Raw genomic sequence first — 144,179 nt, forward strand, 5'->3', positions numbered from 1 at the left:
TGTTTGAAAGTATTTTTCAAGTTAAAAATAACTATAAAGAATCATTTAGGACGTTATAGGTTCTAAAAGCTAATTTAGGATCTTTTAGGTCCTAACCCCCCAATTAGGACATTTTAGGTCCTATAAAACTAATATAGTTCTACTTATAACAACTTGAAATGTAAAGAAAACACGAATTTTTTGCATTCACTGTACAGGAATAAAATAGGTTCGAACCTAAGAATCCGGAGCCTAATCATCACATTAGGCATTTTCTGAATAAAAATTCGAAAATGTTAATATTAGAAATTGTTCCCATTAAAAGCCGAAAATTTAAAAAGGGCTGAGATACGTTTTCAAATTATTTCAATTAGGAGTTTATATACCAGATTTCATAATCCTACAACTTAAACCAATACACACATTGTTTTTTCTTGTATAGAGAACTGGAAATTTGAATATTATGGAATGCCCCTTTCCTCTATTAGAAGTAGAATTGTCAATAACTTCGAAACGTAATTAAGAGTTTAAATGCCAAATTCCACTCAACTAACTTAAGTGAATCATCACGTTTGGCAGTTTCACAACTGAGTTGAAACTTGCACAAGCAATTGCTGGCTTTTCCCAGTTTGAGAGTGATTTTTCTAAAATGCTGAATCTCATGTTCAATCACTTTAATGGGAAGCTCATGTGTCGAGATTCATCCTCCTAAGGAGATAATTTATTTTTGGAAGAAAAATTTGAACCCCTTTAACCTCTCTTAGTATATATATATATATATATATATATATATATATATATATATATATATATATATATATATATATATATAAAGAGAACGCACAAATCCTTTGTGAACTCATCACGCTAATACGGCTGAACCAATTTCTTTCATTTTTGGGGGGTTATTATGATTTGGACCCTAGATGGTTTTTATCATATCACTTTAATTTTTAATTACCAGTGTCTTGAGATAATTGACCATTCAAGTGTCCATACGTACAAATCCTTTGTTATTAGTTCATCATAGGTAAAAATAAACGTATTTATATGCAACCCGCATGACCATGTGACTCGGCGGGTTAACATAAATGACAGGCGCTATAATTTTAACATTTACTGCAATTTGAAAGCGAAAAAGTAAAAATTATCTAAGTAACAAAGTTTATTGCGTTCCGGGGTGACCGCAGCGAAGCGGGGTGAACGCTGCTAGTATATATATATATATATATATTTAAAAAATCTTTTCTTATTCCTTGTTTTCATATCAAAAAGTTTCCTTTACAGATTTTATGCTTTTATAGCTATAGTAATAAGTGGGAAACGACTGTGGGGGAGCACAGAGGCAATTAGACTCTTCTAGTATTTCGAAATACATGTGAAAACATATTAGATTTGCTTACTCACTTGTCAGCCACTAGAGTATTTAATATATTTACGATAGTTGATAAAGTTATGCAATGTGCATCAATAATAATTATTTTAGCCTATATGAAGTATTATGTATATCAAGGTGTATATATTCGCGAGTTCATATCCTGCCGGCATTTCGGATTCTAGACTTTATGGTCTTTATGTTTATGAGTGACAGCATTTTTATGTAATAGCATAGATACGAAAGCCGTGTGATTTTGGGTTTGGTTTCCAGTCGATGCATCCCAGTTTTCGGTGTTCCCCCAGCATCATGAGGCAAATTCGAGTCACGTGAATAAAAAAAACGTTGAGGCTACTAGATTCAAAAAGCTCTTGATACACCTGTTGAAGATAAAGGCGACGTAATACGCTGATCCGCATGTTCGTCGCTATTCTGGACGTAGTTCAACCAGTCACTAACAGATTGTGTTCGAGCAGCTCAGACCCGCGAAGGGCTGTCACGTTAGTAGTCAATTACATGAAAGAAAAATCCCACGTCAACACATTATAATAATTATGAGCCTTCCAACTGCAATAATTAGTGCAATATTGATCATTGGCGTAACCAGATACACGTTATGGGAGATGCTAATATTGCCATTAGGAAAAAGTGCGCTTACACACACATATATACATACACAAAGTATTATCTGACCTTATCGGCTGAAATGTGGGCCGTATAGTCGGCCAGAGTACTTCATGGGCTTTTGTGACACGAAGTTTGGTATTTTTTTTTCAGTACACAGAGGTGAGATGAATGGCAGGAGAGACAGACAAGAAATAAATTACTTTTGATTTTCTTCAGTTACACAACATTGAAATAAAGACGACCTTTGCTAAGTAGTGCTAATATAAGAAAATTCCTCTTTCTATAGCCCAAGAAAAGCTTTAGCCAGACAGATGGCTCATGTTGAATTGGGTGATGTGTGTTCATCGCATCGGTTTCTATGCGTCATTATTTCTGGGTTTGTTATAATAAAAATGTTTGTCTGTCTCATACACCAACAACTAATACCTTTCAAACAGAAGAACAAAACCCTTGCAAGAAGAGAAATTGCCAGACAGAGTATAGACAATGCTGCCAATTCACTATACAGTAGACTCATGATTATCCGAGTCCCGGTTAACCGAGCCTCTGGATTAACCGAGGCAATCTAAAACAAATGAAGATTACAGTTGTTGTAAGAGAAGGCGAGAACACTAGCTGCTGTCGAACTGCCAAGTCCCATATCTTTAGGCTCAGCCGTCTCTCGTGTATCGCTGTAACATCACAGCATCAAAGAGAGGCCAAATAACGTCCCAGAGAACAATCACTAACTTTTCCGAAAAATAAGTTTTGTATGGTAGTACATGTATGCAGAAATATTGATTTTTCTACAAGTTTTAGTATACTGTAAAAAACAATTCCTGTATTTTGAAAAAAAAGTTTTGTCATTTACAGTACGTATTATTGTGTATAAAATAATTTTATCTCCGTATTATCAGAGGTAGGCTCGGTCCAAATTACCTCGGATAATCAATCGTAAGTCTACTGTAATATTATCTGCAAGTGGATTATTTGATTAACGGAGGAGAATGAAGCTTTCTGTAAATTTATTTTATAGTACAAACAGTATCTGCATGTAAATTTGACAGTTTTCTCCCAAGGTTAGAAACGAAATGATAGAAATAATCAACTAGCTTTGTAACGGTCAATATAAATGTATTATTTATAACATTAGTAACCATATCATCTCTAGTGTTACTTTTGACTCTTTACAGGAAAGTAAAGATACGTACTTAACAAGAAACACAGGCATCAAATGAAGAGTCCAGAAGAAAAATCATCGACGTCTAAATTCGTCGAAGCGGTCAAAACTCATTCTAAAGTTGAAAAACCTGTTCAAACACTTCCTACTTGAGTTTTTGTTATGTAAACATCTACAAATCCTAATTGATTTTGCTGTTTCTTGTATTACATTAATTTAAATACTGGTTCAAACTATTCAATTAACCTGATAGCTCAGTCATTCCTGTTCAAAAACTTGAAATAATTTAAATTTCCCTGGAGATGTCCATCGTGGTTATCTGGATAGCGTACCGGATTCGTTTTCTGGTGGGAGCTCATGTCGTTCAGATCTCACTGTAAACTCTAAATTCACGTCTCTAATAGCCTAGCTGCTGAACAGGACACTAAACTCAAATCCAATCCATTGCCTTCAAAAACAAAAACATCACAGTTTAAAATTTCATCATCGCGAATTTGCATACAATGTTTTATGCCACTATAATAGGGTAAAACACTAGAGTCGAATGCAAGCTCATCCGGTATTCTTTGTAAAAGATTTAGATTTGACTATGCCTTAGTTACCTTACAGACAATGAACATACACCACAATTGGATGAATTTCCAAATCGCAATATTAGATAAGCGTTATACGAAAACGAATAATGGCTACCCTTGATTTCTGCTTAGTTCACTCTTCAAGTCAAGTGTTTCAATGTAAGCAGCATACACTGGTTGACTAGCGACCTCTTTTGACATCATTTATCAGATATTTAGAATAGCTGAGGGTGGCGAAGTTGTTCACACCTACCTAATATGAATGTACGGAAGTGCAACACAGCAGGACCTCTATGATAAAAGTTAATAAACCGACAGTAGATCCTAGAAACAGCAAATAGAATGCTGCCTGGAAGTGATAGAGGGTTAAAACAATGTTTTTATTCTCCCCTGTTTCATGATTACTAACTGAACTGTGTTGACTGGGCATTTCACTGTCGATATAAATTGTATTGCTAAGACCGCCTTCAACCATTCTCCTTATAATGCGATTGAAGTGGGAAAGATAAAGAGAATGTTTTGTCACCATGTAAGAGCAATAGGCCAATCCAAGATGTTCTTCAGCAATATGAAGTAGAGGCTTCCCATCTCTTGATCTGTACATCTGCTCCCACGACTTGCATTGAGTTGAAGTTTCAAATACTATACCATCTCCTTTGTTTACAACATGCTCTATTGCGTCAGTTGTAGATTCTACTAGTTCAAAGTTTGGTAGAAGTTTATTCAATTCCATGTCAGGATAATGGGTTAAACTTTGAAAATACTGTGGCATTGTTGATATTTTTAGATGTGAATTAAAAATATCGTCTAAGGAGTTGATGTCAGGATACTTCTGCGGAGTAATTATGAAACTGACTAAAGAACACTGGTAGGAAACACTTATAACAAGAAAACCAAAAACTGACAATATATATATCGTTCTAGATATGTTAGCTTTTGGTTGAGTTACTGACATTTGTAGAGCGATGGATATGATATACAACAAACTTTTAGAGATTGTTCTCTCGTATTTGTTTGATACAAGTTGGGTACAAACTTCACACACAAGGATATATACACAGAGTAAAGAAAATGCTATCCACAGTTTCCTGTCGAACTGATGAAAGAAACAGTGCCATTGAGGAATGGTTCTTGATGATGGTGAAATGAAAACAAACTTGTTAAATTCAAATACTGCACAAAAATCTACTACTTCTAAGCGTTCAATTGTTAGTAATTTTGGGAAAGTACATATATCTGAGTAGGAACTGGATACTTCTGCAATTGGTCCTATCCACGTCCCATTCGGGAGCCGAGTGTTGACTCCTCTGTTCTTGAATATTTCCTTCACAATTACAGGAGTGAAGTTCATGCTTTGAATAATAGCTGCTAACATACCCGAAGATCTATTAAATGTTCCATCTTTATTTCGAATCACAGTTGGAAATCCTTCTGAATTCTGCTCACTAATAAACAAAGGGTACTTATGAACGTTTCTCAGTTTGTCAAGGAACAGCGTTTCAAGATGTTTCACACCTTTACTGATTACCTCAAATTTCAGATTTTTAATTCGAAACGGGTTATAAGTAACGAAATTTATACACAGATCTTCTACTGTCCCTTTGCACATATATTTCACAATTATTTCCACATTCAAAATGCGTTTCGTCCAAAACGAATCGAATATGTTATCTAATGTTTTCTTTCCTGGAAGTGGTTCCATGATTAGAATTAAGAATTTTGCTTTAAAGTTTAAATGAAAGGTCTCTTTAGGCTTAGCAAAAAATTTACTCACATACTTCATATTATCAGCAAGTATTAAATATTCTGAATGTACTTGAGTTGCATGAAAACTTTTTGAAGAATGTGTAGTTTCTATGGAAGAATCATATTCAATTGTCAGAGACGTTATCATATGACTATTTATTTCTCGAATATATGCAGTTGCTTTATCGGGTATAGGGCCTAAAATAATGATATGCAAACAACGCTGATATTGGAAATATTTTAATAATATTGTTTTCAATAGATGATGTGTACTTGTGATATAATCGATATCTGTAGTTTTATTTTTATTATATATTGCGTCGTTACTCAGTACATCTGGGAAGCATAACATATGAATTAGCTTCACGATTACAAAATACGTACTCTTCTTAAATATCACATGTTTCATATTTAATAATCCAATATGTGTAATAAGATATGAAAGCACTTGTTGTTGATCTGAAAGTAAAAATGAAGAATTTCAAAATCAAGAATAAATCTAAATATCGGCTTTAATTCTAACACTATTACTAATTATGGTTTTAACAATAAAAAACAAAGAGGACGGTTTGATATTTTGCTGTAATATATATGAAACTCTTCTTATGCATAACTGAATAATACGTACTAGCTACTACTGCCTGTCGTTCCCGACCTTAATTCAGAACCCACATAAAAAAGGAGAAGAAAACGAAAGTTCTTGAATAATTTCCCCACAACCACTCCATTCCCGGGAACTTATTCCCTGTTGTTATATAAGCCTACATAACTAATAGGTAATTATGGTTGCTTATAGGCTAGGCGTTCTGAGAAATAGCCAAAAACGAGAATACATTTTAGCACATATTTTGACCCCCCAGAAATCCCCTGAGCCAAAAACAGAAAAATGGCTTCGTAAGCCATTAGATTTAGAGAAGATGTACAAAATTTATTGGTACTACGTGAAATCTTTCTATGCGAAACACTGATGACAGACATATAGTCTACATTATTTTATTATTACTAAATATAACAAAAACAGAAGTATAACAGCATATACGTAATGAATATATGCTGTATAATAGATGGTTAATATATTAAGATGTGAGTGATCTTGAGAGGCACAGACATTGCGAGTCTGCTATCTTATGGTGTGGTTACACTATACGGTACACTGCTAGATCATCCTGAGTGTCTTCTATTTACATTACTTCCTGAGGGACATCTATTGATCAATGTGCACCTTTCTTGATCAATTTTAATATATCTAACCATCTATTATACAGCTACGAGGGCAAAAATTTGAAAGTATATAAAGAACACGTCTACGTTCGCTGGACAGCCGCTGATGTCGAAAATCAGCCAAGGAGAGAGAATAATTTGGTAGACTGAGTGAAGTTGTGGAAGGTCTCTGTACTTTATTTCAGGATATACAGCAGTTTGTGAGACAGCAAATTACAGCATATTACATAAATGGAAAAGAAAAGCATTCGTCAGAATTATTTAGTTCAGTTGGTCTCAGAGCTATCTTGGAAAGAAAGTTCGTTGTATGCCTTGTTATATATTGAATACGATAAACGGTAGGAAAAATAATGACATGCTATACTCTCCGTAATTTCGTAATACGATAGATTACCTTTACCTTTGATACCAGTAGACTTGTATGTTTATAGTAAGTTATTTGACGTTGGTGAAGTATAGTAATAATTATACACAAGTTTCCTGCTCGATTATCAGCACTTTACCGCTTGAATGATGCATAAATCACTCTCCCAAATTAGTAGCCCCCACACAGAACTAGAGCGCCGGTGGGCCCACATAAGTTAAATGCTATTCATTAGTACATTATATTTTGCAGTACAAATAGTATAAGGGTAGGGTATATTTTTCCTGTTAGTTTTATTTACAACGACTCAAGTTTTATGTTAAAATGTTTGAATGATATGGCATGTACCACAATTATGAGAGAAAAATTAAGGAGTCTATATGAGACAGCAGTTTCGGCATAAAGTAGAATCGCAAAAAGCTGTATGTGTTCTACATCTAATCAGGAATGGACCCCAAGGAGTACATGAAAAGCATGTGTTAGCTAACCTGGAAAGAATACCGTAATTAACACATATAAAAATATATTACATATACTTCCGCGAAACCAATAAAGCAAACTTCCTATGTATTATACGGAGCTATCCGATGTCTGACCGAATGCAGGTGAAACTATTCTCCTCCCTCTCATTTGAAACAATCTAGTAAGTCCTGCAAGCAATGAAGGTAAGACTGTATTTTTATCATCTCTACATTTAGAGGAGATAATGTATTCAAAAACTCACTTCGGCCTCGTATTTACCCATGTGTTCCCAGGTAACTATTTTCAAACGCCACTTCGTCTCTGAAACTGCTTTTGGACGAATTATGAGAATCAGATAATAAATCCCACTTCCCTCAAGAATGGAACGCGGTCCATCTATTTCGTATTGTCTCAATTTTCAAGAACAGGGATAGGCCATGTAAATGAGTAAAAATTTAAGACTTAAAACGAACGTATCGTACAGTGAGAATAATTCTTGTACTCTGTTTTGTCGCGTGCTTTGAAAGTGAACTACAGAAATAGAATAAAGACGCTTCTTGACGATGTTGTTATCAATCATTGTATTACTTATTGGTTTGTGTACGTAAATTCTTCTATTCGAATATTTGCATTGTATGATTTTTCTTTAGCTTCGTCTGTACAATATAATATATGAGAACGTTCGCTATACTTATATTATCTTTATATGAAACTATAATAATAACACTTTGATTATATTTCGAAATAAAAGAGTTGTACTTTATAAAAAGCACATGGCACCAAACGTCACTATATGTAGGTGATTAATGTATATGTTATAGCTTCATCAAAAAGAAAACTAATCGTTATGGGTTATTAGTGAAACTCTACATTTCAGTATGACATTAAGAACGTTTTTTTCTTATACCTCATTATTCAAAAATGTTTTAACTTTCAGTTATTCTTCAGTTATTCTGTACCTTTTTAAGCAACACAATAGGGAAGTAATGTGTCCTCGGAGTGTTTTTCTAACTTGTGTATTGTATTACAAAATAATTCTTTATAATTAGAAATACATTATTGTCATCTAGAACTGAGATGGCATTCGAAACAAATAAGAAAGATACAGGGTGCGGCACGTAAAACCGGCCCGTCGTAATATTCTGGTATATTGTGTTTTTGGGAACACTTAAATGATCTACCTTCCTACCAAGAGATGGCTTGTCGAGGTCGGGTCGACTTACGTGACCTGCAGCAGTCACGTGCAGCCGCAGCCAGTGAAACTTCTCGAAACCAGTTGAGAAAAAGGCCTCGTTGTGTTAAGCCGGGTGAGTGTCAGTGTGTGATAATGCCGTATTCGATACCCGAGCGTGTTGCCATTGTTGAAGGGTTCATTCTCACTGGATCTTTTGTGAAAACAAAGAATTTGTTTCGGGAGAAATTTCCAGGACGTTCTGTGCCAGCAAAAAGCACCATTCAGGAATTGATTGAAAAATGGCGGCGTACAGGATCGGTTCAAAATGCTCCCAGGAACAGACGACCATCTATCTGCACATCTGAATTAAAGATGCCGGTGGAGGAGATAATGACAAGAAGTCCTCGAAAGTCAACCAGGAGATTGAGTCAACAGGTTCATGCGAGTGAGAGAAGTTGCAGACGTGTTTTAAGGGGACTGAAGTTAAAACCGTACCGGATAAGTGTTGTCCAAGAACTGAAGGAGCCTAACCTGCAGAAGAGGGTGCATTTCTGTTCATGGCTGTTGAGCAATGTTGCCAGTGGTTTCTTGGATCCACTAATGCTCATCATGAGTGACGAGGCGTGATTCCATCTGTCTGGGTACGTAAATTTCCAAAACAACCGGTATTGGTCGACAGAAAATCCACACGCAATCCACCAGGTACCCTTGCATGATGAGAAGATTGGTATTTGGTGTGCCATTTCCGCCACATGCGTTATTGGGCCCATATTCTTTGAGACAACAGTGAACAGTGACGTGTATATGGGAATCCTGGAGGAGTTTTATACACACTTGACCGAAGAGGAGCGTCAGTTATGTTACTTTCAGCAGGACGGTGCAACATGCCACACATCAGCTGCATCATTGTCCCTTGTGCATGAGATGTTTACACCAGAGAGGACAATCAGCAAAGGCTTGTGGCCTCCTCGGTCACCAGACTTGTCCACGTGTGACTTTTACTTATGGGGACTGTTAAAGGGAAGAGTATACGAAACAAATCCACACACAATTGAAGAACTCAAGACCAGGATCCAAGGATGTCACCAATAGCATTACAACACAAGAACTGACAAGGGTATATATGAATCTCCTCAATCGTGCTCACATGTGTGTTGAAGTGGGCGGAGGACACTTTCAGCACCTGCTGTGAAGGCTGCTGTGAAGGTGAGTAGTCATATTCAATACATTACATTTCATTTATGTGTTGTAGTTAATCATATTCAATACATTACATTTCATTTTATGTGTTCACTTTACGGGCCGGTTTTACGTGCCGCACCCTGTATAAACAGGCGATGAATGAATAATAGATAAAGCTATCTTCTCAGATGAACCCTTGTCCGCGTTGAGGGTCCACAGCTTGAAGGGGGCTATGGTCCGTGGTATCTTTTTGTAATGGTCCTCAACAGACAGTATCCATGCTTTGCATATAAGAAAGTGGCACACAATTCGTTAGAAACTGTTCGATTCAATTGCAAGGAGCATTAAAATACTGATTTCCAGACTATAATACTACCTAGCAATTTGTATAACTTCAGTTCATTCTAAGAAGGAAAATGGCAAATGTAATTCTCGAAAGTTAAATATTAATACAAATTATTTAAAACCATTATCAGTATTTTTTAAAGTAACTCATACAAAATTTTCTTCCAAGAGCAAACATTAAAGTAAATTGCTGTAAAATTGAACTACGGTCAGAGTGATCGCCATCTAAATCTCTTTTATCGATATTGCGATGGTATCATTTTAGTCTGAAGGTAGTAATTACATTCGAACCTAGTTTATTCTACGAACAATTTTGACTGAGAACTTGCTCAATTTTTTGCTCTTTCTACATTGACAAAGTATTTCCAAATCGTTCCTTTTAGCAGTAAATATTCTTGCTTTGGTTTCAAATTCTCTTGATTTCTTGTTCCTTCTGTTCCACAAAATATTTCTTAACCTTTTATTTGAAATTGTCACTGTACAGTGTACACTTAACCCAATAAACGCAAAAAGATACAACTTTTGAGTTTTAAAAATTACAAAATTAACGTTTCATTTTTTGTGAAGTAAAATTATCTATCATCCATCGCAAGTCTTTAAGGAGTACACCTTTGTATGGCTGACTAACAATTTTAACCTAAAAGTCTGTATTACACTGAGAAAATAGTGTATGTGGTGTACGTAAAATATGTGTGTACGTAAAATCGTATGTGACATTTGTAAATCCTGTAGCTCTTGGACTTAACGTAAAGCAAACGTATAATTGAAAACGCGTTTTATAATATAACGCATATTACTTTCTGTATGTACATGTGTTCCATCTGTACGTACTTTCCGTATGAAACAATATAGGCGGTCAGAATCTCACATACAAATGGACGTATATAACACATAGCTGACGAAGGTAACATACATATAGGGGAAGTCAGTTGAATATGAGCATAATTAATGAAAATACTAATATATCTAAAAAATGATGTATTACAGAAAGTAAAAAGTCTACTAAAATATAGTCTGACCTTTTGTCTACAAATGCTAAAAAGTGGAAGCTTACATATACTTTTGTTCGTGAGTAATAAACAAGTTAGTAAAGTAGGTGCGCAGTGCTCATTTTTTTCATAGTACAAGGGTAATATGAGCAGCATTTATTTTTTAATATTTTCACATAAAGTACAAAGCAGATACAAAAAATGTACAAAAGAAGAAATAAAATGTAAATGATTGGAGTAACGAACATAAGATATTTGCACATATGATATTTGGACATAAGATATTTGCATAACACATTTCATTTCAAGAGTCCTGTCTATTGGTGTGACGTAAATTACAATAATCACAAACAAATAACTCAGGGCACTGAATGTTCACACAAAGGACATGATAGCAGTCTTGGCACATATCACACTTGATCCATTCCTCCTCTTTGGAGTTTTCACTAAACTTTCCTTCACAAATATGGCAAATGCTATCATTCTTCTCACACTGTGTGGGTGAGTTTGTCCTCTGTCTTGGCGTAGCATTTCTAGCGTTTTCTTCGATGGAACTGTTATTATCCACTTGAGCTTTAGATTTATTTATGGATGTCTGCTTGTTCATCTTCTCCGCACAGTTAGACTGTGACAACACTCTTCCCACACAGGACTGAGGTGATAGACTGGAAATGAACGAAATGTATCCAAGCTGATTATGAACTTGAAGATCGTAGAATTTATATCATCCATGTTATTACAAACTATGTTGGACCGCGGTGGCTCAGTAGTAGAGCGTTCACTTCTGGTGCATGGGGTCCCGGGTTCAAACCCTGCTCCCTCCAAGTGAACTTTGTAGTGGATAAACACCGTGTGCGTGGGTTTTCTCGGGGTTCTCCCGTTTCCTCCCACTTTCATCATTCCACCATTTCATTCATTTCTAATCATCACCGTCTCCTTTAGCCTAGCCGGCATAACGTGGGATGTAAAACTCAAAGATTTCATTTCATTTTTACAAACTATGTTATTACGGAATGTCTACTTTAGTTAACATCTGCAAAAGTTCCTCACGTCCATTTCTCTCATTACTTTCAAAAAATATGTGTGGCCATGTTAAACAAAATTCAAAAGACCATATTTCCCCGACTGTTAATGATGCGTTAACGTGTTGTAGTTGGCAACTCTGTTTATAGTAAAGAAGTGACCAAAAGACTGCTTTGTGTTCCTAGACAGAACTGACTATAAATCCAGTGACAAATTATATACAATGCATAGATACCAACTTTTAGCTTATTATCCATTACCCTAAGTTAACTATAGCTCCAAAAAACTACATTTTTTTTAAATCTAGGTACCTGTAAACTTGTCTTTTATTTCACAACAACTGCAACGAATGAACTTAGACATGGAAATTCATGAAACTCCTTACAATGTTACGAACTTCGTTGTTTTCCTCTTGTGCAAGGTATGTGTGTGCTGTATGAATTTAAGCTTCATACTGCTCATATTTTCGGACTGCTCATATTAAACTGACATCCCCTATGTATGAAATATATATGTAGCATACGGATAACGTATGCTCCGTACCGATTTGTGTAGTAAAGAAGAGGATTCCGTATATTTGTACACTATATCGCTGTTCGAAGAACGAATTTTTCTCAGTGTATGCAGAAAAAGTATACCGGTATGTGGTTTTACTTGAAGTACGTAAGCTATTAGGTACAAGAACTTATCGGATATAAGAATTCGGAGTACAAGACAAGTAGGCCCCTAACTTCACACTTAGTACAAATCCGTTATCTTGTCTACTGAACAACAATACAAACAATAATTTTGTTTTATAGAAAATATGTTTCATGGTCATCATTCAGCGTCAACACATATTACGATAAGCGAATAATCAAACAATAGTCACAATTTTTTATATTGTACTTGATATAGACAGGTACATATACTGTCCTACAAAGGAGTTACACTGTTTGAATGTTAATAACAGAGACGGTATTAAAATTAACCTGATCATATTATTATTTGGCGCTCTCAAAGTAAGTAATGTACGCTTTACATATAGCCGATTATTTTTTACCAACAGTGCTGAAAATAAATACTAAATACTACTCTGTTCTCTTGTATTAACAATTACATTAGTTTTCTTAATTGTAGAAAGTTATTGATATGTTTGAAAGTATTATATATATATATATTAAAAGCAACATTTAGACAATTCTCAACCAAGGGCGCCCATACTGTGGTTTTCAAAGGGTGGGGGCAAGTATAAGCAACATTTCAAATGTAGTCTCAAATTTTGCGGTAATTATTCGAAGAAATCTATTGGGTTTTCGATCTTCCGAAACGATCTCCGATCCTCTACAGCGCCCCCCTGATAGGCGCACTTGCTCTCAACTGATTTACAAGGAGCCAAGAATGAATGCTAAGTTACGATTATTTTTTGGTTATTTGGTTGGGAACTACTGATTTAGAGAAATTGAAAAAAGAGGGGCTAAGAGCCTCAAGCTCTCCTGTCTGAGACTACGGTTAAAGCAAGTATATGTATGTGATGAAGATTGTAAAAGAGTTATAGGACCCCCTAACACATAATCCGTAATTTCAATACAAACATTGGAATAGTATTTCAAACTACAGTCCGCGTAGAGATTAGGAAAGAGACAGAAAGAGAGTGTTTGTAGCACTTTTATGGCATAGTAAAACATTTCTTTAAAAAAGGAATATTAATGTACACAATGTAATATTTTTAGTGTAAAGTGCTGGTTGATGATTATAACTAATTCTCTGGTTAATTTAATATTTGTCTGTCCTATCTTATATAATATGAAAAAAAAAATGAAATTGTCCTATCTTATTTCGAAATTTCTGTTTCAGCTCTCTTCCAATATGAAAATTTTACCCTTAGTTTCAAAGGAGTGTTGGTACCATTATTTCAGTAATAAAATAAGAAATTTTAAACATGTCTTTCCCTGGATAATTTCTGAACTGTGTATAAAAGTAATATTGGGAATTGAAATCTTGTGTGTTTACTTTACAAAATTGAATTTGGAAGTATTTTATCAAGATGCTCCTTGAGTAATTAAAATTACTCAAAAAAGAATAAAACATAGTGAATCTCAACTTAAAATTTTGTGCTGTTTAAAACATTTTCGATATACCACGTGCTCACAGGTGACATTTAGACCCTACTCCTCTTTCTCTCGTGTATAAGCCTATGACAGCGGTCATCCAAGGATAGTTTGTTCCACTATCTTACTTGTAACTTCACAATGTATGAAGTTTGAATAACAATAACTTCAGCATTTTTGGTCAATATTTGAGACGAGACCGAGATTGGGCTTAGCCCATGGGCAGTTATGGGGAGGCATGGGGGCATTGCCCCCCAACTTTTTGACAAAAAGTAAAAATGCAACCTATAAGATGTCTAACTACCAAGATATCCGAGACCGACCGAAAGGTCTGCCCCCCATTGTCCCCCCCAGCAGACAATTCCTAGCTCCGCCTATGCCTTAGCCTCATCTCGAATTACAATTGTACGTCTCGATCTCGATCTCGTCTCGAGTAAGTCTCGATTTATAAAAGTCTGTCTGGATCCCGGTCTCGTTTCGGAATTTCGAGACGATATAAGACTGAGAAAGAGACTAGTCTCGGTCTCGATACTATCCATAGTTAACTGAAGAACAGTTGATCAACGTGCATGCTGCATTGTATGAGTACAAAAACATCAATTCGACGAATTTCGAACCAGTCCATTCTCTCCATTGGCAGTGCACATATGCCCTTGTGTATGTATTTGAAAGTGTACCCCTATAACGTTAGAACGGTCCAGCAACTGCTGCCTGAAAAGGCTATTGTCGTTGTTTCATGAAATCTGTAACGCCAAAAGAGAAGGAATTGGATGGTTAGTACTAAGTACTGGACATACAACGTATCGTTTCATTTGGATAGAAACATTAATATCCAAAATTGTTGGGTATGAGCTAGTAACCCGCATGAGCTGAAGGAGTTGTTTATATGTATGCACAGAAAATTTTCAGTCATGTGTATTTGTGTGAAGAACAAAACAATAGTTACTTCCAGCACTTAATGTGGAATATATATATATAACATTAAGAAAAAATACCGTATTTCCCTATAATATTGCGTAACTTTCCGAATACTCTGTATAACAGCATGCATATGAAATATGAAGGAAGGTATGAATTTTATTTTAAAGCAAATTTAATGTCACTAGTCATCCTGGTTCTCTAATTATAAGTTTCTAATTATTATACAGGGCGTAAACAACGGCCCCGCAGACCCTGCAATGTGGCGGGAAGGCAAACCATTAGGGGGCTCCCAAATCATAAAAAGTAAATTGAGTTGGATAAGTTTTTAATGAGGTATTTAGTAAAGGATTCACCGATCGCCCTTAATAATCCAATTGCATCTCTTGTGCCCTTGCCTCTTCTGAACCCGAACTGCTCCTCCTCAACATCTTTATTTGTTCTTTGATATAACCTTCTGTTCAGTATTCGGAGCAGAATTTTAGCTGAATGAGATATGAGACTAATAGTTCTATAGTCCTCACATCTCTTTGGGTTCGATTTCTTAGCCATCGGTATCATGATCGTTTTCAGAAAGTCTTTTGGCCATTCTCCTGTTTCATATATTTCATTGCATAGTCGCAACAATTCTCTCTTTCCCTTGTCTCCTATATTTTTAATGAATTCGATTGGTATGCTATCTATTCCGGTTGCCTTTCCATTCCTAATCTTGGATATAACCTTTTCAAACTCATCCCTAAGAATACTAAATCCTTTATCATCCTCGTCTACTTCATTTTCTACTTCAACATTTAGGCTACATGGTCTAGCAGACTACCTTCCCATTCTTATTTTCTACTGCCATCATAATACCCCCTTGTTTCCTCCGAAATTTCATAGATTTCACCTCCTTGTACATTTCCTCATATTTCCCAACTCGTTCTAATTCTTCTATGTCCTCGCATTTTCTTTTGTAAAACTCTTCCCTCGCTCTGTCTGTTTCTCTTCCTAATTCATTATTTAACTTTCTGTACTGTACATATTTTGATAAATAGATCATAAATAGATCAAATTTCAATATTTTATCCATACCTATTTTTAATATTCCAGTCTAGAAATTCCATAGTCTTAGTAGACACGTCTGCATCCAAAGAAAATATTGTGAATTTACAGCTTAGCGGGATGATCTAAAGATATATATATATATATATATATATATATATATATATATATATATATATATATATATATATATATATATATAGGGCTATAGTAATAGTTACCTGAATATTTACTTCATTATACGACTTCAGTGTTAGTAATTGACTCATGCTTGTAACGGACCACTCTCTGGAGCGAACACATAACGTAATAAAACAAAAGCATTTATAATACAGAAACAACCACATTATAGTAAGTAAAAAAAATGTTCCGTTCCTTAATGATTTCTTCACTTACGAGCTATATAGATATATTTCTAAAATAACTACCTTGCCTAAAGAAATCCATTATGGTCACACTAGATTGAAATTGTTCTATGGCTAATACGTGTTTTTGTAACACTTTAATAATGCTTTGATGTTCCATTTAGATCAACACGTACCATTTTGATAAAGTAATGTGAACAAAAGAATTCCATTATTTCTATTACTTGTGACATTGACTACCTGCTAGTAGCCTGAAAGGAAGTAGAAAGGATACAGATTGATTTCTTGCATATTCTCCTTCAAGGACAAACTACAATAAGGCAAAGTAAGATTGAATTTTCTAGTTGATACACAAACATTCATTATATTTGAAAGCAAGAATAGGAAGCTGTGAAAGTTCAATCTGAAAATAGTACTTTATTATAACTTTATTATTTTCTTTTAAATAAATTCTGTTGATTTTAGTGTTATTGACTTGGAGGTCTTAATTTACTGGAGATAAACCAGATAAAAGAGAAAAGTATGATTTATTTCAATCCATCATCTTAAGGAACATAAAAAACCTTAATATTTGTTTCAAATGAAATGACTTTGCTTTCTGCTTGGAAGAACAGAAAGAATATTTTTACTGTCAGAAACTATGCAAACAAGTGGTTTCCTTTGAATGCAATTATATTCCTTAATGTTGGATTAATTAGTATTGCACTAGAGACACTGACAAGAAATTCTATACATTCTCTCAGCACTAACAGTGCTCATGGAAAATGAAATGAAATGAAATCTTTAAGTTTTACGTTCCACGATTATGCCGGCTAAGTTAAAGGAGACGGTGATTGATGAGAAATGAATGAAAGGTGGAATGAAGAAAGTGGGGCGAAACGTGAGAACCCCGAGAAAACCCACGCACACGGCGTTTGTCCAGCACAAAGTTCACTTGGTGGGGGCTGGGATCGAACCCGGGACCCCGAGCACCAGAGGTGAACGCTCTACCGCTGAGCCACCGTGGCCCTATACAGTACTCATGGATTGGTTGTTGTTTTGTTAGAGTTCCAAACTATACTATGTATAAGTACCGGAAGTCTTCTATTTCAGTCGACAGGAATCAGAGCTAAAACGATAAGAGAATTTGAGAAACGATTCAGTTATCCTTTAGTTCTCCGTCAAAACCGGAAGCGCTTGAAATTAAGCATTTCCGGTTTCAACATTGATCAAAATGGCAACAGATAACAAGTGCTTAATTCCTTGTGACATCTTCCTATCTCACTTTTTGTATTGTGAGGCTGTAGATCACGGTCATTTAGTATCTTTAAAGAGAACTAATATGAATATTGACTTTCTTATGTAAGAAAGACATTTAGATTTGATTTTCTAGTGCACTGTAACTTAACGAATAGAAATTTGTACTTACTACCATCTTAGAGATGTGTTTGATAAAAAAGTTATATTTTTACTACAAAATTAATTTGACTATTGTTGTCTTCAAGTCCGTCTAGGAGACTTCGCTTCCCGTATTGTTGACCTGCTACTCCCAGTGATGCTAATTTAGCCTTTTTTTGTGGCTAAATCCAGCCTATTTCGAGAGGCATTTAGCCATTCAAATCTATAAAATGCTTATAGCCTTAAATATAGCTTATTTTATGAAAATCTTTTGCCACTTTTGGCTTTTTTTGTTAGCCCGTAAATTAATTATAAAAATTCTTTTCTTTGAAAATAAAGTGTAATATTTAAAAACTAGCCCATTTGTCATTTTATATTATCGTATTAATTGATTTCTCTAGAGAAAGGGCGTTTTATTACACAAGAAACACTTGTTTTTCATTCTTCTTCTATCTCCCCGCCCACAGATTGACAACTACTTAAGAAGACTTGTCGACTCCGAAAGAATTTTAGGTTGTAGGGAAGAAAAAAGAGCCCGCGAGAGTTTCACTAATTCTTGTAGTACTCGACAAGAGAAATCGATTAGTGAAAGAATTTTCAAAATCGGCGCAGGCAAACACGGAGAAAATCGCATTTTTATGTACAGGTTCAAAATGGGGAAGGAAATTGCATTTTCATGTACCGGTTCAAAATGGGGAAGGAAAAACTCGCGGGCCCTTTTTCCTTCCCCATTTTGAACCGGTACATGAAAATGCAATTTTCTCCATGTTCGCCTGCGCCGAGTTTGAAAATTCCTTCACTAATCGATTTCTCTCGTCGAGTAGTACAAGAATCAGTTAAAATCTCGAAGGCCCTTTTTTCTTCTCCCCAACCGAATTTTAATGTCGCTCTCGTAACGACCCCGTTCACTACTTTTTAAATGTTTTAGTTTTCGCACTTCGTTGCAAGAATGAAAGTTTTCTAATACAAATTTAGTAAACTGTTCGGTTCTTTAAGCCACAAAGATTGTTTTTGTTTATTAAAGAAAATAAATATAATAACAAATTAGCTTGAAAACTCTCAATGCAATCATGATGATTCATGTTGGTGTACGGAGAAATAAGAAGTGTTTGTAAGGCCTATGACCTGCCGAAAGAAGTACTACTGCAAATTGGGACAGTGGCAGTCTACACAAACACAACCAATCCACAATCCAACGATCGTACGTCCAGTTCCAGCGTCTCGGCTAGCTTCGACGTCATCTATGATGACTTGTTTCAATTCAACTGATAATATGGCTGCAGACTTCCACAAATCATTTGAGTTTTTGATGGATTTTATTGTAATTTAAAGTCATGTATGTTGCTTGTTAGTCTTCAGGGATTAAAATTCAACATTTCAAATTGAACTATAACTCACTTATAATCCTACACTCTAAAAGGGGGTTCAAAATCTACAATGTGGATTATAAGTTAGCAGTTCAAAAGTTAGCCATTTTTGCATAAAAAGTTTATTTCTGAAGGCCATCTGGATAAAAGCTTATTTTCTTCAGAAGTTCTTGGCAACACTTCTACCCTTCTGTCTATTTGAATGTTTCTATTTTGGAGTCTTACGGGAAGACAGTCATATTTCTCCGTCTCGCTCATGTATAGATACCATTATTATTTTTTCTTTTGTTAGAAATGTTTCGTGTATAAATAATTTATTTGTGCTTGTGTTTCTTTGCTAACAAATGCTTGCATAATTAAACTACAACACCACTAAACCACAGCGAATTTTTTAAATGTAAGATTTCCAAGAATTTCCGATTTACTATAAATTGAAAAATGAACAAATGATACCCCATGATTGATTTTCTTAACATGTTATAATATTGAATTATAATATGGTATTGAATGTACACACGACTCCAAAAGTGCATTACCACCTGCAGTTCTCCCTTTCCTGCAATAATAGGCAAACCAAAGCACGGTCGTTGGGACGGTTGAGAATTAGAAAGGCGTTGGACCAAACCTCAATTTTGTTACAAATATAGCAGTGTGACAAACTGCCAATAAGAAAATAAAATAAATTGTTAGGGATGACGATTTTATTATCGTGAGGGCAATCGATGACATAAAAAGTTACAAAACGATCTTACTTAAGCAGTTCAAACAAGACAAATGATAAGAAATAAATATAACAGGAAAGCAATTTCTCTAATTTAAAAAAAATCTCGTAAAAAAAGAAAAAGGGTACATAATGTAAAAGCTTTATATAAAAATCTAACTGCACAAAAATAAACATCCACAATGAACGGAAAGAGAAACAAACAGAATAAGGGACACTAGTGGCATAGCAGGTTTCCGGCTCTTCCATGCAAGATTAAGAGGTGGAACTCTAGTTGTTAACTTAATTGTTAACAATGTTAACAATTGTTATAATAACTTAATTGTTATATTATTATTATTATTATTATTATTAAAAACTCATTTCCTTTTCAAAAAGTCTGACTTTGCGTAAGAGCGTGTGCATATAGCGGTCATGTATGCACTTTTTGTCAATGAGTGGTCCTAAAGGCCAAAAGCGATGGAAATCTCCGAGAGAGAGGAAGAAAAAAATTCTTAACATAAATTCTAGGTCAGAGTTCGAAGCATTTCCTTTTGACAGGTGCTTTTTTGTAACTCTTTTTTCGGGAACACAAAAGTTCTGGCGGCTAAGAATTTACAGTATATAATATTGCAAATTTGCAAGTGGATTTATTTAAGTGTCTTAGGGGCCCCTATATCTCGCCCTCGAATATCGATATCGAAGATTTATGATGTTGATATATCGATGTCGATATATTCGCGATATCAAATGTTGATATATATAAATGCCTATATCGACGATATCGATATATCAACATATCGCACAGGGCCAGCTGAGAGAAATTATGCAATAATAATAATAATAATAATAATAATACGAATATATAGAGGATGCTTGGAACATTCATTAAGTCACTTTCAAAATGAATACGAAACTTGGTGGTCAAATAAGTTATTCAAGGTCCTATGGAACTGTAGATCACCGAGACACATCTAGGATAATGTCAAATGTTTACACACGCTTTGTTTCTGTGTGGTTCGGTTGGAAATTCTATAGTGTTTATTGGATGTACTGATTCGAAATACATTCTAATAAGTCCAGAAGGTAGCGTAGGTTATAAGTTCCCTTCCAGACTACTAATGTAAACTGAACTAAAAGAAGAAAGAAATAAAGAAAAGAAAAAGAAAGAAAGAGAAAATGAATGAGTGCTACTTTACTACTAAATTTCTATCAGAAACACCCTACATTAAAAGTCCAAACTGTATCATAATGAAAAGTTACAAATGTTCAAAAGGAAAATTGGATGTTCCTTATATATGTAGCAGACCTTGCATGTCTCAAATTTCAAATGTGAATAAAACATATTGAGTTATAGAATGGAAACAAATTTTGTATCAAGCTAATAGAAATAAAATCTTGTTTTGAAATAACCATAGAGGTGTACATTTTCTAGTCATCTCGGAAAATGTATCTGTTCCGAACATCCAATGTCGATTTCATCTATTGCGAATATGACGTAATTCGCACAGTTACAGCCATTATTTTAAGCAAAGAAACGATATTACCTGGTGGGGAATCGAAACGAAATTATCCGAGTGAAAATCTTGCACGACTACCACTACTCAACCGATTGCTTTACCCAAACTTTGTTTAACAAATGGTGTATGTTTTCTTTTCTGAGAACGATAACACGAAAAGTGTACATTGCAGATCAATGAAGTGTTTTAAATGTCATGGTAATTTAATTTCCTTGTCTTTTTCCAACCAACATTCGTAAATCGTATCTATTATAATACAGGTGTTTGCTTCCACATCCTAGAGGCTTGCTCATTATTATGAGAAGTCGATTTTTCATGATCACTTTGTTAAAGAAATGATTTGGGCGTGAACAGGACTTGAGCCCAGATTGGGTAACTCTACTGCTTATAAGTCGGCTACTTTACCCCTACACTATCATGCTACATGAAATTAATCCCCATATATTACTAACTTCCGCTTTGGAATGAAACAGCTTTTTCTTGTAAGGTTATTTACACCAAAATGCACAACGAAATTCATTTATTCTACGGGCTAGTGACAAATTAGTTCTCATTAATTAAATAACACAATCCAGTAATAAATACAGAAATACAAAAGTAATAATATATTGTACAGTAATTTCGCCGTGCAAGTTAAAAAGTAGCGAATAATAATAATAATATGCAAAAAATCCGTAGAAGGACAGATTGCATTAAAATCTGTAAAATCAGTGCTAACATTAGACAAAAGTTACAACATAGAATTGGAGAGAAGTGTCCGGATCACCAGAACATACCCCCTGTGTACGTCCATACAACTAGCTAAATGTTAAGCGAAAGCTTTCCAGGAATATTTCATGTAGAAAGTATGGCTACTGAACTCGCAAGAGTCGTGAGAAAAATTGTTTTTAAGTTTTACGTTCCATGGTTATGCCGGCTAAGCTAAAGGAGACGTCGATGATGGAAATGAAAGAAATAGTGGAATAAAAAGTGGGAGAAAACAGAACCCCGTGGAAACCTACATACACAACGTTTGTTCAGCACAAAGTCCACTGGACGGGAGCTGTAGAACAGGCTGAATCATTAAATTCACAAAACCTCGGTAATAATAAATATTAATAATAAGTATAATAATGGTATTAAAATTTTTAAAGTTGCCCTAAAATTGGTTAAGACTTACGGAAAAGTTGCGATTCCGGGGAGGGAGGTCCGTACCTCCAAGATACATTTCTGTAACTACCCAAATTTTAAACCAAAGCATTCCACTAAAGTTTCATGTAGAAAGTGTTCTACTGTATGTTTTAAGGAAAATAACTGTAATAAAAATAACTGAATATCACTGAACGGTAACGGTAATAAAATAACTTAGGATATGCGAATTTAATTATAAAAGCATTGCTACAAAAATACCTACACAGACCATAATTCGACGAGCCCCGAAATACGAAGTAACAAAATAGAGTATAACATTCAGTCTACAGAGCAATTGTTACTTAAGGAGTAGACATACACTATTTCGAGAATCGATATAAGACGAGAAATGTTTACTATACTTTCCGTCTCGTCTCGAATCTCATCCCAATGCGAGGCGATAATTTGAGTTAGTCTTGTCCCGTCTAGAATGTAAAATGTAAATTCTTGTCTTGATTTTGCTTGTTTTAGCTGGCAACATTAACCAAAACATTATTGCCAAAAGTCACGATTCTGCTTATAATGGTATGACCTGAACGATAATAAGCTTCTAACTTTTAATCTTCTACATGATAATAATAATAATTATTATTACTATTATTATTCATGAAGATTTGATAGTTCAAGTATTGAAACATCCGAGTATTCAAATATCTAAAGATAATCAAACGTGTGTCATCGCCATGCAATCGACACCAAAAATTCTAAAGGAAAAACTTCCTGATGTGGATCCCATCCGAGAACCTCAAGGCTACTAGCGAGGTGCCTTGACCACTGAACTACGCCCACTACGAGCTAAACAACTTGTCTTTACTGTGTTTACGTTAGGTTTCTTTGCCTCCGCGTGCAAAGTTATAGGTTGTCTCTCTTCGTTTCAAAACGTCTTTCGTATTTCTTTTATGATGCTATAAATCTGTAATTTTTGGCATAGTTTATATTAATTTCTTGTTCTTAAAAACTTTGGTTCACACTTTAGTTTCTTCTCCATACCAAACTACAGATATAACAGGTTTAATTCTCATACTCTGCATTTGCTTCCTAAGCAGTCGCCATTACCTGGTCAAGGACTTATGTCCGGCACGACACATCTCGATGTAAATAACCTTACAGGAGGAAGCTGCTTCGTTCCAAAGCTGAAGTTCGTAATATTTGAGGTTTAGCTTCATGTGACATGATAGTGTAGATGTAACGTAGCGGACTTACAAGTAATATAGTTATCTAACCTAGGTTCAAATCCAATTTACGCTGTATTTTATTTTAATTTATTATTATAAAGTGATCTGAAGAATCGATTTCTCATATTAGATGAACAATCCTTAAGGATGTGGAAGCAAAGACCTGTATCATAATAGTAACGATTTACGAATGTAGATTGGGAAAAGGCAAGGAAATTAGATTCATTCGAAACACTTCACTCATCTGCAATATACACTTTTCGTATTATCGTTCTCAGAGAAAAAAAAAACACTAAACCATTTGTTAAACAAAGTTCGGATAAAGCAGTTGGTTGAGTAGAGGTTATCGTGGAAGATTTCCACTTGGATAATCTCGGTTCGATTTCCCGCCAGGTAATATCGTTTCTTCGCATAAAATAATTACTGCAACTGTGCGAATTACGTCATACTCGCAATACATGAAATCGACATTGGATATTCGGAACAGATAAATCTTCCGAGATGACTAGAAAATGTACCCCTCTTTGTTTATTTCAAAACAAGATCATATTTCTATTAGCTTGATACAAAATTTGTTTCCATTCTACAATTCAATACGTTTTATTCACATTTGAAATTTGAAACATGCAAGGTCTGCTACATCTATAAGGAACATCCAATTTTCCTTTTGAATATTTGTAACTTTTCATTATGATGGTGTTTCTGATAGAAATTTAGTACTAAAGTAGCACTCATTCATTTTCTCTTTGTTTTTTTTCTTTATTTATTTCTTACTTTTAGTTAAGTTTCCATTAGTAGTCTGGAATGGAACGTATAACGTACGCTACCTACTGGACTTATTAGAATATATTTCGGATCAGTACGTCCAATAAACACTACCGAATTTGCAACCAAACCACACGGAAACAAAGCACGTATTAAACATTTGACATTTTCCTAGATGTGTCTCGGAGATCTGCAGTTCCACATGACCTTGAGTATTATATTTGACCACCAAGTAGCGTATTCATTTTGAAAGTGACTTAATGAATGTTTCAAGCATCCTCTATATATTCGTATTATTATGATTATTATTATTGAGTTAAGTTGATTTTAGTTTAGTGTCCCTTTCAGCAGCGAGGTTATATGAGACGTAGACCTACTGATTAACATGGAATCCCAACCACATTAGCTCTGCCGGTAATCGAACCCGAGTCTTCCACGCCAAGGACGCGTACGTTAACCACTTAGCCACGGGTGAGCTCTATTATTATTATCATCATTTATTATTATTATTATTGTATCATTTCTCTGATCTGGTCCTGTGCGATATGCCGATAGATCCATATCGTCTATATTAATATTGATATATATCAACATTCGATACCGTGAAATATCGACATCGATATATCAACATCGTACATCTTTGATATCGATATTCGGGGGGCGAGGTATAGGGGGCCCTAAGACTTGCGATAGATGAACAAATAAAATTGGATTAATTTTTACAATAATGTCTTCTAATGACAATTTCTTTACGACCACAAATTGCAATGTAAATAAATCTTGCAAATTTGCAATATTATATACTGTAACTTCATAGCCGCCAGAACTTTTCTCTTTCCGAAAGAGAGTTAAAAAAGCACCTGTCAAAAGCAAGTGCTTTGAAGTTTGACCTAAAATATATGTCTTAAGAATCTTTTTTTGTCCCTCTCTCTCGGAGATTTTCTTCCCTTTCGGCCTTTGGGATTGCTCATTGACAAAACTGCACACATGGCCACTATATTTAGACATGCTGTTAGCCAGAATCAGAGATTTTGAAAAAGGAACCGAGTTTTTTAATTTTAATAATAATAATAATAATAATAATAATAATAATAATAATTATTATTATTATTATTATTATTATTATTATTATTATTATTATTATTATTATTATTATTATTATTATTATTATTATTATTATTATTACTTAAATAAGAACATTTTGTAACTTTTAATGTCATCGATTGCCCTCACGATAAAAAGACGTCATTCTTGACAATTTATTTTATTTTCTTATTTGCAGTTTGCCACACTGCTATATTTGTAACAAAATTGAGGTTTTCTCCAACGCCTTTTTAATTCTCAACCACCCCAACGATCGTGTTGTTTGGGTTGCCTACTATTGCAGGAAAAAAGAGAATTGCAGATGGTAATGCATTTTTGGAGTTGTCCACACATTTATTAATTTGTGTTTCCATAGAACGAAAGAGTAACCTGAGAACGAGGTAGTTACTTTTAGGAATATGCTTGCACGAGTAAATTGTTGTAAAAGTGTAATAGAAAATAATGAATTTTAAGAATTTGAATAGACATTAGGTAGTTATTTATTAGCATCAAAGCACATGCAATAAATAATTTTAAACACATTTCTAATGTAATAAATTTTCACTGATCTATAATGCATGACAATGTTGAGTTGAGGCTCATTTAACTTGTTCTTTTCAAAATAAAAGAAGAGGGAAGAATGGAAATAAAGGAATCAATAAACGGGATTAATCTGGAAGGAATCTCATGAGGAAGACTAGAGAAGTAAAAATAAGAGAACGAAAGAGAACTAAAGAATTGGAAGAGAGGGCAATAAGGACGGGAACAAGGGGCTCAGAAGGTTACACAACAAAAAAGACAAATATTATTATAACAAGCCTTCTAAAAGGTTCCTGCAATTTTTAGAAATACTAGGCTTTGGCTGCTCTTCGAAATATTCTAGTTACGCCAATGACTAATATTCCAATGTATTTGGGGTGTTGATCGTAATGATCTGTTACGGATATACTGGAGTCTAATTCAGTCCAAATTAGTTCATGGTTATATTAGGTACTTACTGGTCTTCTCGTTCCTCTCTGCTAAAACAAGTTGACACTCTTCATCCGGGCATTCAGCTACACACTGGGGTTTCCGCACCGCACTGCTGTCCGATTGACAGCTCAATTGAAAAATTTGTCCTGTCTTTTACGGCTAGTGTGTAACAGATCTTTTCATTATCATCATTCTTATTAACAACTTGTCAAATTAATCAAAATATTATTAATCTATATATTAAAATTCTAGGTTTATATATTTGTCTCCAATCCTTTCGACAATGAGATCTGGAAAACTGCAAGTGCTAGAAACGTGTTGTTTTCACTGGTCGATTCCAACTTTTGTGTATATTGCCCAGATCTCATTCAAATTTCCAAAAACCGCCTCTTTCTACTCAACATTTTAGGGGCCATTTTGAGCCCATAAGATCAATCTTGTTGCAGGCCAAAACTACGGTGTTAAGCAACCAGCAGAGAAGTTACGTATGGCAGTTGACGGACATTGCAGGCGCTTTGCTTAAATCTGAATGGCAAAACTTATTTCATGCTGGCAACTTCAAATACCTCAAGAGACGCAATGAGGCGTACTCGGACGAATATGGATTTATTTGTAAAAATATTTCCACTTGATATGTTACTTCTACAAATTTGCTACAAACTCACTCAAACATCACTTCCTTTGTGAGTCTCCTGTCCTTTACTTGTGTGAGAAGGGGACATGCACAGTGGGAAGGAGATTCATGGCCATAACAGAACTATGCGCTGAGTAGACAGCGCAGGTTTAGCTAGTAAGAGTTAAATAGTATTCTTTTTCTTGGGAACTTTTAGCTTTCTTTTTTACTCTCTAACATGACAATCTGCAATATTTCAGGCATCTAAGCCTATTTAATGATTTTGAGAACTTACGATTAATAGTAATGATGATCGCTCTGTTCAGAAGAAGACACTACAAAGATATGGCATCTAAATTTTCAGAGATTTTTAACTTACGGTTACCTATACTGGAACAATTTACAATGACAGTAATAGTATAAGGAAAAGGAATATAAGTTGTCTAACATAAATTTATTTCACAAATAACGCAGGTTACACGCCCATCAAATTAATATTGCAATTGATGTCTCAATTCTAAGGCTGTCGACAGTACTTTGTGGCTTCTTAAAGAAAGGAAAAGTATGGCACGTGCTCGGCTTATAAGACGGTAATATGCACTAATGTTGTCATAAAAAATAATATGGGACAATAGAACAGTGCAATCAATAAGTGCAATCTAGTTCCTCTTGGAATCTCTTAAGGTTTCGCACCCAAATCTCACCTCATTTTTGTAACATGTTATCGACAACAATGATGATTCTCTGCTGCAAGAATGTCAGAACTCATACTTCATTATTCTTTTTTTATGGTTTGATTGATTGATTATGATATTTAATGAGGTTATTCTAGTTTATATTGAATATCATATATAACTCAGCTGAATGTATTTGTCACCGTTACTTTTGTAACTTCTACTTTCTTTTTCTCTTCTTTGTAAAATTCTGTATCTTAAACTTCTAATTATGAGACATCATTGAGTTTTCTCGATTACGTAAATGACCAGCAATAGTCGCAAATCACAGTAATATTTCAAGGACTTTGACATCTCTCAATTACAATAATATCTTGAAAATGTCCACATTACTCCGAGATTTTCAGGAAAATCCAAATATGATCTAAGAAATCGAAATTTCATCAGACTTCTTATTTTTATTAGAGTTTTAAAGCATGTTTTGAACGTTGTTAATATAATCGACAGACTTCTTATTTCTCTTAAATTTGGAAATCACGTCTTTGAATGTTCATGCTTCCTGTTTATTATACGTTATTGTAGCAACAAAATTGTTGTCATAATCAACTTTTGAACGTTAGGACCTACAAAAGCAGATTTTAGTATAGCCTCTGACCAATGAGAAAAAAATCTGCACTAACATTTGAAACATGACCCAGTCAATACTTTCAGAAATTGCTTCAAAAGGACTGGTTTTATGCAGAGTACGGGGTAATTTCTTTCCAAAATCATTTGTTCACAGCTGTTTTTACTTCCTGGAAAACAAATTCAACGAATTGGCCAGTTGTCTCTGATCTAATATTATTCTCGTGCTCTGCTATCACAATTACACTAAAACCATGGGAAGCTAATAAATTCCAACTATTGGTCAAGTAGCATGCATACAATTTTCAAATCTTCACCACAAACATCTACTTGTAACCGATGTATTTTATTAACATAAGGATCGGTTGTAGGTTCCCACAATATTCTATTAGGTACATTGAGTGCCTAATAGGCACTAAAATACATTTATTAATATTGTATTAGAAGAATGTCGCCACAGGGCCTGTCGATGTATTATTTTGTGTTCGGAGCACGATAGAACCATACTGATATCTTAGACAACTAATCATTAAAGCAACACACATAAAACTTAATCAATAGTATAAACATTTATAGTTATAACTAGGGTTTGTGTTGTTTGAATATTTAGACTTCAAGAGGGGTTGCGGGATTTTGTACTCACCATTTATGATAGCCAGTAAGATATAACTTCCCATACCTGTAATATTATATAATAGACTGACTCAGATTGTTTTAAATAGTTTCTGACAACAGCACCGTGAAGATTGTGTACACAAGTCCAAAGCTAAATATACGTAATTTAGAAGTTCGAATCATCTTCCATTATTTTCTTTAAATGAAAAGATAGGTACTTAGATTAATGATACATTGTATCAACAATAAGCATTGATTCCCAATCGGGGACATACGCAAGGGGGATCCTGGAGGTCCGGATCCCTCCGAAATTTCGACTTTTGTGTAAATTTAGTCTAATTTTAGGGGCAATTTTAAGAATTTTAATATAAAATACCCTCATATTGAGTTTGGACCCCTCCCGAAATAAATTCCTGCGTACGCTACTGTTCCCAATATATTTATTTAAAGAAAACGTGCGCAGAAATCTTACCTTAAATGAAGTTACGACTGTTGTAAGCATAATAGCTCAAACATGAATTCGAATGGCGTGTTTTAGGTTTAAATGTTTACACTAGTATTGCTAATGGCACTGGATATTTTTAAATTGCACTGAGTAGTATAAATATCATGAAATACAAATTGTCAAAAGTAAAAAGTGTTTTAAAGTATAAAAGTGGAAACAAATTTTAAGTTTAAAACTCTTGTTCTTATCCTTTCTGCGGAATCAGGCTGCTTCTTACAATATAGACTAATGTGTAAATAACTCTTCTACAGTTCTGTCCAATAATCTTGAGTTCTTTGTAAAAGTTTTGTTTTATTCTACGATGAAGTTTTCAACTTTTCTTGTTCAAACAAATCTGTTGAATTTACCATCGATTGACTTATATCTTTCTTTTTTTCTTTCAAGTGTAGAAAGTAGCACTGTTGCCTACTTCGTATAAAAAGTTCATTCTGTGTACTGGATATAGATTAGAAATAAGGAATAATGGTAAACAAATTAAATAAATCACACAACACTAAGGTATAGCAGGAAAGAAATAAAATATGACAAAATAATAATAGCAATCACACATAACATCAAAATCTACTGTAATGTGCCATAGAGAACAGTGGCGCATTACAGATTGAGTACCGGTAAACAATTGAGGTTTGCAATTTATATTGCATTGGGAATTAGGTCTTCTTTACTTGAACCAACTGAATCAATGTCACCTAGCGTATTCGTGGTCAAAGCAATATCTTCTATTGACGCTGAAGGAATGACTGGACAATGAAAAGAATCGGCTGGACGGAAGGTTTGAGTATAAAATTGCTTGTTTTCTTTTTAGAATTGTAACAACTAAGGCCAGTAAAAGTAGCAACCGTCACTATGGTTCTTTTTTTTTTTTTTTTTTTTTTTTTTTTTTTTTTTTTGCGTGAATTTCAAAGCGATGTAAACTAGATTGACTTAGCAGGTTGCATAGCGATATAACTAATGTTATTTCTCGTGTAGATGCGGGAGAGGATTCCATTGCTAGTATTGAGAATAAAGCTGCATTACTGAGAAGTCTATTCAGTCCTTGGAAACCGAATCATTGGAAAAAATAAATCTTTGAGTTTTACGTCCCACGTTTATGCTGGCTAGGCTAAAGGAGATGGTGATGATGAAAAATGAATGAAATGGTGGAATGAAGAAAGCGGTAGGAAACGTGAAAACCCTGAGAAAACCCACGCACACGGTATTTGCCCACCGCAAAGCCCACTTGGCGCGAGCTACGATAGAACCACGGACATGTGGGAAATTAAAAGTAGATAAGTTTCAAATTATAAATTGTTGCAATCTGGGAAAATAACTGATAAAATTCAGTGCCTTTGTAACGCGATCTTCAGATTCTAGGGAGCTATAATTAAACATGTCCTTGCCAATATTATTATTTACAGCCACGAAATATAAATAACAGAAACAAATTGTAAAGCACAAGTAAAAACATTTGTGAAAAATAAATTACATAACGAGAAAATACTCAAAGCGCAATCACACACAATAAAAAAATATATTGTACATATTGGAAAGTGCTTAATTAAGAAGTTCAGTTGTCTTAATTTGTGGAGGATAATAATAATAATAATAATAATAATAATAATAATAATAATAATAATAATAATAATAATAATAATAATGGGCATTCTGCAATTGTTGGCAGGAAACTTACCTCAACTGAGTAGCTTCCATATCTTCACGGTCTTGAACTAACCTCTTCGTCTCAACGAACGATGATTTTGTTTTAATATCGTCCATCAGTTGTAGTCTCCTTCACCCCCTGCATTTTTTTTCTGCCAACATAGCCTTCAGGAAGTTACTCATGATACAATTCCTTCTTATTGAATGCCCCAACCAGTTTCTTTTCCTCTTTTCAATAATATCTAAAATTAGTCTCTCTCTCACTTCATTTCTAACACTTTCTCATTCGTCTCCCGCTCGACAGAGCTAATTCTTTCCATTCTTCTCCATACACATGTCAAAGATTTACAAACTTTTATCAATACTTTTGCGTAATATCCTGTTTCTGTCCCATACAGTACAATACTCCACACGAAGCAATTTATGAGTCTTTTTTTTTTTCAATTCATTATTCAAGGTCTCACAGAATAGACTTTTCTTTCTCTTAAGGATTCTTTCTTTATTCCTCTCCTTGCTTTTGTTTCTCGTTTGCACTTCATTATCTCATATTCTCTACTGCTACTCCTCAGGTTTTCTAACATCTTACTGATTTTCTTTTGAGATTCCGCTACAAGCGCCATATCGTTTGCAAACGGTATTCACTTAATACATTCGTATTGACCATAAAAGAATCCTTAGAATTTTGGGAGGAATACATAAAAGATCTGTATGATCAGAAAAAACTCTCAAAAGATATTTCGATAGAAGGAGAGGAAGAGGTCGATGATGAAGAAAAATAATCCACCATATTCATGAGTGAAGTAGTACAAGCCATCAAAGACATGCGAAAGAGAAAAGTCACTGGAGACAACGAAATAAAACCAGATTTGCTCAAGGGATTAGGAGGCAAGGCAATAAATGTACTGGCTTCACTTATTAAAAAGACTTTTCTGAGTGAGAAATGGTCAAAGGATGTTCTTGATGTTACAATGGTTGCATTACCCAAGGAAAAGCAAGATAAGTGTAATGATCACAGAATTATCAGCCTTATTTCTCACACTACAAAGATTATTTGCTTTGATTATCATGGCTTTAGTCTTTCAAACATTTATTTTTATCCTATATTCTCTACACAAATTCCCCAAGTTTTCTAACAACTTGTTGATTTTCTTTTGAAATTTGGCATACAAGCGCTATATCATCTGCAAACCGTATTCTTCTAATGATTCTAATTCCTACCAAACTGCCACCTTGGTTATGTAGGCTCTTTTTTCACTATCTTTTCTAAGTAGATATTAAATAATGTTGGCGAGACACAACACCCCTGTTAAACTCTCCTCCCAATTGCACTCTCCTCTGTCATATCCACCCCTATTCTAAAACTTACTCGTTGGTTAATATATAAGTTTCTAATATTTTTTTGTCTTCGATCTTTCTATACCAACCCAACTATCTTTAGAACCCTCAATAACAATTCCAAATCTATGCAGTCAAAAGCAGTTTCTGGATCAGTAAATACAACATACACCTATTCCCCTTTTTCTATAAACCTTTCACCGATCACCGTTAATAATCCAATTGCATCTTTTGTGCCATTATTCTCCCGAATCCGAACTATTCCTCCTCAACTTTTTCATTTGTTGTTCCATAGAATTGTTTAGTATTCAAAGCAAAATTTTTCTTGCATGAGATATGAGCTTAATAGTTCAATAATCCTCACATCTCTGTGGGTCCTATTTCTTAGCCATGATATCATAATCATCTTCAGGAATTTTTTTTTTTTGACCACTCTACTCTTCAATATATTCCAATGTAGAGTCGGAACAATTCTTTCTTGCCTTTCCATCCCTAATCTCGGATATAGCTTTCTTAAACTCACGCTGAAGAATAGTAAACTCTTTATCATACTTGCTTACTTCATTTCCTACTTCAACATGTGAAAGGGGATAAATTAGCTCAAAAAACCCCGAAATTTAGATTTTTCGCAATTGTTTACCCATAAAAGGGAACAAGATGAACCACCCAAATTTATAGTGATATATATTAAGGTCCTGTACTATTATACCAAATGTTTAAATTTGGCAATTTTCAAAATTTAAGGGGTGGACCAAGGTACCCCTCCCAAAATTTTAAAGGAGTGCACCAAGGTACCCATGTCTTATGAAATAAATTGGACCCATGTACACGACCGTATAACTATGTAAGGTAATAACACCTCATCAAAGGGGATAAATTAGGTCAAACCTCCGAAATTTGAATTTTTGGTAATTTTTTACTCATAAAAGTTTACAAGATGGACCCCAGTACTGATAAAGGTACATACCCTAGTCTTAGGCTACCATACCAAATTTTTAAATTTGGCAATTTCCAAAATTTAAGGGGATGATCCTATGTATCCCTGCCAAAAATTATGGTGTGCGCCAAGGTACCCCTTCCAAAATCTAGAGGGGGTGATCCTAAATACCCCTAGGTCATTGATCCTGGTCCAAGGACATTGACCTTTGACCTATGACGTCACAAAGCCCGAGGTCAAAGTCCAAACTTCGGCCAACTGCTGCCATTACTACTTCGTCCACCCCGCACTATCCCAGCCGTTAAAGCCACTCTGAGCAAGCCTGGGACTGTCTAATTTGCAGTACCAATCACTATGATTTCCTCCAACTTGGTTAGTAGTGAACTGTTGCCTTATCCTAGAACATTCTTCGTCCATTTATACCAGTTCGGTAGTCGTGTCCCTTCTGGTAGTGAACTACTTCCAATATAGCTATAAATTTCACTGTAGCACACAATCCTCCCAACCATAAGTGTCTTCGTAAAAAGTAGTGTTTATCGAGGAGATCTTTCTTAATAGAATGTAGAAAAAATGGTATCTAAAGTGCAATTTGAAGTGTGTCTCGGGGTGGATACTTTTGCTATTGATATAAGCAGAACGTGAAAAAACCCAAGTTTAAGATAATTTGCTTATGATTTTATGGTCAAATAAGTGTAAAAATACTTTCTTTAAACTAAGCATCCTGAAATTAGTAACAAAAATGCAATTAGAAAATTGACCAAGCGTGAAAGCTTTACTATTGACAAACAGTACTTCAAATACTACAATTTTGATGCTTTTCCCGTGATCCCATAGGCGAGTAAGACTTAAAGTTATTTCTTTGGAGTCAGTATCCTCAAATTAGTATAGAAAACGCCCGTGGAAATTGGAAATTTATCTAAGCTTGGGCACTTTTAATGCTCTTTCCGGTTATCGTTCATTTTTGTCCTTGCTTGCGACGTGAAGTGTCTTTCAAGCTCATGATTCGTCAAATCAAAAACAATCTATTCGCATTAAATACACTGCTTATATATTTATAAACTTCAGAACACTATAAAAGTAAACACTGCAACACCAATCAGGCAAACAATCACGCGATAAGAACAATGTGCATTACTTTATCAATCTCCACCCGAGCTGCATATGCAGTTTTTTAACGACACTAGCCAACAACAGACCCACCTGGTGACAAAAAGGGGAAACAAATAACAACAAAACAAAAGACTGTGTAAGAGAACCACTCAAGATTTGTTTTTATGAAAATCCATGAATGCATATCACTACTAAAAGTAACTACTGTTATTCTTTAAATGTCCTGCCATACTTTTAGCAAGTGATGCAGTTATTTTTTTACAAACTGTAGTAATCGAACAGTAGTCAGTTAATCATACTTTACTTTTAAACCTATTTTTGGGATACTAGTTACCGAGAAAATTGGCAAAAATGTTTTCGCCAACTTATTTGATTATTTTAGTCAAGAATGAGGCGTGAGGTATTTTTTCAATGCCCGGTAATTACATTTTCCCTCCGTTTTTTACATAGACACTAGCCAGAGCTAATAAGAACAATAATAATAACCAGAATAACATAAGTAACACAAAATTTATCTCCTAATGCTTCTTAATAACTTATTCCACTGTTCATCAACTGTAATTTCTGAGTTCCAATTCATCACATTATTACGTTCGCTTACAACAAATCTTGCTTCTTTTCATTTCCTGATTATCTTTCTGTCATCTTGGCCTAGCACTTTTCCATCATTCCAATTAACCTGCATTTCTATCTCCTTTTAACCTTATGTTGTCTTCGCTCCTTTCACTTCTCTACTGCTTCTCCAGCATAGAACTTAGTACACTCACTGCACTAGATTCTATACTCTTTTTTCATTGTTCCCATCTATCCTTCTTCCTCTGTCTTGGTTGCCAATATCTACTTTAGTTCCTCTACTTTCTCTCATAGTATTTAATCTTCTGTTAATTCTCATATAAGTCATAATCTGATGAAACCAAGTGATTAATTGACGAAACTGTCACAAAATATTAATTTTATAATAAACTGGTTTGCTTTGCTCAACGATTAGTTTATTTTTAATTATATAAATTTGTTTTCACAGGAAGATCCCTGCAGTTAGTTAAATATAGGAAACACAATAATAAAATATTTTCAATTACTCTTTTATGAAGAGACAACGTATAATGTCTTAGTATGAATATAGTAGAATGAAAAGATCAGGAAACATAGACTAAACCATTTTAAAATTTTGTCTAGAACTGGACAAAAGTTTACAGAATGTTTATCTGGATCATGTTTTCCTAGTGAATCCATGTTGATGAAATATAAGATGTGTAAATATTTAAGGACGTAGCGTACTAGTAAAAAAATCACCTCTAAAAAACAAATTTCACGTATCTGTCCAGGCTGAGAATATCTTGAAAATTTAGTGTTCGTTGATAACTTGGATTGTAATTTACAAATTACTTGAAATATCGGTACTGTGTTGAATAATTGAAATTTTATTATCAAAATGTGAAAATTAGTTAACTGCAAATTGCATAATTGACGTGAGTTACTACCTTTTTTATTTCCCGATGGGTCATACCGTATCGTGTTAATAATTCTCTGTGTTTCAAAGATTATACTTCTGGGATGAAAATCAGTAATTCAAAAGGCTTTTATAGCAGTAAATTAAAATCTGAGATCAGAATTCCGCTGTCAGATATCGAATATATTTTATTTTATTTATTATAACTTAAACAAGGATGTTATAAATAGATCCTTGAACTATTATTAGATATGTTATTGATAAACCTCAAAGTCAACTCAAAATTATATTATTATTATTATTATTAGATAATTATAATTATCTAATTCTACAAGCAATAATAAATAATAATTAACAAATATGAACAAAATGTTAGGATCAGTTTTAGGGCATAACAGCTATGTTCCAAGAATGAAAATGTACTTGAATTCTTAAATAACGATTTTTAAAATCTTAGTAAAATTGTTTGTAGAAATAAGAACACGAGATGACACTAAAATATTGAGGGGCTCAAAGGGTCTGAGTCCCTAGGTTCCGGTGCCTATGTTCGCAAGTTACGGCACTGGTGAACATTATCACTATATTAACATAATATACAATAATAATTGCAATTATATGAAAATGTCCAAACAAATTAGAAATCTGATTACTCGTAAACTATCTCTGATGCAGAAAAACTAAACATACATTTGAATTTAGCTCTTAAATATCTATAAGAATCACAACTTTTTCTCCAGGCATATTGTTTTATTTTATAAAACAGTGTTTGCATATAATCATGTTAATGATTAAAATTTGTCATTTGTTTTTTCCTAAATTCTATTACAAATATTATTTCTGCAAACTAAATCGAACTTACTCTTCATAAATATGTACGTTGAATTTATTATGGTGACTATTCTATCGTCTCTGCAGTCTGTAGTTAAAGTAGCCTCAGTCTAAAGACTTGCGCACAAAGGGATGCCGCCTCCGTTTGTGGTTTCTTTTCAGATTGTCTTGTTTGGTTTTTCTCTCCCTTGAAAAGTAACTGACAGGCAATAAATTGAATCCAAACTGTTGCCAAATCTTTGTCAATGATCCTTTTTCTTTGAGACAACTTCTCCCCTCCATACACACTGCTAAACACATGGATGGAAGAAAAAGAGAGAGAGAGAGAGAGAGAAAACGGGCGAGGGAAAGGAAGACACTACGTATGGTAACGTTTAGTTTTTTCTTCTTCCGAAGGAACCACAAACTTTATGACTGCTTCTTTGTGCTAAATTCAGTCTCCCGACTGGCTATCGTCCGGGTGCGCCTTCTATAAGTGGAACGATCGATACACAAGGGATGATCCAGAAGTAATGATAATCTTACATTTTTAATGTACATAAAAAGCTAAACACAATAATTTCGCTTCTCTATACCCTCAAGAGTTTTATATTATATATATAGTGGTGGATCCAAGGGGGGGATATAGCTCCCCATTAACGATCAGGTATACATTGGATAAAATGGGCTTCAATCCTGCTTTACACTGGATAAAACGGCAAACTATGGTTTAGCCCCTCCCTTGATCATATCCTCAGAAAAACGAAGGGAGAGCTCTCATTGAGTACTTTTGCTTGAAAGAAGTCTACGAATGATGTACATACTGACTTGGTAGAAACACTGAAGGACTCCGCTCCTCCATGTTCCACAGCTGCACGATGGTGTAAGAAGTTAAAGCTGGGCAGAACATCCACAGAAGAACTTCGTGAAGATCGCCCTTTGATGTTCCTCACCGATGAAATGTCAAAAAGTCCAAGACGATGTGTTAGCAGACCGAAGAGCGACCATTAGACGTTTAGCTGAAGACAAAGGGATCTCATACAGCAGTATTCAGTGGATTCTTACCAACGAACTGCACATGAAAAAGGTTTCCGGCCTTGGGTACCAAGAATATCAACTGAAGTGCACAACACTGAAGTTGCAATGGTTGTCATCCGAAAATCAGGCGTCGACTTTCTCGAACATCCTCCCTATTTTCCAGATGTAGCCGGTTCAAGGGAAAGCTCTGGGGCAAGATATTTGGAGATGACAAGAGTGGTGATGGCCATTGTGCAAGCACTTTGGGACGGATCAAGACAAAGATCTTTCTCTAGGGGTATTCTATGTTTCATCTAGACTTACCAAAGAACTTTGTTGGTATTGTAAGAAAGAAGTAAAAATGAAATGAAATTTTTGAGTTTTACGTCCCACGGTTATGCCGGTTAGGCTAAAGGAGACGGAGATGATGAGAGATGAATGAAATGGTGGAATGAAGAAAGTGGGAGGAAACGGGAGAACCCCGAGAAAACCCACGCACACGGTGTTTGTCCACCACAAAGTTCACTTGGCGGGAGCAGAGTTTGAACCCAGGATGTAAGAAAGAAGTCATCTTATTAACATAGCACATACGATACAATGCAAAGGTTATTAAATATATAATAATATTACATCTAGAAATGATGCTGCATATAGGAACTTAATGATTGGGATACCACGAATAGATTGAGACTGAATTAATTCAAAACGAAATTAATAACAATGCAATAATACCTACGGAAATATATGTTGTAACCTGGTGTGAAGTGACAAGTTGCACTTTACAGCTGTTATACGAAATTCTTGTTATTCATATAGTGACAAACTGAGTTCTTCTCGTATGTGATCATAATCGCAGAATTTATAGTCCATCATTGTATGTATAATCATATTAAATTATATGAAATAAATTTATTTTCTTCTAAGATATGATTACAATAAATCGATTAGTGATGAATAGACTTGAAATCATATCATAAATCAATTGATTTACTTGTATTTGAACTCGAAAAGTAATATAGGATTAGTTCTACTTGACAGTTGTCTTCATCGAACGATTTATAAATAGAACCAACCTGCAGTACAACTTAACTTCATGGCGAGCTACGCTTTTACATTATACTGCGCGTCACCCGAATTGGCGTATGGCATCAGCCAATAGACTCAAAGTGCGCTGTTACTAAACTTCAGTGACGAATCTAATCATTCATAACTGTCCACAAATACGAACAAAATCAATTATGAATGATTAGTTTCCTTCCTGAAAGTTTAGTAACAGCGAACTGCGAGCCTATTGGCTGATTCCATACGCCAATTCGGGTGAAGCGGATTATAGAAAAATATAATTATAATAAAATTAAGGATTACAAACTACGCAATCTACTGATAGGATGTAAATTCACATCGCCGGTAGCACGTCGTGGGGTCAGTTGCAGGCAGAATCTAGAAGGTTATCCAGGCCAGAAGTGGTAGTTTTCCAGCAGCTAAGGTGACCAAAATTTTTTTTCACTGTGTTCACACAAAAGATTACTCTCACTTATATTTTCCCCTGAAATTCCTTATTTTGCTCCTTGCTTGAAACACTTTGAACCATATTAAATTTTCAAATAAGGAACAAAGTAAATATTTGTTTAGATAATAGGTGACAGAAGAAAGACAATGTTTTTATTTTTTTTATTTTATTTTGATTTTCCCTCCTTGTACATTAAGTAGATACAGTTACAATAATATAATCAGTTTTAACCTCAAATATATGTATATGCTCTTAAAAATATATTATGTGAACTTTCCACTTCACAGAAAAAAAAAAACTATAAATGAAATAGTTCTACAAAGAACATGAGAAATGGGTAAATACCTTAAGCAAAAAACGTCGCTAGAGTGTACCATTTCTCTATTTGGTAATAGTATACATAGTCATCTTTCTCCCTCTCTTTTCAAATTTTACTTAAAGCTGATAAATTTGTACAAATTCTTGCATTTGTGTGCTTGTTCACATCGATCAAATTATACAACATTACTTCATTACAACATTGCATTATTTCAATCAAAAATCAAAAATTTACCTTTTAAGCATAATAATTATTATAATAAGTATTTAAAGAAAAATATAGTAACTTAAAATGATGCTTAAACGTATTACATGTTGATCATTAACGAATAATATTTTCTACTTGGAAGATGATGATCCATACGTGATTTTTTTTTTCCCTCATTTTATTTTTGTGAAATTATGCTACGACTTGAGAACAGAAGTAGCATTTGAAAAAAGTAGTGTTGTCAAGTTTTTTTTTTTTTTTTTTAACGTTCCCGATTATGCTCTAAGGCTAACGGAGACTGTGATGATGATAATGAACAAAATGGTGAAATGAAGGAAGAGGGAAGAAATGTGTAAATAGTGAGAAAATTACGCACACGGTGTTTGTCCAACACGAAACCCACTTTGTGCAAGCTGGAATTGAACCAGAGATCTCACGTGCCACAGGTGTTACAAACAACTGAGAAATTATTCCTAACTCCCCTGAATAATAAAATTTAATTGAAATGACTTTTCCCGTGGCTATACGGTTAGCGTACGCGTTCTTGGAGTGAGAGACCCGGATTCGGTTTCCAGTGGCTCATGTGCTTTGAATTCCAGGTTAAGCTGTAGGTCCACATTTCATATAGCCTCACTGTTGAACGGGACGTTCAAACTAGTTCTTCTGCCACTTAACTGAAATAATTAATTTGATCACTTTTTCAGTATTTTCCTTAGCATAAAGAATTGTTCATTAGTTTCGTAATTCCATTTAGGATCTAGGATTTATATTTCTGGGCTTTTGGCAACAATTGTTATGTTCGCCCGTCACGTATGAGGGATGAGGTCCCTCGGCGAGTACCCCATCCGGGGAAAGGGAACGAAGGAAGCGGTTTGGGATCTATAAGTGAGGTGTGAATGAGGAAAACCTCATTTAGGATAGCTGGCCTGTAAAAGCTTTTTACACTTTTTCGACCGAGTGCCTTTACTGGAAATCACACCGGGACCGTTCGCACCGAAAGCAAGAGCGTTAGCGACTACGCTACACGGGGCCACTTTCATAATTGCCATTGCTAATAATACATACATACATACATTTTTATCCTCTAATATTTAAGGTGGGGAATTTCTTCAAATGCTTGTTTTGAATGCTACCTAAGACTAATAAACATTTTGTTTAATATCTGTAGCGTTAGCACGATGTCCTTTCTTCCTGAACTTCTTATTGGCGGGAAATCTAAACAAACATTGGCCTATATATGCACCACTGAAACTTATGCGTCTCCTAATTATCGTAAACAAATAAATCACATTTTGTTACAATGTGTGAAACGTACTTCCCAAAAAATATAAATATTTACGTATGTAATACCATATACTTTTCATTAGGGAAGGTAGGAGAAAACACTCCTCACATAAAAACTATATCGAAAACGTAGTAGCAGAGGTTGAGATTTGTTCCACTGATCGAGCAGTGACTACACTTTGCCAAAGTATAGGTCCGATTCTTTCTATTCTAAAAACACCTTCACACTCTATTTTTACAAATCATAAACATCTGAAATATGTAAAATAAACTGAAAACTTTTTTTAGAAGTCTTTCATTTCATTTACTCTTTCATCTTTCCTCCTCCTAGAAAATGGAACCTCAATACCAACTTGAATATCTTGAATTGTACTTTCCACAAATCTAAATAGGTTCATATGAAAAACAGCATATACTAGAGCAAACGGGATTTGTAAGATAACCGCAAGGTGGGTTCCGAGACTACTGACTGATCGTTAGAAGCGAGACAAAAGTTTGTTCGAAAGTACTTGATAATTTTAAATTGTAAATATTTCGGTTGGGAAGTCACTCCATATCTATCCACAGTTCCGATTTACCGCTTCAGCTTTCTACCTGCTTGGTTCTTTTAACAACAATATTCTTTCTCTCTGTGGAAAGTTTTAAGTAAGCCGACGCGTGAAACCATGTTATTTCCGAATACATAGGTTTTCTTCTTAAGCTGGTATTCTTTTAGGTATGTATGTCTATAAATATGTGAAAAGCTACAGAAGAAAATAACAAGGGAGAAAAAAATGACATTGAAATAATAACTACTCTTTTACAAGCAGACATATATTTAATGACAAATATCATAAAGCTTGTAATCACTATGTTTCTAGGCAGCCACGTTTAAGAAAGTAACCTTCTTTGGTTAAATAGTGCTGCAGACTTACAGTAAAGCGGATAGGCTTACAAAGCCAATAATTTCGACTTTAAGTGATAACTTTTTTCCTGTACACAAGAAGCGAAACAAATATAAAAATAACTTAAAACGACCGATATTTGTATCCAGTCCTTAATTTTTGGGATTGCTGAGATGAATAGTGACAATCACAATGCTATTTCATCCAAATTCATCCTCCAAATTCTCTCCAAATGGGGGTGACGTGTAAAAATAATCGAAAACAACTTATATTAAATGGCCAATCCATAGTTTTCGGGGTTGCTGGGATAAATAGTGGTACTCCTAATGCCGTTTAGATTCACATTCATCTCTGATCCGTGTCCTAAATTGAGGGGAAAGGGGTTCAAATACTTTACATAAACTTACTCTTTCCGTGCGAAGAACGGGCATTTCAGCTAATTTGTTTTTATAGTATAAAAAAACTACAGCTGGAAACCGATGTTGAGTTTGTCTAACACAGGTATAATGGAAGGCCCAATTTTAATGAAAACACGTGGTATATAGGTAGCGTACCAAACCGAAGGTAAAAATTAAATTTACAACAATTAATAGCTAAGATAGGAATGCTAAAGGAAATTGAAGGTAGACAGTAAGTAAACCACGCGGATGATAAAACGGATAATTTTTAAAACATTTAAAGGATTTGAAACAGCGATGATTATTTAATATCAGCAGCAAATTTGCTTACTGATGGAATAAATATCATGGCTGTAATTTTGAATCGAGATCCTAAAAGTTTAATGAGAAGGGATTGAGGGGGATATATCAATATGTATTGAAATTTCCCACGAAATGCATTGCAGTCATGTTTGCAATATCTGTATTCGGTCTAGAAATACGGGTATATGAAACTGGAATGAACTGAAAAGTAAATGAATATTAATATATAGAGCGAGCACTATCACAATAATTCATCGATACTGAAACTAGATTAAGTATTAGGGTGCATCGAATTTCCACTTTTTTTGAAATCAGCTTACCCTTAGTGATATTTTTTTGCGAAATGGCCTCCATATAACGTGTAAAAAATTGCAAGTCGATTGGTCAATATCTTTAGGTGCCACCAACGGCCAAAAGTTTTAAAATGTTGTTAAAAATTAAATTTTATTTTAAAAAATGTAAAATATCTAGTTTTATGAAATATGGTTATCCTATGTGGTTTTGTTTCTGTAAAAGGTCAATATTTTACGTGAAAAAAAATCAGCTTGATGAGTCAAGTCATTCAGGTGCCACCTGTGGCTTAAAATATGGACAAATGTGTCCCTACTTCTTCATTTTTTAAAATTAAGTTGCATTGTTTGTGATTCATCTGGATCGTTAATTAGATAAGAAAGGTTTTGTTTTACATCTGCAGCTATTTGTTTATTTCCAAACGTTAATGATGGAAATAACCCAGAACTCACCATGAGGAGGTGGCTGTAGTTCGAGTTCCGCCCACCCGTATATACTAATGTTGCATATGATAGTGCAAGTCATATTGTTACTCTTTTACCTCAAACTGTTTTTCTTTTCTTTTTTGTATTACATTCTGGTATGTTTTTTCTTGATTGTAGTGTTGATAGCACAAATCTATGTCGTGCTTCTTGCCCACATACCGTTGATGCCGCTTCTGTCCCCAACTTCACCATTCTTTCTACCGCGCTAGTGTGAAAGGGTAAGGATGTAATATATTCATTAGCCATTGGAGCCGTCTTTACATTTTCTCTTAGCTTCTGCACGCTGAAGTGTTTTGTCAGTTTTGGCTCCGTCAGCGTCATGTTGACCAATTAATCATATCACCAATTAATCATCATACACACGAATGAGCTTCCATTTCGACATTTGATTGAATTTATAGACGGCAAATCTATTGGACCAAATACATTTAAAGGACCAATAGGATCAGCACTTCCAATCTGCGAAGAGTTGTCACTCCAGATTTTTCAGCCCGTTCCAGTAGACTGGGATCTCAACTTCACTGAGGATTCATTAAACACGGATCAAAAATATGTGCTGAATATTTGCCAAGCGGTTTCTTCAGGAGAATGGCCCATTGCGTTAGCTCACATGAAGCCTAGTAAAATTCATCAAGCTAGATGGGTAATTACTGCAAATAGAGTCTTACGTTTGTGCGTAGGAACAAAAGAACCCACGAATGAACTTAAAACCATCGTCCAGTACATCATGATGGTCTACGCGCCACTCTGGTTTGCTGTGATCCGTAATCCATCGTGTGCAGAAGAAGCTCGTCATTTGTGGCAACTCATCACGACTTTTCGCCATATGGAAGCGAAATACAGGAAAATAATTGATCAAGTGTCCGTAGAAATGCGTGGTACGGTCATCCTGAGAACCTACTTCTATCAATGTTGACTGACCAAGATGCTAACGTACGAGAGCTCGGCTGGGGGCGAGTCCTAAAAGCAAGACAAACGACTCAATCTGGTGATCGCGTACCGGTGCGAGAATTCGTCATCCCTGAAATCAACTTAGAAGCGACAAACTATGTTGATATGATTAATTGGTCAACATGACGCTGACGGAGCCACCACTGACAAAACACTTCAGCGTGCAGAAGCTAATAGAAAATGTAAAGACGGCTCCAATGGCTAATGAATATATTACATCCTTACCCTTTCACACTAGCGCGGTAGAAAGAATGGTGAAGTTGGGGACAGAAGCGGCATCAACGGTATGTGGGCAAGAAGCACGACATAGATTTGTGCTATCAACACTACAATCAAGAAAAAAACATACCAGAATGTAATACAAAAAATAAAAGAAAAACAGTTTGAGGTAAAAGAGTAACAATATGACTTGCACTATCATATGCAACATTAGTATATACGGGTGGGCGGAACTCGAACTACAGCCATCTCCTCATGGTGAGTTCTGGGTTATTTCCATCATTAACGTTTGGAAATAAGCAAATAGCTGCAGATGTAAAACAAAACCTTTCTTATCTAATTAACGATCCAGATGAATCACAAACAATGCAACTTAATTTAAAAAAATGAAAAAGTAGGGACACATTTGTCCATATTTTAAGCCACAGGTGGCACCTGAATGACTTGACTCATCAAGCTGAATTTTTTTTCACGTAAAATATTGACCTTTTACAGAAACAAAACCACATAGGATAACCATATTTCATAAAACTAGATATTTTACATTTTTTAAAATAAAATTTAATTTTTAACAACATTTTAAAACTTTTGGCCGTTGGTGGCACCTAAAGATATTGACCAATCGACTTGCAATTTTTTACACGTTATATGGAGGCCATTTCGCAAAAAAATATCACTAAGGGTAAGCTGATTTCAAAAAAAGTGGAAATTCGATGCACCCTATTAAGTATACCTCATGTACACAAAATATGTTAACTTTGTATAAATTTCGGAACTATAAAGAGGATCTAAAAATACATACTGCATGTTATGCTACATATAGTATTAAAAAACTAGCATAGAGATATTTGAAGGGGTAAAATAAAACTCATCAATAAGAGCTACTCTCATAGATATGACGTCTAAGGCGCTTAAATAGAATGTTCTTCCTTCTTTCTTCCCAATTCTCTTTGTATTAGGAGCTCATAACAATTACCACAGTAATACATATCAATATGTTCATTAGGATTTTAGAAGATAACATTCTTTTAATTACATTACATTCAAACTAATTTTACAGGAGTATGATTAATTACATGGATCATACTTCTATGAAATTATTTTGATAAAACAACATAATCTTTTTACCCTGTAATTCATCAGTTCCATATGACAAAGCTATATGAATGAAAATAATTCTATGGCTATTCCATATTACATTAATATTCACAAAATTATCCGTTGTAACTATTTTTAAAAATTAATGTTTTGTATACACCACTGGAATGATTACACGAAGCTCACTGAGAAAATAAGTGAGCTTGAGAAATCATACATTTGTTACCAATTATACATCTGTTATTTTTTAATTAATCTTAATTTTGACACGATGATACGCGTTACTTAACACTCCTCGAAGATTCCATATATTTTCAAACGATTCTGGTTGTGTATTATATGAAGAATCAACAGCTTTGGCCCATAACTCTACCTGCAACAAAGAAATATATTCTTAAAATTAAAATTAAAATTAAAATTAAAATTAAATTATTAATCCAGCTAAATCATTACAAATAATAACAACTCAACTATCTAATTTTAGAAACCTACATCTCACAGTGCTTCACTGGTAGTCCGGAATGTTTAATTTGTATGAATGTACACGCCCAATACTTAAGTTTCTATAATAAATGGAAGATTATATATATATATATATATATATATATATAAGCGATTTCAAGGAAATGCTATGACTGGTATTCGGTAAACAGAACCTGCAGAAGTTACGTAACGATAGCGAGTACAACTGGTAAGTTATAGAGAAGCCAAGAATTTGATTATTGACTTCGAACCTAATGTACTGCACATGTGTGTGTATTATGTTCAAAAGAAGGTTCTTGCCCATTTGTTTACCAAATTTAAGAAGGGTCACTGAATAAGTACAGGACGGTGGCTATTCCCTTCCTCCATTGTTTAAGAGTACGTATACACTAAACTACAATTTAGTGAGCTTTTCCTCTTGCTCCGAGCTATCTCCTCAATGAAGGGCAAAATTTACCTCGGAATGCAACAAAAACTATGATTGTAAAGATAGAAAAGGGTTGAGTGAAAAAGGAACGAAGCTGTGAACAACAAAATTTTGATGCTGAAAGACTGAAGAACTCAAATGTTAAAATACTAACACAGACTATCAAGTCTAATGCCTAGCGTATGCATGGTCTCGGGTTCAATTTCCACATTAAACTTCAACACTGTGACTCATATAACCTCGGTGCTGAAAACGGACGATGCACTTCGACAAACAAAAAATATCAAGTTATAGTATCCTGAAGGACGTGGTTTGAGATGAAATTGACAGTATTGTTACAAAAAGTGGCGAAGCATCAAAGGTATTTAGAAGTTCTGGAACGGTAACCGCTGTTCCATAAAAAATGAAACAAGAGGGCAACGAAGAAACGAAACAGGCTCGCTCGATAACCCTCAGAGCCTGAATACTAAATATGAAGACGAAAAGTACGGAAATAGTAAGGAAGAGGCTATCCTTGCTTTTGGATGCAAGAACGAATATATGAAAGATTAAAATGCAGAAATAGAGTAAAACTAGTGAAAACTAAAACACAAAGGCACATGTATAAATGCATATGTGGACTCAGGTTGATATATCAGTTCAGACTGAATGTAGCCCAGGGTGGATTCAAGTCTCAGTGTGGTTAGGAACGTATATAAATAGTACAAGTCCTTTATAGCCGTGGTTTACCTAAGGATGTCAGGAAAAATAATTAATTAATGGCAATGGTATTTCGATGACTTGCTAACACACACGTAACAAGCAAAGGAAAGTAGCACAGAGTATACACCACAGAACACTTAATTTAATGACCATTTCCTCTATGAGTTGACGCAGTTATTTAAGAACTAGTTACTTAAGAACTAGAACTTTAAACCATAAATTCCCAGAAGCAGATTCTATTCTGCTCTAAAGAATTTGACATGTAATATTTCATGTAGTGATATAAAGTTAATAGAACATATATGTAAAATACATACTTTAATACTATTATATTAATGATTATCGTTTCCACGTTCAAACGAAGATCTTCAAAATTTCCTTTTGTGCAAAAGAGTATACCTTTCTAGGTATGATTACTTTTCCTAGTAAGATACCTCTATAAAACACAAAATGAAATAGAACATACATAAAAGGCCACGTGTCAGAACACTGCCTGATGCCCTTAATTTACCTTTTTAACACTTTTAGGTATTGGTATTTTTGCTTCCCAAAGCGTCCAAGCCCAATGTCGAGGTGGTTTCGCCGTGTCTTGATGAACGAGTTCTGCTGTATGCCATGATTTTCCTTGATCAGCTGTCACATCAACGCGTACTATCTTCCTTCCTCCACCAGACCATGCGTACCCTGAAAACAAATCCTTCTCTGTTACTCAACTTATATTAATGTTAGATTTATTCTACCACACACTGCAAAGCACTGCTGTCTAGTTAAATGCCACCTGGATAGAAATCAACACTTTTGTTTGTTTTCATTTTTAAAATGAAATGAAATTTTTCAGTTTAACGTTCCACTATTATGCCCGTTAGGCTAAGGGAGACGGTTTCCATGAATACAAATACAGCGGACTCTTTTTAATTCGAACTTGGATAATTCAAATTATTGGATAATTCGAACAAAAGCTTATTCCCCTTGAAAACTGTATTAAAAACAATGGTAAAAAATCGTGGGTAAATCGAACATTTGAACCTCCTGTTTGGATAATTCGAAGTATTTACAGTGGAAAAAATTGCAGTGTTCGACAAATTGCAAATAGAACAATGTAATTTCATCTGGTTTTTATTTATCTGTTATCTTATCCAGAAGCGACCATGGAAAAGAGAAATTTTGTTGATACCACCTCAGCTGGACTCCCTCCCGTTATAGAGAATTCGGCAGAAGATGGTTGGTACCCATCTCTCCACCTCCTCAATAACCTGGAAGCGTCGATCCCTTCTGTAGAAATGTCAATGACCTTGAACCCTGTCCTCCACTAGCAAATGACTTGTAGGAACGACATATTTGTGCAATTATTTTTAACTGAACTAAAACAGTGACAAAAAGGTAAGCAGATTCGTCTGTTATCTATTGACGTGCATTATGCACAATGTCGAATCGCGGCGCCTATTCTAATTCCTTACGAAAATGTAATGCTTTATAGGTAAGGTGCATTGCATGTTAATTAGTTTTTCATATACAATACAGTTATTTTGTTCCGTTGATTTTACTTTAAAATGAGAGTTTTTGGTTAATTCGAATTTTGAATAATTCGAATTTTTTTCTTGTTCCCTTGGACTTCGAATTAAAGAGACTCCACTGTATATTTCAAGAATTCCAACGGTGAGTCATAAATCTTGTAATGTTTTAACAATCCAAACAGCAGAAACGTGTATACGCCATAACCGACAGTAAGTACAAGGTCAAACTGGCCTAAGAAGTAGCGCAGCAAGTGGACTATTTAACACGAGCCCGCCACTCCGTCAGTATCTTCAGTCAGTTTTTAGTGGCAGTGACGATGAACGTGAACTGTTATTGTATGAGTTCGAACTCGGGCATAATGCTGCGTCAGCAGCCAAAAACATTTGCTATGGAAAGATACAGTGAACTTAAGAAATCTTGTGCAGGTTGTAAAGCGGCCACCACAGAGTATCAAATTCTAAGGTCACACGACATGCCATGAGGAAAATCCATCCACTAGCACACGAAGATTTTGAAACTAACTCGGCATATTCCAGTCCACTGTACTGCGTCATCATCACGAACCCGGAGCTGCCGTGCTGTATCACATGCGTTAACCCTAGCTCAGGCCCAGAGAAGAGTGAATGTGTGACGGCAATTGCTGCAAAATCCGCATGATGTCAGTTGTCTGAAACGGACTGTCCTATGCGACAAAAAGTGGGTTTTACCGAAATCCCAATGTGCAAAAACAGTGGTTGGGCAAGGAACAACTTCCAGAATTGGTCGTCAAACAGGGCCGTTTCGAGCATAACTCATACATTCTATGTGTGTTGGAACTACTAAGAGGATAATTCACTTCAAGTTCATTTCTAACGGTCGTACCGTCAATGTCAACCTTTATTCCGTAACAGTCGTAGTAAATGTATCCTGCACTAAGTCAAAATTATCCTGGATTGGTAAACTGAAAGCGTGCCCTGCTCAAACACGTTAACATACGGCCACACTCGACTCGAACTTGATGGCATAAAACTGGTGCACATAGTCCTGCTACACCTGGCAAGTAATCCTGATCTTACCCTTCGAATTACTACCTATTTCGGTCTGAAATCACGATGCTTCACTGACCAGCAAAGTGGAAACATCAATGGCTAACTTCTCTGCATCTACGGGCCAGACGTGGTATTGAGAAACTAGCAGAAAGGTAGCTGGTGATAGTCCAGCACGGGAGACTATACTTTCAATGTTAACTTGCTTTCATTGTACTGTAATAAGTACAGGTATGTTGTGTACCAGAGTGTTGCAAGGCTTATAACTCACCCTTGTCTCACATATATACGAGACTATACGAAACAACCTATGTCTTATGGTATTATGTCATTATGAATGATCTAGTTTTATCTAGTACTAGCATCAATTACCCGCTTCGGTGGGTTAAATTAAAAATGAAATGAAATCTTTCTCACAGTTATGCCGGTGAGGCTAAAGGAGACGGTGATTATGAGAAATGAATGAAATGGTGGAATGAAGAAAGTGGGAGGAAACGGGAGAACCCCGAGAAAACTCACGAGCACGATGTTTGTCCACCACAAAGTCCACACGGACCGAGCTGGGATCGAACCAGGGATCCCAAACATCGGAGGAGAACGCTCTACCACTGAGCCACCGCGCCCGCTGGCTTAAATTAAGAAAAAAATAGTAATAGGTTTCGTTAGTCAGTCACTTTTTACTATTACTAAAGCGCTCCTTGATATTGGTCATTCTCGATGATTTTTATATATCCCCTCTCCTCCCCATGTTGCGGACCACGGCATCGGAAGTGTCATTGTTCATCTCAGCGAACCCGAAAAGTATGAATTCGACACTGATATTGGTAATTTTGATTATATATATATATCCCCCTCCCTTCCCACAATTTTTGCGGGGCTCAATTTGGATTTAAATAGCATCAGAACTGTCACTGTTCATCTCAGCGACCTCAAAAACTATACATTCGACACTAATATCGGTCACTTTCGATCATTTGTAAATGTCTTTCCCCACCTTTAAGTTACATCGTCAAAGTGATCTGACAAAATCATCTCATGTTGGAACTTAGTCTAGGTTGAAAATTTGATCGAGATCGGTTCGGTGGTTCAAAAGTTATATATATACTAGCTGAACCTGCGCTCTCTACACAGCGCATCATTCGCATATGAACATAAATATCTTTCTCATTCCTCACAACATCTGTGCATGTCCCTCTACAGACACAAGTGAAAGAAGTCTTGAAAAAAAAAATCGGCAAGGCGTATCATAAAGGGGAGATTTTATCGATTATTTGTTTCTCAATATCCCGCACCGTTTGCAAGATTAGAGCCTACGTCCGGTTGGAGTTTCTAAGTCATGCATGACCAGTGTTTTCTTTCTTCTTGCATGCAGTATGTAATAAGCAAATACATCACATATACAATTAATTATAATGTCAATTATATATGGTGTTCATTGGGCAAAACACACAAAAAATAAAGATTTATCTTAAGACTCGAGAAATGGTTATCCTTCCTTTTTCACTATTACTTGGCAATGGAACAAACGCCTAAGACATATACCACCCCAATATACAACATTGTGGTGTTGGAATGTATAACGCATAGGATATGATGCTTTAGTTTTTTTTTTAATTTCAACGCTTTCAGCGTACCCTAAAAAAATGTAATAAAGAAATAATGGCCATGTTTTTTTTATATATTCAATTAGAACTGGACAATCTACGCAAAATTTCCAATCAATCAGTGAAAACGTCATCTTTCTACAGCCTATAGTTTTCGAGATCTCATTGTCGAAAGGACTGGTCACAAACATATAAACATAGTTTATAAGAGCTCGGAAGATGGAAGCATAACTCACATGCATTGATTTCAGAGAAGGCTTATTAAAATACAAAGGCTTTGAACAATAATTTTATAACATAAACTTTATGAAAAAGATATAGTTAACTAATTTAAAGTACAAATACTTAAAATGTTTGTCTCTGTTAAACGTGAAATCACACATAACCGTAAATGAAAGATTTGAAAGCTAAAGGTATAGGTTGGAGCTCAGACGCTTTTAATTGCTATTGTAGCATTTTAATAGATAGATATATATATCCCCCTCCTACCTTGTCCCCTAAGTTCTATCGTCAAAGTGAATAGATAAATACTATCTCAAGCTTGAACGTCATCTATGTTGAAAATTTGATCGAGATCGGTCAGGTGGTTCAACAGTGAAGTCACATAGACAGTCACTTTCATTTTTATTTTTTACATATATATATCTCCGCCTCCCCCTCCCCTACACCGTCAAAGTTAAATGATAAAAATTATCCCAAGCCCGAACGTCATCTATGTTGAAAATTTGATCGAGATCGGTTGGGTGGTTCAAGAGTTATTAAGTTTTATTTATTTTTATATATTTGTTCCCTTCCCTCCCCTAAGGTCTACCGTCAAAGTGATATAAAAACCACCCCAGGTCCGAACTTCATCCATATTGAAAATTTGATTAAGATCGGTTCTGTGGTTAAAGCGTGATGAAGTCACAAAGACGGTCACTTTTATTTTTATTCTTTTTACATATATATCTCCCTTCTCCCCCTCCCCTAGGATCCACCGTAAAAGTGAAATAACGAAAACATCCCAGGCCCGAACCTTATCCATATTGTAAGTTTGATCAAGATAGATCTGCTGGCTCAAGAGTTATTAAGTTTCATTTATTTTTATAGATTTCTCTAATGTACAGATTTCTCTAATGTAATGTAAATTGTCTAATGTACAGAATTCTCAAGTTATATTTACAACACAATTTGTTGAAATAAAACATTCAGTTAGTACACGTGCAAAGACAATCAAAGAACTTGAGAAACCAAAGCCACGATTAAAGTATGGCATCAAAAGCACCAGGTGCCAATGTATTAAGGCCTGGAATGCCCTTCCCCTAGGTATCAGAGAACTACAAACTTTTAGCAAATTTATAAAACAGCTGAAAGAGTATTTAAAAATTGAGACAATACCATGTTAATATGTCATTATTATTGTTATTATTTTTATTATAAACTTATTAAGTATTTATAACCTCATGTTGTGTTATCTACATATATTAAGTATTTACCCGCCATCCTATAATATGTAAATCATTTCTGAAAGGGAGAACCACAAACAGCAGAAGCTCGGCCTCTCCCTGAATTGCTATAAAGATTGTTAAGTAACTGTTTTGTACTAATATTCTATTTTATTCCTCCCCTTCCCCTCTTCTAAGTTCTATTGTTAAAGTGATATGATAAAAACCACCTCAGGTCCGAACCTCGCATATGTTGATTTTTTTAAGATCAGTCGGGTAGTTTAAGTGTGATGAAGTCACAAAGACAATCACTTTTATTTTTACTTTTTTGACATATATATCTCTCTCCTCCCCTCCCCTTCGTTGCACTGTAAAAGTGAAATGATAAAAAAACTTCCCAGGTTTGAACTTCACATATGTTGAAAATTTGATTGAGATCGATCAGATGGTTCAAAAATAATTAATTCACGAACATTGTCACTTTTATTTTTATATTTATTGATTTTTGTATATGTCCCCCTCCATCCCCTTCCCTGTATTGCTCCGTCAAAGTGAAATGATAAAAATCATCCCAGTCCCGAACCTCATCTACATTGAAAATTTGATCAAGATCGGTCGGGTGATTCAAGACTTATTAAGTTTTATTTATTTTTTTCTGTCCCCCTCCTTCCCCTCCCCGAAGTTGTACCGTCAAAGTAAAAGAGCTAAAAACACTCCAAGGCCAGAACTTCATCTACGTTGAAAATTTGATCGAGATCGGTTGGGCGGTTAAAGAGATTATGAGTCACAAACATAGTTACTTTCAATTTTATAATATAGACTAGATACATCTCACTAAAAAAGAAAAAAACTAATTAAAACTTAACACCTTTCTAGAAGTATTTCATTAATATCAATATAAGATCCGCAGAAGATTAATATAATAATGTATTTTATAATAAAATATCTTAACAATATATAGAAGAAATTTATTATGTTTGTATTATTTCCATCTGTTCAGCTACAGTCAAACTAGTGGTATAATATTTAAGTATACATTGTAAAGAAATTGTAGCACTTCAACAACAGCAATAAAAACTCAAGTAAAACATAGGAAATACGTAAATGATCAACGAAAAAGCGAATAATACTATTTGCAATAACACTTCTATCATATTTTCTTTCAATCACAATGTAACTTTCGTTACTTAAATATTTTTCTCTTACTTTTCAGAGGGTATATTCTAGTTCTTGAGTCTCTTGCAGAAAAAACGTATTGCTCTATATCTATGACTTGAATTCAATATTTTATTCAAATTACACAGCTTCATATACATCCTGATGTACATTATACACCATTTACTAACGTAACTTTAAAAATCTTATTTTTGAACAGAAATATAAGTATTTAAATCAATTCTTAACAAAACAACAACATCGGAAGGAAATCTGGGTCTACGTAATTTGGGCAAAAAAAATGGATTTAAATTGTTGATGCATATTCTTAAAGTTTTGCCTACAATAAATTTATGAATTACAAGATTTCCTCTGAATAGAAAAAAAAAAGTATTTTTAAAGAAATTAAAATTTCAATGTAATCAGATGAAAATATAAATGAAATCTTTTTGTAAATAGTATGCTTCCCTTGTTGTGTTTATCAGTGCTTGTGTTTCGTATTTTTACTTGAGGTACTGCTTTGGTTAAGTGTTAAAATGTTATTAGATTTCTTTAAGATTTCTTTTCAAATATGATATTACTATCGGTGTAAGCGGATAGCAGTAATTTAGGATTTTAGGTTTAGATTTCTGGGCTTTCGGCATCTAAGGCCATTTAGGCCTTCACGTTTTGAGGGATGACGTCCCTCGGCGAGCACACTATACAGGAAAAGGGAAGGAAGGAAGCGGCCAGGGACCTATAAGTTAGGTACCACCCCGGCATTTGCCTGGTGTGAGTGAAGAAAACCTAGGAAAACCTCATTCAGGGTGGCTGGCCTGAAAAAGCGTTTACCTCGTTTTCGACCAAGTGCCCCCACCGGGAATCGAACCCGGGACCGCTCGCACCGAAGGAGAGAGCGTTAGCGACTACGCTACGTGGGGCCATTGGATAGCAGTAATGTAACTATCTCAATTATATAACCGTCACCAGGTTATATAAATAATTTTTAGGGACACTCTGTATATTTTGAAGACAGAAATCATTCTTCAATTTATATTTTATTTTTGCGACGCAAATAATTTCTTTCTTGGGTGGGAACTACGAACAATTCAATTTCCTTCACACGCAATAGAACAAAAGAGTCTTTTATCGTTCATTCACATATATATGTCAAACGTTGTTTTGTCGTGAGAAGATTTTAGTGCGTAACACAGGCTACATTCATTATCTGAACTACATATATGATAGTTGTATTGTTCTTACTTAGTTCCTCAGTTTCTCCCTTACTCAATACGCAAAGACTACTTCTATAGTTATTTGAAACCAAATTAGGTACTTTAATTGTTTATGGAAATACTGCGGCAGGCGAGAGCCAACCAGCTGCGAACTAGACAAACGTCGTCAGACCATCGACAAACAATGTCGTTTAGCGAGTTTTACCTAGAAATTCTCAGGCTCGAACGACTCTCCGGCGCCAACTATATTGCTCAGCCACTTTTTATCTAGAAGTTCTCACAGTCAACTATCGTTATCTTTCTGTACATTGTGGCCAGTGAACTGTGAATTAACGCAAATCATTTTAACATTTAATTTGCATATCCATACAGGTGGCTTAACCTGATGACATTTTAAAATGAAGTGCCAACATTGACCAGTCGGTCAATTCAGCTTATACCTAGAGCACCTGGACTCTTAAGAGTTTTCTCCACGCGTCAATATAGCGAACGCGTTCGTTTAACTCAATATAGAATTATGCAAAGGGGATGAGCTAGTAGCCGATCAGAGACTAAATATGGCTAGCCCCACTTAGTGAAGACCCGGGTCCACAGACCCTGTGCATATAGGTAGTACGGGTCCTCCAATGTCCTAATTCTACATAGCGTAATTATCTACGTTTATCCTGCTGGATATGGATTTTTCTCGCACCAGCCAGGAACTTACGTCGTGGGATTACTTTAGTGTTAGCCCACAGTGTTAACCCCCACGTGTATTAGTGAGTGGTGTGAGAAAAGTATTTGTGGTGAACCCCCAAATATAATATTTCATCCACATATATATGTGAGACAAAAATAAAGGGCTATAACGTCGACAAATGTGAAATGTGAAGTGTAATTTTATATTAGTAGAAATAGTCTAGTGTCTGATTCTTTCCCTCCTACGTTACTTTTTTTTTTTATATAGTGTTTTAATAAATGAGCATAGCGTCATTTTACTCAATACGTTTTTGTTACATGTACGAATGATGTTTGTGTGCACTGTGGTCTGAGCGATCATTTGAACGTTTGTGAGGATTTCGAGGCGAAACATCCGAACCTCTCGGTGCTTAATGCTCATCTCATTATTGAGACCGGAGGGCGATTCAGAAAAAGGTCTGTAATCCCTTTTTGGAAATGTTCTTTGATGTCTTAACCAGGTAAGTTCAGGTCTCCTGAAAGTACTCATTAGCGGGACAGTAGGGGGCAGATCCGGAAAGCGATTACAATTGCATACAATCGTAAAATATTTAAATGTTTTCATATCTAGGATTGTTAAAGTATTTTACGTTTACAAATATATACATAAAAAAGCACAATCTTTATCTTTCCATGGTAATTAGTATGAAGGAGGGATAACTTTATTAGAAGTGTGAAAGTCCGCTTATTAATAAGTGACATTCATCTGCATTCCATGTTTTAGTACGTTGTGGCAGGAAATCAGTCTCATCTGAACCAACTAATAATTAAAACCATGAACACACACAACAAACAAGGGTGATAAACGTCAGCTATTCGGATCCAACGTCAATTTGAATAAAAGTTAGTTTCAATTTAAATTGCTGAGAGTAATGAGAGAGAATTATTATGTTAATAGAAATGACACATTGATTCTATATTGAGTATTCAAGGTTAATTTTATAGTTGTTTAGACGTAAATTAAAATACAAGTTCATAACAAAATTTAAAAAAAATAAAAACAAACCTCTCACTCGACAGTATCCATCATCTAGTGTAACTGTAGCTCCTGGCTGAGGATCACAGATTGCTGATGTTACTGGAAGTTCTTGAATAGCAGGTGATTTACTAAAATCAACTGTGTCCCAATCAACGCTTGGCGAGAAACCTTTATAATCATTATGTTGCCAATGAGAAGGACTTTCCTCATTAGACACCACTATCCTGCCTGAAATGACCAACTAATTAGAAACATCATCCAACTGTTGATGAGGGCGAGATACTTTTATCAGACAACTTACCAGTTAAAGCAATAGTTTATATTCTACGTATTTACGAGAATTGTCCTGAATTGCTGTTATGGTTGAACAGCTAATATAGAGGAGTATATGCTTTTGTAAGAAAACAGATAGTTATATCATATGGAGAGAGCTTTAGCCTACTTAAGGTGTATAACTTTAAGATGGTTGCCCTGATATTAAATATTGAAATATAAAGGACAATTTCTGTGATTAAGGTATTATTATGTTACTTGTTTATCCTAGTAAATTATTTTTACTATGGAGGTGGACTAATATTACCTCAAACGTTCACTAATATATTAAGTATTTTCTCCGAAATAAATTCCAGTCAATTAACAACACTTACGCATATTGTAAGTTTAAAAATGCGTAACAGTTCAGAAAATGAGATTATGTTAGTTTTGAGAAAATACGAAGTACAGGTATCATATTTTATATATATATATATATATATATATATATATATATATATATATATATATATATATATATATATATATATAAAACTAAGTTAGAACGCGAAGAATTAATAACAACTTCAGGAACTGAGCTCCTCCGTGGCTAAGCGGTTAGCATACGCGCCTTTGGCGTGGGTGTCCCGGGTTCGATTCCCGGCGGGAGCTCATGTGATTCGGATTCCACGTTAGTCAGTAGGTCCACGTCTCATATAGCCTCGCTGCTGAACGGGACGTTAAACTCAAAATCAACTCAACTCAACTTCAGAAACTAATGCAGATCTCCTACAATCAACACAGATGGTTCAAGTTGATTGTAAAGATAAATGAAACCAGCTGCTGTAAAAGCTTCAGCACGAGGAATATACAACGAATAGATTTGTATCGGTTGAGGAAAGAAAGCTAACTCGCACCAACTGCTTACAACCGAGAAGTTTTGTTAAACACCGAGAATGAAAGTCACAAAGAACAGCGATGGCTGAGTCACCAGAAACGCGATCAAAAGTGTATTTATTATAGTTCTAAATTGTGTAATGAGCTGAAACAGATGACATACAAGATTGAAAATGAGTTTCCTACAAGCAATTTACAGCTGGAAAATGGTAAGACACCAATTATTTCAATTCCTCAAGATAACTACTGAAGCCGTTACGATTTCATTGAATAGGCGCCAGTTTTGGAAATATTAACGAATTATGCCTCGTGAGCAAATTACCATCCACTCATTATTCCACAGTTCGTCTTCCGTCATATCAGATTTCAATGAAATCAGTGGTGGCTTGTAAAATGACGGAGATTTTGTCTTTCTCTGGGAGAGGACTGAGTTGTTAAGGCGACGACGTAATATACTGGCTGAATTAATGCCAGCAATGTATGGCGAGTGGTGATAAGGTAGCATTAGCTTCAGTCCAGGCTACGAACAACAGGAGGTGACTTGGGAGTTTCGTTTGATAGAGCAACGACTGGGAATTCTTGTACAAGATTCTTAATTGTGGAGAGTTGAAACGTTAGTCTAGGTTGCTACAAATTTTCAAGAAGTCACTATAAATGAACAGGAAGTGAGTCTAGAATATTCTCTTTCAGGCGGTGCTTGGCATCGGAAGCGGAAATTTTTTCCATATCCTTAGCTCTTCGATACAACTTTCGCAAAAATAGCAAACGCTGCGTTACAGGGTTTGCTGATATGTTCGAAGTGCTAGCGTTTAAAGCAGCCAAGAGGACTAGCAATATGACTAACTTCGGGACAATAATATTCAGCCTTAACGAATTCTGGGATTCTGTGTAGACTGAAAATAAGAATCAGTGACTGAGTTGGAAGCAGATCACCTGATTTTCTACTTTCGATTCGAGTTACCTCAACATCATGTTGGTCTGCTAACTCTGACTTAAACTCCTTTTCGGTGGCATTGAGGATGTCTCAATAGGGGATAACTCCGCGACTAACAATTAGCAGCCAATGTGGTTCTACTATACAACTAAGTGTCCAGTTCTAGTAGTTATGAACTGTTTGTATTATGACAGCCAACACCACACACATTACTGATAACACAGCTACAATTTGGTAAATTCCACAACATTGCCATCACCTATTCACTACTGACGTCAGACAAAAAATTCCTGGAAATGAACGGCACTAATTATGCATCAAACTAATAATAATAAAAAAAATCACCGAGTGGAATTCGAACCAGGTTCTAAAACACTAAAATCCAACAAGAACGAACAACGTAACTCGCATGACTATAGCAACTACTATAAGACTACCCTTCAGTTTGGCTTAAGCGAACAAACTTCTTTGCACCCTCCGTTGTTTCTTCTTCCTTTCAATTTTCATGGTCGAAGAGAAACTGTTTTAAAACTACAACTAAGTTTTTTTTGCCTTTGATAAGGTACTATTTTGTTCTTAAGGTACCGTTACATTAAGTAATAAAATAGGAAATGAATATTTAAAACAACCAACTGTAAGCTGTGTCACGAATTCCTTCGCCTTGATACGGTGTTGCTAAAGTGCACACTTTAAAGAACTAATAAAAATACACATGCGCAATTAAGATTTGGAAGAGTGTATAAAATTGTTGCAAACGCGTTACCACTGATCTAAGAATTTATAAAGTTACACGTATACAACTCATAAAGCACAGAGGAAGCAAAGTTTCTTCCTTTGTATACAGTCATCTGGTTTATACAAGGTACTTCAATATGTAATGCATTTAGCAGTGTATTTTTTTTTCGCATAACACTGGTGTTAAGGCAGAAAGTCACTGGAACTGTATGTAACTATTTCATTAAACAGAAGCTTCAGAAAAGTCTTTTAAGCTATTTAATACGTATTTAATCACGCCATTATGCAGTAATTTTAATCACATCTAGAAGAAATAATCATAAAGATCAGAAAATAGTTCTGGATCTAACCCCTAAAAGTTTCATTATGATCTCTCAAGGTATATACATATATAGAATAAAAATAAATATAGTAAGACGATAATAAAATTATCTTCTCTACTCTGGAATCAGGAAGTATACACCTGACACTACTATCCGAGAACCCCAGATATCGCAACAAAGAAGGAAAACCCACAACAAACCTTAGTAAAAACTGCAAGGTTAAGAATGGAGCACAGAGCTGCATGTAGCTAAATGATCAGAATTTTCTCTTATAGTGCAGCAGAATGTAGTTGGGAATATTTGTGGCTCAGGTCCTACATTTATATAAAAGCCTTGATACTAAAGCCTTATAAAGCATTGATACTGAAAGAGATAAGTAAACCTCAAATAAATAAATTAAAAAAAAAAAAAAAAAAAAAAATCAAATGCCAGGGAAACTTAAAATAATTTTATGACTTCAACAGGGTGTATACTAAAATTCCAAAATGGAATTTCGTGACTTTTTCGTGACCTTTTCTTTACCAAATCATAAAATTTCCTAACATTTTCAAGAGCGAATTTGCGTGCGAATTAGGCCGAATTTTCATCCATGCGATAGAAACGTGCTTTGCTTGCAATTTGGTAGCATCTAAAGCCGACCAAAGACATTTTTGGTGGTGAATTTTGACGTTTTATGGTACAAAATTCTCCAATCTGTACTTACATTTGTACAGTTAAAAACAACTTTGACCCAAAATCTAAATTTCGTGACTTTCATGACCGTTTTCTGATTTCGTGACTTTTTCGTGACATTCGTGACTTTCGTGACCAATAGACACCCTGCTTCAAGAATCATTATACACTGACTTATGTAGACTGAAATAATTTAACTATGACTCAAAAACTTACTTAACCACTTGACATTTCTTGCTCCAACAATTCCAGGCACAATCACTCTTACAGGAAACCCGTGATCTCTGGATAGAGGTTTCCCATTCATTTCATAAGCTAAGATTACGTCACCTCGAGGATCCATCGCCTTCTCTATAGGTATCGATGCTCCATAAGGAACGTTGGAAACATCCCTATCCAAGCCTTCAAACTGCAAATAGAAAACGCTCATTATGATTTACTACCACGAATAAACCAAACCAATGTTAAAAGAACGGTTAACATACACGCTCTTGTATAATTTTTATGTTTCATTTCAGCAGACAAATGGTAACGATAACGGGTAAATTTCACACCAAATTAGCCAATGATGATTGCTGACAAAATCTGTTATTTTTAAATTTTTGTACACAAATTTGTACTATATTTAAAGAGTTGGAAATAAGCATTCATCAGATATGCAATTTTTTCTTTAAGTGGCCATACTAACAGGCACTTTAGGTATGCTTATTTTGCACTTTACAAATGTTTGCGGTAAATGCTGTAGCTCTGTTACTTTTAAAGATATTGATAAAAAAAAAAAAAAAAAAAAAAAAAAAAAGAAAGAGAGAAACAGAAAGAGAATTAAGTGTACAACATTTTATGTCCAGTGCACTTTTAAGCTTACTACACTACAGATATCTTTTAAAAAATGTTGAATGTTAAGTTTGAAAAGCGCAAATTGTCATTTTTGAAATTACAAATTTTAAAGAAAGAAAAAAAGTCACTATTAATATTCATTCTAGATATAAGCTTCGTAGTAGACTACTTCCTAAAAAGAAGTTTGATATCTGCGAGTTTCATCTTTATTTTGTTATGGGTCTTCAAACATTGCGATTTTTCGAAAATCGTCTATGTTCAATCTGAAATATCTCAAAAGGGTCATACTTGAAAATCTCAAATATTCACGAAATAATCGTTCTTTGCGTAGTAATAAGTAGCTAATATTTGATCACTGAGACTTGACTGGTTACTAAATTCCGGTTTATTTTATGTGACGAAATTCGCTTTATTAATAACTGTGGTTTAGTTCAATTGTGCATATTGTTTTATTATAATAATATTTTACTGGCAAACTAACTGTTCACTGTGATTTGAAGTTTAAAAAAAGCTTATGAAATTCATAAAGTAGTGGAGATCACTTTCCCAATAGGTCATAAGCTTTAAGTAGTACAACCCACAACTTTCTACCTTTCATAATATCTGTGCATTTTTTTTTTTTAATACCAGTGCAAATATTTATTTTCATGCACGGCAGTGAAGAAAACTGAGTCTAAGTCCAAGATGGCGGCAATGAAAAATCTGATAATTTTTCTCAGTACGTCATTAATAAGGTAATTTTTGGTGAAAGCATAAAAAAATACCTGATAGTCGACCACCTCTTCCTTGATGACTTGGAATGATCCCTCAATACGATAGACCACATTAAGAAGGCAAGTTAAGTTTAAGAAACAGATTACGGAATTTCGGTACACGAATGCAGGCGGAAATGTTTGCTCTCACAATACGGATACGTCTGCAAAAATGCTGACGCACGATAACCTTGGTAAAACTACAAACTCCATTTCAGTAACGTGATTTAAAAAACAAGGATACAAAAATGAGAATACTGAACTACCATCATCTCAGTTCCCCTAATTTTGCGTTTGTGTCATACAGCTCCATCCCTCATGAATCTATTATAGTAAAATTATTTTTAAGTTACATATATTGGGGGTACGAGTAAATCCTACGCTACATTGTATTTCTTTTCCATAAAGTAAAATGAGCCAAATGTGAAGGAATCCTTCTGGAAGGAGAAGAGGTTTGTCGTATTCCCAAATGGGTGGATTGCACGAGTCATTGCTTCCAATAGTCAGATGGTATCTCAGCTCCAATCTGAGGTAGGTTTGTAGCGTCTCTCTCTGGTTTCAACGGTTTCAATTCGAATTTAATGCACGTAGCACCGGGTTAGATTCCCGTGGGAGAGGACTGAAGGCATTTCAGTGGTTCAGCTTCACCTTACACTGTAAGTCCACATCTCATATTGTCTCGATGCTGAAAAGGGGCGTTACATGTTAATACATAAACCGAAGGTCTGAGAAATACTTTAGTTTCATGATTTAGTTAATATTTTATCTATTATTTCTTTAGATACCGCTCTAAACTACTTACTCCTTACTAAACTGTCAAAGCAATACCTGGATATGTTCCACATTCTTTTGATTTTCTTTAAATCCTGCTGCTTTTAGGACATCATAAAGTTTAGCTCCTGACCATGTAGCATTACCAATTGCTGACTGTCCCCAATCTAGACCTTTAACGGGCTTCACCTGCAAATATATACATTCATGAAACCAACTCTATGAACAAACACACACTATGTGACGTTCTAATGGACAATATAGTTGGAACGTTTACACTACGAAAATGGCAACAACTTCAAATGCTAGAAAATATTTTGAAGAATTTCTTCGTATTTCCTTTCTTCTTCTTCTTTTCTTTTTTTTTAATTTGATAATTTGTAAAGATGAAATAATTATTTTCCTCTCATATAAACCCCTACCTTACCACAAGAACTCTATATTCTAGTTTAAAATTCAGTTTTCATAATATTTCGGTCATCTTTGTGACCATGATCCCTCCATGTGCGACGTGAGCTAAGACTATCACTGTAACGCCACTGGAAATAATGTTCCTTGTTTTATAAGTAGAAGACAGCTCCAGAATATTCCAGAAACACTCACAGCGTTAATTAAATTCAACACGACAAATCTGAATCCGATCACTTCCTTGAACTAAACTACTATCCTTGAGATGTTCGCAATATATTTCATTATCACTTATCATGAGAATTCACTCTGAACAAATTACATAATTTTTATGATGGTTAATGTATGGTGTGTTACCAGCTCATTATGATAACAAAATATATAACACCATCACTCTCGTCATTTTCACTTTAATTCTGTGTCGTTATGTAACTTTTGAGATGAACTGCATTGTTTTATTAGTTTATCTTTTTAGAGTATATCTGCCCAAACTAAGGACTCCAAAAAGACTGTGTGGATCAATGTGTGGTTTGTCTCATAAACTTGTATCACTAGCTTAGTTCAAGGAAGTGATTTGATTCAAATTTACAATGTTGAATTTAATTGGTAACGTGAGTGGTTTCTGGAATATTTGGGCGCTGTTTTCTACTTGTAGGATAAGGAACATTATTTTGAATGGAATTATAGTGGTAGTCATAGCTCACATCGTATATGCATGGGATCATGGTCAAAGACATGACAGCACAACACGTTTCAGTAATCATATTTTCCTCTTACTTTATTGACCTAACACAAATTCTAAATTATTAGTTAATGTTAAGCATATTCTATACTTGCAACATGTTTCTATTTTTCAACTAGATACAAATAAAGATCCAGACTACAACTTGAATTTACAAGCGAAAGTAAATTTAGAAAAAAAAAAAATCTTCTGTACAGGAAAAGAGCTGATTGAGATTTCTCCCCTTCTGAAAAAAATCTCTAATTTTAATTTCCTAAACACATTTTCGATTTATAGAATTCTACAAAAAATTAATAAAGCATACTTTCTGAACCTTTCCAGTTCCAGTTCTTCTCTTCTCACAGAAGGTCAGAAATAACAAACTAATAATTACTACACTCAACAATACATGCTTTAATATATTATATATGAAAAAAAAAATCAATTACCAAGTCCAGATCCAAGTTTTATGAACAAACAATAATGTTAGATATTACAAAGCGATATTTACGTAGTGCAACGTTTACTACGATATCTGCTTAATTTGATGAGAACATCCATAAACATTCCGTACGTATAAACAATTTTGCAATCTTAGCTGGAATATAAATTATTCAAATATACTTACTGTGTAAGTGCTATTTGTGTGTCTACTTAAACTCAACTACAACCAAAAGGGTTATTATGTACACAACTTAATAATTGTTACGTTCCGCTACTTACTTAAATGCTGTGTGCTTTCCGGATTAGTGACGCATTACCTGCTTTTCAAGTCGATCTTCAGAAATAGAGATCTACCACTTTATCTTTATAATTTACCAGCATTTGAATTTTATTAAGTGTACGTAGCTGTATCGTATGTCGATGCAGAAAATTTGAAATCTAAAATGACATATTTTGTTTACTGTTTCTATGTTTTTCATGCTTATTCTATTCTAAGGCCATCATAACCTGAGCTCTAACAGATCTAACATCGTGTATGTTGATGACAGTGTTGCGAATTGTCATTGCAACAAGAATCAAAGCGAACACTCGACAGAACGAAGAAGGAATCGAATTACTTTATCACTAATTGAATCAGATTTTAGGTTGAAATATTTACAAACTAGGTGTTTTAAAAATAATCGTACTTTATTTTCCTTCTCAACGTTCCAGCACAACGTAGTTCCACTAGGCGTAACGTTATTGCCACAGTATTGAATATGCTTTTATATTCATCACTTATTGATACCTTTTTCTCCACTTATTGATATAACTCTGTCGTTTTGACGAGCTTGCTACGGAAATAGAAGGGGGTTACACAGAACAACCGGCCCACCTTCTCCCTGTCACCGCAGGGAGTAGGTTTTCGTGGAATTGAAAGCGAGGAAAGTGGTGAGTGTGTATATGGCTCTTCTATAGTTCAAGGACAATGACCCGTGATTTGGAATGTCAAGCTGAAATTTTTTAGAATTTCTAATAGTCTTTGTAGGAAATTTGCTGATATGTGAAAAAATATACATAGTCTATATGTTACAGAGACCGTTATAATGAGCTCTTCATAAGGACTAATTTAGAGATTGAATAGTCGGAAAGTAATGAACATGATCCAGGTGTTTGTCTTTTCGTAGAAGACTTTTTTTTCTTTTTCTTTTAAGGGATCAATATGTAAAGGGGAGGATAGGTTTAGACCCACAAAAACACATTTGGAAACACTAGGTTATCTCCATGGTAACAAGACAGTGTTATCGCATTTATAGCTACTCATTACTGTGAAAGTTTTTCTGTTAACAGATGTTTTGGGTTTTTTGTGTGCTGCTATCATCTCAGTGTATTGGTGTGAATATCGTGGTGTAATCGTTATTATTTTCATTTGTCAGTGAAAGGTAGTTTGTACTCGTATTATTCATATAGACCTAACATAAATTTAGCATGTGTATGTATGTGTGTGTGTGTTTCTGAACACAATGACTGAAGTGCGTAAGAAGTACGGCAAAGGGGGTACGCTTGACAAGTCAGGCACGGGAATTTGTGTTTAATCTTACGGAATTTTTCGAAAAAGAACGTGACAACGATGATCCTTTATTGCCATTGAATAAAGTGATTGAAAGAGTAGCTTCAGCTTCAGACATTAGCCCTGCAAGTGTGAAAAGAATCACAAAAGAGAAGTGTCCGAAAGACCTCGCTGAACCGGCGGAAATTTTATCTACCCCAGGGAAAAAGCGTCATAGGCCATGTAAGTCACAAATTTGGATGACATTGACAGATTCTATTTGGCATCAGATCCACGATTATTATAAAAGGAAAGAATACCCAACAAGGAAGAAAGAAAGAAAGAAAGAAAGAAAAAAAACTTCTGGTGTCTTTGGAGGAAAGACGGTTGTTTAAGGGAGGGAAAAGCAGTTTTAGCAAAATTTTGAACTAGGCTTTAGTTGGAAAAAAAAAATCAGAAAGAACTGCTCTTCTTGAGAGAGAAGATGTAGGAGCGCACCGTTTTTAAGAGAAATAACTCATATTTCTGTTGAGGAAATAGTGTGGGTGTATGAAACGTGGGTAAATGCAGGACACGCTAGGTCTAGGGGGTTGGACAGACAACTCAATTCGTGGGACCTCTAAAACCCCAATCGGAAAAGGCGGTCGCCTCATTTTTTTACACGCAGGGTCAATAAATGGGTTTGTTCTACATTGCATGCTTCTTTTCCAGTCGAAAAAAGGTGGACTAACACGAGGAATGACATACGAAAAATTTAAGTCGTGGTTTCAGGACTCTTTTCACGAATATTCCTCCTCGTTCCACTATTGTTTTGGACAATACATCGTTTCACAATACAAAGGTAAATAAAGTGCCTACCACGTCTATAAGGAAAGAAGTGGTGTTGAAATGACTTGAAGAAAATAGATTCCTGGATTTTGTTCTTGAACAAAGCTGAATTACTCCAGATTGTTCGACGTTACAAAGACACGGTAGAACGTTTTTTGAGATCGATGAATTAGTCAAGACAGCAGAACATAAAGTTATCATCTCACTCCCGTATCATTGCCATTATAACCCAACTGAGTTGATGTGGGCACAATTAAAATAATATGTTGCGAAAAACAACAAGACATTCACCATTTGCAAAGTGTTCGCGGTTTAATATTGGAAGCGACTAAAGCAATTAATCCAGCAAAGTGGAAAAAAAGTCGTGGATCATACTTGGCAAATAATTTTGAACTCCAAGGAGGAGGAAAGTTTACTTGGTAACACTGTAGAAGAATTGGTGATCTCGTTGCAAGACAGTGATAACAGAGTGGAGAAGACGCAACAAATGATGAAACTATGAATGTTAATTTAGAGATATATGGAAGATCTGATGCACAGGTTTTGATGGACTACTGCGAATTAAAATTTCTACAGTAAACAGTATTAATCTGTCTACAACTGAAAGTCATTTCCTAACTTTTTTTTTTTTTTTTTTTTTTTTTAAAGATACTACATTATGTGTTTAGAAGTAACGATTGTGCTCTTTATGCTTTTGTAAACAATATTAATGCAATATCTTCTGTTTTTTTTTTAAATTTCGGCATACTTTCGTGAGGCATGATGTTAACATTTTTGTTGTAACACACAGGTGATTCTTTTCCCATCAAAATGCCCTCATTGTTACAGAAGATAAATGTGGCAACCGCGCTAGATCGCCACGTGAGAGTTGTCAGAACTCTTCTTAGCGTGGCTAGATTCTAATTGTTTCTATCAATTTATTCGAATATTGAATTTTCCTAACAATGTACAAAAACATACGCAGTGATGGCAACATCACACTGCACTGAAACAGAGGTCTATAAAACTAGTGAAGGGGAGAAACAATTCTAAAGGTGTAGAGAAAGTATTGTACCTTTGTCATTTCAGTCCGTCTGTTTCCTGCGCACTGAATTGCTGCAGTCACGGTATATTTGGGGAACTTTTTCAAGTCATCTAAGGACAAAGATTTATTTTTTACTCCAATTCCACTAATTTCTAGTCGATAGGTCTTTTCATCAACAACAGGCACAGGTAAATGATTACGAACATAAAACAAATCCCTGTGAAAGTACAAGGAATATTTAAAATATTCATTATTATATTACATTAGAGAACAACAGTGTTATAATTCAATCTTAATAACTGATATTATAAAGCTAACTGCTTATTTTCAAACTGAGAAATTATTTCTATCACATATATATATATATATATATATATATATATATATATATATATATATATATATATATATATATATATATCGGATTGCCTAAGAAGTATTGAGCCTTTGGAGGTCAAATTTCAGAATGCTGTGATTTGAAAATAACATTATGAAACCATACACGAACAAATTTTTTCGAGGATTTTTGCTATCTTTTTTGGCAACATTGTAATCGAGTCGCTATAGAACTTGTGGTTTATGGTCAAAAAATTGTGACACGTGATTTTCACAAGCCTCTTTTGAAACTAACTTAACACCATTTAGGGAGTTCTACAGAGACCAAAACAAATGATTGTCCGACGGTGCCAGATCCGGGCCATACGGTAGATGTATTAAAACCTTCCAGTCAAGTTCTCGCAATCTCTGGCGGGTCGTTGAAGATGTATGCAGTATCAGAGTGTTATATGACACCTTTCCTATTGACCAGTTTCAGTCATTACTTTTGAACTGCCAGGTGCACTTGCGTTAATTGTCGACGGTACAGGTCAGTTTCTACCGTTCGTCCTGCAGCAGCACTCCGTGATGCTCGATGCCTTTCCAATTCTACCACACTCACTTCACAGACTTCCCTGACATCAGTGTGGGGTTTTCTCGCTTCGACCACTAACTTTTTCGCACATTCTTATCGTAGCTTATCCACTTTTCATAACTCGTGATCAACCGCTTCAGAAATAGCTCGATTCTGTAGAGGTTCCCTAAATAGAAATTCGAGAGTCAGATCATGTGACTTCCAATCATTGAGATTTATTTTGTAGCCAGCTTACTCCAAGTGGTTTAGCAATGTAACCTATCTATCCCAAAAACAGCACAAATTGCTTCACAGGTCAGCACAGCATTTGCGCAATTTTCGAAGTAACACTACAAAATGTTGCGGAGTTTTAAGGAAAGTTCACTAATCTTCACGGTGCCATATTAAGTTGTGATACAGGACGAAATGATGGATCATTCTTACCAGCAGAACGTTTAGATTTTCAACAGCGTTTTCGGAAAGTAGATCCTTTGAAGAAAACCTTTTTGAAGCGGGTGGAAATGATCAGGGAAACAAGGTAGTAGAAAATCACAATACAGGACGATTTGGACGACCACATAGGACCAGAACTAACGGAAATGTTGGTCGAGGGGTTTGATGAAGTTCTAAACCTCCAAAGAAAAGTGTACGGCGTATGTGCTTATTCTCATAGAATACAGGTGCTTCAAGAGTTGAAGCAATCAGATTTCCGTGCTCGCGTGCAACACTGCGGACGTGTTTTGGCAAATCTGTATGAGGGTCTACATTATATAAGAGTTGTTTATGGTCTCCTCAGTAGTTATGGGGGGAAAAAAAAGCTAAGAGTAGCTCGATGAGTGCACACACGAAAAAGTAGCTATGCGGACACCGATTTCACGCCATAGTATCATGTGTTATCTATTTTATCGAATATGAATATGGTAACACAACAACAGCAATAGCTAAATGATACAGAGAGCAAGTCATACTCCAATTTCATGCATATTTAGATTTTGTGTTTTGCATAATCTTGATTTTAATCAGCAGGCCAGGGTAAGCAACGTTACAGGAATTGTATCCGGAACAATTTGTTTTCGGAGGGACTGATTTTCCTTTTTCTTCTAGAGGTCCAGATATGTAATGCTTTCCTGTGGGAAATGTTAAAAGAGAAATACTTCTCGTCCATTACAGAACTGTGAAGATCTTCGTGAGAACATCCAATCAGTAATTGGCGATATAACCCCTGAACAGTGTTCCCATATCTTAGTTAGCAATCATACACATGGAACGAATATATATATATAGATAGATAGATATAGATACAGATATATCGGTACAGTAGATCAGTAGATGCGGACTAAGCTGGCAAAATACCGACCTCACGAGTTTGTTCATCTTGACAAGCGCTGCGTGTAGTAACGGTTAGCGCACTGGGATGGTAAGCTTAAGGTGTGTGTTCGATCGACTTCTGAGTTTTTTGAGTCTCACTCTTTTAAATGCTTACATACCAGACCAAAGTAAACCACGAGATAAATGAGCTTAAGTACATTCATTAAAGGGGGAGAGTAAATTCATTTCTCATTCTTGGCTGGTTTGAACCCGAAACAGCGGGAACAGTGAATTGCGGAAAGATTAAAAGAATATATCCACCATACTGTATCAAAAGTATATCATTTTTACGATGTTTACCTGCGAACATTTTTTTTTTTTTTTTTTAATTAGGAAGAGAATAAATCCCCCTTCCCATTCTCAACTTATTTCATGCCTAGGCAGTAGAAATCATGGAAAAGCCTCAAATACTTTACGGCATACTTAATAAAAATTGCATATATTTTACTAAAGTTCTTTTCTAAAATATTCATCATCATCGTCGTAAGTATTCTACCATTATTGGCAAGTCACTTGCCGCAACTGAGAAGCTTCCATGAAACACGGTCTTCAGCTAACCTTTTTGTTTTTACGTACTATTTTCTGTTTTGATGCCGTCGATCAGCTATAGCTTCCTTCGTCCCTCTTTCTCTTTCCTGCCACTATACCCTCTAGGACATCAAACATGATACAGTTCCATCTCAGCCAATGTCTCAATTAATTTATTTTCCTCTTTTTAATTACATCTGAAATTGTCTTCTTTTTCCTTCCCTATTTCCAACAGTTCCTCACTTGCTTTACATTCCACTCAGCTACTTCTCTTCATTATTTTCTAGACCCGAATTTTTTCGTCGCTTTTTCATAATGTTCATATTTCTGCCCCATATAGCACAATACTCCACACGAAGCTCTTTGTGAGTCTTTTTCTTAACTCTTTATTCAAGGTCCCACAAACCATACTTTCCTTCCTGTTAAATATTTCTTTCTCCATTCCTGTCCTTCCTTTTACTTCACGTTCACACTACATATCAGCACTAATAGTACTACTCAGATATCGAAAACTTGTTACCTGTTCTCAATTTTTCTCCTCCTACTTTTATATTTGATTTGATTCGTTCCAATCGTCATGCTTTTGTCTTTCTAATATATATTTTCATCCCATATTCTTTACAGCCCTTCCTCAAGTTTACTAACATCTTACTGATTTTCTTTTTACATTGTGTAACAAGCGCCATATCATCTGCAAACCGTATACAGTGAATCATTTCACTCCCAACTTAAATATCGTCTTCATTATGTAGGCTCTCTTTCACTATCTCTTCTAGATAGATATTACATAATCTGACGAGACAACATTGCTGTCGAACTTCTTTCCTGCCATTTCCTCCCCTATTCTAACACTTACTTGTTGGATATCATACGTATGTTATTAAGTTTCTTATGAGTCCTCGATTGTTTCATTTCTATCTAACTTGATTTAAAACTCTCAACAACTTCAAGTTCATCCGGTCAAAAGTCTTTTCCAGATCAATAAATACACCATACACCTCTATCTCTTTTCTCATAAATTTATCACCGAGTAAGATTAATAAGCCAAACGCACTTCTTGTACCCTTACTCATGGGCATTTCTGCCATGTAAAAATCGAGGGGGACGACTATAACAAAGAATGCTTTGGACCCCAACTAAATTCATATCAAAATCATAAGATAACGGAAAGCTACTTGAATTAAGAGCTACCGGGATCCAATTTCTACCTCTACCAGTACAATTAATCATAATTTTCTTCCTCTTCCTTGAGTGGTAGGACCTTGTTACATATTTAGAAGTTTTCATATGCTATTAGCCTTACGGAACTTCGTCTTGATGAAGGAATTATACCATTAATTTTATTATTCTCTACCTTCTTTGATTTCCTTCCATCAAACTTTCTACCACGTTACTCAAAGTACAATTTCTTCTCCGTATCCTAACTTCTTTTTCATTATTTCACATTTTATTCTGTCCCTCTATCATTCCTAATACCTCTCATTAATACGTTTGAATTATCTAATTTTCAGATTCTCCTCAGCATTGAAGTGTCCGAGAACTCAAGTACAATATATTTTTGTCGTTTTTTGTTCATGCCCACGTTCTTGCTCCGTACAATATACTATTCTGTATTTGAATACTTTTTGTAACTCTTCACTAACTTATGTGCTTCTAGAAAGAACGAAAATTTAGATACGCTACACATCAAGAATTCCAAAGTAATGAATTCAAAGCCTACATTCCTTATATGGTAAAAAGCTATATAATATGAGTAATCATACTGATTTCATAAATTTATGAAACTAATACTAAATAAAGAGATAAGTGAAAACATTAACTCCATTGACTGTATCTGTAAGTAATTTCCTGAACGGTTTTAGCCACTTAGGCTATGACCTTGTTTCTCAGGTTAAATTATTCTCACGAAGGTCAAATTACTTTATAAACCTATTCTGTAATTTTGGTCTCAAAGGTTATTTGAAGCTTAAAATATATAAATCGATAATCATGCCTGTTGTTTTGTATGGTTACGAAACATAGTCCTTTAATCTAAGGGAAGAACGTAGACTGAAAGTATCTGAGAACAATATCCTCAGATGAATATTCGGACCTAAGAGGGACGGGAATGGGGAATGGCACCAACTTCATAGCAAGGAACTACATAATTTATACCGTTACCAAACATTCTTAGGGTCATTAAATCTAGAAGGCTCAGGTGGGCAGGTCATGTAGCCAGAATGGAAGAAAGTATGAACGCTTTCAAAATCTTAACTGGAAGTCCGATTGGAAAACGACCATTAGGAAGACCTAGGCGCAGATTGGAGAACAATATTAAGATGGATCTCGCAGAAATAGGAATAAAATGTAGGAACTGGATCCAGTTCGCTAAGGATAAAAGTCGGTGGAGAGCTTTAGTGAACGCGGCACTGAACCTCCGGATTCCATAGGCCATAAAGTTAGTTACAGTTAGTTAGTTAGGTTAAAAGTTGCAATAAGACTTCTTTATAAACTGGACGTTTAAGCAGAAAAAAAAAATTGCGGTTCTTTCTTTGTAAAAGAACTGAAAATTTAACAACTGTTTTAACACAGATACCATCTGGCACATTTTGTTTAGATTAACTTACCTACAATGTGCTCTGAAACTCCTAAGAGGATTTTTATGTTCCCAGTATAATTTCAGAAATCTATTCTGTTGCCTTCAATTGCTATACAGTAATGACGACCTTAGCCTTCACAAATATTTTTACATTTTATTCAATGTAGTTCTTTTTCCATACACACAGCACTAAATTATTAAGATTTTAGTGATTACCACACACACAAGTGACTTAGTAAATTTAACAACTGATATGTATACCTAGGTATATTAACAAAGCTGAGAGTCCTGTAGACACTAACAAAATGAGAGTTTCTCTTAGGTTCTGCTTCTTCATGTAACTTACACACTTGAAAAAAAAAATGACTTTTAGGTATCTCATTCAAGTCAGAAAGAAATGGGGTAAGGAATGCGAAAAATGTGTTTGTCAGGTATATATTTGAAGGTATTATTAAAATGGATTCCCGGTACTTACTCAGTGGAATTGAGAAAAAAAGTTTCGTTCCGCATTGTGAAACTACAGCAGATTTCCAAACTACAAGAGTCTAAGATTCTGATCAAAAGTGATAGATTTTCCAGTTTCAGTTTCAATAGACGCGTAAGAGGCAGGATGGAACCTACACTTCGGGTGTGCTGAATCTGTATCAAAGGACGATTTCTCGCAATCTCCTACAAGGTTTGCTCTATAAAAAAACAATATTTAAACCAGAAGAGACGATTTCTATAACTTCCAGTTTTATTAGAAAGATTAAATTAAGATTGAAGCTATTGTTGTGGCACTGAATTCATATCAGAGACACTGTTTCTCTGTTACTCTATAAAAATCAATATGGAAACCGGAAGTAGTAGATAATAATTTCTATCGAAGTGACGTCGGTTTTAATATATTCAATTTTATGTGGGGGTACAACACGATTATACCTAGATATTGTCTATTCCAGAAATGTAAGAATATTCTCTTTAACGATAATCTTGATTTAAAAAAGTCCATGCGAGAAACATTGTTTGGATTAGGATTAGAAATTAGATTTCTGGGCTTTCGGCATCTATGGCCATGTTAGCCCGTCACGTATGAGAGATGACGTCCCTCGGCCATTACACTATCCGAGGAAAGGGAAGAACGAAAGCGGCCTGTGACCTGTATGTTAGGTACCATCCGACATTTTTGTCTGGTGGGAATGAGGAAAACCCAGGAAAACCTCTGACTTGAAAAAACTTTTACACTTCTTCGACCGAGTGTCCCCACCGGGAATCGAACCCGCAACCGGTCATACCAAGGAACACTGTTTGATACACGTACAGAAAATTTACAGGGTTCCTCTGATATTAATAGTAGAAATAAATGAAGGGTAAGGGAAAAAAAAAGAAGGAATGTCACAAAACTGCATTTTCGAAAAACTGCGATTTAATATTGAAAACCGCGTAAGAAGAATAGAGTTAGTTACATCTTCTGCCCCTTTTTACATCTACGTATGCATGGCATATACAGTCAAATAGTACCACGAGTCACCAACAGATAGGACAAAGCACCCGAAAAAGCACATACATGGACATTCCTTGTTTTATCCTCTTATCCTTCAAATGAAAAACTTTTTGCATAACACGCATTAAGTCTTTTTGCTCCTCGTAAAAGGATACTGATGTATGTATTCGAAGTATCAGATAGGCTTCTGCTGATTCTATCAATACAATTACATGAGTTCTTTTCTAATTTTAAATATGTATTCCATACGTTTTACTATTCAAAATATCAAGTTGCTTATCTAATTACACAATATAAAATTATTATTTTTCCTGAATGTTAATATTATCAATTGTCAATTTATATCATATATATTAATATTTTTAGATTGATATCTTCTTTCGTACATAACACAAAAGAAAAAAAGAAAAAATATTTACCTACATAGGGGTAATAAAACTCTCAATCAATAATGCAGGAGGAGTTTCCGCATTAAATGGTTTCTCTGACCTTGGTTGAAGGACAGGATGCCGCAATGGCTCTAATGCGTATGGATCTTCCATATTGGCTGTTGCCACGTTTGAATCCTCTGCAGATAAGTTACCTGAAACAAAAAATCGCCACCCATTTCTAATAACAGTGTCTGATAATACAGAAACAAAATATTCCTAGTAATTAATTACATCAACTCAATGTTGTTATCTACTTACGTATGATTAGAAATGCACAAGCTTGAAGAGAAATGATCAAGCATTTTCAAGAATCAAAGAAAAACGATTATTTGATAGGAAAGAAAATGGGTAAATCGATGAAAAGTGGATTCCCTAGTTTTAACGAATTGTTTGTAATATGTAATGATTTTTTAAGATGATTAAAGATGTTAGCAATACCTACTGAAACTGTACAGTTAATCCTAACTATATATAAAACTATATGAACTGGCATAAAATAGAACGGTACTTCGGGTTGATGTGGAAAGTTGAAAGTTGGCATGGTTGTAGCTGTCCGGGTCTAACCCACAGGAAAACTGCTGAAAGTGAATATTTTTGAGTTTTACTGGGTCTAATGGCGGATGAAGAAATTCTCTGTTATTTAAATGGATTTTTTAAACCTATAATCTCATGTTTTAGGTAATTGGAATTGGAATAAAGATTTGAAATTCGGTATGCTTGCATGTTTTCATTAACGTTACTCAAGTAATCTCCAAAAATAAAAATTTCCAACTGTAGAGTGGTTTTATGGGGAACTGAAAAATATCTCCCATGTTATTTATATGGTATATCTTCTACACCTCAAAATATTTTGGCACTTCCGACAGGATTAGAATGATGAAATTTGGCATGATTGTAGCCTTCCGGGACTGACTAACAGAAAAATTGTCAAAAGAGAATATTTTTAGTTTTAAGGGGTTTAAGGAGGGGACGAAGAAATTCTCATGCTATTTGAATGGGCGTTTTCTTGGGATACAAAATGTTACCTTTTAGATAATTGAAATAGGAAAAGGAACTTGAAATTCCACAGAATTGTGGGTTTAAGGGGTACAAAACCGTAGGCCGAGCAAATGCAGGGGACGGGTCTGAGGACGGAGCCCCAGCTAGCCATGATCTATAATTTATCCACAACTAGAACCTCTGTTAGGATGTAGAGACACATTTTATGTGGGACATCGATCTGTAAATATCATCTTTACAGAGGTAGTTAAAATTCACGGATAACGAAATTAGCAATGAAATTTTGTGTCACCTATTCCCGAGTTTTCTATTTCAAACATACTTTCTATTTCTGCCTGTTCAATCAACCTAGAAAAATATATAAGATGTATAATTTTCAGGTACTGGTAAGATGAGTAGGTAATTAAAATTATATAAGTGATAAGCTGGGATGCATAACTTTTCCTTGCAACACATACACTGCAATGCAAGTTTGAGAAACGAAACAAGACAGCAGTTTCGGATTGAACGAAGGGTTTACAAGTACTGTATGTTGTGAGGACACTTTGTATGTAGTATCCACTACAAGAAATTACAAAACCAAAAAAGCAAAAGATTTCCTTATCCCCCCTCAAAAAAAGGCAATATACGCATATGGTCCATACAAAAAAGTTATGTGCATCTCTGCTTGCAATTATAGTATTAAGCAACTTGGACGAGGTAAAAATTACTCGGTGTCTGTGGTTTGTTCAGAGGTTTCTCGTTCCCTCATACTTATTCTTCCACAATTTCTTTCATAAATATTCACTTGCATTTGTTATATGTTTTCTTCAGGTTAGAGGGCATAATTGAAAAGTTGTGCTTAAAATTATATTTGGCTTCATTTTAATATTATACATTAAAATTGAAGACCGGTAGTGGCGTAGTCGGTAAGGCGATTACCTGTCAACCGGACGAGTAGGATTTATTTCTCATTCTACCCTTGTTCCAATGCTGCTTTTGGGCTCACCCAGAGGGGACGCAGAGGGACTCAGGGAACCTGATGATACATGAAAATGAATCATGACAAAATGAAGAGAGAAAAACTATATTACTCTATTACACTGTGAATATGAGTTGGGACTGAATCTGTGTACTCATTAAAATAAACTTGAATCATTGAAATGAAGCGATCATAACTTATGGTACTTGTTGATGATACTTACCTATTCTGTAACTTTCAAGAATAGAATAAACTTCAGGTGAATTATGAACCCCATACAGCATCCAAAACGGTTCAAGAGAGCCGCCAGACGCTAACTGGATTTTATCTTCGCCTCCAGGATGCTTGTTTGCGAAATCAGTAACATCATAAACTCCTTGTTTGAAAGTAACTAGCAGACGTTTCTTGTCATTAGCTTCTTGCATAACTTCTTCCGCAGAATATGTGCGTAATCCTCGCTGATATTGGCCAAACTTTTCTGCAGCAGAAACACTCCGTTGCTTTTCATCTGGAAGAAAATTTAGTTTTCAAATCCAAACAAGAAATATTATGATTCTACAAACAACTGGGGTATCAAATAGTAAAGCTGAACCATAGGATAAATGCAAAGTGTGCTGTAACGAATTCGAGAAGTTCTGCAGCGTGATTCTTTGCATGTTAACAAGAGCAAGGTCAATCTACTAATTGAAAAGTATATTATTCTAAGTTGCTAGCCCTTGCTGATATCGGAAACATGTAATAAGTTTTATCATGGAGATACATAAGAAAACAATAAGAGTCATGCTCATTTCAAATTTTTTAATAATAATAATAATAATAATAATAATAATAATAATAATAATAATAATAATAATGATGATGATGATGATGATGATGATGATGATGATGATGATGATGATGATGATGATGATGATGATGATGATGATGATGATGATGATGATGATGATGATGATGATGATGATGATGATGATGATGATGATGATGATGATGATGATGATGATGATGATGATGATGATGATGATGATGATGATGATGATGATGATGATGATGATGATGATGATGATGATGATGATGATGATGATGATGATGATGATGATGATGATGATGATGATGATGATGATGATGATGATGATGATGATGATGATGATGATGATGATGATGATGATGATGATGATGATGATGATGATGATGATGATGATGATGATGATGATGATGATGATGATGATGATGATGATGATGATGATGATGATGATGATGATGATGATGATGATGATGATGATGATGATGATGATGATGATCATCATCATCGTCTTGAAACTCACACTTTGACTTTTTGTTGAGATTTCACGGAAAATGCACCTTCAAGCATTAGTTAACCCCTGATTTTTACTATTTCCGTTAACTGATATAAAAACTACACAAAAATATTTGAACTCGTTTCAACTTCTAAATAGAAGTAACCGCAGACTTTGAAAATAAAATAGACGTTTTAAAAAGTCTTGAATAGTAATAAACTTTCTTTCTTTTAAAGGAAGAATATGCGTACGAAAAGAATTTCTAAAATAAGAAACAAGCCTGATCAAAACAAGTACTTAATAAATAAATCCATACATACTTTTCATCTTTTATGTTGCAATAGAAGTTCTTAATTGAATTCTATATTTAACTTTTTAAAACAAGATTTCACTGTCCTTTTACAACTTATAATGAGTGAAACATATGCAGTTGAAATACTGGGAATTACACTTCTTCATTCTATGAAAATAAAATTCGCAAAGCTATTTTACATACAGATAACTGTAATTCCTCAAAACAATTTGCACTTCAAAGTTCTCGGCTCTTCCCTGGAGTCTCGGTCACGGAAACTAAAAGCGGGAAAGTTATAATAAAACATTAGGGAAATAAAAGGAACGGACTTACCAGGGTGAAGCAGCGAGAAAACATCCTGTCCAGACTTTGATCACTAGTGAAATAGTGGAGCAGCACATGGTAGCGTGGCGGGCTAAATTTGCGTCTTCTTTTGTTTTGTAGTACAAGGCGCCAGCTCATGTTAGTGTTTTTATTTTTATTTACTTATTTTATTATTATTATTTTTATGCCATCGTCGTTTGTACTGTACTTTTCAATTACCGTTTCCCATTCCTTACATAATCATCCCTTATCTAAACTCAACTCTGACTTTTTAAACAAATAAGTAAATTTTCGGAAACAAATCTGTTTCAATTTTAGCCCCAAACAAAATTCTTGAATTATCAATATTGTGTTTGTTCCTATCAAAAGTTTCTACCGTCTCAAAACCGAGTATTCTGCTTGGGCGTACCTGAGATGTACTGTAATCCGTATTTTGAAGTTTCTTTTTGTCGTACACATATAATCTTCATGGCAGCTGTATTAAATTCCAAAAACTTCTGATTTCTTTCTGAGATCAGTGTAGAAGCTCTTGAATTTCTTTAGTTTTTTTTTTTGGGGGGGTGGGGGGTCAATGCGGTACGCAAACAATATTGTGAAGGATCTTATTTAATGTAATTGTCAATCTCGGCTATATACCATATAGGTAATCCGACTCACTTAATGTCAGTGGTTTTGGTTGCATGACTGACGGAATAAACTCCTTTTTACCTGATTATACTAACTTAGTAAAATAGACTTCGGGTACCCATTCATACTACCTGGCTTTAATAGTAATCGATCTTTTTCTGTAATTCGGAATCCAACGATGTAAGTCATATAACACACAGAAAGAAATTCTTCCAAATATTTCCGTTGGTCACTGATAAATCTGCAGATCTGTAATGTATATATTGTGTGCCTGTTCTGGACTTACGGTGGACACTTAGTAACAAACTTGTTATTGTGTCTACTGATGTTTCAATATAAGTAGGTAAGTTTACCATCTTTCACATGTTCGACGATGAACTTTAAATTACTATGAATCTAATTTAATTTGCTTAATAAAAGTTCTAATTGTAAACTTCTGTTATAAAGGAAAAGGATACATCATGAACATATCTATAATACCGTATAATGCTTTGCTTAGTTTTTTTTTTTTTTTTTTTTAAGAATCTTACTTTTAAAGACGTGGAGGACTGAGCTGGTTAAGAAAAGAGATAAAGGAATTTCCATTGCTAAACCTTCTACTTGGTGAAAAATGTTCTCTCGAAAGGAAAAAAATATATTATAAACAGTATTACAGGAGCCTGAGTATTTCATTTACTTCAGATATATTAAGTTTCTTAGGGTACAAGGTGGATGTTACAGACTCAAAAATCAATTCTAAAGGAATACGTCTAATATGTCAACTATGTCTATTGAAGCCATTTTAATGTGTTGGCATTCAGCAAATTATTAATTTGGTGCTTTACTTCGTGACTCTTCTTAATGCAATTTGCAAAATTAATGTTCAATCTTTAAAACAGATTAACAATCATTTAGCAACCTTGTACGTGGGGTGCTGTTGCACCAATAAAAAGGAGTTCAAGGGACATGTGTCTTATAAGTTTTAGGCAGTCCGTAAATTATGAGTAGACAAGGATCTGCAATTTTTAGTGACCTTACTGTCGAATTATCGAGTACCCGCGATGATACTGTAGTTTTGTTTGTCATAGTATTATTTCCGGTAACAAATTTAATATTAATTAGGTGAAAAATTGCCTCGCACTTTTTCTAATATTTTTCGTCGTTCATTTCTTTTGGGAACATATTTATTATTTTTATCCGCTTTAATGCACCAATTAATGTGCTGTGTCAGCCATTTTCTGAACTTGATCATTAATTTAGAAATACATTGCCTTTTGATCTTTACGAGTGCTCAAAATATTTAAAAAGGTGTATATTGCTGCAACGCAATCATATCTGGTCTTTTATCTCTCATTTTGATCTCACATTTTAATGGCAGATTCCACAGTTATAATTAAAGTTTAATCGGCCTCTTTTGAGTATAGTACTGTATCTAAGACCCACTTTAAATAGTGGTTCACGTTTTTGTAGGATCAGTACTGTACTTAAATTATGGACTACATATCAATGTTATTAGCGCTTTCATTGTTAAATTTAATGAATCATCTACCACCTAATTATTTTTTCCGTTTCCTTGTCGAGTTTAATCCGTAGGTCGTAACGTTTGTGAGATCAATACTATACTCAAATTATGGACGTGTGTGTCACAGTTACTAGCACTTGTATTGTTGAGTGTGCCACCTAGCGCCTAACGTTTCAACTTTCCTATTTAACCGATATTCTTGATATATATATATATATATATATATATATTGGCAACCTTTGTATGTACTAACGTAATGTTCTGTCTAGATGAGTCCGGGTTCGCTATTGTTGAGTTTACCCAAGGTAGTAACATTCAGAATTTAACAGATTGATCAGCGTTTTTTTTTTTTTTTTTCCTCCTAATTCCTTTCTTCAGAAATATCATTTGGTTTCTATGAACAAAGTTGAAAATTACACATGTTAACGTATCAATCTTCCATTTGGCAAATTTGGGGGATAATGTTTGGGATGATAACAAATTTATTACTTTTGTCCTCTCTAATGCACCAATTTTTGTGCCAAGTTAGCAATTTGCCACGTGAAATGTTGTCAACTAATCATGTGTAACGTCCAAATTTGTTCAGCCTAAATGATATTTCTGAAAGGAACAATTAGGGAAATACATGCACTGATCAATAGGTTGAATTCTGAATGTTACGATCTACGGATTAAACTCAACAACAGCGAACCCGGACTTATCTAGAGAACATAACGTTAATACATACAAAGGTTGCCAATTTATATATATAAAGAAAAATAATATTGGCTAAAAAGAAAAGTAGAGAAGTTAGGCGATAGGTGGCACGCTAAACCCAACAATACAAGCGCTAGTAACACTGACACATACGTCCATAATTTGAGTATAATATTGATCTCACAAATGTTACGATCTACAAATTAAACTCAACCATACCGACTCAAATTTGAACCACTATTTAAAATAGGATTTAAATATGGTACTATACCCAAATATCCCAACTGGATATTTTATCACGTCAGTGGGATCTGCCATTAAAATGTTATCAAAATGAGAGAGAAGGGTTTGGATATGACTGTCTTGGAACAATATTCCTCTTCAAATACTTCGAGCACTCGTAAAGATCACACGGCAATAAATTTCTATATTAATGTTCGAGTTCCGCAAATAGCTAACACAGCACAATAATTGGTGCCTGAAAGCGGACAACGGTAATAAATATGTTATCATCTCAAAGTAATGTAAAGGCAAACACATTACAAAAAATGCAAACCAAATTAACATTCAACTTATTGCCAGAAATAATACCCATAACAAACAGAATTATAGTTCATCGCGGATACTCGATAATTTGACAGTAAGGTCACTAAAAATTGCAGATCCTTGTCTACTCATAATTTATGGACTGCCTAAAATTTATGACACATGACCCCTTGAACTCCTTTATATTGGTACAACGGTATCCCACGTACAAGGTTGCTAAATGATTGTTAATCTGTTTTAAAGAGCTGAACATTAATTTTAGAAATTGCATTAAAAAGAGTCACGAAGTAAAGCACCAAATTAGTAATTTGCTGAATGCCAATACATTAAAATGGCTTCAATAGACATAGCTGACATATTCCTTTAGAATTGGTGAAATGAAATGAAATTTTTAAGTTTTACGTCCCGGGTCGTTCCATGTTAACTCAACACACGTTTTATACTGACCCCTTCAGATTTTGATGATTTTTACGTCACATGAAGATATCATAGCAAGACTGAAAAATACCAAATAGCAAACGTACCGAACTAAGACTTACGTCATTGCAAAACCGTTGTTTTAAGCTTTTTTCAGATATACAAATTAATGAGAGTATACTAATAATAATTTTCGAAAATTCGAATTTCAATTTTTAAATTCGAATTTCTCAAAAAAAGGGCAATTTTAAATTTGTAAGAAAAAAATCTTATGTGTAGGTTAGGTCTTTATAAAGATACAGTAAAAATATAATTTTGGGATCGTTATGGGATCGAGAGATACAGACTTCGAAGGAAATTGTGTGAATAAAGAAAAACTACCTTACATGATTTGCATACTTTCCACTGAACTTTCTTTGCGCTGTAACATTTGGTAATCATTCAAACTACTTAACTGTAGCAGGATACAGAAGAAAAGGAGAATGGCTTAGTTACTATATACGTTCTATCATGGAGTACAAAGGCATGGACTCTTCGTGTCCCTAGAATGTCGTGAATATCTTCGAAACGTTTTTTAAGAAATTCATCACTAGCAGCATATTCTGAGTGAGAACATATAGAAACTCAATCCCTGAGATACTCTTCTTTGCCCAATCATAAAGTTGTAATGATTCCAAGATTTAATCCCAGAATGGGTGCTGGAAGATTGCTTTTCTTGCCAGCTCTTCACAGTGCCTCCTATACCATTGCAGGAAACTTTACTATGGGCTGTCAAAAAAAAAAAAAAAAAAAAAAAAAAAAAAAAAAAAGCACCATTGAACCATTCGGAAAGTAGAAAATTTTCTCACGTTTTCAGAAACAAGAACAAATTCGCTTTCAGAAATTTTTCCTTTAACGGTTGAAAAATAAACGTTTTTTGCTATGAAGTTATGATAAAGTTCATTTATTGACAAAATAGCTCAATAAATTCTTATGATGGCTTCTGAAGAGTTTCTAATGTACATCTATCAACAGACAACCATTGACGGAAAGCCACAGTTTCGATTAAGTTTTCCTCTAGGGCGTCTTCTAGCAGAGTTTTGATGACGTCAGTTCTTGGGCAAGAAGAGCAAGTTCCTATAGAACAATCCGCAGACGTCATGAGTTGTAGGCAGTTCTTGTAAGTTGTTATGGAACCACTGAGTTGATTTTGAGTTTACGTTCCGTTCAGCAGCGAGGCTATATGAGACCTGGACCTACTTATTAACGTGTAATCTGAAGCACATGAGCTCCGCCGGGAATCGAACCCATTATGGAATCATTGGTGAGAGTTTGTAACTTGGCATTTTCTATCATTAACTTTACATTTTGATGTGTCGTACAAACGCAAACAGTGTACTCCAGCTAACACAAAATTTTTTGGGCTAAGCTCTGCAAATTTGGAAAACCTTATGCTCATATAAGGAAACTGCTATTTAAAACCTGATATACCTCCCGCAAATTACACAAAAGACGTTTACAAATTTTTAACTTTGTTTCTACTACTGTCTCTTACTGGAAGACAATCTTCTATGCCTGGCATAATATTAATGTCAGCAATTTGGTAGAATTCATTGACGGTCTGAACGTTTTCTAATGCAAGAATTTCACCCGGTTCATTTCTAATATTTGTATCTCGCGATCCCATAACGATCCCAAAATTATATTTTGACCTATCTTCATACAGGCCTAACTTGCATGTGAGATTTTTTTTACAAATTTAAAAATGTCCTTTTTCGAGAAATTCGAATTTGAAATTTCGAATTCGAATTTTCGAAAAAAAAATTAGTACACCCTCATTGATTTATATATCTAAAAAAGCTTAAAACAACGGTTTTGTAATGATGTAATTTTTAGTTCGGTACGTTAATTAAGAGCCGAGATATATCAAATTAAAAACGCTAATATATGCAATTTTTAGACCAAAATTGGAAATTTCAAATCGTAAAATTTTGAAAACTAATCAACCAAGAAGGCTGAAATTCAGTATTTTTCAATCTTGCTATGACATCTTCATATCACGTAAAAATCACGAACATCCGAAAATGTGAGGGAAAAAATTTTTTTTTTTTTACTTCATATGGAATGACCCTCTCCAGTTATGTCGGCTAGGCTAAAGGAGACGGTGACGATGAGAAATGAAGGTAATGGTGGAATGAAGAAGGTGGGAGGAAACGGAAGTACCCCGAGAAAACCCACGTATATTGTGTTTATCTACCACAAAGTTCACTTGGCGGGAGCTGCGATCGAACCAAGGACCCCATGCACCAGAGGTGAACGCTCAATCATTGAACCACCGCGGCCCCTCCCTTTAGAATTGGTTTTTGAGTCTGTAACATCTATCTTGTACCTTAAAAAACTTAATATATCTGAAGTAAATGAAATACTCAGACTCCTGTAATGCTATTTATAATATTTTTTTTCCTTTTGAGAGAACATTTTTCACCAAATAGAAGATTTAGCCATGGGAATTCTCTCCATGGGTTTATCTCCTTTCTTAACCAGCTTAGTTCTCCACGTCTTTGAAAGTAAGATTCTTAAAGAACAGAAACCAAGCGTTGTACGGTATTATATAACAAGATGGATTGGCATGAATTTTTAAATCAACCCTCGTACTATTCCAACGTTAATTCTTAGAAATGAAACGCAACCAGTTAACATTTGGAGGAGAACAATGCTCAAGAATTTGTCACCCAAAAGGTGCCTCACTTTTCCAGACAGCCCTGCTTCCTCCCGTCAGCCCATATAAGGAAGAGGAATTTTGCTACTCTCGAGATCAACGCCCACGCACAAGCCCTCATGACGATGACAGATTTTTACGTGACAATGTGAAATCTATCAATAATCGTCAATTGCATAACTCATTGGAACAATCAGTGTTTTTAATGTGATTTCTATTAACCTATGAACCATTTATTATATATAATTAGCAATATTATGAAGCAAAAACTTAATGTTTTCTACGAACTATATTTTAGTTTGTCAGTATATTCTTGCGCCGCTAACTGGCAACTATGCGACGCAGGAAGAGGACCAGGTGAGAGGACATTCTTCTTTCAAGATGTGATGGTGCAAGTGTGTATACCTTGAGAACAAGCACAATTGTTTTATGTATACTCTCAAAGGAGAGAGTATTATTCATTCAACATGTGAGAGTGAGAGTGTTTATACCTTGAGAACAAGCAAAAATGTTCTACGAACTCTCAAAAGAGAGAGTCCAGAGAGTCGCCGCATGAATTGAGTGTATTAAGTATCTGTTTCCACCAAGATTAGAAGAGTCCCCAAAATTATAGTGTTTAAATTATCAAAGCATCATAAGATGATTTTAGCAACGTAACACTAAAACTTAGCCGGACAGGCCATGAAAACCACAAGATGAAACAATGGAAAATAATCAATTGCAATCCCTTGGAGCCTAATGGAAGTGAAGTGTCTGTAGTGAACTGCATAGTCCCTAACCGATTCATCATATTCGTTCGGTCGTAAACTTCGCGTATTATTTCGGTATCGTATCAATTCGTATACCACAGTGATTGGGCCATTCTTTTTGTCTAAGTGAAATCTTGTGTTCTTGTGTCCTCACATGTTTGTAAATGTTTTATATTCATTGAAGTTAAAAGTTAAATATAAGTGTTTTGCAAAATATCTTTTTTTAATATGCAATGAAAAATAATATTTAATAACCTCAAAGTGTGCGATTTCTATTGTCTCTTTCTCAGCGAATGGAGGATATTATCTCCTAAAAGTGTACATGGCCTAGAGTAGAATTAAACAGGTAAGGTATTTGTAAAGTGGTGAAATTCAAATGTTTGCTTTCGACTCGACCCACTATCCATCTGGCGTAAATCATGCATTGCTGTCCCACCTTGTATTCTTTTACAGGTATTGACCAGTGTATCTTGGAGCTGACGTACCAGCGACGGTGGGTATATGGCTTATGCCTATGACATGTATAACGCCCGAATCCCAGGACCGTGGGAGTGAGACTATTTGTTTACTTGCCAGTTCCTTATTGGATCTATTAGTCTTTTACAAATGAATGATATTTTTAAGGAAGACCCATAAAAAGATCCAAGGTTCGAATCCCAATGTTATTATATTTGGCTTTCGTCACGGAACCCAGCACCCTTATATCTGTCGCTCCAAACAGAAACACACTACAATTAATAGTAAAATGTGTTTCGACCTCCCAAACTCCCATTATAAATGTCGCCCGATATCACAGGGACAATACTATGAGTCGAACCCCAATACCTTCATAATTATAGATATGTGCATAATGTGGCCTTTTCCTTTATAACAGAAGTTTACAAGCAAATTAAATTAGACTCATAGAATTTAAAATTCATCGTAGAACATGTGAAAGATGGTAAACTTACCTACTTATATTGAAACATCAATAAACACAATAACAAATTTGTTACCAAGTGTCCACCATAACTCCACAGCAGGCACACAATATATATACACATTACAGATCTGCACATTTACCAGTGACTAACGTAAATAATTGGAAGAATTTCTTTCTGCGTGTAATACGACTTATATCGTTGGATTCCGAATTACAGAAAAAGATCAATTACTTATTAAAGCTAGGTAGTATAAATGGGTATTCAAAGTCTACTTTACTAAGTTAGTATAATCATGTAAAAAGGAATTTGTTCCGACAGTTCTGCAACCGAAACCAATGACATTAAGTGGGTCGGATTACCAATATACCCGAGATTGACAATTGCATTACGTAAGATCTTACACAATATGGTTTGCGTACCGCATTGACCTCCCCACCCCCACCCAAAAAAAAAAAAGAAACTTAGGAAAAAGATTCAAGAGCTATTACACTGACCTTAGAAAAAAATCACGGGTTAATGAAACAACATGTAGTTGCCATGAGGATTATATAGGTACTATAAAAAACGCAAAATACGAATTACAGAACATCTCAGGGGTGCCAAAGCAGAACAACTGGTTTTGGGACTGACGAAACATTTGATAGGAACAAATACAATACTGACAATTCAAGAATTTTGGCCACAAATGAAACAGCGATACTGCTTTTCAAAAATTTGTTTATTTGTTTGATGTAAGAATTCCTGAGGGTGTTAATATATCGTCTAAAGTGAGCAAAATTAATTTTGTCTTTAATTTTACCACCAGTGAGGCATCTTATGCATTGAACCAAGATAAATATATAATGGAAATACTGAGCTCTTATATATATAATTATAAAATAGCGCTAGGAAATCAGGCAGTATGCAGAACAGTGTTTTATTACTTACTGGTAAGTAGGAAATAAAAAGACGTAGAAATCGATTACAACTTTGTACAAATGAAAGTTCAGTGGAATTTCTTTCCGATAAACGTTATTATTCTAGTGATAGAATACAATCATAAGGAGTATGAGATATTATAAAGTAGTCATTAGGATCTGGACACACTAACTTCTAAAGGAACTTGAAAGCCTTTTAGTCGTTTTTATTAGTAATGACAATAGTGGCAACTACCATTTAAAGATAAAAACACCAAAATACTACGAATAGACGATTAAAATATAAATACTGTCTTAATCGAATTTTAAACACTATATACATACAGTAGTAGGTAGTAATGTTAAGGATAGAAGTGGTGTTTCGGAGGCGATCGTCAGCTATTTCAGTTTTCAAGAGAAACTTGTCTGTTTTATATAGTGTAAAAATACGTTATAAAACTCACCTATTAACAGATGGTAAAGAGTCCATCCTGTTATTGCTGCTCCTCCCACACCAAGAACAAGTTGTAAGTTTCTCCTTGAATACCACTCTTTTGCGCTGTCTGAAGTTTCATAATGTGCACATCGAACTTCAACATCATTTTGTAATCCTGACAAAATTCGAACGTTCAATAGCCACCTATTGAAAAATTGAAAATCCAGTTTCCATAGTTTAACATTAAGCGCATCAGTCCATAACATATAGATATTGATAAGCATATTAATGTATTTATTAAATATTTTATATGATAATATAGTTATTTACGAATAAAATGGGATACTTCGTACTCTTTTCTGCTGAGAACTTCTTCAAGCTGGTTTTCTCAGAATACCACTGGACTATTCCTTATTTACATCCTTCTGACTTCTTGATTTCCAGCAAACAAAACCCTTCACTTCGACCACATAGCTTTAAGATATCAACACTTCAGAAAGAAAACTTCAAGCACTGAAAAATGAACTATCAACTGCTTATTATTTGTATTTTGTGCTTCAAATGGGAGCTTTTGTTTACCCAAAATCAAAATGAAATCAAAATTAAATCTTTCAGTTTTAAGTTCCATGGTATGCTGTGCCAAAATTCAAGCAGTTAGAAGAATATAAATAAGGAATGGCTCCGTACTTTTCTGAGAAAACATGTTTGAAAATGTTCCCACAGAAGAGAGAACGAAATATCGCATTACAGGTAAATAATTACAATTTAATATACAGAAATACTGAATTAATATATAGATGTACTAGCATAGAAGATGATCCCTCTTCCCCTCCCCTTAAAACGGGAATTTTCAAAAACGCTGATATATGGCTCTACTATTTTAAATGAAGAATTTACGTACCAAGATTCATCTTCCTAAGTTATGAGGTACTCGATTCTTTGCATACATTTTCAGCTCCACCACCACTCCTCCCTTTGGGGAAGTATTTTAACCAGTGTAATATGACAATTAGGCTATGGTCCAGTGATATACCAAAAATTATCAAAATCGGTCCAGTGGTCTAGTAAGAGTTCCCAAACATCGTTACATCGTATATATAGAAGATGCCTCCCTTGCCGCCCCCCTAAAACGCGAATTTTCATAAACGCTAGGTCACGGATTCCATTATTTTAAATGAATTATTTATGTACCAAGTTTATTTTCCTAATTTGTGAGGATTTTGATATACTCAATATTTTGCATAATTTTGAATCGCCCGCGCCCTTCTTAGGGTAACACTAACCAAAGTAACATGATAAAAACAAAAGTTACGCTGAGGTCTACTCATGAACCAAAAATCATCAAAATCGGTCAAGCAGTCTAGGATGAGTTGAGGGACAAGCATCGTTACATTAATTGATATACATATCAACTCTTCCTAGACTACTTGACCGATTTTGATGATTTTTATATATAGAGTGTTCCAAAGCAATTCCGACAACGTTTGAGAGGTGATTCCTGACACCGAGATAAGACAAAAAATATAGACCAACCTGGGTGGACAAATGCTTTTTTTCAGAGTTATAGGCTGCCAAAAACATGAAAAAATTAACTTTAAAGGTCCATAGGTTCAAAACTATGGGACCTACCGTACTCGGGTCAAGACTTCACTTAGAAACTTGTATGTGCCCCATCACAATACCCAAGTTTCAGAATCCTGCTGTACTCACGCAACAATTTTTATAGAGGGAATTTGGCTATGGGCATATAATTTGAAGTACTCACCAACTTCAAAATCGTTGGCACTTCTATAAAAATTATTGTGGAAATACCGCGGGATTCTGAAACTTAAATATTTGGATAGGGTACATACTAGTATAATCAAGTATAGGCAATAATGAAAGGATAACACAGAGAACATATATTAACATAAAGAAAAGAACAGGGTGAAGTCGCATTTGCTGCCAATTCTGAAGAAATTTTGAAGCCACACGACTGAAATACGGCTTACGTCTTGATAACCGCCTCATTTTAAGGAATTCAAAAATGTATTTCTTAATCATGTTCAGAATTTACAAGTACTGTACTGTAATACTTAGTATTGCAATACACAGATACTTATCAATTTAACGGAAACACCTGGAAAAAGTGTCTTTACCAGATTAATATGTGGTTGGATCACCTTCCGCCCTCAGAACAGCTCTGATGCGACGTGGAATAAAGTCATAGAGATCTAAAACGCTAGCTAGTGGAATATTAAATTATTCCGCATCCACTGTATCACTCAGTTTCGTGAGAGAAGATACAGGCGAAAATGTGCCTTGGATTCATATGTCCAAAACATTTCCCGACGTTCCTTAAACTACACTCCAGCAGTGTGAATGATCACATTATTACTTTAGGATATGACATCATTGCCGGGTTACAACATCTGGATCACAGAATGCACATCGTTCCCTAAAATAGTGACTCAATCATGGGCAGTAATGCGAACCGTAAGCGTTAGCACACTGAACTCACTGAAAGTTAGGATATTGTGACTAACAATAACGTAGAGCCACCGACATACTTCACCGTTTGGGAAAAACACTGCAAAGCATATGCTTCTTTCATCACGCATAAACATAACGTGGTTTGAAATAATGTAATCGATGACTCATCCGACCGTATCACGCGTTTGCAGTTATCAGGGGTCGGTGCTGGATGTTCGCTGCATCCTTGGCTCGTGATAAATAGTGATGGTCCCTTATCAGAGGTTTTGCCCGTTCAACCTAACTCCGTATATTGACGCCACGTAACTCGGCTGTACACGGCTGTAAGGAAATACTGATTGAGTTCTGCCACTTACATCATAGTCGGATAACATTCTGAGTAAGAATCGGCTTCGATGCTAGGTGAAACCTGTCAATGAGGGTTTTCTTCGGAACCACTCTTCCTATAAATAATGACCGATGTGGTTTTGCCACAAGTTTTGTAGACCCCGTCATAGTCAGTGTTCCGTGCGACACACCCAACAACACACTTGTCACTTTCGTCACCCTCGCACCAACACTTTGCCCTCTGAAAATCATACTGTTTGACAATTTTACAACGGCATCATCTGCTAAGTTCACTGCACACTGCCGTTCTACTGGTCCTCATGTAGTCCTGAGTTTGCTCTAACACACCGCCACCAATAGCTAGGCGCTGCGGTCGCTAAATCAGACATCTGACGTGTTTCCAATTAGAGGGGTTTCCATTAAATTGATAACTATCTACAGATTTAAAAGAGTAAGAAAATATAATATTTTAAAAAAAAACGTTCATGAATGAGAGTAGAGTGCTTTCAAAAGACCTGATTTACATCTTTACAGTTAATTGTTTTAAAGAAAATAAAATTATACAGATACCTGTGTTGACAGATGCTTCTTCTAAGAACTGTTACAACCATGTCTATTTTTGGTAGTTAAACTTCACGTTTTTCTGTAAAGGAAAAAAAGAAGTTACCAATGCAGTTCAAAAAAGCAAACAGGCCTTTATTTACACTATTTGTGTGAACACTTACCGATTCAATACTTCAGATAATAACTCGATAATGTATTTCATATAGTTATTTGATTGATTGAGTTTACTTGGGGAAAGATGAAGAGAGTAGGGCAAAGGGGGGGGGGGTTGTGCTATAGCTATTACATTTGTAAATAAATTGCATTATACAGGATGTTTCAAAAGTCCCCTAACATAGGGTAATTCTGTTATTATCAGAACTACAATAAAATGTAAGAAGGAAAACAGTCTCCAAATATGATTTTTGCAATCTAAAGTTAAGATTTTTTTTTTTTTTTTTTTTTATGTCGGACGAGTTGTCTGGGCTGTAAACTCTTTCTGCGCCCAATGTTAAATGAAAATGCAACGTTTCCATTTACCTGGACCCAAAACATAAGTGAATGAAGTTACTGTCTTTTACGCTGTGTCGATGGCCAGCCCCCATTTCAAACAGTAACTTCATTTCGATGATCTTGAAGTTATGCTGGCGTCTACTATTACTCCAATGTTCTCCGGATTGCTGCCAGAGTGAATGTTGCTGTGCTCAGGATTGCTGTGTTTCGTTACCATATAGCGGTAACATCTTTAGAGCTATGGGTTGGAGCGTGCTGGTCGTACATCTTAAGGAATTGCTGTAACATTGTTACTGGTTATTGGTTGTTGTTATTGGCCAATAGCGTGCTCTGATGTTGCCGGTGGAAACTGTTCTCTGATTGGCTGTTGGTTCTTTTCGTACTGAGAAGCTAAAGCCAGATGTCAGGTACATGATAACCTTCGTCTCCGTTGATGGAGGGCTTGTCTGTACGAATGAATAGAGAACTTCATGTATTTTCCTGTCCCAGAACTGTTTGCTTTTCTTTAGAACTTCATTTTGCTCCTACATAGCCGCATGAGTGTATTGTATGCAGTGTTCGGCTATTGCAGATTTTTCCAGTTGTTTCAGTCTGGTGTGTCGCTGGTGTTTTCATTCTGTCTTCAATATTCCTTCCCGTTTCACCTATGTATAAGTGGCGTTACATTCACATGTGATCTTATAGATGTCCGGTGTCTTTAATCCCATAGGTCTTTTGGGGTTGGTAGTAAACTCTTGATCTTCGGTGTGGGGGCAGTGTACCGTCTTGATGTTGAATTTCTTCAGCAGTCTTGTAGTTGATTCGAGGTTTTTCCCATGTATAGAATAACTGCAATATTTTCATCTGCCGTATTGTATCATTTTGTGGTGCGATTTCTGTTTCTGTATTTTCTCTAGTTGACTTGATCTGTTTCGACGAATATCCGTTGAATTTGAATACCGTTTACAGGTGAGAGAGTTTTATGCTTATATTATCTGCATCTGCTATTTGGTGTGCTCTGTGTATTAGAGTATTTAACACCCCCATCTTCTGTGCATCGAGGTAGAGATCAGTGTGCGTGGGTTTTCTGTAGATTGAGTGGCCTAGACTTCCATCTGGTTTCTTGTATACGAGTACATCCAAGAACGGGAATCTCCTTCTGTTTGTTTCCATTGTGAACTGAATGTTGTGGTGTATAGCATTCAGATGTTGTAAGGATTCTTCGAGTTTCTGTTTGTCATGGGTCCATATGACGAATGTATCGTCTACATACCTGTAAAATACTTTAGGTTTATATGTTGCCGCTTCCAGTGCCTGGTGTTCAAAATGTTCCATACAGAAGTTTACAATTACTGAAGAGAGAGGAGAACCCATTGCCACTCCATCGCTTTGTTCATAGAAATTGCCGTGGTAACTGAAGTAGGCAGACGTTAAAGTGTGTCTGAAGATATGAACTATGTCCTTGTTGAGATATGATTCCAGGAGTTTAATAGAACCCTCTAGTGATACCCTCATGAAGAGAGAAACCACATCGAAGCTGACGAGTATGTCTTCTGCGTTCGTCTTGATGCTGTGTAGTAACTGTACGAAATGGCTGGAGTTTCTGATATGGTGTGTACACTCTCCTGTATGTCTTCCAACAAGATGTAAGTTTAAACCCTATTTAGAAAACTTACTCGCGCACTGTTGTAGTACACATATATTTTATGTTAAACATAATTTTGTATATGCAAGTGAAACAAACATTTTACATCTGGACCATTTAAGTACCCATAGTAGATCCTGAATACATATATGAAATATGCATATTTTTACAGTACCTGCAAAATGTTTATGTTTCAACTATAAATAGCATAAAAAATATACATTTAAAAAAGGTCGTCAACAAAGGCAGGAAATCTTGACGAGTCAGAATATGTGGATGAAAATTAGAAAGTAATGACGCCTTTTGTTTATTATTATTATTATTATTATTATTATTATTATTATTATTTGGCTCAAGCTTTCTTTCTGCATAACATTTATTGAGTCGGGAAATAAATTGTAAGCAGACGAAAGGGATTTTGAAAGGCGGCATGCGAATGTAAAGTATTTCTTACCGAGAAAGTAATTTCCAATCTTGCAATGAAATAGAATATAAAAATTTTACTCTCAACATACAGCAGGAGAAAAATAAATTGGAGTATGGCTAGCACGAATTGAGTGACAAACGGTCCTATTGTTGCAAAAATTAATATAAAAACATTAAGGGATTAAAATTAACACTTAAGCCTTTGAAAATATTATCGATTAAATTAAAAATTTATGTCAGAAAAAAAGTAACGATTAAAATTAACTTCAAAATTAACTAACTACAGCTAAAATTAAAAATGACGATTTCCCATGATATGCAATGAGAATTGTCTTGAGTGGTGAAAGCTGATATAAAATTTAATGCATAAAATTAAGGGCATGGAAAAAATGAGTCTATTATTATGAAATGTTACTGTTTTTAAACTAAACTGATAATTGATACACAGCAAAATTAAAATACCATACACCAGAAATATCCACTTCCCATAGTTTTTTAGAAAGAATTTAACGATCTTACAACGTCCATGTAATTTTTAAACTAAACTGCGTGACAAACTTCTTGGCATTTGAAGGCGGCGCTTCAAGTTCCCTTTAAATGATGCTAGCAATTGAGAAGGCTGCGGTATTGCCACGTTTATTTTGTACATATTTACTTCAGTTTACGCATCGGGGCGAATTACCTTTCACTGCGTGTTTCACTTTTTAGTATTATTTGAATACGAGTGCTTAACAAAAATAAATCAAAGAGTTCAATTGTTTTGCTGAATCGGCAATGCCAGAATGTCATTCGGAAGACCAGATTCAAGACCCCGGAAAAGCTACCGTGGCTGAGGTACTTTCAATGACTGTTCCTTATTAAATTAAATGACCAGAAAATGCCGGAAGCATTTGTTGAATCATTTTCTCATCTTTGTCTTAAACTAGTTGACGAACTTCAAACCCCAATAGGAATGTTATTCTTTATAGTCAGAGCTTTTTAAGTGTACTGTTTCTTTTCAATACGCTTCGAATTTCTAAAATTCTTTCTTTCTTTTGTTTAACCTATTAATCGCAGTCTGTAGTTGCTCGTGTTAACAACTGCTCTGAGAGATCAGATTCGTCTAGCCAAAACAAATGCTCATATTGCTCTAAATTGTTTTTCCCTTCTTTCCTCCTTCCTGCAGGTTTTTTTTTTGAGGGCCCTTTCTGTCCATTCGTCGTGTCCGTGTCGAAATGCATCCAAAGAGTTCACTTTGTGAGTGAATGAGGAGCCTTCCGTGTGGTTCAACTTCTCGTTTCAGTCGAACGTGTTTTTGTGTGCGTATTTCGTGTGTGATAAAAGTTATTGTTAATATTTTTGTGTTGAATATTTTATTATTTCAACATAATGTCACTTAGCAAACCAAGTACCATCACAGACACTGACGCCAGTAAGAAAAAGCGACGGGTGTTACACAGCCGGGCAAGAAACATGGTTTTCTCGGTTTATATATACACTTTAAAAGGCTGTTGAATGATGCCGTACGTGTTATGAGTTCCTTTACCATAAAATATTGAATCACGTGCTTCTTCAGACGAAAGGTAGAATAATTAATGTTTTACTGATTCTTGTTCGTCATAATTAAAAATAATAATCAATGTTGTGAAATATATCCCGACTATCACTGAGCGGCACGTTAATCCTACAGTTCGAATCCCGCCTCGGATATGGATGAAATATGTTTATTTGATTAATTTAGTTCAATGAATGGGTTTGGTACTGAGCAGTGATAATTTCACGGGGTGGTCTGTAGGGGAAAGTCCTCCCGGAAGATTGGCATAACTAACGGGCCCGCAATGCGGGGAGGGCCATGCCAAAAGGGGACCCATTTAAGTTTCAAAGATTAACTTTATAATGTTAGCACGTTAAAATATACTTTTCAGGTTTTATGTTATTTTAAATTATTGGCTAATTACTGTTCTGTAGCCTTTTAATATTTTCAGGTTAATGCTTAAAAAGTTGTTTAATTTACCTTACGACAGCGAAGACTATGTATTGAGACTGGAATAATAAACAAAAAGGATTTGTCAATATCCAATAGTTTTTAGCTGGGAGTATACCAAACTTTGCTTTCTTACTCTGGCAAGAAAGAAAAAAATAACTAGGCCTTTAGCTACCTTGATACAGGAAGTTGCTTTTCAGCGTCACTATTCATTAGTGTGAACATGCTTGTTTCAATTTCATTGTTGTGTGTAACAATTCAGTAAAGTGTTTTAAATAATCAATCTTAATTCGCAAGCGCAAGCGCGTCAAGCGCAACTTCATTCGAGAAGAGGAACAAACAACTCAGAAACTATAAAAAATTTAAGCATTTTTCAAAAGTGGTGCGCATGTTACAAGTTCAAGCAAAACCTATATTGCATCGAAAATGCCCTACATTCAAGTAATAATAATAATAATAATAATAATAATAATAATAATAATAATAATAATAATAATAATAATAATAATAATAAATGGGCAAATTTGTATAATTTGAGCAAGTAGTGACAATCTACATGGAACTTTTAGAATTCAAAGAACGCTTTCTATTTTGAATAAATTTTAAATGCCTTCATGAACATGGAAAGGAGATGCATTTTGACATTTTCGGGGGAGGGGGGACAGAAACAGAGATGAGTCACTCAAAGTTTAAAAAAAATGAGAGAGAGAGAGAATAATTTCTTAGCAAGCATTTGTCTCATTTGTTAAAGCAGAGAAACGTCTATCCCCTGCCACCTGGTCGCGCTGTAGTTCGTCTGCTTAGCCAAGCGATATCCCACACCCCTTAACCGGTTGGCAGACGTCGCGTCAGAGCTTGCATTTTATTCGTTTAGCTGAAATGCCAAGATGTTTGCACAGGCTTTCATATATAGAATTCAATGAATTTTTGTAACATGCAAATATCAACAGGGGAACATTGTTTGACTACTCTGCAATACTACGAGATTAGCAGTGTTGCCAACCATTCATACACTTGCATTTTCTTTTAATGGCACTAGGCCAGATCATTACATATTTTAAATCTACATATTAAACGAAAAATTACAATACATTTATTTTTGTGTTACAAAATAAGGACACTATAGTATCATAAAAATCCAAATTTAGGAGGCCTCTACAACAGTTGTAACCCAAGTGAAAGAAAGGTGTCAATGCATAATGGAAGTACATTGTGTCAAATACTATGTCCATGATATGCCTCATTTGTAACAAAGTAAGAACAATGTTACAAGAGATAGAAAATTTGACTTTCTTCAAAAACGTTTATTTCGGAGAAAGGCTTCGATAAGTATCACAACTAACCATACAAGTGGTTCACAACAAACATAAAGATTGTAATGTCGATCACAGGAATTTGATATCTCAACTTGTTCCGGAGATATGCGTAGAGATTGGTAGACTAGTTAAAATGACGTAGTTGTGAGAAATTGTTTTAAAAAATGTTGCTTTCGTCTGCTTCTATAGCATTGCTACAACAGTTCTTGGTAGTTGTAAATTACAAGTTCTTTAATAGAACTGGTATTGACATTGTATATTATGGGTATGAGTTCAGAAGAAAGATATATATGTTTAAGAAGGTTAATTTATACTAATGCCTTATAGTAGAAAAGGAAAGAAATGTGTGAACACTACAAAAACTGTATTATGACTTAGAGGAAGTAAACTGCTATAGCCGAATAAACTCTGTATAATCTGTAAGCATATGAAACGCACCATTACAATCTCTGCCCTTTTCTCTCCAGCTCAAACACTCTTCAGTGGATTTCAGTCTGGGCAAGTTTCTATTTTGATCATTTGTTTCATTTTATTCGAATCTTCAATTCAGTGATTTGGTTCTGGTTTTGAGAACGTACGTTTTCTCTAGGTTCGCTACTGGCATCGACTCACTGATGGCTATTGCTTTTCAGTTTGAGCGGTAGTGTGGTTTTGAGTTGACGTCATGTGCTGTGATAGTGTTCTTCTAAGTTCGTTACTGGTATCGAGTCGCGTGCTGATTTGTTTATGGTTGTTGCTTTTCTGTTTGAGCGCGAAAGTTTGGATATGACTTGAAGCCATGTACTGTGCTTCGTTGTTACATGTACATTTCGCGTGTTTAAGCGTGTTGCCTTTTTACTGTGTTAAGCTGATTTCCTAGAGGCATATGTCTAATTTGGTGGATGTTTCTTTTGATACAGAACAAACTAGCAATTTATTTATATCGGTTACCAATTAAGTGAAGCGAAAACAGGCAAAACTGCGTTGACTACAAAACCCGAACGAAATAACTATGAAATTTCGTACACCTCAGGTGGTAAACTTCCAAAACTTTTAGAACAAAGAAACGTGATCTTTTGAAAGATAAAATTAAGGAACTTGAAGATAATAGTGAAAACAAAAACCTTCGGGATATGTATAAGGGCATCAACGAATTTAACAAAGGATATCAACCTTGTGCTTATATATTAAAGGAAGCCGATGGAACAACTATCACTAATACAGATAGCATCTTAAACAAATGGAAAGATTTCTTTGACGATTTGCTTAACACGTAGCCAAAACCTAATGTTTCTGGAGAAAGGGAAATGCACACAGCAGGACCTATATTCCAGAGTTCAACCGAACAAAAGTAGAAATCACTATAAAGAAACTAAAGAAACATACATCTTTGGGTGTAGACGAATTAGGGCTGAGTCAATTTTAGCTGGAGGAAAAAAATTGTGGAACAAGATACACAAACTCATTCTCCTTATCTGGAATAAGGAGAAATTGCCACAAGAATGGAATCAATCATTGTTCCAATTCACAAGGAAGGCGACAAAACTGATTGTAATAGTTATCGAGGCATTTCTCTTCTATCAACATCCCTTAAAATACTCTCAAACATTCTATTAGCAAGATTGACCCCATATGCAAATGAAATTATTGTAGATTTATCAGTGCAGATTTAAACGAAACTGATCAACTATGAACCAGATACTTACCATTCGACAAATATTCGAAAAGAAATGGGAATACAATATCCGGTATATCAATTATTCCCCATTTTAAAAAGGCTTACGACTCGGTTAGAAGACAAACATTGTACAACATTCTTACAGAATTTGGAACACCGAGGCAGCTAGTTAGACTAATTAAGATATGTTCAATGAATCCCAAAATGAAGTTTACGTAGCAAAAGTCTTGTCCACGAGCATCCGGGTCGAGAATGGCCTGAAACAAGGAGACGCATTGTCACCACTTTTTCAACTTTGTCCTGGAGTACGCTATAAGGAAAATCACAGATAGCAACTAGGGCCTAGAGCTGAATGGTTTGCATCAGGCAATGGCGTACGCTGATGTAAATTTAATAGGGGATAATAGGTCATCAATAGAAAAAATGTAGAGGTCTTATTAAACGCTTACAGGGAAATGGGTTTCGAAGTAAATGCAGAGAAAACTAAATAAATGGAAGTTTGTCGAGATCGAAATACTTCAAACTATGGATGCTTTAAAGTATCAAATAATACTTTTGATAAAGTGGAGGTACTTTCAAATACCTAGGATCAATATTAACAGAACAAAACCATATTCACGAATAAATTAAATGTCGTCTAAAAGCCGAGAATTCATATTATTATTCAGTTCAAAGTCTTTTGTCGTCGCGAATTCTGTCGATGATGTTGAAGCTTAAAATATATATAAAACGATAATCATGACTGTTGTGCTGTATGGTTGTGGAACATGGTCGCTTACTCTGAGGGAAGAACGTAGACTGAAAGTCAGGGTTGGCAAAACCATGGTTTTTATTGAAAAAAACAAAAAAACAGTTTTCTGGGGGGTTTAAACCAGGCTTGTTCGGTTTAAACCAGGCTATTTTTTTTGGGGGGGGGGGAGGTTTAAATGATTTGCTCGATGTATCTATATCACATATGGACAGAAATAAGTTTGTTTCGCCTTGTTGTTATTATACATCAATCGGGTTGTGCTGGAAGGGGTCACATAAGCTTAAAGCGGAATCCAAACCGCTTCTCGGCTTACATCCGAGATAAATTGTCCTCCATTTGAACTCGAAACCAGAACTAGCTACAAAGCGATACATCTGCCGACTCACTCACAAAGACTCCTAATAAATATATGTTGTACTGATCTTTACATATTGGTTAATATAATTGTGAAGAGCCATTTCAGAAGGACAAAAAAATAAACAGTTGCACAAATGAAACTATTATACAGAATTACAAATGAGCAATTTCAAAACACTGCACAGTACAGAAGAACTAATTTAGTCCAAGTTAGTTCACTACGAATTTTACAGTCCAAGTTAAAGAAATACGACGACTTAATTTGCATATCAGTAAGAAAAGTGAATACAGATGCGAATTATTTCAGTACACTTTGGTTCTGACCCATTTATACATAAATAGATACCAAAGATCTTCTGATTTCAATAAATGCCTCTCGTTGGGTTTGTATAACCCTCCCCTCCCCTTTCAAAAAAAGTACGGTACTTCGATATAGTTTATCAACAGTAAACATTATTAAAACGAAACAATATTTACAATTTTTCTTTGATTGCAACTGCATAACAATAATAACAAACTATAAAAAACACACACACACAAAAGAAACATTCATAACTAATAAGAAGAACAAAAGTTGCTTTGCAGCATAATCTCTTTGAGTACTGAATGGGGAACTTAGGTCTGAATATAATACGAATAATATACGGGAGTGAAACATGATAACACACAAATGTGTTTTCATCAAGATTTTACGAACACTTACACTTTTACGAACATTTTTCGTTTTTTGGTTTAAACCATTAAAAAAAAAGAAAAACAGCTGGTTTAAACCAGCCAACCCTGCTGAAAATATTAGAGAACAAAATCCTAAAACGAATTTTCGGACCCAAGAGGAACGGGAATGGGGGAAACTTCACAACGAGGAACTACATAATTTAACTGTCGTTAATCAAACATTGTTTGGGTCATCAAATCTAGGAAACTCAGATGGGCAGGTCATGTAGCCAGAATGGAAGAAAGAAGAAACGCTCTCAAAGTTTTAACTAGAAGTCCAATCGGAAAACGTGCATTATGAACACCTAGGTGCAGATAGGAGGACAATATTAAGATGGATCTCGCAAAAATAGAAATACAAAGTAGAAACTGGATCCAGTTGGCTAAGGATAGAAGTCAATGGAGAGCTTTTGTGAACGCGGCATTGAACTCCGGGTTCCATAGGAAATAGTTATCAATTAAGTTAATAGACCCTTTTTTCAGTTGTTATTCGTCCTAGTGATCAGCGGAGACATTCCTGTAGAGTGAAACCTGTCTATGTTGGCTACCATCGGTTCCATTGAAAAGCGGCCAACTTACAGAAAATAAGTGTGATTGCTGTATTTTTAGAATAGGAATTCTAGTCTTACTTACTTGATTGTAAAATTTTAATAAGCAATGGCACGACAGCTATTTTTAAATTATGTATATAGATTAATTATAACAATATACAGTACTAGAAAAAAATACTGCAATAAGTTTAATAGAGTATATGTACTTTTCTCTTTCTGAAAACTATTCTGGTACACTGAATTATTTGGATTGAAAACACAATAACACAAACAACCATAAAATAGAAACGTATGTTCGCAGTTTATTGTATTTGATGTAGTACACCGAGTTATTCAGACTGAAAAAAAGAAAAGCAAAATTATAAATTGAACAATTTATATGCAGTTTATATGATATTTTTCGAAAAAGAGCGAATCAGTTATTAACAGTAAATTTATTCATGGTGTTTCATTCTAGACGTATTTCTTTTATTCTTTTTGGAGCATATGCACATTCTAATTTTGTAGTTAGCTACCTCTTCTTAATGAGCAACAAGTGCTTCCCTCGGAGCAAAAGATGCTTTGAGAAGTCTTAAGGGAATTCATTTCAAAGCCTCCACTACCTTTTGACAAACCGTCAGGTGTCAATAGTTGAAAACTGAGATGGTTAGTACCTTGAGAATTTTCCGGAATTATTAAAGCTCTCCAGTGATGAAAGGAGCCAATATAATTAATGGTTTTACCAAAACAGACAGGATAAACAAATACGTACAACCACTTTCTAAATTCCTGTACGTGCTTCATCTTATTCAAATTTTCCTTCACCAATTCTTTATAAGGGTAATACTCTGGCCAGTGACCTCCAAGAACAAATCATGGGAATCCATGTTTCTCTGTCTTCAGTCACAAATACAGAACATCTTCCTCTCATATGGGAATACGAAAGAGTTAAGAAAAATAACAAAATAGTATTTTGCATGGCCAAGATACACAGGTAAATTTATCATTATCAAAGGTAAACTTTGCTTCAATGTGACTAACTTCCAAGATACAGGCGGCCAACTTACAGAGCAATAGAGATATGTGGTTATTCTTGCTGTAGTTTTTTTTTGTTATGTTATATATTGCATAGGCTATTTAAAGTTTTGATAAATTTAGGGCCGTGTTACGATAGAAAGTTGGCATGGTTCTAATTCTATCAGCATTTTAACCTGGCAATGTTTAAAATAATTAGACAGGAGTCCATGTAATTTTTCTTTAAAAAAAAAAAAAAAAAGAAAAAATAATTTTGGTAGTTTCTGTTCACATTAGGTTAGTTTATGCTAGATTATGTTAGTGTAGGAGTCCAGGATAATTTTCGAAAACAATTATAGAACTTCGTTTATTTCTATTATTATTAGGTTAATTTAGGTTAGGTTATGTTATGTCTAAGTACTTGCATCTTCCATTTTTCCTGTAAGTTTTGCATTTTTTACGTATTTCTGGAACCCTTCCGCTAAATATTTACCAAATAATTTTAGAAAAATTGCAATCCAAACCATCATGATATCTACTTGATTCGATTCATGAAGACCTAGTTCCTGGTGATATTTAAAGAGCTGTTTCGACCAGCTCTAACGAATCGATACATTGAGTGAAATGACTGAAGTGAAAACCTACTCACATCTTAGTTAGATATGTGTTTAGCGTTCCCTTCAGCAGCGAGGCTATATGAGACATGAACCTACAGCTTACCGTGGAGTATGAACATGAGGTACAGTCGGGAATCGAGCTCAGGTCTCTTAGGCCAAAAGCGCGTAGGTTATCCACATAGCCACGACAGACCTCGTCAAGCACGTCTAATAAAAGTGTTAATTTTAATAGAGCACGAGTGTAAGTTATTTAAAAGCAATTTTGTAGCGGAAGGAGTCTACTAATACTCTAACATAAATTTTAAAGATATTAAAACATGATTTTCTGTAGAAATTATGTTTGCCCACCAATTGCCAATGTGACCAGTGATGGGTTTCCATGAAAATTATACATCTGTAGTAATAATCTGGTAGCCTGCATAATCTCAATCTGCATGCAAATCACATTCCCATGACTTCTTGGAAACGTCAAGGTAAAAGAGAGGCAATCTTTCGACACAGTTGAATCGGGTACATTAGTTTGAATCTTATTGGATAGGCTGACAGGCGCCTATGTTTAGCAGAAGAGGTCCAACTCTTTTTCTGAAAAAAAAAAAGTTACAATTTTGGTAATTTCTGCTCACATTCGGTTAGTTTAGTTTATGTTATATTAGTGTAGGGGTCCCACATAATTTTCCAAAAATGATACAATTTCGCTTATTTCTACTAATATTAGGTTAGTTAAGGTTAGCTTACGTTAGTTTGTTAGGTTAGATCACAATTTAGACAAAAACAAAATACTCGGTGATTCTGGAGCCAAGAAACGAGTAGGGTAGTAGTATATATATAACTATCGGAATATGTTCAGAATAATGGTTTTCAGTCAAGTGTAGAACATATATGTAGTCTTAGAAATGTACGGACATATTACACTATTTATATTAGAACACACTGCATAAATATCTAATATACCTTCTTGAAGTATTACTGAATGTTACGAGATTGTAATAATGCAAGCACCTCCTCGCAAAAGAAAATGTGAGATCATACCTACAAATAGTGAAGACGTAACATACTCCAGTAATTAATTCGCATTACCAACGAAAAGTCAAGCTTATAATAATCAGAAAGTATTTCTTCTTCTTCTTTTCTTCTTCTTTTAAAACTTCTGCTACAAAAAGTGTTGCCAACAACCTCTCAAGAAAAAAGGCTAGTTGGCCATCAGAAATAAGCATTTTTACGCAAAAAGAAAAAAAAAAGCTAGATTTTGGACTGCTAACCTATAACCAGTGGCGTTGGTAGTATTTTTCAGCTGGGGGAGAAATGCTGTCTTGAAAATAGACACTGGAATGTAACATAGGTACGATAATACGAATATATGTTTGTAATGCAACAATAATTTGATTTGATTGGTTAATAATAATAATAATAATAATAATAATAATAATAATAATAATAATAATAATAATAATAATAATAATAATAAAGCTGTAAACAGTTTCGTGAGAGTAAAATTTCCATCTATTAGAGGCATCTTTGTTTACATCTTTAGATTAATTAATCTCGTGTCAGTTAAGTGCTAAATTTTGGTCTGGTGCAGAAATTTTCAACCACTGAAATCAGAATTAAAAACATATAAAATTGTAAAAATTGCACTGCTCACAATGACTATTTTTGAGTACATTTTTTTACAATTTTATATACTGGTACATATAGTATTTTTAACTATATTGGACGTGGTCACACGGACACTATTAAAGAATCTTAAAGCTACTTAAATCACTTGGAAACGAGGAAATTAAAATTATATATTTAAAAGCCCAGTTCTGGTGTTGCAGTGCTATTTAGAACTACAAACTTTGTAGCACTTTGTAGTAGAAAGTAACTTGTACATTATAAAACAGGCTACATAATTAAGTAAAAATAAGAAAATATATTTTTTCTACCTACTTGACTTCGTACCAGAAATGGGAAAATGGAATTTTTACTAAATACTTCATAAAATTTATATAGAAAATTCAATTACACTAATTATTCAGAGTTATTTGTATTTTACCACACTTACTTCAGTATATCCAGTTTGTTATTACATTACACCTCTCTTCCTAATTTCATTATATTCACTTCACTTCACACTAATAAAGTACGACACAATTGATAAGAAATAATTCAAGTTTATATTGAGTTTTAAGTGCTATTTTGTAATTTAAATAATTGGTTATAATACGCATAATATTTTCACTTACGGAATTCTACATTTATTTCTTTTCAAAATTGACCAATAGTATCTTTTCTTCCGCTTGTCTTTGATATGAATTCTCTTGCAATGGTGTTTAAGTCTGGTCGCTACACATATGCAATAACAGCAGATGAGCCAATCTTTCCTGCGTCATGGACGTCCTCAAATATGACGCAAATAGCTGAATGATCTTTCGCATATGCTCAAGAAGCTGGCATAGTGAGAACGAAAGCTCCTAGACGAACAACTTGGTCGAGAAGGCTGCGAACAGTTTGGGTTTCAGCACTAATAGTTTTTAATATTCTGATGATCGTCAGCGACTCAGTCGTCAAGGTAGGTGGAAGCAGCCTGAGCTGAGCTCATAATCTATCCAGGTTAAAATCCGACGAATGAACTCCCAATTCCTGCTTCAAATAATCTCTTGAGAGAGGCCCACCAGAACATATAGCTTCTTCACAAAGTATCTTCTAGAGTTTTATGAGTTGTTTGAGGCCTGGCTGATTGAAACGACGTTGCACTTCATTCAACAAATAGTCAATGATTTCGAAGTACATTTTTGGAAGATTTGATACAGGTTCTAGGGTAAATGCTATAGAAGGATTATCAGTCTCCTCCAACCTAATTGGTGTTGTTTGATCTTGATGAAGTGGGCAATTTTAAGTGTAGTCTGTCTGCATTTTCCTTTTACTTCCTTATAGATGTTTTCAAATGCACTGTCCATTCGCAGGTTTCTCAGAGTGTCCTCTAGATAAAATCACTGCTGCTCTTTGAGCTCCAGAAGCAGCAGCTTCAGAATTTTGAAGCACTTTCGCCAGTTGTTCGCAAGGTACAAAAGCACGTATACTGACTATCAGAAAAAATATCATTCCGAATTTGTTCATTCGTTTCAAATACCCTTTTAGAATTACTTTTGATCATCATTTGGACCACTTGTATTACTGATGGTTCTTTTCCAACGTGATTTGAATTCGTTTGTAGTAGATTGAAATCTGTCCTACTCGCTCGCCTAACACACCAGTGAGTAGTACAAACAGGCAGCGAATATTTAGAATTACTTTCGTTGATAGTTTTACAGGGTTCAAGAACAATGTCGGCGTGCGTGTGTTGTCTATCGTTTTGCTGAATCCAGGTTGATGTTTCAAACGTCTTTCACTATGACCCGCACGTCACACAAAGATTCGCATTTTCGTGCTACTTCCTGCAATGGAAGAACTAATGCATGATTATTTCAATGAATGTATACAACTTTCGGATGTTGAGTCGAAGTTATCTTCTGCACACCATTAACTCGTCCTGACATGATAGCTGCACCATCATGCCACTGTTCGCGTGTTTCTGCATACAGGTTAGGTTTCGTTAGAATATCTTTGATCGTGAATTCCGTTTCCGATTTTGTGCCATGTGGGGTGATCATTTCCATAAATATTTCGTTGAGTTTGATGAATCAGAGTCAATACAGTGCACACATAGACAACTGTTCTTTTTTTGAAATATCAGTCGTGGAGTCGGCTATGATTGCATAAAATAGAGACTCTTTAACTTCTGCTACCAAGCCTCTCTATGTTCCATGTCCCATAATCTTTAAAATTTCATTCTTTCAATCAGCACTAAGCTAGTTATCCTGTCGATTAATCCATTGGCTGAGAACAGGCACATCCATTTTTCTTTCATCCAGGAGTGACATCAAATTACCCGTACTATGCAAATGTCCACTGATTGCTTGACCACTGCGAGCGAGATGTCTAACACTACTAGTTATAAGCAATGACTGTCTTCCTTATTCTTGTTTACAAAATTGGTCTGAAAGGAGTGCTGAAACAGGTGTTCTGTTTCTGCACTCATATCTTAACCCTTTCACTGTCACTGGGACATGTGTGTCCCAAGATTCATTCTCAGAGGACCCCTGGTAATTTACCACATTTTATTGCTATGAATCGATGTTACACTGGTAAAGAGAAGACTGCTAATGGTTCACATAATTCTTATTAACATTATCAAATAGACAGTACTGGAAGTGAACGTGAACAATGAAAGTGATAATAGAACAGATGAAAGTGAGGAACAATGTGCTTGTGATAAAGCTGTGGTTGCATTTACTGTAATTTGGAAAAGGATGCCGAAATGTAAAATATTTGTAATCATAAATTCGACCCAATTGTTTTTCTGACAATATACGTTTCATAATTGAAAATACAAGATGATCATTCATGTCAATACCACTGGGACATATAGGCCACACGTAAAAATATCAGAGGGATACATAATGTCCCACCTTTCCCACGTCGAAAAACGAAACGGTGGAAAATGTCTTTTATATATATTTATAAGTTTGAAAACAACTTAAAATAGCCCATATATTAATGTTTCTCACTCCGAAAAGAATGGTAGTGAAAGGATTAAACGAACGGAACGACAATAGATTTCGCATTTTTCATATGCTCTGAATTATTAATCCTACCTTATACATTTTCCCCTGCACTCCTCATATTGTTGTAAGAACATTAATTTAACTTTATAGAAAATGCATTTAGGCCCTAAATGACCTGTTACTCATTTAAACTGTTATATTTTTCAAACTTTAAAATCTCACTCGACGACTCGTTTCATATTGCAGACTTACGATTACTTAAACAACAATTTTAAAATAATTTACAGTGTTTTGAGAATGTACACCAATGGAAATAAAGATAATTTTCAATTCTTTTTCCTAACTCTTTTTATCTAACATGGGAGCAGAAAAAGCGCCCGGTCCCTTGTTTCAAATAGAAAAATGAATCTGGTATAGAGTATTTTTTCTCATTACTATAAAAAGCAAAATTTAGTTCCTATAATCAGTGTTGTGTGATGTTTTTACAGTCTAAAAGTGAGGGTGCAAAACGAATATCTTGCCCCCTTTGAGAATTTCAGGAGGGGCAACTGCCCCCGGTCCCGGCGCCCCTGCCTATAACCGAGATTGTAGATTTTAACCCCCCTCCTTTTTTGTGTGTAGAACTATAAGTAAGTTATAGTAAAACTGGAAATGCTGTATTTTATTTACTGAAAACTTACAAGTTATATTACATGACTTTAAATTGCAATAGAATTTATCAACAACTCACTTGATTTGTTAAAGTCAACAGTGATAATTTGAAATAAGTTATCATCGATGTCGTCGCAGCTAGCCGAAGCGCTGGAATTAGATGCACCATCGTGGGATTGTGGATGGATTCTGTAGGCTGCCATTGTCCCAATTTTCAGTAATATTTATTTCGTGGAAGGTGATGGTTCTTACAACACTTCTCATTTCTCCGTAAACCCGCACGAATCGTCATGATTGCATTGAGTGTTTCCAAGTTCATGTGTTCCAAATTTACAGAAAATAAAATTTACATTTGATTTTCGTTTCCAAGTGGTGAAACAACATAGGGAGATAGTGTCATGAACTAAAATCTATAATTAGATCTCCTATTAGTTTTCTTTAATAAACTTAAACAGTCTAAGTGCTTGAAAAACCGAAGTTATTAAATTTGTATTAGAAAATTATCATTCTTGCAATGAAATGCGAAATTAAAATAATTAAAAGGTAGCAAACGAAACCGTTACGGCCACGGGTGCGTAAATTCTTTCTAAGTTGACAAATATTGTTGAGTAGCTGTAAATCTATGAAGTGGGGAGAGAAAAGAAATTAAACAAGGGAGTTTGTTGCGTAATAAAACATGCTCTGTCTTTAGCAGTGTTGCCATACTTGGTACAATCGTACCAAATTCAGTCCTTTTTGTAATTCATAATCCAGTGTTGGTACCACGTTGGCATTTCCAGCCCCTTTTGTGAAAAAGGTGGTACAATTCTACCCATTCAGCACCATTTAACAAACACCTGTCACATTTTCAAAAGTGTCAGTAAGACTTTTCCTACATCTCACGTTACTCATACTGTGAGTTGGAACCTATTTTACATCGACTATTTAAAATGGTTAAATAGTGTATCTTACTTAACCCTTAACGAGTTTTCGTAACCATTTGGCTACACATATTTTGATCTTGCCTATTGCGTTTGAAGACTATTATTTTTAGGTATTTTTCCTTGTGGTTATTTGTGTACATACTTTCCGCGATCCAGAGAAGCTATTACATCCTGGTGACAACTCTGGTAAATTTTACGCGGAAGGTAGTCTGTGGATATATTGTTTTGCAAGCAGTGCCGGAAACAGTCAGAAAAGTTAGTGAACCGTTAAGGGTTAAAGTGCAGACAATACATAACCATAAAATACAGCGAAAGACTTATATACAATAAATAAAAAGAAATAAATTTACATCTAGAAATTTTCAGTTATGTCAACTGTTATGTCAACTATTTACTATTTAGAAAAAGAAAAAGAGAGAACGGAGTTGAGCAAATTTTAGAAAAAAAAAAAGAATTATCATACCTTCAGAAACTACAAAATTCAAATTCACTCAAAATGTAATAGAATGTATATAAAACAATTCACGCAAACATACTGTATAATCTTTCTTATAACAGAAACATTAGTTATTTGTTACACACTTATTTTAACGTAAGCATTTATGTCATGTTTATCGTTTATAAAAAGTCTAATGATACTCTAAAATAAAAATTCTACTTCATCTTGGCTCTCCTATCTTTAAATGTAAAGAAAAACTATTTAATTTGGGATTCAAAATGTATTTGAATCCCGATCACTACATTCAACTCAAATGTTAGTTGTCAACTTGAATAAACGGAATGTAGCTATAATTCCAATAATTTTCTTCACATTCAATTTTTTGTGTGTTAAAGGTATATATATAAATTAAACCTTAAGTCTAAGAGAATTGCCAGGGATATTTTTTAATGCGAATATCAACCACTTACAACTTTCAATTGAACACTGCAAATGCACTGTCAATTCTATTGAAACGCTGAATTAATATTACTATACACACACAATCTGTTAATATTCATCTGTAAATAAACTGTATAAAAAATGCTCGGAAATAGAGGTGGAAGATATTTTACTCGTTTTCTCGAGTAAGACTCCAGTTTAGGAATTCTTAGTAATGCAGACTTGCTGGAATTTTAAAAGATGAATCAATTACTCGTACTTTTCATTTGTAATGTTTAATAGGTATTATTGTATTTGTTTGAATTTATATGGTCCCAATATTCCAACACAGGGGGATGTACAGAATTTCATATTATAATGCGATTTCAGAAAATGAAAATTATTGAACATTAGTAAATACAATAATAAAATGATTTTTCAGGAAACAGACAAAAGATTGATGCTTAAAAGAACTTGATACTAATATTCAATGCTGAAATCCTGAAAAATTGCAAAAAGCATATTCATGAATTTAGGATTAGAGATAAGATATATCCTAAAATTTCGATAACCATGCTTATAATTGTATATTCAACAATATTTTTCTTCACTTAATATTTTTCTTCTTTCATTTGAAGAAGCATATTTGGATGTCTTTTTGTTTAATTTAAGTAGGACAATATTGATTGATCAATTAATGCGCAACAGTAAATTACCGTAAATACGCGCGTAATTTTCGCCCTCGCATAATTTTCGCATCCCAATTTTGAAGGGCATTTTCTGTATATTTTATTTTCCTCGCGTAATTTGCGCACGCGGAAACTTTTTGTGAAACAGCATTTTTCCAGGAATCAATTACGGTAGCTAATGAACAATTGGCAAAGCAGCAAAGCCATTGTTGCGCTCCATTGAGCCGTCAAAGAAACAAAACAAGTACTTCCGTACTCACCCCTTTCCCCACCCCTCGTCTGCTGTGCGAAGGAGCTTGTTTCGCGCGTCTTTTCCTCATTCCACTTCCAGTTACAAGCTCGTAATTTTTTCCCCGCATAATTTACGCACCCTTGTTTCAAAACAACTTTTTTTCGTCTAAAAAAGTGCGAAAATTACGCGAGTAAATACGGTAATAATTGAGTACGAACACTTATTTCAAATGAAACACTTTTCATACCTTCTAAGTGCTTGCGCTCCCAACGACTATGAAGTTTGGAATCATGGGCGGCGATTAGGGGGGCAAAGGGGGGCAGTTGCCCCTGCACTTTTTTAAAGTAACCAATTAATGTATATAGTTTCATTTGGAAATGTAACGATTTTGTATGTGTTACTGATTAATTGGGAAAAATGCTGCCATATAATATTTGCTGTTGCGTGAATACGTATTGGTTGTCTTCCCGTGGAGTAAAGAAAGCTACAGTAATTGCGTTTTAATCGCCACAGAAAATAACCCCAAAAAATAACCTATTGGAGCACAATTTCAGCATACTTTCATTTCTTCTTACAAGGGCTCGATATGTTAGTGAGCCGCTTTGAAGCTAATCGAAAGAACATTATGCAAAAAAAAGTAGGACCTATTTCACAACTTATTCTTTAATTGCACAAAAATTGACAGTTCCTAAAATGTCTTTTCTTCTTTCTAAAGTAAGGAATATCGATTAAAAAGAGCGTGATAAGAAACAGCTTCTGCCTTTTCCATTGTTTTGTAGTGTAATATACGAGTGAAGTGTTGTGTTTAGGGATGTACGAGTGTATATACAATAAAATTTAGTAAATTGAACATAATTCTAGGTTTTAAGTTTATTTTGTATAACTGAAGTGTGGATTGTAAGTATTGTTGTGTTTTGATGTGTTCCAAGAAAGTGAAATCTGCACCTAATGGCAACGAACATATTTCAAGAAGTTGCAAAAGCAAATATTTCTTTAAATGTCGTAGCATATGCTTGTAGTATTTACTGTCTTTCATTTTCTAAGAGTAATAACATACATTTAATAGCATGTGTGGAATTAAATATTAAGTTTTTCATTAATCCTCAGTTTCAATATAACTTTTGCAAAACAAGCATCATTATTCATTACTATGATTAATATTATCCTTTCTATTTATTTGTTTTGCAAATTTATTAAATAATCTGATCACACAATTTTCCAGACAGAATTTTAAGATGTTCATGAGCAAGGAATCAAATCTCTTCTTCCACTATCGTTGTTTAAGAGTACAAAGGGCTAGTATCTACTTGCGTTGTTCTTCTCAATTTACTTAATAAACTATTATATACGATATACGGTATTTTAACTGAAAATATAGTATCCTATTAGTTATACAACCTTTCGTCAAACAAAATGTTAGAAACAACCAGGAAAACTAACATTTATATACAAATATTCAGATCATGTCTTGCCCCCTCACTTTTAACGTCCAACCGCCGCCACTGTTTGGAATTATAACATACATAATGTCCTATGTTCAAATCATTTACACACTGTTCTACTCTGTGTATATTTAATTGATTTAACACCTCGCACAGTCTAGATATTTTGGTAACGCGGACTACCAAAGGGAGGAGATATGCCCACCTGTTAAGATTAAATATATCTTCAAAAGAAACGAATTAAGAACTCTCCCGAAAATCTACAGGAACTACAGGGATTAAAGTTAGCAGTACACAGGATAAGAGTAACAGTTATTTATTATACTGCCATCCAGGAGTATTACTTCTAAATGTCAGTCACATCTCCTATCGACGGGAGAAGGGGTTACTTCGTGGCCACCAATTTAAAATAGTAAATTTATGAGACATACTAACGTGAAGCTCTCAAAATTAACAGAACACGGGATAAGACTAACAGCCAAATTCAGAAAAGGCAAGTTACTGCTATTTATTATACTGCCATCTAGGAGTAACACTACTAAATGCCCGTCAAATCTACTACCAACTTTGTGTTCACCAACTTAAAATAGCAAATTTTATGAGGCACACAAACGTTCAATTTGAACTACCATAAGGGATCCGCTTTAGCTAAACATGTTGAGCAATAACATATTTTCTTAGAATTAAAAAAATAAAAGATTAGAAGAGTAATTACAATATATATATACATATATGTACTGAGGTGGGCATCCCTGTTGGTAGGCGGAGGGTTTTAAGTTGTGAGCATTTATTGGCATTAAAACGTGAGATCCGAAAATTATCGGTGTATTACAGGTGAGATAACTCCAAGTTATTGTTTCTATCCAGATGGAAAGTAGGGGAGAGGTGGGCAATGGCGATCACCTAAGAAAAATGGGTTATTACGTAGTTTCATGGTGCGTTGTCGTGGTGCAGCTTCCAGTCGGCTCCGATGTATGGTCGGACCCTTCGTTTGAGTCTCTTGAGCACTTCCACGTAAAACTTGGCGTTGACGGTTTGTCCAGGAGGAACAAATTCATGGTGGACGATGCCTTTGATGTAAAAAAAGACAATGAGCATCGTTTTCACTTTGGATTTGCTGATTCTTCCCTTTTTTGGGCGAGGAGACGCCGGCGTGTGCCACTCGGAAGATTGCCTCTTTGTCTCGGAATCAAACTCAAAGATCCATGATTCGTCACCTGTGATTACGTTATTCAAAAATTGGGGGTCACTTTCACACATGTTCAAATTTTCTTGGCAAAATTCCACTCGCCGCAATTTCTGGTCGTCAGTGAGCACTTTTGGGACAATCTTCGCGCACACCTTGCGCATTTTCAAATGCTCCGTCACAATTTCATGAACCACAGTTTTCGGTAAATTTAACATCTGGGCAATTAAACGAATACTTAGTCGACGGTCTGAGTTCAAAACTTCGCGCACATGAGTCACATTGTCGGTGTTTGTCGAAGTCGAAGGTCTTCCAGCACGGTCTTCATCAGCGACCTCTTTCCGGCCCTCCGAAAAGGCCTTGTGCCACCGAAACACAACACTTCTTGGTAAAGCATCATCTGGGTAAGCCTGCTTGATCATATCAAACGTCTCTGTCGCAGATTTACCGAGTTTAACACAGAATTTAATCGCGTACCTCTGCTCTAACGAACGCTGGATTTCGGCTTGCACCACTCACAGAAACACGTCGCGCGAAAAAGCCTGTTCTGACTCTCCGTGTGCTCGGAGACAACTGACCAGCCGCTCGGGAACACCCTCTACTGGATCCAGTCGGTGCGCGCACGCTCCGAAGTACAGTCATGGCGGAATAAAATCAGTCCTATTACTTCCCGGACAAACCCTGTATATTCAAAACAATACTTTCACAATTGATAAGGCAAACGCCGCCTTGTAAAATTTCCATATCAAAATATTCTTTAGCAATCATTGTTCATAATCTTATACACGTTTCTATAAACAACCTTAGTTGACATTAGTTTTATAATAGAAACCGAATTTGTATCTGGAGTTACACTGTCAACTTCATTCCTGAACTCTGTCACAATAGAGAGCACTAAATGCATACAATAGAGAATCAGTATCACATGAATTTTTAGTGCGTATAGGACGACATTCCATACAGTTTCCTAAAGGACCTATCTAAGTGTCTATTAACTTGCTACTATTATATTTTTCTGATTAGCATATTTGTTCCAAAATAAACATCGGACAGCTTGATAACAATATCTTTCGGGTCTTTAACGATTTTGAGCAACAAAGTGAAATCTGTAGATAATGTTGCTACCACTCCCAAATTTACCGGCATTAGCCATGACTTCCTAGAATTTATATTTATCCAAACTGGATTCAAAACATTCTTCATGAACATAGTCAAAGTGGTTCTCAGCCTCCTAGGATGTCTCTACTTCCGTCTTATTGTGTGTTATAGAAGAAAAATCTCGTCCAGTTCTTTACCAGGAGGTAATGTGCCTAAGATCGATGACACATTCCCGCGCTGGATGGCGATGCTGATACGTTGGAAAAGGAATGCAGTAGCTCGGGGGTCACCAGTTTTGATTGCTATTCGATGACCAACCTCATTAATGAAATTAGATCCTTCGTGACCCCAAGACCCACTAGTTTCTATTGCTACTGTTACAAACCAATATTTGTCCAATAGGTTTGAGTATTTTAGTCTTTTGTCTGATTCTCTGTGAGCGGCGACGAGACCTGCCTGAATTGAAGAATGGGATAAGTTGGAAGGAGTAAACGTATCGGAACATGTGAAATCCCAGACTAGTGCCTTTCCATTTTTCCACGGTACCAAAGTCATGCCATCAGGCCTTTTACCATCAGAGCGGCAACAACCATTTGGTTCTTTTATTGAAGGAACTCCCGCTGAAACGAGGGCTCTACAAATAATGTCGTTTACAATATGATGTCGAGATTGTCTTCCCGCACTTTTTTTTACATGAAAGACCATGTAATCCTTTATTATCAACATATGCGTTGCAAGCAGGACAAAAGTGAGGCTCACAGATATTAGCACCTAAGCGCAGAGCTGTAGCAATACGAAAGCTCTCATTAGAAAGGTGTAGGCCGAGTGTGTGAGAAGGTAGGGCTTGAAGCCATGCTCCGTTTTTGGAGGAGGAGACAGCTAACAGCCTGGCTTTGTCATCTGGGTTATTGGTTGATGATAGGAGTGAAGATAAATGAAGCTTGACTATAGGTTCATCCCAAACAGACTGAACATGTCTTTTGTCGTTAGGTGGGTGATCCATTCCAACCAGACTAGTCCATTTATCGATGCATTCTTGTACATCTCGAATCGAGTCTAAGTCAACCTCCTGTTGAAGAAGAGATCCAATTAGTTCTCGTGAGCCATAGAATGATGCGAGGAAAGAAGGTATGGCGATATCCATGGCTCGACGAATCCCAAGGCCCCCATTCTCCACTGGTAAGGAAGTTTGTAACCATGAACTGTCTTTCAAAGAACAGTTTAGGATGGATTCCAGTCCTGTTCTAAGAGTGTGGTCGAAATTGTCAAGTAATTTATCATCCTGCCAAGAAGGGGAACAACGAAGGAAATACAGTAATCTTGGAAGTGAGAGTGAAGCTCGTAGTAAATAATAGGCGGAGTGTGCAGAAAGCTTTGATAATTGAGAAAAAAAGAATTCTAATTTTGATATCTTGTCCAATAAAATTTTGCTCCTTGATTCGGTAGAGATGGCAGCCCCTAAAAGTTCCGCATTGGTAGGAGATAAGAGTTTGATACCAGGTGCTACTTCATTAAACCTTTCATAAAGGTCATGGATTTCATCAACTCTGGCGCTCAGAAAACTCACTTCACATTTGGCAGAGTTAAGAAACAATCCAATAGATGAAGCTTCTAGACGAATTTTACTAAAAGCGCATAGTACTACGTCGATATTTCCAGCTATGGTACCGTCGTCTAAGTACCAGATATTTAAATCTGTGTTAATATCCTTAACAATGTGATGGATGGTTAGGGCGAACAGTGCTGGTCCAAGTGGGTCACCTTGCTGTACTCCACGTTGTGAGTGAATTATGTTATCACTTATAAAAAGATTGCTTGGTTCGGAGTAGCATTGGTAGATGTATGGATAGTAAGTTGGAAAGTTAGTTTTAACAGATTGTAACATTGAGTCGCGGTTGAGTTCATTGAAGGCGTTGCGGAAGTCAATTTTCAAAAATGCTTTCACTTCAGTATGGGAAGATGAGTAGTACATTCTGGCAGCATGTATGGCAGATTCTGCTCCGAATGGTATACAGACCCCTAGTTGGTGTGGTGATAGAATCTTAATTAAAGAATCTCGTATCCGGAAGCAGATAATTTTTGCTGATAAGCGTCTCCAAACATTGCCAACAGCTATTGGGCGAATTCCACCGCTTTTCTTCTTCAGTGCTATAAGTGAAGCACCAAAAAAAATTGGTAGTAAAATGGTCGGCACTTTCCCAGATATAATTAAGTGCATAAATTCACAAATGGCTGTGGTTAAGCGTTCCCTTGAATCAAAGTATTGATTTGTAAGTAGATCGTTTAAGATTGAGGGACGGAGATTATCCATTCCGCCTGCCGAACCAGAGGGGAAGGATCTTACCGCCTTTAATAATTCGATGGAAGAGACTTTAGTTATTGTAGTCGAGTCCTCGGGTGGTTCGGGATTGATGAATGAGTGAGCGTGGGCTGGATGCTTTTCTCTGAGAGCATGTAGTACTGACGTATCTGGCGTAACCACAGTGTCATCGGATATCAGTAGTCTGATAGCGCCGCGTATATCACCATCTGCTAATTTTTGTTCGATGCTCTTGGTATTGATCGAGCCGGATTTTTGTGGTTTGCGAGGTTCGTTGGTCCCTCGATGCTGCCTCATTAATACTTCACGATGATGTTCCCTCCAGTTTCTGATTCTTAGCTTCATCCAAGTGGTGAGATTACTTACTCTCTCAGAACGCGGCGGGATGCAAAGCACTGCGTAAAGGAAAACTAGAAGGTCGATCCAAGAATCAACATTATTGGTGTTGTTGATATTACGAATAATGTCACATAAAGAATCAGCTACCGATGAACGAGCACCGCGCGGGACACGACGATGAACCGGAACATTAGCCTTCAGATGAGACATAAGATCATTCATTTTGGATAAAATTTCAGAAGAATTGTCATTCAAATCTAAGGTTAATAAATCCGAAATATAGTTGGTAGGCTGTTGAAGTTTCACGTTACTGCCCTTACTCCTGCGTATCACATGATGACATTTGCCTGTGTGTATGGATAAGCCTCTTTGGCTAAGAAAATGTTTATTACAATGAACACATTGCACATCATTTGAAATGTTTGATGTATCCATATTAAGGTTACAAGTTATTAAAACTGTTTTGTTTTACTCATTGTTATTGTTGAAATTTTCATACATTTTTAACGAATATTAACTGATAAAATAGCACTTTTCGTTCTTCTGTTGCACTAGATTTCATTGCTAAAGTTTACCGAATTTTAACGCTTATTAGGCCTATTTTTTTATTCCTTTATAATAAGATAACCTCAAAACCAATTTTAATACGGATTTCGCCACTTTCACCTCGGAGACATAATACACACCCATATACGACTCATCATCAATCGAAAATATTTCCTCATTTTAGGACAGAAACCACACAGAGAACACTTTTGCATTGCACACCGGTGTCAACAATACAACAACAATGTTCTATTGTTGCTACTTATATCGAGTGTTAGATGTGAATTTATTTCTTTTATTTATTGTGTATAAGTCCTTCATTTTAGTTTATGGATATTGTTTACACTTTAAGTAAAACACACTATTAAGCATAGTCGATGTAAAAACGGTTTTACTTTTACTATATAAATAAAGTTTGTTTTGTGTTTTGTATCCATGGACTTTTTATGTAATTATTATTGGAATATTTATATTTTTGAAATTTGAGGAAACAGGTCAATAGTCCTGCTATCCTCAAGTGAACTTAGCAGGACCACATTATTTTTTGATTTTTCTGAATTTGTGGCCGGTACAAACGAAAATTTTTACTGTACAATTTGGTACAAACGCAGTACAAACGATTCATACAGAAAACTCCTCAAATTTGTAGAAATTTGTATTCTGGTCCTGCTAAGTTCACTTTATTTTTCGATTTTTTCGAATTTGAGACTGGCACAAATGAAAATTTTTACGGTACAAACCGGTACAAACGCAGTACAAACGCATGGTATGCAAATATTTGTAATTTTCAAAAGTGGTCCTGCTAAGTTCACACTCGTCTATATCCTAGCAACACTGTAGGTTGATCAGTCATGTCTCATTTCTCCAAAAAAGTCAGACTTTAAATGTGTGTAATATGAAAAAGAAAGAATAAATATACAGTAAGTCAAAAAATCTACTGTGTGAAAAATATTTTTACATAGTACATTGTAAAACTTAAATATCTGTAAATATAATGTAAATAACATATCAAAAAATTGGATTGCTGGTTGTGTAGATGTGGGCGGAACTCGACGTGCAACTACGTCCACGATGTGAGTTCTTGGTCCTTTTGTTTTAGAAAAACGAGCGAAAAGATAGATGCACAGTGAAAATTCCCGAAAATTGTTAAGTTTCATCTTTTTCTCAGATCTTGCGCGAATGGAAATGTAACATTGTAGATCAGAATTTAACTTATTTAGGTTCTTTAAACCTTAAAAGGATTTAAAAATAGGTAGAGTGTCTTTATACTAAAAGCTCAAAGTAATTTTAAAAATATACAAACGGAGCATATTTTGCAATTTTCAAAAGCTTTAAGTGAGATGTACGAACGGAAAGTGTTAATTGATTTTAATTTTTTATGCGTCTCTCTCTCTCTCTCTCTCTCTCTCTATCTATCTATCTATCTATCTATCTATCTATCTATCTATCTATCTATCTATCTATCTATCTATCTATCTATCTAGGGTGCGAATTACCGGGGGGATGAGGAGGATTTTCCTCCTCAATCAGATTTGGTTCCCCCCAAAAGATATCAACTGAAGTATCCCCACCGGGGATCCTCGCTTCCCCCCCCCCCCAAAAAAATATGCTTAGCATAACGCCAAATTTCACTGATTTTTGTCATTTCTTTTAAGTTTAATCTGCTAGCCATATTTCAAAATGAGCGATGTAAACTGTTCAGTATTTGTCATTCTAATTTCCCCAGTATTTTCACCGTTGCTTAGTTTAACTATAATATTATGACTACAGTTGTTACTTGCAACGGTATCCTCATACCCTTCAGTTTGTCGTCGTTCGTGAATATTGAATGTACTAATTGTGCAACAAAGTAGGATATGGATTTATAAATGCTCTTAGTGGTTGGCCAAGAAGTAAACAAATAGCTTCTTCCATCATACTCGGGCATGTCACATCCATCCTCTACATTTGTATCGATTATCATCTTGTTTTAATTTTTGTTATATTTTATTTTAGTTTGCAAGTTTGCATAATATTTGTAATATCCAATAAATAGAACAAGTGGATTTAATAGAACACAAGTGGACTATTATTGCTTGAGTATCACTGCCTTTTACAGTTTACGGAAATGAACTTTTGACACTGTACTCAAAATCTGAGTTGACCCGGGTTCGATTCCCGGCGGGAGCTCATGTGGTTCGGATTCCACGTTAATCAGTAGGTCCACGTCTCATATAGCCTCGCTGCTGAAAGGGACGCTAAACTAAAATCAACTCAACTCAACTCAAAATCTGAGTTCGGCCTATATATTCTCTCGTGGCTATGTGTTAATGTATATGCTTAAGATGCGTCCGTAGTGAGCAGACACGTTAGTGAAAGTGAATAAGAGCATAAGATTTGTTTTAGCATTTGCTAATATGACTGATTCTCCGTGTCATTCATTATCTGTCTGTGTCTGTATAAGAACTTCAACTGGAGCGGGCCGTTTAAAGTTACCCTTCACTTTCCATCTTTCTTTTCGCTATACAGTTTGCTGTCCACGCCAATAATCTTGTCTGGAAAACTTCAATGTAATATTTATACTTCATTTGATAACATAGAACATAATGAATCAACTCAGCTGTATCCTAACAGTAAAATAATTATAAGTGCTGATTTCCTGAGCTTCATCGTAGACTTGACTTGATTTTGAGTTTAACGTCCCGGTCAGCAGCGAAGATATATGAGACGTGGACCTACTGATTAACGTGGAAATCGAACCACATGATCTCCCGCCGGGAATCGAACCCGGGCCTCCCACGCGAAAGCTCCATCATAGAATCGATATTTGAAAAAAAAAATGGAGAGCGCAGCATTAGCGAGAAGTAGAAGCGCAAGCTCGAAATTTTAATTACGAGTTTTTAAATATTTGGCTTTCGATTTAGCCTTGATGCCAGAAATCGGGCCCAGCATTAATCCATTTCTGGCTGTACGCAAAGTGGAAGATTTCAATAAAAGCGGAAAAATTAACATGTGTTTGTATCCATGGCTATCACTCGGGCCGAATTATTAAGTGAGCAAACCCTAGAGAGTTACGAACACAAGAGTGAGTACAACATTTAAACACTTTCAGAAAGGTTAGGTGTGATGTGTGCATGTCAAAAAATATGTTCATAGTTATTGTCAGTAGATTTATTGAATTAATAAGTCCCTTATTTATTACAGATGTCACATCATATTTATGTTGTATGTGGGAGGGCAAGGTATTATTGTCTCATTTTGAATTATTGCACCTTCAGACTCTACGTCAAGTTGATCTAATTTATCCCCTCAATATAAATTGTCCAATTCGCACACTGTATATATATATATATATATATATATATATATATATATATATATATATATATATATATATATATATATATATATATATATATATATATATATATATATATATATATATATATATATATAAAACAAGTGTCAACTTGTTCTCTCAAGTAGTTTGTGACAGGCATTGTAGCAGTTAGACGTCTTGCGTGTTGGCTGTGAAAATGGATAAACTTGAATATCGTGCGGTAATAAAATTTTTCGTTTTGGATGGATTAACCTCTACGGAAATTCGTCCGAAGTTGACAAAAGTTTACGGGGACTCTGCTCCTTCCATGTCTACCGTTAAAAAATGGGCAGCTGAATTTAAACATGATTGCACATCCCTCAATGATGACCCACGTGAAGTTAAGGCCGAAAGCCGCAACCACACCGGAAACAATCAAAAAAGTGCATGATATCGTGTTGGACGACAGGTGAGTGAAGGTGAATGAGATAGCTGAGAGTGTGAAGATATCAGAGGAACGGGTGAGAAACATCTTGCACAAAGAACTAGAGATGCGAAAGTTCTGCCCAATATGGGTGCCGCATTTGTTGACAGCCGACAAAAAGCAATGCGAAAACGATTTTCGTAGCAATCTTAGGACCGATTCAAAAGGGATCCGACCGATTTTGTGCGGCAATTTGAGGCAATGGATGAGACATGGGTTCACCACTACACACCAGAAATGAAACAGCAGTCCAAGCAGTGGTTGGAAGCCGGTGGTGCAGCACCGAAGAAAGCGAAGACGATCGTATCAGCCGGAAAGGTTATGGCCAGTTTATTTTGGGATGCGAAAGGGATCCTTTTAATTGATTACCTTGCAAAAGAGAGAACAATTACAGGCGAATATTACTCCAACCTTCTTAATCAGCTGGATGCCAAAATTCGCGAGAAGAGGCCTGGCTTGAAGAAGAAGAAAATCATCTTTCACCAGGACAACGCTTTTATGCACAAGAGTACGTTGGCGATGGGAAAACTGCAAGATTTGGGGTACAATTTGCACGGCCATCCCCATATTCTCCTGATTTGGCACTATAGGACTTCTACCTGTTCCCAAACTTGAAGAAATTTCTTTCTGGGAAGAGCTTCACATCGAATGAAGAAGTTGAGAGGGTCGTGGATGACTATTTTCACAACCTTCCACACTCTCTCTTCCGGGAAGAAATACTGATGTTGGAGAAACGCTGAACCAAGTGTATTGAAATTAAGGGAGATTATGTCGAAAAATAAAATCATTTTTGAACTGAAATTCGCAGTGTTTCATATATATATATATAGAAAGAGAGAGAGAGAGAGAGAGAGAGAGAGAGAGAGAGATGTACGAGCAAAACCTTTGATGTTGCTCCATTCAGAAAGTAAAGAAAGTAGAACATATCACGACGACCATTTCTACTTATTATTTTAAATTGACTATATGATATCTGTAATTAGGCGTTTTCAACTCAAATCATAGATAAACTTTCTTTTCTTGCATTGAATTCTTGAACATATGCAAGTTTGTAGGTTGTTATATTCACTGTAGCCAACCTACGACCAATTCCGCTTATTCCCTTAGATTGGCCCCATCTCTGTAACTAGGCGTTTCCGACCAAAGTCATTAAACATTTTCCCTGTATTGAGGTCCTGAACACGTACGCTGAAAAAAGATCTTTGCATTATAACGTACCCACTTCCAATTACTTCCTATTACTCTCACATGTGTGGGAGTTTGTAAATTTATTCCCGAATCACCTTGTGTGTGTGTATACAATAATAGATAGATAGATATCGGTAGAGATATACAGGGTGTTTCAAAACAACACCGACAATGTTTGGAAGGTGATTCCTGACACCAAGATAAGACGAAAAGTATAGACCAACTTCGGTGCACAAATGCTTCCTTTTGGAGTTATAGGCTGCCGAAAACATGAAAAAATGAACTTTAAAAGGTCCATAGCTCCAAAAGTATGGGACATACCGTAATCGGGTCAAGACTTCATTTAGGAACTAATATGTGCATTATCCAAAAATACATGTTTCAGAATTCTAAGGTACTCACGCAGCACTTTTTGCAGACGGAGTTTGGCTACAGGCATGTAACTTGAAGTACTCACCAACTACCTCTATAAAAATTGTTGCGGAAGTACCGCAGGATTCTGAAGCATTGATATTTGGATAGGGGACATACTAGTTTCTAAGTGAAGTCTTGACCCGACTACGGTAGGTCTCATAGTATTGGAGCTATGGACCTTTAAAGTTAATTTTTTTTTAATGTTTTCGACAGCCTATAACTCCGAAAGGAAGCATTTGTGCACCCGGGTTGGTCTATACATTTTGTCTTATCTTGGTGTCAAGTATCACCTCCCAAACGTTAACGGTGTTGTTTTGAAACATCTATTGGTATTGTTAAACTAAAAGTGCTCCTCTGAAGAGTTAATACTAGCGTTGCGTATAGAGAGAGTTTATTCCAAACCAGGAAAGGTGACTTTTATTCTGAGGTAAAGTTTTCCGTTCGTTTCACCCATGAATACAGAGCAACAGCCCTGCAGGCTTAAAAATCAACTGTGCTTGCAACACAGGATCGCATTATTAGTTTCGTTCTCGTAAGAGGAAAACATTACCTAATTAAGCTGAACCATGCTACAAAAAGCGTTTTGGTGTTGTGGTCAGAGTTTGATCTCATCTTGTAAACATTTTAGGTAAACTAGTCACGTCCCCACAACACGCTTGATATATTCTTTTATATAGCCTAGGTTTTTGGAGTAGTGAATAGCAGAACAATGTTATGTGTCTTCTTTGATATATATATATATAAAGGAAAAGAGAAAAGTCGAAATCTCAATATTTAAAAAACAAAACAATCTACTATCACATAAAAGCTTAAATATCGGAAAAAAGAAACTGAAATATTTTAATGCAAGCTTGTTGAAGTTAAATGAATTAAGGGTAGAAATATATATGAATGCGTGTGTGTGTAAGATGCTTGGTTATCTATATCATTATCTATAGAATCTGATCGTTTGAATCGGGACAAGAACAAGGTTCTTAGAAGTAGCTGATTAATAGCGTTGAAGCATGTGCTGAAATTAAGATTATTTTCAATTTTCTTGAAAAAAAACTGCAGAAGTGCTGGAGGTATTTTTATTATTATTTGACTCAAAAATAGGGTATCTAACGCCATTTTGTTCATATTTCATAAAAAAAAATCTTCCACCACAACAGCCATACAAGACAGCTTCTCTTCGTAAAATTTGGAAGGCATAGTTTAACTCTTAGAGATAAAATTTTCATTTTGGACTTCATTAAAAAAAAAAAAAAAAAAAGACTCAGAAATTTAAAAAAAAATGTTAAGAACCGTAAAATGTGACACAAATCATTTCTTTTGAATCAAAGTCAAAAAAAGTGTTAATTTTCAAGGGATTTTTTTTTTTAAATAGACACACAGTTTTGTTTTCATTTGATAAATGTGTTTTTCATTAATGAACTTTTAATAGGGCATATACTATGTACTTTGAAAAAGACCTGAACAATTTACAGGTAGTTTACAGACACCTTTTTCCCCTACAAGATTCTCATAAATAGCTGAAGTGGATATTTCGTAAATAATATACACTAGTAAATCTAAAATATGGCATAAGTAATTTATTTTGAAAGAAATCAGAAGAGGGTTTAGTTATTTATTTTCGAGCGACAGTAACAGTAGCATTGTGATTGTGAATACGTGAAGCAGTCGAATGCGAGGCTACAACGTATTTACATGTTTCATGAATTGTGCTTACCGAAAGTCATTTCTGAACATCCGTCTCTTTATATACAAAGTCTTCAGAATACTCATTAGTCTTGGGGCCAGACCATGTCTGTTGGAAAAGTTGCGTATACGGCATTTCTCTTTTGGAATAGTTTGTATGGTAGTAGTGGACTATTTATGGGTTGGTCACGTGATCGGCATAGTGCGCAATTTCTCCCAATATGGCCGCCAATATGGCCGACCAACCAAAGTGCAACGTTTGTGAAAAAAATTACATATCTCCTAAACTAATAGTCCAATCTTCATGATTTAAAAACTAAATGACGTAGAAGGTAACAGACTATAACAAATTATCTAAAGTTTTTGACTAATAATTGAAACAAACACCTATAAAAATAATTCTATATTAAAATTTGCATTTTTTATGATGGGTATAACTCATATTTTTAAACATGACAAGTAAATAACTGGAATGATCGTGGAACACATTTTTTTAACTTAAAAGAGTATTGAAATATCTTTCATTTGATACATAAATCATTAAGATCGGTTAAGAAACAAAGAAGATACAACGAATTACTTGGGAGCATACATGGGATCTGTTGGAGAAAGTTGCGTATACGGCATTTCTCTTTTCGGGTAATTTCTGTGGTATTGATGGACTAATTATGGGTTGTTCACATGGTCGGGATAGTGCACGTTTCGTATTAAAGAATAAATAGGTTTCTTAGGTTTTTGCGCCCACTGAGGAGGGGTTGATGACATCATTAAGTATGTTGGAATACACACTCATAGAGCACCATTCTCGTCACTGCTGCATGGGATTATTTCCAGTTTGATCAAAAGATTTGATATGAACAGATTTTTCCAAGATGTTGGAAAATATTTAAAACTAAAAGTTACAATCTTAGGAGTTAGAAGAATTTCATAAGTTCAATCTTTTAATAAGTTTTCTTTGATAAGTTCAAGCTTTTAATGACAATCTTTTCTCTCAATACTTATAATTTTTAATTAAGCATGTAGTAACAATTGTTATAGTTTCGGAAATAATACGTAGTGTACATAGTACAAGTGATGATATCATAGTAACAAAAAAAAGCAACAAAAAAATAAACATTATTTTGAATGTTACAAAAGAATGACACAACACAATGTTATTATATGAACTTCGTTATTTGGTACTACAACTTGCATGTTAGTTGTATGGATTATTACAACCATTCACACCGCATTCAAAGAACTTCGAGCACAAAATCACTGCTAAACGACACTTGCAGACAGTGCTTTTGGCACATTTCTTGCATGTGCACGGTACAGGTAAAGCCGGTGGAAGTCTTTCTTCTATTACAGATGGTAACCAATCACCGTCTTCTTCTACGAAACCATAGTCCGCTGGATTATGTGGTGTGTAATTCTGAAGTATATTGTACCAACGATGACTTTGAAGATACGCTCTTTTTATGTGTAAGTATGTTGATGATGATGTTGGTGGGAGCTTTGTGAAATCAATACGTTTCATTCTGTGATATTCCGTAATTCTGAGTTCATCCAGTGTGGTAGCGCTCTGCGGAAAGCGGACACATGCAGTTCCCAATTACCTTCCCTGTCGCTACAAATCATGTCTCATAAAATAGGAAACAAGTTTTGAACGAATTCATTCCAATATTTGAACATTTCTCATCTCCCACATCCTTCGTTGACAAATAAATTAAAGTCTGTATTAAGTTGTTGAATGAGAAGGTGAAGTTGCCCAACTTCAAACCGAATTGAATCAACCTTTCCTTCTTTCAATACTTTCTGCAATACGTGAAAACGATCAATTGTCAGGGGTGCCCACAAGGGGGGGTTATGACGCAAACTGCGTCATTGAAATATTTGGGGGGGGGGCTTAAAAATCTATATAAATATGTTTGAGGGGGTGTAAAAATTAATCGAAAAGATTTTTTTTCATGAAAGAACACCTACGGATAGACAATTGAGGGGGGGGTGCGTCATGGACATGAGGGGGGGTGGGCACCACTGATTAAGTCTGCGTATTTCCTGGAGTCACAGTCACAGGTTTTGAAAAATGTCTGCCACTGTAAACGTTCCATGGCCTCTGCAACTAGAAAGTATGCATGCACTCTCCGAGCATAATGAGAACCATTAAGAGCACTTTCTGCAACATTTGGACCAAATATATCAACCTCAATGAGAGTCTCCTTGATCCCACTTCCACGCAAATAGTTTTCAAAACATGACATAATAACTTTGGAAATATGAAAAGATCCTAGACCTAGAAATATGTTTGAAAACCGTTCTGGAAACCTCAATTGAATTTCCTTTGCCAATCGATATACTCCCTCATCACGCCAAAGTGACCCTGAAGTTTGACTAACTTCAGAAAGAACATCCTGGAAATTAACCATGGCAGCACACACAGCTGATACATCTGTCGATGAATAAGGTAATAGAGGCATCGGGGCTGCCTTAGTCACAGGAAGCACTTTAACGCTGAGCAGCGAATTAAAAGCACTCCAAAAAGAAATACACACTTCCTCTCCAATCTGACACACAGGACTACTAGATGACAGTAGAAAATGACTCAGAAACCATATACGATCGGTGGTTAGTGATATCTTCATTACTTCATGGTTGGTCATTGGTTCGGCAGGAGAAAAATCTGCCGAAACATTTCCACGTACTTTTGGCCTTTCGAAATTAATTAGCTTTTAACATTCCAAAACGTCACTAAAATTCTTTTCCGAATTTGAACTCGCAACAACTACTACTACGAACACTGCGTTTTTCAGAAGTTGTTTCACCATCTGGAAATAAAACCAATACTGTATCGTTTGTCCCTCCCATTCCAGACGCAGTATGCTCCTCGTGATCAAAGTTGTCCATGGATGCTCTGATTGGTTTATTGGTCGAAATAATTGGTCGAAGAGATTCTCTATGGCCTTCACTAAGTGCAACTGTTCTAGATGCTAGTAAGTGATCCATTCGTTGCATAGTTCCATAACTTATACATAACCCAAGATGGTTGAAAGCTGTGACGAGCGTTTTCGATTTACATGTTTCGTGGATAGCCTGAGCAGTGCTTAAGCGGAAAGGCGTTCGTTTACTACCACCATGAAATATATAGTACATTATCTGAAAAAGAACGTCCGCCTTTCTTTGAATGTCAGGAGAATGTTTGTAGGACGGAAAAATTGAATTAATAAAGTTCTCCCACACTACAGGATGATTTTCTTCGAAGTCTTTTAGAGCAATTGTAAGATTTTCTTGATCGCAAAAGGAATTTTCAAGTTGAAAATCATAATCTTTGAAAACTCTTTTCAACTTTTCTACTGTAAAACTATGTACAGAAGTTTCTACATTCCTCACTTTATCAACATCTAGAATACGCGCTTGTAATGAGTAAACTAATTGCGATTTGTTCTTTTCTTTAGGATAAGCAAACATTATTTCTTCACCAAAATGATTTATCAATAGCTTTTTAAGCATCTTATTTGTCACATATTCGGTAGATTTGCATTCGTCATTCATGAAGGAGCACAGCAATGAAAGTTCATATCCTTTGACGGGAAACGAAATCGTCTCAAGAAGTTTCTTAAATGCTTCTGAAACAACAGGACTCACTTCTTTTTCCTGGTTGTTGGTAGCCCTTGTGTATTTTAACAAATACGTGCTCATGCATTGGAGATGGTACATGATATCACTGGCAAAGACACTATCTTAGTCTGTTAAAGTGCTTGTCCTTGAGAACACATCATCTTGAAAGTATCGAGATTCTGAGAGAAATTGAGCAGCTCTGTCTCTTTCACAAATCCTGCACATTTTTGGTCAGTTTTGTTTGATATCTGATCACACACAACGCACCGGTCCCTTATGGAAGTATTCTTCCGATTGGGCAAAACTCGATCTTTATCGTAGTTACCACTGTCACCATTAACACAAACATTTTCCACAGATGCTATTCGTTCTTTTAGCCGGTTCGCCTTTAACACGTAGGGTCTATAACACTCAATATGATAGTAAATTTCACTGAACTCCACTTTATCTAACAGGCCATTCTGGAGCTTCTGCGAAGAATATGAAATGTTTTCTCTACTACTGTCGGTCCCATAAACTTTTTCCCCTCGAGTCTGGATCTTACACAAAATACATACTGGATTCGCATTGTTTTCTGCTTTCGATTTCTTTTTGATCGGAGATCGCACTAAAATTGTCCCATCCATTTCAAATGATGTAGAAAGAAATTATCTGAAACGATACAAAACAGAAGAAGGTATTATAAGCAACCAATTCACTGCAATTCAATAATGCATATGCAAGCAAGTGACGTAACTTTAAATAAAATCTATATATACTACATTCCGCAAAGGGTTAAAATTTGAAACAAAACTAAAAGAGAACGCATATAATCTCGATCACGTAACCAACCCATAATTAGTCCATCAATACCACAGAAATTATCCGAAAAGAGAAATGCCGTATACACAACTTTCTCCAACAGATCCCATGTATGCTCCCAAGTAATTCGTTGTATCTTCTTTGTTTCTTAACCGATCTTAATGATTTATGTATCAAATGAAAGATATTTCAATACCCTTTTAAGTTAAAAAAATGTGTTCCACGATCATTCCAGTTATTTACTTGTCATGTTTAAAAATATGAGTTATACCCATCATAAAAAATGCAAATTTTAATATAGAATTATTTTTATAGGTGTTTGTTTCAATTATTAGTCAAAAACTTTAGATAATTTGTTATAGTCTGTTACCTTCTACGTCATTTAGTTTTTAAATCATGAAGATTGGACTATTAGTTTAGGAGATATGTAATTTTTTTCACAAACGTTGCACTTTGGTTGGTCGGCCATATTGGCGGCCATATTGGGAGAAATTGCGCACTATGCCGATCACGTGACCAACCCATAAATAGTCCATTACTACCATACAAACTATTCCAAAAGAGAAATGCCGTATACGCAACTTTTCCAACAGGTTCTATGTATGGCCTTTTACTTAAAAAAAAAAAAAATATAAATTTTTGAATAATAAATGTAATTGAATTGTGTTTTTGTATGATGTTCCCTTTCCTTGAGATTACATGCTATGTTGAATGCATCACTGACTAGTGACACCGAACCTACCGGGCCCGTATGGGCTCGTCATCAACAGCCACTGATACACTCACCAAGCCAATCATCTACGGAAAATAGAACTCAAATTTGGCCCGAAATATAAAGCTTCCAAACTCTCTTCCATCTCGACTCACAGTCCGATATCCAGGCCTGCAGTTCATCATCCACATCCCATCCGGAAATAGGTTGTGAACCACGACTACAGACACAGGACACCGACCTCCGAGTGGAGCTGGCGCTGAGCACAAAGAAGATCTTGATGTTGTCTGTGAAAGCCCTATCTGAATTTTTAAAAAAAAAAATCTTGAAACAGAATTTTGTAAATTAAAAAAAAAAGTCTAAACTGAGATTTTGATCGAAACTGATAAGATGAGAAATTTTCTACAGATTCGGTTGTTTTCAACTCGGTCACACTAAGGAAAGTCTCTTCCCTGTATTTCACAGCTATTTCATTTCCCCAGTAAACTTATTCTGTACATACTGCTCTCTGTTTTGATCATGCTTCGCATGCATACCAAAAACATCGACTACATATTTCTATGACTTCTTAAAATTACAAGCTAATTAGATTTAGTATTCGAAAAGAAAGATGCGTTCACGGCTAGTAAGTTTTATTCTTCAAAATATTCATGAATGTATTATTGGACAAAATATTCAATAACAGGAAAATCTTTACATTGAACTGACATACCCATCTAAATAAAAATTAAAATGATCGATTTCTATACCTTTCAGAGCCGAAACATTCTTTACTTTTGCTCATATTCTCGAAATATTCATATTCTTTAATATTCATTTAATATTCTTGCCTTCTAGAGCATTGACATTGTATCGACACGCAAAACAAACAAAAGGACACAATAGAAAATACGAAACACTACTGAAAATAATAACTTCACTGCTTACATGTTGTGGTTAGCTTATTTCACTCCTGTATATATTCTTTGGTGCTTACACTCCTCTGTGCGTCGAGATTGTGGCCGGCGTAGAGGATTTACGCTCTTCGCGACCTCTCTTCAGCTCGGACCCACATGACAATCTAGCACAGGCAAAACATTCATGTACATATTGACATCACACTTAAACCTAAAGCCCTAATCTAACTATACTAACTTAACCTAAACAAGCATATATATATTAAAAAAAAAAAATCACACATATATTTCATAAAGCACCATACTTATTTTGCCTTTATATTTTGTTTTGTTTTGCTACCACATTCCTGCCGAAGACGCAGTGGTTAGTTTTGCATCAGTGTCGCTCTGAATATATTGAATTTCTTAAAAAAAAAAGGAAAAGATATTTACTAGTAATTAACAAAAATTTCAATTTCTAACTTGATGGGTATCAGAATTTTAAAAATATTACGTAGGTTTAGCCTATTGATGAAAGTTTTCAGTTACCGGTACGCAAAATGCATGTACCCTTGCACTTGACAGTAGCCGTGAATCTGACACTTATTTACATCTTCAACATTCATAATCATTCTATTTCAAAAACCAAAGAAAACATGCCAAAATAAATAAAGGTTGAATTTTGAGCAGAGTTACCGAAAATGAATAATTTTCTAGATTTTGGGGAATCTAAAACATCTTTTCATCACTGGGGAAAATGTGTGTGTGGTACACACATTTTCTTGAGATTACAACAATCGCTCTGTGCTGAGATTCTAGCTTTCTTTTCCCCCCCATCGAATGAAAACACGATGTCACATTGCCTGAATCTACATGTGTGCGGCGTTGAGGGAAACTTTACGAACTTAATGCTTCATATTACGAATATTACACGTACACCAGAAAATATATTCACACATGTTTGTCAGAACAAGGAAATTTTCACGCCAAATACCTGGATTGAGTTTCACTTTCACTATTCCTTACTTACTTGAATCCTCTTCTTACACAGCGACTGAACGGATATATTAATAACAAAAAAAAAAAGGTTCCTGACGACTTTTCCACCCGAGATTCCTGGGAAACTCGTAAAACGTGGTCTCAAAACAGTTTTAGGATACTAACTCCTACAGCACCTATCCAGAAAAAAGCATCGAGCGTGGCTTGACTTCTTCTTCCTCGATGTCTGCACCACTACTCAACGTTCTCTCTCCTTCACCGTCTCCTCTGGCTTCTCTTAGGTTCTCTGGCTGATCGAGAACGCAAAATTTGCTAAGGAGCTCATTCCATAACACTAGACATCTACAGGCTAGTATCCATTATGTTATACGAAATCACTTCACAATTGGACTATTTCTGGATTAATAATCTGTTGAAACACCAAACACCGTACGTTTATCTCTGATGACAATTTTCAATATTCGCCAAAACGAAGAATTTAACACAATTTAACGTGATCACAAATTATTCCACTTTTCTGCAGACGCTAAACACTGCACGTCTGACTCTTGAAATGGCTGACGCCGTAAGACAAAGAGTTACAAGAAGATGATCCCTAATTGGAAGATAATCATGACGTAAAGATCGGATGATAGGCTTCTATGTGAAGATCAAAGAAAACCAAAATCTCAGCCGCAGCTGTGATTGTGGATTATCCAATCAGATAATTTTACTTCGAAACAAAGAGATGCACCAAGAAGAAATTATGGCTGACTTTATTAATTTGGAATTTTGAAGAAGATTTTACGAAATAAAATTTCTAGCTTTCTTGTGAAGATTCCCTAGGCCGAAATATGAATAGAAATGAACTGAAAACCATCGAAAAAGCTGAAATATACACTTATTTGTCTAAAATAATAATATATTCATGGATAAATGCGTAAAATATATAAAATATAACTAATAATCATGTAATCCTCATATACTATCTATTGAAACGCTCTGTTTTACTAAAATTACGCAAAATTCTCGACCTACTGTTCTTCCACTATAAAATAAAAGTTTCTCTTACACTCTAAATAAATTTTTTAAAATTTTCCTACCAACATACAAGGTGCTCAAAAACATCGGGCCATGTTACGTTATGCTGGGCATAAGGTAACATCCTCCGGGAGCTTCGGAGAAAAAAAAAATCTGAACTTATGAGTTCTTCTTAAGTTTTTTTTTGTTACTACTAAATTACTAGAGACTATACAAGATAAAACATCCTTTTTTTTTTCTTTTCTCTCTCAATTCTAATCTAGCCTTACCTAACCTTAACCTATAAACTAAGTTTTCTTTTCTTTTTTTTTTCATCCTTCTAATAATTCCTTTCTTTTCTCTTCTGAGCAGCGAAACAGTTTCAGATTGTCAAAACTCTGAACTCCTATGTTTTCTCCCTGCAGAGTCTGCAATCTCGCCGAATTTCGAGATAGAGATACCACTTGGTAAGGTCCGACGTAGGTGTGCATAAATTTTGCAAACACCTTTTTGGGTATTGACGATATATGATGAGTTTTCACCATCACCAAAGTACCTTCTGTGACGATGTCTTGCTGTTTCCGCAGCTTTCTCTCCTTCTTCGGTTCTGCTGCCGGAACAGAAACTACAAATTTCTTGTCTTCATTTACTTGCACCGTCTCTTTGGGCCAAATGAAGTTTTCCTTGAAGCTCTTGGATGCTGAATACGTTAAGAAACGCTCCGCTGGAGTACATCCGAGAGCATCACACCAAGAGTGATTGCACAAATCTTGGGCTGCTTTTAGAAAATTACTCCATTTGGACTGATTCTCACTACAATTGAGAATCCTTCCAGATGGCATGTAGTTTTCTACAATCCCCGAATTTCGGAAGCTGCCAAAACATTGAATTTTGAATTTGGAAGGTTGGTATCAAAATCGAACGAGGTTGTTACCAAATTGGAATTTTGACTACTCGCTAACCGATCTTGTTCTTTCTGGGGAGTTGAGGAATCCACATCGCAGTCCACACTCTCCCCTAATGAGGGCTGCGATATGCATTTCCCAAACTATTCCCGTTCGTTTCCGGTGGCTGAGCCATCGTAGGTACGAATGTCGTATATTGCGGAGGCCATCCAGTGGACATCGCCATGTTCACTCCTGGGGAAGAAGTGGACGTGGGAGCCGCCACTCCCCCTCCAGGAAGTAAATTCGGCGCGTATCCCGGATAGGCTTGCGCTCCTGCTGAGTTCATCGCGTTTGGCGCGCATGTCTGAGATGTACCCCGCGGATACCCATAACTCATCGCTGCTGGATAGTAGCGTTGGTTGTACCCATACGGAGCATTCCGATTTCCATTACCATCTCTTACCCAATTCGGTCTTCCTTGATTGGGCCATGGTCTTCGAGACTGAAAATTCCTTCTTCGACCCCGGTTTCCGGAAAATCGGTCATCTCCTTTGCCATTGGAACTTCCTTCCTTCCTCTTGCTTTCGTCTTCCTCCGTCTGAGACGAAGTATCTTTGGTGGTTTGTTTCCCTGACCTTTCTGTCTTTTTGACGACTTTCGCCTGACGCACCTGAAAGCGTCTAAACTTTTTATCCGTGACCGGTTCACTAGGCTCTGGATGTCCCTCTATCTCAGCTATTTTCACCATAAGGTGTTGAATGTTCTTTGGCTCAACAGCCCTCAACAACTTGGCATCACCAGCTGGTAAGCAATCCAAGACTATCTCAATCAGTTCGGTTTCATCCGGGTGTTGTGCCACAGCATAATATTCTGCTACAATTTTCCACGCAAAGTCCGTTAATCGGCTGTACTTCGCTCGATCGTATTTCATTCCCTGAATGAACTTCTTTTGCAACCTTTCCATTCTCGCCGAAAAATAGTGTTCTCGGAACAGCCGCACAAAATCCGCATAACTATTAATGTCTTGACATACAGTCTGGAACCATGTCTTGGCCCCAGCTGTTAAGCAACAAGGTACCAAGGTTAGACGTTCGTGTTCTGATGCCGAAATTACCTTAAAAGTTTGTTCCAAATTTTCTAGAAATGTTCTAGCCAAACCGTATTCACCAGAAAACGTAGGTAAGTGATTTAGTTCAGAAAGTCTTAAATTTAGAGTTCGCTTGCCAATGCCTTCCTCGCTTCTACTGGGGTTCACGGGAGAATTGTGGCCAACGACGGGGCTCTTTGCACCCAAGTGATTTTGACCGAAAATGGAATAGTGTTGGTAATTTTGTCCAGAAATTAAGTTGTCTGGCATTGATACCACCGCGTGACCACATATTCCCTCCTGAACTCCAGCACACGAAGGAGTCATGTCTGCTACATTACTAGAGGACACCACATGGTTCAACCGACAACTAGGATTGGAAAATCCTGACACCTGAGGTGAAACTAGCAATGGATTCGACCTCCTGGACAACGCCTGACAACCTATTGTCTCAACACAGGACGTATGTGACTTGTTTAAGTTCAACGTACGTGTAGATAATTCAAAGGGAAGGACATTTGTGCCGTGAATGTCGGTCGGCTGACAGACAGAGACAGTCACCGTGGGAATAGTACGAGTCTCCCCAACTGAAGAGACCGGTACATCCACTTGGATGTCTGACTCGGTCCCGTCAGACTCGATTCCATCACCGACAACAAAGTCTCGCGCTCGTTTACGACTACACCGTTTATCTTTTCTTTGGTTTCGTTTTTCCTCCAACGTCTGAATCCTGGCTTCAAGTGCCTGACACGACCTTTGGGTACTGAGTTCGAGATGTGAGAACTCCTTAGTCAAGTCGTCACATCGTCGATTCTGCGCTTCAACCGATAACCGGAGACCTTCCTCAACGGCATCTACCCGCGCGTCTATTTTATTCTGATAGTTCCCAACAGAGGTATATAAATCGCGAACTTCTGACCTAACAGCCTCTACGTCTTCGTTCACATGGGCTACTTTTTCATTAATCGTTTGTAACAATTCAAATTTAACATTATCGAATTTTTCATTCATTGCCTGAAAGTTATTATGTATGTCCTGAAATTTACTGTCAACTTGATTGCTCATCGCCTGAAAATTAATATTAACATCCTGAAATTTACTGCTAATATCCTGAAATTTATTGTCCACCTTTTCAAATTTTTCGTTTAGGGTTACAGTTAAGGTTTGACTGAAGCGTTCCATCATGGCCGCAAAGTCCGTTAATTGCACATTTGGACCGGAAGCTACGTTTCCTCGACTTCCTTCCTCCTTATCAGAATCATTCGGGCTACCCCGCGTTACACGTTCGCCTTCATCACTCTCAGTTTCCGGAGATTTCGGCAGTGGCAACACTGTCACCTGCTTCGCCAGGCAAGGCTTACATAACCACGGCTCACTACCTTTGTCTAACTCCTGCACTTGTTCCTCTGACAAACCATAACATTGGGCATGTACCCATCTAAAACAGCTGTCACAATAAACACTAAACCCTGCAATTTCGTCAGAACAGCATATATATTCACTCGGATGACGAGATTCGTTACTTGATCTGCTACCCACAGACATTTCGACTTTCATGAAGTTTGTTTCCCACAACATCACGCACATACAGATTCAGAAGTGACCATGTTTCATTCAATGTAGCGATTGTCGTAATGATCCCCATTACAAATACTTCGCTGTGATTGTTTGTTTTCCTTAGCGCTCGCGTAGGATTGAAACAACAGAAATCCTGGATAAGGGTCGCCATTTTTACTTTAATAAAAAAAAATATAAATTTTTGAATAATAAATGTAATTGAATTGTGTTTTTGTATGATGTTCCCTTTCCTTGAGATTACATGCTATGTTGAATGCATCACTGACTAGTGACACCGAACCTACCGGGCCCGTATGGGCTCGTCATCAACAGCCACTGATACACTCACCAAGCCAATCATCTACGGAAAATAGAACTCAAATTTGGCCCGAAATATAAAGCTTCCAAACTCTCTTCCATCTCGACTCACAGTCCGATATCCAGGCCTGCAGTTCATCATCCACATCCCATCCGGAAATAGGTTGTGAACCACGACTACAGACACAGGACACCGACCTCCGAGTGGAGCTGGCGCTGAGCACAAAGAAGATCTTGATGTTGTCTGTGAAAGCCCTATCTGAATTTAAAAAAAAAAAATCTTGAAACAGAATTTTGTAAATTAAAAAAAAAAAGTCTAAACTGAGATTTTGATCGAAACTGATAAGATGAGAAATTTTCTACAGATTCGGTTGTTTTCAACTCGGTCACACTAAGGAAAGTCTCTTCCCTGTATTTCACAGCTATTTCATTTCCCCAGTAAACTTATTCTGTACATACTGCTCTCTGTTTTGATCATGCTTCGCATGCATACCAAAAACATCGACTACATATTTCTATGACTTCTTAAAATTACAAGCTAATTAGATTTAGTATTCGAAAAGAAAGATGCGTTCACGGCTAGTAAGTTTTATTCTTCAAAATATTCATGAATGTATTATTGGACAAAATATTCAATAACAGGAAAATCTTTACATTGAACTGACATACCCATCTAAATAAAAATTAAAATGATCGATTTCTATACCTTTCAGAGCCGAAACATTCTTTACTTTTGCTCATATTCTCGAAATATTCATATTCTTTAATATTCATTTAATATTCTGGCCTTCTAGAGCATTGACATTGTATCGACACGCAAAACAAACAAAAGGACACAATAGAAAATACGAAACACTACTGAAAATAATAACTTCACTGCTTACATGTTGTGGTTAGCTTATTTCACTCCTGTATATATTCTTTGGTGCTTACACTCCTCTGTGCGTCGAGATTGTGGCCGGCGTAGAGGATTTACGCTCTTCGCGACCTCTCTTCAGCTCGGACCCACATGACAATCTAGCACAGGCAAAACATTCATGTACATATTGACATCACACTTAAACCTAAAGCCCTAATCTAACTATAATAACTTAACCTAAACAAGCATATATATATTAAAAAAAAAATCACACATATATTTCATAAAGCACCATACTTATTTTGCCTTTATATTTTGTTTTGTTTTGCTACCACATTCCTGCCGAAGACGCAGTGGTTAGTTTTGCATCAGTGTCGCTCTGAATATATTGAATTTCTTAAAAAAAAAGGAAAAGATATTTACTAGTAATTAACAAAAATTTCAATTTCTAACTTGATGGGTATCAGAATTTTAAAAATATTACGTAGGTTTAGCCTATTGATGAAAGTTTTCAGTTACCGGTACGCAAAATGCATGTACCCTTGCACTTGACAGTAGCCGTGAATCTGACACTTGTTTACATCTTCAACATTCATAATCATTCTATTTCAAAAACCAAAGAAAACATGCCAAAATAAATAAAGGTTGAATTTTGAGCAGAGTTACCGAAAATGAATAATTTTCTAGATTTTGGGGAATCTAAAACATCTTTTCATCACTGGGGAAAATGTGTGTGTGGTACACACATTTTCTTGAGATTACAACAATCGCTCTGTGCTGAGATTCTAGCTTTCTTTTCCCCCCCATCGAATGAAAACACGATGTCACATTGCCTGAATCTACATGTGTGCGGCGTTGAGGGAAACTTTACGAACTTAATGCTTCATATTACGAATATTACACGTACACCAGAAAATATATTCACACATGTTTGTCAGAACAAGGAAATTTTCACGCCAAATACCTGGATTGAGTTTCACTTTCACTATTCCTTACTTACTTGAATCCTCTTCTTACACAGCGACTGAACGGATATATTAATAACAAAAAAAAAAGGTTCCTGACGACTTTTCCACCCGAGATTCCTGGGAAACTCGTAAAACGTGGTCTCAAAACAGTTTTAGGATACTAACTCCTACAGCACCTATCCAGAAAAAAGCATCGAGCGTGGCTTGACTTCTTCTTCCTCGATGTCTGCACCACTACTCAACGTTCTCTCTCCTTCACCGTCTCCTCTGGCTTCTCTTAGGTTCTCTGGCTGATCGAGAACGCAAAATTTGCTAAGGAGCTCATTCCATAACACTAGACATCTACAGGCTAGTATCCATTATGTTATACGAAATCACTTCACAATTGGACTATTTCTGGATTAATAATCTGTTGAAACACCAAACACCGTACGTTTATCTCTGATGACAATTTTCAATATTCGCCAAAACGAAGAATTTAACACAATTTAACGTGATCACAAATTATTCCACTTTTCTGCAGACGCTAAACACTGCACGTCTGACTCTTGAAATGGCTGACGCCGTAAGACAAAGAGTTACAAGAAGATGATCCCTAATTGGAAGATAATCATGACGTAAAGATCGGATGATAGGCTTCTATGTGAAGATCAAAGAAAACCAAAATCTCAGCCGCAGCTGTGATTGTGGATTATCCAATCAGATAATTTTACTTCGAAACAAAGAGATGCACCAAGAAGAAATTATGGCTGACTTTATTAATTTGGAATTTTGAAGAAGATTTTACGAAATAAAATTTCTAGCTTTCTTGTGAAGATTCCCTAGGCCGAAATATGAATAGAAATGAACTGAAAACCATCGAAAAAGCTGAAATATACACTTATTTGTCTAAAATAATAATATATTCATGGATAAATGCGTAAAATATATAAAATATAACTAATAATCATGTAATCCTCATATACTATCTATTGAAACGCTCTGTTTTACTAAAATTACGCAAAATTCTCGACCTACTGTTCTTCCACTATAAAATAAAAGTTTCTCTTACACTCTAAATAAATTTTTTAAAATTTTCCTACCAACATACAAGGTGCTCAAAAACATCGGGCCATGTTACGTTATGCTGGGCATAAGGTAACAGGCCCCAAGACTACATTTGAACGTTATCGAGACGGAATGTTAAAACTTTCAGTTTTAATGAGATTCTTACATAATATGTTTCGAATTTCCCTTCTACACCTAAATATAAGGATAATTTACAGGAGGGTTAAACTCGGAATCAGATATTTCTCACAAAATAACTATATTTTATATCATTAACAACCGTAAAATGGTCATAATGGTAACAATGCTGAGCTTTGGCAATTATAACAGAAACTTTTGGTTTATTCCTAGAAATTGCTTCTACAAATCTGTCTGGAAAAGCATACACTATATAGATACATCCTTTTATTTACTTTCTTCAAAGAAAAATTTTCTCAATGCCATGCAGCAATAGACGTCTGTTATTAGGTCTAAGTGCGACGTGAATCTACAAAATTGTGGTTATTTTGCTGAATATTAGATTCCTTTCTTTCTCTTATTTCTACAAATAGCTATTAGAAAACTTCCAAATAAAATTTTAAAATCAAGTTTACGTAGTGGATTAGTGTTTTCGTTTTTCTTTCGGACTAAATCTGTATTGTAGTGGGAATCACGGAAGGAGCTTTTTATCTTTTAACCAGCCCTAGTTCACACAAACTGACAGAATGTTTAAGATCTTAAGCTTTCTTTTAAGCCTTTACATGCCAGAAACAAGAGTTTTATCATATTTTCCACGATAAATAGACTATAGAATTTTCAAATTTGGAAATATGCTTAAACAGACATGCTTTATCCACTTACTACGCATATACATTTACCAAAAAGCTTTCGTTTACCGTAATGATTTTTTTGAGGGAGGGGGTGGGGGTGGTTTACGGATTTAATTTTGATTTCACGACCTTGATTTAGATATTAGTAACAAACTCGTTAATATTAGCTTTGCTGTCTTAACTTAAACTAAAAATACAAATCACTGAACAAAGCAACGTTTATATTAAAATATTAGCTTTGTTGTCTTAAATAACTTAAACTAGAAATACACATCACTGAACAAAGCAACGTTTATATTAAAATATTAGCTTTGTTGTCCTAAATAACTTAAAATAGATATACAAATCACTGAATAAAGCAACGTTTATATTAAAACAATAATTTGTGTGGCTTTTAGTGTCTGATGAAGCCAATAGGTTCAGTTAGTTGACGAAACTGTTATACAAGTTATTATTTTAAAATAAATTTTACTGTATTCAGTGATTTGTGTTTCTAGCTTAACAATATTAATATTTCATGTCACGTCATAACGACATATGTATGCAACGCAGTTAGACAAACTTTTTTTGTTCCTTTTTAAAAAAATAGGCTATATTTGTATGGAAACGCCCTTAAAAGAAAAGATACAGCATATACAGTATAACTAGATAGTGGTTGAGAAATAATATAAAATATGATATTCCCTCTGTTGCTATGTTATTCTGGTTGCAGTCAATTGATGGATATTGTCAAACGTGCAATTTACATACACAAAATTGACAATTACTTTGTAAGTTCTGATTTCACTATTTCATCTATGTAAAAAACAATAATTAAGTATTATTACAAATAAAATGAGATAACGAATTCTAGATATCAGTTCATGCAGAAATAAACCCACCATTTTAAAAATACAAAAAAAGGTACTGAATAAAACCCACTAATCAGAATGAATTACATCATACTTGTCACGAGAGAGAGAGAGAGAGAGAGGACACTTTTGAATAATTAAAAAAAAAAGATTATATTTCATTGTTTTTAAAAGTAAAATGACAACCTAGTAACAAAAGTATTTTTGCCACAGGATAAGAGCTCTGAATAGAATTTTCCTATTCAATTATGCTATAGAGAATTTTTTTTTAAAATTTCCATGTCACATATTGCCTGTATATTTTTTATTCATGATTTGCCGTTTTTATTATTATTATTTACAAGGACAGCGTTTCAACAAAGTTCCTCAATAGTCTACTGACGACTAAGGTTAATAAAAAAAAGCTATTGCCTATGAATAACGCAAACAATAATTGTGGCCAATGTGAAAGGGCAATTCATATGGACATGTTGATTTAGAACACTGATTGTTGCTTTTATGATTAACTTGGTGGTAATATTAGTTTGTTTTGTTGTAATTTGAGCCACTAATCAAGCATTTGATGTAGACAGAGTTATGCTTGTGTTGTTTCCTCTACTTAATTTCCCAATTCGTTAAAAATGATTAGACGTTTTTTAATCTAATAATATATAATTTATATCATATTGAATTGAATTGAAGAATAAACTGAATTCGAAGTTACTAGACAACCAAGAGGGAAAAAAAATCTTAGACAAGCTTATTAGGCAACTTTATATTGCAAAAGAAAGAAAACTGAAATCTGCCTTAAATGCAGAATTGTGAAAATAGCAATTTTCGTCATAAGTTAGTGTATTTAAAAGTATTTGTAAATTGTAAAACAACACATACGTAACATAAACAATATATTAGTGGGAAAATTTATTTAGAGGAGGAGTATCTAACCTGCAGTGTATATATATATATATATATATATATATATATATATATATATATATATATATGTATATATGTATATATAATGTACGTCTTCTTATATGTAGAATAATGAATATACACACGTAGTCACCCCTCTTCTTGAAAAGAAAGAAAACGGGAGGAATTTTACATTTTTAGAAAAGAGCTTTTATTTTACCTATTACTTCGTGCTAAGTAGTTCTAGTCTTACTAGCTTATCAATGTCTTCGTAATTGTTCAAAAACAAATTCAGACTCGTTATATGGGGGGGGGGAGAAGGTTCAGAGCACAAGAAACTCAAATCCAAGTACCAAAATTGTGAGAAAAAGTTGTGACATAACCGTTTGTACGAAGTACATAGTGAAAGTAATCCTCTTGTCCCTATTTTCACTGTGCTTTTAACTTCAAGAGTGTTATCTACTTTACTATATCTGGTGAATATGTGGTTAGAAGTTATCAACTTATCATTGAGTGATATCAATTTGAACCAATAGGAATAATTCTTCTGACACAAACAATGGCGGATCAAGCCCGGGGTCGTGGGGTCTAGGCCCCCAGTTTTTTAGTGACAAAAATTATTAAGGTATTATTTATATATTTTGGAAATTTATAGTAATCTCATGATATAAATACTATAGTCTGGATTCTGGCTGTCCCGCCCTACCGGTGTTCACCTTCTAGATGCGCCTCTGGCCACAAAAGAACCATACGTGATATAACACGGAAATCGGATTTTTTCTCTTTTTCGGAAAGTTTATTTTTTTTGAAATTAGGGAGTATTAAATCCTTGCTTCTGACTGAAATCAATCTCAAGCAACGTGTCCCCTTGGAGAAGCTTGAAAGGTAGTACACCAACTTCCATGATTTGTTTTTAAAGGAAGATTTTTTTTTTTTTTTTTTTTGCTACGAGTAATTTAAGATAAATTCATTCTGATTATTTTGGTAATAAAAATAACAGAGCTCACTCTGTATATTTATACATCTAGATCTAATCGATATATACAAATTTATACGAATACACTTATGTGTCGTATGGAGAGGATTACATGATAAAATGAAATTTAGAGCTATGTCG

The 144,179-nt window shown here is 35.3% G+C and overlaps 2 protein-coding genes across 6 annotated transcripts; both read right to left on the minus strand.

The window, feature by feature from the left end:
• Window positions 1-39,748: 39,748 nt before the first annotated feature.
• On the minus strand, window positions 39,749-105,015 carry shop (sulfite oxidase). 5 transcript variants are annotated; one of them, XM_081766999.1, is made up of 11 exons: window positions 104,900-105,015; window positions 92,416-92,488; window positions 89,075-89,250; window positions 77,870-78,154; window positions 75,679-75,838; window positions 68,440-68,626; window positions 63,514-63,645; window positions 61,313-61,505; window positions 57,311-57,511; window positions 48,162-48,334; window positions 39,749-46,411 (listed from the first exon to the last, which is right to left on the minus strand). In XM_081766999.1, exons 2-11 carry the CDS (start codon window positions 92,454-92,456, stop codon window positions 46,286-46,288), a joined length of 1,674 nt encoding a protein of 557 aa, XP_081623125.1. In that variant the 5' UTR covers window positions 92,457-92,488; window positions 104,900-105,015; the 3' UTR covers window positions 39,749-46,285. The 5 variants fall into 5 exon arrangements, with proteins under 5 accessions (XP_081623125.1, XP_081623115.1, XP_081623122.1 ...); XM_081766989.1 differs by having other exon boundaries at window positions 104,822-104,969; XM_081766996.1 differs by having other exon boundaries at window positions 57,311-57,507; window positions 61,309-61,505; window positions 104,822-104,969.
• Window positions 105,016-111,376: 6,361 nt separating this feature from the next.
• On the minus strand, window positions 111,377-118,417 carry LOC145673329 (uncharacterized). The gene is made up of 2 exons (XM_081742969.1): window positions 117,034-118,417; window positions 111,377-111,390 (listed from the first exon to the last, which is right to left on the minus strand). The coding sequence occupies exons 1-2, from the start codon at window positions 118,415-118,417 to the stop codon at window positions 111,377-111,379; spliced, it is 1,398 nt and encodes a 465-aa protein (XP_081599095.1).
• Window positions 118,418-144,179: the final 25,762 nt, after the last annotated feature.

The sequence above is a fragment of the Thermobia domestica genome, chromosome 1 (genome assembly GCF_964235325.1).
Source record: "Thermobia domestica chromosome 1, izTheDome1.hap1.1, whole genome shotgun sequence".
Taxonomy (NCBI): Eukaryota; Metazoa; Arthropoda; class Insecta; order Zygentoma; family Lepismatidae; genus Thermobia; species Thermobia domestica.

Coding starts and splice junctions, on each gene's coding strand:
- LOC145673329 (XM_081742969.1), bottom strand. CDS start 118,417: ATGAATGATCTTATGTCTCATCTGAAGGCTAATGTTCCGGTTCATCGT.
- shop (XM_081766999.1), bottom strand. CDS start 92,456: ATGGTTGTAACAGTTCTTAGAAGAAGCATCTGTCAACACAG. Junction 89,251..92,415: donor AGAAGCATCTGTCAACACAG/GTATCTGTATAA, acceptor ATTTTTCAATAG/GTGGCTATTGAACGTTCGAA. Junction 46,412..48,161: donor TACCTAAAAGTGTTAAAAAG/GTAAATTAAGGG, acceptor TCTTTGTTGCAG/GTAGAGTTATGGGCCAAAGC.